The sequence below is a fragment of the Bos javanicus genome, chromosome 15 (assembly GCF_032452875.1).
Source record: "Bos javanicus breed banteng chromosome 15, ARS-OSU_banteng_1.0, whole genome shotgun sequence".
NCBI lineage: Eukaryota > Metazoa > Chordata > Mammalia > Artiodactyla > Bovidae > Bos > Bos javanicus.
The window spans coordinates 34,971,023-35,112,904 of NC_083882.1; the positions used below are offsets into that span (position 1 = coordinate 34,971,023).

A 141,882-nucleotide genomic window follows, 5' to 3' on the forward strand; every position below is an offset into this window, starting at 1 on the left:
GGGCACAGAGATAAATAGAAATCCAGGGCAGGGTCTATCCAGCCAGAGGCAGCTTTGTCCATCACTGTCTCTCCTTGTGCCACCCACGGGACCTCTAAGAGCCTAGATCTCTTTCCCAGCAAAACAGTTCTCTCTCCACTGGCTCCTTCCAGGATATATGGTCAAATCACTGCCCTCCTCAAACCAGCAAACAAGCAAACTTTCCTTTGATCTTATGCCCTTTCTCTTTTCTGTTTCCTCAGCCAAACTCCCTAGCATCATCCGCACTATCTCTACCTCGTCCCTGAGAAGATACCATCCACCAGACCCACCTCTACTTCTTCCTGAGCATACAGCTGGACTACGTCTCCCAGCCTCCCTTGCAGTTAGGTGTGGCCATGTACTTGAGTTCTGGCCAGTGGGATGCGAGTGGAAGAGAGCCAGACACTTTCAGTCCTGCTCCCTCAAACCTGCAGTGCATGCTCCCTGCACTCCTCTTGGGGTGCAGACAAGCACAGCACTTTTTGAAGGCTCGTGCTGAAGACGGTAGACCCTCAAGACAGAGGAGCCAGGGTCTCTGAATCATTTTGGATGCGAGGTTCCAGCTACACAGGAACATCTAGTTTTCCTTTTCAATAGTAAGAGGGAGATAAACTTCTATCATGTTTCAGCCCAAGAAAAGATCTGAGTTGCTATTCATTAAAAAAAAAAAAAAAGGAGTTGGGTCCTCCTGCTTCTCCATCTTCCCATGTTGGAGAACCCAAGAAAGCAAGGAAGAGGGGACCTGAATTCTAAAAAGAAGGTTGGAAGAAGGAAACACTCTGCTCTGAGATTTCCTGAGGCAAGACATGGCCAGTGAACTTACTCAGGCAGCATTTAACCTTCACCTTGAAGTTGTTCCTTTTTGGTTTGGGGCTATGTTTGCAATCTGCCTCCCCCAAACCACCACCACAAGTGTGTGAGGCTTCAAGGCTTGGGTGGTCAGAGGCTTAGGGAGATGTAAAAGTCAGGGCCACAGGTGGGCGAACAGACCTAGGCCTGGGGGAGAAGCCTGAAGCTGGGGCAGGTGCTGACACAGCAGATGGGAGAGGCAAGGAAAGGGTTAAGGAATCTGAGAGCAGGATTGGCTCCCCTCTAAGTGAGGGCAGTAAAATCAGCATGTCGCCTCCAATTTGCTCCGGCCTGACCTTGAACGTGAATCATTCCATCACAATGTCCTTATTGATTTCCACAGGAAGAGGATTAAGCCCAGAAAATCAGGGCGGGAACTTGAGCCTGAAGCACGGAAAATGGGATCGTTCTGGAGCTCAAAGCCCCTCGTGTTGGCAAATACGTCACAGGGGGCTGCAGGCTGGACGGCCGCCCAGCTCGGCTACCAACTTTCTGATGGCCGGGTCCTGGGCTTCCGTTTCCTTACCTGTCTGGTGTGTGGCCTCCAGGGTTCCCTCAAGCTTTAAGTCACGTGCAGAGAGTGGGGAGGAAACCGAGGATGGGGAAGATGCTATAGACATGCCTTGAGGCTCTTCGGGGGTGGTCACTTCAACCTTCTGTATGCAGTGGCAGCCTTTGGGACCCTCAGAACCCAACAGGCTATTCCAGGACCAATGCTGACGTGGAACCAGCCGGCCCAAACAGCCAGGAAGGGCCTCCTTAGTCCTAAAAACCCTTCAAGGGAATGAGAGGGATATGGTGGGTAGGTGGGGTGTGTGTGTGTGTGTGTGTCTCTGCATAGGTGCATGAAGGAAGCAGGTCATTCTCTGGGAACTGACCCACAGTTTCCTTCTTTCATTTAACATATTCTGAAGAGCCCACCATATCAGTTTATTAAAAGGCTATATAGTATTCTTTGGTGTGACTGTACTAGGTTATTTTAATCCTTCCCTAATGATAGGCATTTAAAGTTATCTATTTTTTTTAACTTAAGATAAAGTGCCATAAACATCCTGGCACACGCCTCTTTTTAGGAATTACTTCTTTAGATGCTGTGTTCGTTTCCTGATGCTGTAACAAATTACCATAACCTCCAGCCTCAGCTTCTATCATCGCATCTCTTCTGACACTTATCCTGCTGTGATTCCCTTGGGCCCACCTGAATAATCTAGGATCATCTCCCCACCACAAGATCCTGAACTTAATCACATCTGCAAAGCCCCTTTACCATGTAAGGGACACATTCAGAGGCTCCTGGTACTGAATGTGGATGTTTTTGGAGGACCGCTGCTCAGCCCACCACAGCTTCCTAGAAATAAGATGGCTGAGTCAAAGGGTATGTGCATTTTTAATGTAAATCAACATCTCATAATTGTATCAATGAACACTCATGTCAGCACTATGGGTACTGGCTTCTTGAATGCCACTGAGCAGTGTTGATTTAGGTTTGACGTCCTCACCTTTCGCTATCTTCCCCCATTGCAGAGCAGGAAGCATGCTGGTTGGTGATTTGCTTCTTGTTAACCTTTCATTCGTGTCTTAGCCTAAAAGACTTGGTTCCCCAGGAGGAAGCTAGGGGAACAGGACTGGGAGTTTTAGCCATAGGGTTGGGGTGTGAGGTGGGTTTCCAGGAGAAGCAGGCAGGAGAGGGTACCTGGGTGGGGATGGATACCCAGAAACACTGTGATTCCAGAGATGAGTGTGATCATCAGAACGTGTGGCCACCTGTAAGTGTATAGTGAGGGTGGAGCAGGAGAAGTCAGGGTGACCTCCAGGGTCCTAAAATAGGGTCTTGTCTTCAGAGTTGAAATTCCTTCAGATTCAAAGCAAACCTGACACCTTCAGAGATGCTCAGAGGCCTGATGGGTTCCTGTGGTTTATTGGATATACAAACAGAATACAGATACAGGAACGAAGAGGCTGCAGAACAGCTGGGGACCATCCTGGCACAGGGCCCCCATCCCAAGGGTGCCAGGGCAGCCACACGTCTCCAGACATACAGGGCAGTGCTGGGGTCAGAACACCCTCACGTTCATATCCTTTGGACCCAGAAGCACAAAGTGGCACGTAGTGGGGTGTGGAGGGAGCCCCAGGCTGGCTTTAGGAAGGACGCTGTGGCTCAGAGACCAGGCTCTGATAGACACGCAGAGACGGCTACACACGCATCAGGCCTCACTTCCCACTGACCATTGCTCTCCTATTGGACTGTCTCATGAAGCAGAGAGCTGGGCATTGGCAGAGCTAGGAACCCCGAACTTGGGCTGTTCCAGAGACCATGTACTTGGAAAAAAGTACTTGGAAAAAAGACATGGCAGAGCCAGGGTGGCCCTTGCAGCCTGAAGGTATCATTAAACACCCTAAGGCCCTTGGAGGGGTGGACTGTGCAGCCACATGGGGGTGAGTGGAGCTGGACCCACATGGAGGGTCCTCCATCACACCTCACCAGAGCCAGCCCACTGGCCAGGGAGGCTGGTTCTGAGGGGTGAGAGTGGAGGTGAGTATGGCCCTGTTCTTCTAAAGCCTTTCCTGAATTACAAGATCAATGACAGACTACCAGGGCTCCCCTCTCTGGGTTATGGCAAACTTGAAGGTCACTGAACACACACTGAACAGTCTCCGGACCTGACCTCATAGATACTGGTGAGAGCACATGGGCTTGGGAACCCACCCTCTTTGCTTCTGGGAAGCCCTCCTGGACAGCACTGAGCACATCCGGGTGTTGCAATTAAAGCCCTCTTTCCTTTTACTGAGTTTGTGGTTCTTCTGTGGTCCAGAGGGCCAAGGAGGAGGATGGGTCATCAGATCCAGGCTCTCTGCTGGGTCTTGGGTACAGCCTTGGTCCCAGCTTCTCAGGAAAGCTGTCTCCTCCTCCACCAACACTGCAGCCAGAGTCTCCAGTGACAGAGGGCCCTTCCCAGACCTCCAGCCAGGGATAGAGTTGAGCTCCCTGAGCCCCAAGCTGTGGCACTCTCCCACATGTGGAGGAGGGAGAGGCAGGATGGGCCAGTGCGGCCGGTTCTGGTCACTCTCTGTGCTCTGCCCATTCCACCCTCAGCACATACCAGCTCTCCATACTTTTAGTGCCCCCGCCCCCGCCCACCCTACACTAGGCCAGCCAGAGCAGACAGTGGTCCGGCCAGCCCCCGCCCCCAGGCCTCAGGACCACTGGCAGGCACAGTCGGTGGGCTCCTGCAACGTGTAGGGCACCCAGGTGGCATTGGTGGCACAGAAGAGCTGCACGGAGCGCCGCTGCAGGCCCACCTCGCGGCAGCACTTGCAGAAGCGGGCGTAGGTGTTGATGTTATAGTTGTAGATGCTGGCAGACGGGCACCTCCCATCACAGGACACTAGGTTCACCTGGAGATAGGCAGGCCAGTGAGGCGGCCTGTGAGGCTTCCTTCCCCCCAAAGCTCCCTCCATTCCCATATTCGGTTCACCCCCACCCCACCCCACCCCCACCGTCTTGCCAGGGCCACGCACAGGGGTGTTGCTCCTGCATTCATTCTTGCGGATGGTCATGCGGATTGTCACCTTCTTGCAGGAGCGCCCATCCTCTTTACCTGCGGGGACAGGGTGAGTGAGGCAGCTACGGCTAAGGAGTGCTCCCGGGGCTGCAGGCTGGGCCAGACTGGGGGGGTTAGTGTCATGCTGGAGGGCCCCTCCACCAGCGTTAGTGCCCCACATTAGAGTCCCTCCCAATCAGAGGAAAAGCTCGTGACCCAGTGCCCCGGAAGGAGTTGGAGGCGGCAAGGCAGGGGAGATGGTGAGACAGAGAAGGATGCCTGAGATGGCCTGGGGGCTCTGGGCTAGGGGAGAGGAGGATCTGGGGACAAAGCAAGCTGCCCCTCTACCCAAGCCCCAATACCTGTCTCTAAGCCATTGGTGACCCTGGGTGTGTATTGTCCCCTCTCTGAGCTTTTGTTCAAGCATTCAGATTTTGCAGTTTCTGGAGTGAATGGAAGCCCCAGTCCCTAGCATAGTCAATGCTTGCACACAGCAGGATCACTCGGTTTCCATAGCTATCAAACACGACAGGCCCACCTCACGTGGCCATCGCAGAGATAGAAACTGATAAGCATGGACCATGCTTATCACGGTCCATGATAAACCCTCTTACTGGACCATGCTTCCCACAACCAGTCACATGGCTCATGCACACCCTCACCTGCTCAAATATTCCCTCACCAAGGCCTTTCCTGATCCTCTTCTTAAACAACAGCATCCTGCTCCACCCAACCTCCTTCCCTGATCCCTCCCTTCCCTATTTCTACCCAGGGCACTGTCACCATCCTGAGAGACAGATGTGAAATGATGCTCTTGACACATAAGCATTAGGGTCTTCTTTTGCACAGGCTCCTTCCACAATTTGTTATGAGTTCTCATTCTAAGTAAATCTTCACTCTTGTAAGTTTGGGATCCTTTTCTTAATGAAGCCCACCCCCAAGTGCATAAATTTCAACCCCCATAACCCAGTTACATCCATCTTACTGTAATTTACTTGCCATTCTGTCTCTCCCACTAAGCAATATAGCTTTACCCTTGGGGCTCAGCAGGTAAAAAGAATCTGCCTAACCAGGAGACCTGGGTTCAATCCCTGGGTTGGGAAGATCCCCTGGAGAAGGGAGAGGTTACCCACTCCAGTATTCTGGCCTAGAGAATTCCATGGACTGTATAGTCGGACACGACTAAGCGACTTTCACACTTTCACTCCCCCACTAAAACAGCAACTCCACGAGACTGTGTCATTTTTGCTTTATCTACAGGGCCTAGAACAAGGCCTGGCATATTGGTGCTAAACAAATATTTGCCAGATGCATAGACTCCCTCTGTGACCCCAGTGTGCCCACAGGAAATGGGGTGGAATCCTCTCTTCTGGCCTCTGGGCTTCACCACAGTGGGTTTCTGACCACACCTGCTGGAGGTCTCCTTGCCAGAGCTAAGTGCACTTTTTCCTCCTTCTCTAGTCCCAGGAAGCAGAAGAACCAAGGACTGTCCTGGCCATGGCATCAGGGTCCTGGGCTGAGACCAGCTGAGTGACCAGTGGGAGCAAACCACTGGGCATTGGTGGGCATGCGGTGCCAGGAGAGTGGGCACTGCTGAAGCATCCCCATGCAAGCCCAGGGTGCAGCCTGCTACCCAGCATGCACTGCGGGCCTTATGGCCTTTGCCGGCGGCAGGGAGCTGGGGCACCATGCCCCCCTCCCCCACCCGCAGGGCTTGGGGCCACCTAGCATTAGGGACATTGCTGGAAATAGCAATGCAGCTACACGCCTCTGTCCCATGGGCTTCCGAGAGGAGTACCTGGGTGGCAGTGGACAATAACGCGTGGAGGAGAGGCGGGGCTAATGGGGACCACGGGAAGCAGGGTCCCCGGGAAACCTGGGGAGAGGGACACGGGTCACAGGTCACATGGAGCACCTGGGACATTCAGAGAGCATGAGTTGTGCCAGGAAACAGAGGCACAACTCTGTTGTGATCCTCAGGGGACAGAGATCAGCCAATGAGGCACTGAGCTCAGTGTCCTTGGAATATGTGAGCTGGACATAAAAGGGTCCCAAATCCTACATCCCTCCATGGGAGGGTCAAGGGCCCTGGGGAATGAGAGGCATGGGGTCAAAGGTCCTCAGGCTGATGGGAGCACACACACACATGCAGCTGGGGCTGTGGGTTCCTGGGGTAGGGGTGAGGACAGATGCTCAGAGCTCTCACTCAGACCTGGTCAGGGAGCCCGTGCGCCTGAGGCCCACCCAGGAGGCACCTCCAAGACAGGGCTCCTGAACACAGGAGAATTCACGTAGGGGCATCTGGGCTGGAAGTCATGGCATGCCCGGAGGAGGCAGAGTAGCTGGGGAGTTACTGACCTCCTGGATCCAACATCCCAATGTCCCCCATGTCCAACAAGGAGCAGAGGCCTTTTATTGGGAAAGGGATGTGAGCATGGCCCCTGCCCACCTGCAGCCCTATATCAGCTCTGTGAACACCACGGTGGAAGTGTTATCTCTTCATCTACTCCCTCAGAAAGAGCCACCACCAGAGGTGCCAGGCCAGGAACCTGGCCCTCTGAGCCCCAACATGATACCCTGTACCCCCGACCAGAGCCCCCTCCCCACCCCCAATGGACTACATTTGCTCACTCACATGTCCTGCAGCATCCTTCCAAGGAAGGTACCACCGAGCCCCCAACCTAGAGGGAGAGGAGAAGAGGTGGGTGGCAGACTCTATCTAGGCCAGAAGCCAAGATGCCAGCAAGAGGCACAAAGATTGCAAGAGTCTTGACTTGTTTCCTCCCATGATGCTCCAGGGCAGAAGTTCCAGGCCCAGTGGTCCAGCAGGCCCAGGCCAGAGCAGGAAGGGCCCCTGGGCTGGCCATCATTGAGAGTCACAAAGCCTAACCTGACTGGTTGGGACACTGGATCTAAGACTACCTCAGCCCCCAGTGAGGGTGGAGGCTGGGTAGAGATGGGGCAGGGTGCCAGGGCCTCCTGTCTGCGTGGTGGTAGCTCTCCTTATGTACCCTGCCCCTGGCACTGTCAGTCCGCTTAGTGTTTCCTGCACAGAGGGTCCCCATATCTATCCATGGGATTTTCCAGGCAAGAGTACTGGAGTGGGTTGCCATTTTAGTTCCATGAATCAAGGCAAATTGGAAGTGGTCAAACAGGAGATGGCAAGAGTGAACATTGACATTTTAGGAATCAGCGAACTAAAATGGACTGGAATGGGTGAATTTAACTCAGATGACCTTTATATCTACTACTGTGGGCAAGAATCCCTTAGAAGAAATGGAGCAGCCATCATAGTCAACAAAAGAGTCTGAAATGCACTACTTGGATGCAGTCTCAAAATGACTGAATGACATTTGTTCATTTCCAAGGAAAACCATTCAATATCACAGTAATCCAAGTCTATGCCCTGACCAGTAATGGTGAAGAAACTGAAGTTGAATGGTTCTGTGAAGGCCTGGAAGACCTTCTGGAACTAACACCCAAAAAAGATGTCCTTTTCATTATAGGGGACAGAAATGCAAAAGTAGGAAGTCAAGAGATACGTGGAGTAACAGGCAAATTTGGCCTTGGAGTACCGAATGAAGCTGGGCAAAGGCTAATAGAGTTTTGCCAAGAGAACACACTGCTCATGGCAAACACCCTCTTCCAACAACACAAGAGAAGACTCTATACATGGACATCACCAGATGGTAAACACCGAAATCAGACTGATTTATTCTTTGCAGCCAAAGATGGAGAAGCTCTATACAGTCAACAAAAACAAGACTGGGAGCTGACTGTGGCTCAGACCATGAACTCCTTATTGCCAAATTCAGACTTAAATTGAAGAAAGTAGGGAAAACCACTAGACCATTCAAGTATGACCTAAATCAAATCCCTAACTATTATACAGTGAAAGTGAGAAATAGATTTAAGGGACTAGATGTGATAGACAGGGTGCCTGAAGAACTATGGACAGAGGTTTGTGACATTGTACAGGATCATAGGCAGTGATCAAGACCATCCCCAAGAAAAAGAAATGCAAAAAGGCAAAACGGCTGTCTGAGCAGTCCTTCCGAATAGCTGAGAAGAGTATCTAAAGGCAAAGGAGAAATGGAAAGATATATCCATCTGAATGCAGAGTTCCAAAAAATAGCAAGGAGAGATACAAAAGTCTTTCTTAGTGATTAGTGCAAAGAAATAGAGAGTCTTTCCCATTAGAATGGGAAAGACTAGAGATCTCTTCAAGAAAATTAGAGATACCAAGGGAACATTTCATGTAAAGATGGGCTCGATAAAGGACAGAAATGGTATGGACCTAACAGAAGCAGAAAATATTAAGAAGAGGTGGCAAGAATACACAGAAGAACTGTACAAAAAAGATCTGCACAACCAAGATAATCACGATGGTGTGATCACTCACCTAGAGCCAGACAACCTGGAATGCAAAGTCAACTGGGCCTTAGGAAGCATCACAACGAACAAAGCTAGTGGAGGTGATGGAATTCCAGTAGAGCTATTTCAAATCCTAAAAGATGCTGCTGCTAAAGTTCTTCACTCAATACATCAGCAAATTTGGAAAACTGAGCAGTGGCCACAGGACTGGAAAAGGTCAGTTTTTGTTCCAATCCCAAAGAAAGGCAATGACAGAGAATGCTCAAACTACCGCACAATTGCCCTTGTCTCACACACGAGCAAAGTAATGCTCAAAATTCTCCAAGCCAGGCTTCAACAGTACATGAACCAAGAACTTCCAAGTGTTCAAACTGGATTTAGAAAAGGCAGAGGAACCAGAGATCAAATTGCCAACATCTGCTGGATCACCAAAAAAGCAAGAGAGTTCCAGAAAAACATCTATTTCTGCTTTATTGACTATGCCAAAGCCTTTGACTGTGTGGATCACAATAAACTGTGGAAAATTATGAAAGAGATGGGAATACCAGACAACCTGACCTGCCTCCTGAGAAATCTGTATGCAGGTCAGGAAGCAACAGTTAGAACTGGACATGGAACAACAGACTGGTTCCAAATTGAGAAAGGAGTATGTCAAGGCTGTGTATTGTCACCCTGTTTATTTAACTTACATGCAGAGTACATCATGAGAAACACTGGGCTGGATGAATCACAAGGTGGAATCAAGATTGCTGGGAGAAATATCAATAACCTCAGAAATGCAGATGACACCACCCTTATGGCAGAAAGTGAAGAACTAAAGAGCCTCTTGATGAAAGTGAAAGAGGAGAGTGAAAAAGTTGGCTTAAAACTCAACATTCAGAAAACTAAGATCATGGCATCTGGTCCCATTACTTCATGGCAAATAAATGTGTAAACAGTGGAAACAGTGAGAGACTTTATATTTTGGGGCTCCAAAATCACTGCAGATGGTGATTGCAGTCACGAAGTTAAAAGATGCTTGGTCCTTGGAAGAAAAGCTATGACCAACCTAGACAGCATATTAAAAAGCAGAGACATTACTTTCCCAGCAAAGATCCGTCTAGTCAAAACTATGGTTTTTTCAGTAGTCGTGTATAGATGTGAGTTGGACCATAAAGAAAGCTGAGCACCGAAGACTTGATGCTTTTGAACTGTGGTTTTGGAGGAGACTCTTGAGAGTCCCTTGGACTGCAAGGAGATCCAACCAGTCCATCCTATAGGAAATCAGTCCTGAATATTCATTGGAAGGACTGATGTTGAAGCTGAAACTCCAATACTTTGGCCTCCTGATTCGAACAACTGATTCACTGGAAAAGACCCTGATGCTGGGAAAGATTGAAGGCAGGAGGAAAGGGGGATGACAGAGGATGAGATGGTTGGATGGCATCACTGACTCGATGGACATGAGTTTGAGTAGGCTCTGGGAGTTGGTGATGGACAGGGAAGCCAGGCATGCTGCAGTCCATGGGGTCACAGAGTCAGACACAACTGAGCGACTGAATTGAACTGAATGTCAGGAACTCTAATAATTCAACTATAGGCCTAAACCCTCCAGGAAATCCTTTTCCTTTAGGTGTGTGCAGAATGACAGCTCTCCATGCTAGTACTGGACACCCATTAGCTCACTGCAGGACTGAACAATACATCTGTGTGATGCATGTGTGCAAGTGTGCCTTGGTGTGTGGCATGTGCACTGGCCTGATGAGGTGTTAACGGCCCTGTGGAGTGTGTGGTGCCTGAGGGTGGCTGACTGCCCATGGTGGTGTGTATATGAGTGTGCTGAGAATGTGTGTATGTCTGTGTGCATCTGGACGCGCTCATGTGATGTGTGCGGATGCAGCATGATGGGGTCAGAGCAAAGATACACGGAGAGATGTGGAGTTAGGGTGGAGTCAAGGTGGCTGGACACGTCCAGGTTCCAGGGAAGCCCTCCTTCCACACATCTCCACACCAAAAGACACCCCTGCCCCTACCCGCCACCACCACTAAGACAGCCAGTACCCCTGGCCTCCAGCTGTAGGGAAAGGTGGCTGGCACTGACCTTGGCACACTCAGTCTCGTTGAGCGGTGGGCAGCTGATGGGCGAGCGGACGAGCACGGCACCCAAGGGAGTGCTGCTGCAGTGGTGGCGGGTGCAGTCTGCGATCCAGGATGCCCCAGGCTGGGGGGACAGGGGGGGTGATGGGGGCTTGGGGACGATGGCCCAAGTGAACCAACAGGGCACAGCTCTGAGGACAGGTGCCACCCAGAACTTGGCACTGCCCAGGACCCCATGTGGACCCAGTCCTGGGAGCTGGTTCTAGGTGTCCCTGCCTGGGACCCCTTCCTAGCTGCGTAGTTAAGGGCTGCATACCAAGAACAGGGAGGTGGTGCCGTTGGGGAAGCTGAAGAGGCAGGACACGTTCCTGCAGGAGCCACAGCAGGCCGCCAGGTCCCTCGGGTGCTCGTACTCCTGGTTCTGTAGGACGGGGCGGGACAAGATGGGCTCAGCCCTGGGGCCCACCTCCACCCTCCTGCGCTCCCACTCTCTGCTTGTCCCTGAGCCCAGAAACCAGAGGAGGGGCGCTGGAGATGGCTGGGAAGGAAACCCCCAGCCTCTTTCAATGTCGAGTAGGAAGGCCGTCGTTCTATACCCTGAACCTCCCTTACAGCCCTTCCTTGACCCAGCCCCAGTGGACCAAGAGACAGCATGGCTGCTAATTAAGGGTGCCAGTATTCATTCCAGATAAACTTTCGTTTGGGTCCCAGTTCCTGGGGAAATGTTGACAAACAGCTGGACCTCCCTAAACTTCAGTTTTCTCATCTGAAAAATGGGAATAATTTCATCATCTTTTGCTCGACTAATTCTGATCCAGGCCTTACTAGAAGCCAGTTGCTGTCCTAGGTACTGGGCATATAGAAGCACTCAACAAATGGTAGCAATACAAAGACACAAACCAAGATGACAGGGAATGTGCCAGGCACAAGTAGGTGCTTAATAAATGTGTATTTTCTCTGTCAAATGTCCACCCTCACCAGGCCTGCACTCTTGCTATTCCCCTCTGGCTTCGGCACTTTGCACAGGGGGTCTTGGAGGTCCCCCACCATGCCCACCCTCTAGACTCGTCCAAAGAGCTTGGGCGAGCTTGAAGGGCCCCACAGACACCCAGCCCCCCGGGCCCCCAGCCCCCTCCCCCTACCGCCTCACAGTGGACGTCACACAGCACGGAGGTGGTGTTGATCTGGTAGAAGCTGGTCAGAGGGTCGAGCACGTCAGTGCAGCGGGAGGTGTGGCACACACCATCTGCTGAGAGCTCCACCACCGTCTGGCCCGGCTGCATCACCCCCAGCTCACGACTCAGACACACGGGGGCCTTCACTGGATGGGCGAGCAGGGTGGTGACAGTCAGCAAGAGCCCAGCACCCCTACCAGCCCCACGCTGACTGGCCCAGCCCTGGATCGCCCAACCTGCTCTACCTCCCTAGCTCTCCCCTCCCCACTCACCGCACTCATACTTGGCGCAGCCACACACGTTCTCCGCACTGCGCATGAACGCCTCGTCCAGCTGGGACTTCTCCCACTGGGTGGGCAGAGGAGGTCAGCACCCCAGGGTTGGGGAGGCCTAGCCCCACCGTCGGGAGCAGCCTGCCACCTGGGGCCCTCTCTCTGTCCGTAGTTTCCTTGCAGTGGGTAGGGAGGGGGCTGGCAGGCCTGTTGGCCAGGGGGGCCCTTGGCACCCTGTGAGTTCAGTCATCCTCTTATAAGGATGCCTGGGTGCTCCTCCCTGCTGAGGAGTTGCTCCCCAATGTCCTCTTCTGGGCCATGGGCCTCTCCTGTTATCCTGAGCACCCACTGGCCATATCAGCGGGGCCCCTGCATGGCTGGTGGCCCAGAGCCCTGCTCTGCTCATACACTTTCCTTCCTCCTAACCCAGTTAAAAGGAGAAGAGGCTGGGATGGGGGAAAACATGAGAAGACATGAGGGCTGGGTGGCAGGGAGGGAATACTTATGATCCAGAAAATCATGTAAACAACATAACTTTAAACACAACTTTCCATTTCTTAAAGTATTTTCAACTTTTCTCAGTGGCCATGCAGCCTGATAGTTAAGGGCATGTTTTCTGAAGTCAGATTTCCTGGGTTTCAATCCTGGCTCTGAGATTTACTAGCTACATTGCATTAACCTTAGTTTCCTTTTTTGTACCGAGATAATCACAGAGTCCACCTCGTTTGGGTTATCATGAGAATTAATACGATAATGTATATAAAGTCTAGTCAAAGCTATGGTTTTTCCAGTAGTCATGTATGGATGTGAGAGTTGGACTATAAAGAAAGCTGAGTGCCGAAGAATGGATACTCTTGAACTATGGTGTTGGAGAAGGCTCTTGAGAGTCCCTTGGACTGCAAGGAGATCCAACCAGTCTATCCTAAAGGAAGTCAGTCCTGAATATTCACTGGAAGGACTGATGCTGAAGCTGAAGCTATAATACTTTGGCCACCGTGATGCAAAGAACTGACTCACTAGAAAAGACTCTGATGCTGGGAAAGATTGAAGGTGGGAGGAGAAGGGGACGACAGAGGATGAGAGGGTTGGATGGTGTCAGTGACTCGATGGACATGAATTTGAGTAAGCTGCAGGAGTTGGTGATGGAAAGGGAAGCCTGGCGTCCTGCAGTCCATGGGGTCGCAAAGAGTCAGACATGACTGAGCGACTGAACTGAAACATCAGCTACTGTCATGAGTATCACCATCGTCTCCGCCATCCCCACCATCATCCCCACCACCACCACCACCATCAATGTCTTCCTTGTAGTACTGAATCCTCACCACAACTCTGAACTATGATCAGACCCACTTTACAAGCAAGGGTACTATGCCCAGAGAGCAGAACTTGATACAAGAATGTTGACTTGCCGTTCAAGGCTCATCGACCAGATGAAAGGAGTGGAGAAGGAAAAGGGAGGAAAGAAAAGGTGGGAGGAAGACCAGGGGGAGTGGGGAGGGGCAGGGTCTTCATACCAGATGGCACCGGGGCACTGGGATGGTGTCACAGTCACATTCTGAAAAACAGGAGGGGCCAGGACCCACCTCACCAGAGATGTCCAAGCGGGAGCCCCCTGGGCCTCCCAGATTCCTCATCATAAGTGCAGTCTCCCTTCTAGCTTCCCTCCATCCCCACATGGGGGCTGCAGCTCCCCAGGTTGGGCAGGTGGGGTGTGATGGGTCCATAATTGAATGTGCAGGGAGGATAAGCGGGTGGATGGGTCAACCCCAGGTTCCCTTCCATCATCTGGGCTTCATCTCTCCCAGTGCTCTAGAACCCACTGAGCAGAGCAGAGTGGGGCCTCTCCAAGAAGGAATATGGCAGGGTGGAATTTCTGATCACTTGCATTTCCCAAAGTATATACTCAGCAAGCTGAGCTCTACCCTGAACCTTTGCCTGTGAGAAGGTCCAGTTCTAAGCTGCGAAGGAGCTGACTGTGGAGGCACTGCTGCCTGTGACATAAGGGCTCCACCAGCTCTGGCTTCAGAGGGAAGAGAAGTCAGGGTCACAGTGGCTGTGAAACATGCTTTGGAGTCACCCCCTCATGCAGCAAATAGTTTTAAGCACCTATATGCTGAGATTTTTCTGTGCTTTGGGGACAAATCTGTGGATAAGACAAACTGAAATCCCTATCTGCATGAAGTTTACATTTTAGTGAGGCCTGGAAAAAGCAAGCAAAATACCCGGATGCAAAACAGAGTTTTTGAACTCTTTTGAAAACCAGCAGTGTATCTCAGAGTGCAGGAAAACCATTTTTATGTAAAGTTCGCTGGTATTCATTACTGATCACTGCCGCTCCCCACCTGCTTCCCAAAAGGACTTCAGGTGAATTTGAAATCATGATTACTATCTGATGGTTGCAATAAAGACTTTTTTTTAGGTGGAAAATTTCCTTTTTGCAACAGGGAAGTTGCTTATTTTCTTCTTTTATTCTGGGGAGACAAAAAAATGTCCAGCACTCAGGGAGCGGATGAAGCCAGGAGGAAGGCCATTTGAAGGCTTCCCTCTGGTGGCTCTGGAGGAGGAGAACCTGAGCCAGGTGGACAGTGGCGGCCCCGCTCCTGCCTCCCTCCCGGGGCCCTGGATCTCCTCCTTTGGGGAGGGGGTGTCTCTGTGCAGGGACTTACCACAGGACTTGTAGGGGCAGCAGCGCTCTGGGCTCCACACCTCCACCAGGGCTGTGCCCATGCCACACTGCACGTGGGCGCAGCGGAAGCTCTCGCACACTGCACAGGAGGGGAGGCGGGGACGCATCAGACACAGAGGGCTTGGAGCTGCAGTCCTCAGAAACACACTGGCTAAGGACGGGGTGCCTCCTGGCTTCCCCCGAGGCCCCGTCAGTGTCCTCAGGCACCTTCTGGAGTTCAGGGGAGAAGCATGGGCTCCTGAAGTCTCCCCATAGATCTATGTCAGGACACTAGCTCTGCTCCAGGAGGTATTAGCAACATGACAATGTCAGAACCTTCAACTCTTTCAGCTGGGCCTCCCTCTTGGGATTCTGTGTCACCTTGAGACTAGTGCTCTGAGGGTAGTCAAGGACCAAGGGACGCTCTCCTGATGGACAGTTCCTCTCTAAGAACACAGCTCCTCCCATGCTGTGGAGACTTCCTCCTCTGGTAGCATCTCGGCCCCAGTCTGCTCTGCTTCAGCAGATGCTACACACACTCCAGGGCTCACACTTCCCCTCATCCTGCTCTTCAGCAGGTCCCCTCTTAGTTTAGGATTCCCCAGCCACTCATTGAGAGACCAAGACAAGGAGGAGGGAATCGCTGGACACAACTTTCTGGTGGGGAGGGAAGGTGCCAGGGACAATGCTGAAGGTGAAAGACTGTAAAACTTATTTTATCTAATAAAAAAATATTGGCACAGATAAGAATTATTAATCAATTTTCAAAAACCTAACAGGTGAAAGGTGAGAAGGACATTTGTATAATGTCTAAGTGATAGGTTACTTTCTGTTTGAAAGAGTAAATTTGTAAATGTAAGATGGACAGGTCAACCTAATCCAGGGCCAGCAACCACAGAGTATGTACCTCCTGGTGTGACGAAGCTCAAGAATAGTGTAGATTTTTAGCCTGAATCCACGAAGTCTTGGTTCTAATTTCCAGTTTATGGAAGCACAGAAGACAGAGGAGCCTGTAAACAGTCCCAAGAAGCAGCAGCGGCCAGGTAAATGCAGAAGGTGGGACTTGTGATGGACCATAACCCAAACTACAGTTTAGCGTCGCGTGGAAGAAAGGACGCTTACTGGATTCAAAGACGCTTAAGAGACATAATGCTAATGTGTGGGTCTGGCTGGGATCCTGGATTGGACAGACCAGGCAAATCATAGATGGGGTGTGATAGGACTTGAAAATGTATTAGCAAGAAAAGTAAAGGTCATTCACTGAAAATCTGGCTTAAAAAGAGCATGTGTGGTATAAACTCAATTTGGTAAAACACATTTATATTGTATAAAGGCATGGAAAATATCTGGAAGAATATGTACTAAATTGGAGGATATTGACAATGGGATACCTGGGAGGTAGGAAAATTGCGTTTTCGTTTTCTTGTCTTTACTTGGATTCAGTGCTTTCTACAAGACTAAGCACTTTTGCAAGAAAAGTGTAGTGAAGACTGGGACAAGGTAATATCAGTGGCCTCTGTTTATTGAGGGTGCTAGTGGTACAGAACGCGCCAGCCAGTGCAGGAGACAGAAGAGACACAGGTTCCATCCCTGGGTCGGGAAGGTCCCCTGGAGGAGGGCATGGCAAGCTACTCTAGTATTCTTGCCTGGAGAATGGACAGAGGAGCCTGGTGGGCCATATTGTCCACAGGGTTGCAAAGAGTCAGAAATGGCTAAAGCGATAGCACGCACTGTATGCCGGGCACCATTATACCAAGGTAGTATGTACATAGCACACACTTCATGTATATTATCTCTAATCTTCACAATAGCCCCTTGAGGCACATGCTATTATCCGCATTTTACAAATGAGAAACCTTGGCTCAGAGAAGTCGTACATTGCCCCAGGCCACACGGCTAGTAAGTGATTGGCACCCAACACAGTGACTGACTCCATACCATTGTACTCACTCCACATTACTTGAGTCCTTCCTGAGAAACACGAGAGGGAACTGAGAAGGAGAGATGAGGATAGAGGCTGAAGAGGACAGAGGAGAGGAAAGATGCTGACCCTCTGCTCAGATGCGTTCTATAAACACTTTGTGACAAGCGGCCTCTGAGCCCCCGGGTGCAGCTGCTTGGTCAGGTACAGCTGGGCCTTTTGGGGAACTCTCCTCCATGGGAACCTGCATTGCTTCAAAGGTGGATCTAGAAATTGATCCCACTGGGGCTGCCCTTGGGGTATCCTGGAAGAGACCCCTCCCCTACAATGCTCTGTGCCAGTGCGGTCCACCTCACATTTCTCCTACAGTTGGTGTGGAAAGTAATTTTTGTAAATTAAGCCATATTTAAATTTAACCCTTTTGTTAATGTTCATCCAATAGATTTGCTTAAAGTCGATGATGCTGGCTGTATTATGACTATGCTTATTAGGTATCGTATACAGTAATATGTTACTGTAATTGTATACAGTAATATGTTATACAGTAATACGTTACGGTACATCCTATATACATACAGGTGCTATGTCTTGTAAAAATATCAGAAAGGGCCCACTTTGATTTATCATTGCAGAATAACAGGGCTTCAGAGGCTTCAGAATGCAACCTTGTGTAGGGACTATGGTAACAGTGGTAGAGACCCTGAGGCAGGGGCCTGGGTCAGTCACAGAATGAGGACTGTGGATCCAGGCTGGGTGGGTGGGAGTGGCCTAAGCATTTGTGCCTCAACGCAGGCTCTTGGGGGCCTCCATGGAGGACAGGGACCTCCTTTAGGAAGCCTCAGAGCCATCTATGTGACAGCCCAGACCCTCGCCATTCAGCCCAGCTTCCTCAGGTGGGGCCTCCTTCCATGGCTTCTCCAGAGCCCACATGTGGGGGCTCCTTGCTGCCCCCTGTTGAATGCCCATGGATCCCAGAGTGAGGAGTTTGTGACGGTCCCCAGAGCCCCTTCTGGCCCTGGCCCCCACGTCCTGCAGGACTCACCGCACTGGTACAGAGGACAGCAGAGCTCCGTGGTGTTCCTGTCCACAGTGAGCGCCTCCCCTTCCTGACACTCGGGGATGGGGTCCGGACAGTCTCCACAGGCTGAGGGGAGAGACGGGCCACCCCTGTCACAGGCGGTCCCCATGCTGGGAAGGGCGGTCTAGAGCAGGTGGTTGTGGGAAGCACCTAAACCACAGGTGTGACAGGAGCCAGACTCATAGCGTTACCAAACCAAACGGTCTGCTCGCCTGCCGCGGTAAAGCCAATCTGCTGACACCCAGTTGTGGTGAAGGAAAGTGCTGTGGTTATTGCAGGCCCCAAGCAAGGAATTCGAGTTTGAGCATTAACTGCCTGTTCTCCTTACGGGCTTCCCTGGTGGCTCAGATGGTAAAGAATCTGCCTGCAATGTGCAAGACCTGGGGTTCGATCCCTGGGTCGGGAAGATCCCCTGGAGAAGGAAAGGGCAACCCACTCCAGTATTCTTGACTGGGAAATCCCGTGGACAGAGAAGCCTGGTGGGCTACACTCCATGGGATCGCCAAGAGTCAGACACAACTGAGCAGCTAACTGTTTCTCCTTGCCTGGTGCCTGCAATAAAGGCTGCACTTTCCTTCACCACAACGTCAGTAAGTGGGCTTTGCTGCAGGCAGGTGAGCAGACCCAAGATTGGCTTGGTAACACTTGCAGCGTGCCACAGTCCCATGCGACCCGTCCTGCAGTCAGAGCCGAGGGGTTCTCCCTCACCTCCACCTATGTTATTTTACTGAAAAAGCACCCATCTTCCTGTGCTCAGTAATGTACGGCTTGAAGCAGTGGTGGTTTCCTCCTACACTTCTTCCTGGACAGGGGTCTCACCCTTCTCCCTGTGCCCCTTCCACCTGAAGATCCCCACCCTTGCCTCCCAGCCACCCAAGGAAGCAGGGGTGAGGGAGGCAGTGCCGGTGATCCGGGTGGGCCTGCTGCCATCGGAGGGCACGTCCACCCACCACAGAGGTAGGAGATGCAACACGAGTCCCCCAGGCGGCCTGCGATCAGGATCTGGTCCTGGCGGCAGCTGGGGACCTGCACTGCCTCGCACAGGTCCGGGTCACACTCTGGGGGAAACAGAATTTCGGGGTTGGCAGCAGACCCTGCGTGGCCATGCCTGGGCCCCCACCCTAGCCCTGCTTTCATTTCCAGCCAGAACCCAGTCATTCCCAGAGCTAGCCATGCTCCCCACCCCTGGGTGATAGGCCTCTCACCACAGCTGTAGCTGGGGCAGCAGGAGTCCTCCTGGAAGTGGGTGAGGAGCCGGTGGCCGGGGCTGCAGGTGGGGGCAAGGCCCTCACACAGAGTCTGGTTACACACTGCCCGGGGCCACAGGGCCTGTCACCTGGAGGCCGGGACTCCCCCCAGCCTCCAGCACTGCCCAGCCCCTGGACACCTGGCCCCAGCACTTCCCCCAGGACCCAGGTTCTTGGAGAAGGCTTCTGAGGATCACATAGGGTTCAGGACTGAGACAGAAGAGCCATCAGAGTTAACATTCATCCAGCGGGCCATGTGCCCGTTGTAGTTCTACTAGATCAGTATCAACTTCTATAATTCTCATAACAACCCAGAAAGTGGGTACTATCATCAGCCTCATGTTACAGGAGAATGGACCTCATGTTAAATGATCTGCTGGGGCCACAAGGCTGCAAGGCAGTAGAGGAAGCATCCACCAGGGTGCCTGGCTCCAAGCGCACATCATTAAGTCCTGTCCCACACTGACTCAGAGGGCACAGCTCCCCCCACCCCCATGGTCCTCCACTCTCCCCAACACACCCCCACAATTTCTCGAGGCCTTATCCTATCCATCAAGGTCAAGGAGCAGAGCTGCAGTCTTTTAACCATCTAACAATGGAGGTCTAAGGGTGGGACTCACCGCAAACCGTCCCCAGGCAGCAGGGATCCTCGGTGGGCTGCAGCAGGGCCACCTCCCCGAAGCGTGGGCAACTTTCAGGGCGGGGACCTGGGCAGCCCAGGTCCACCGGGACGATTGTATCTGGAGCTTGGCACTGGTGCTGGCAGCAGCCACTGAGGGAGCTGTTCCACATCTCCCCCAGGGCCCGTGGCATGCCCATGCTGTCTGTGCAGGCTGCAGTGGGCATGGCGAGGTGCCGGGGACTGAGGAGGGTGGGGAGACCCAGACCGTCCCAGGCCAGACCCTCCCTGGGAAACTGACCACCCCAGAGCAGACCTGGAGGGATGCAGGGGGGCTCAGCCATGGGCATAGGAGGGCAAAGGAGACTCTGGGGTCTACCAGACTCCAGGGCAGACTCTAGGGCAGACTCCCTCTGCCGGGGGAGGGGAGGGACTTACCGCACTTCTCCTCGGGGATGCAGAGCCCCGAGTGGCGCCGGTGCAAGATGGTGCCCTCGGAGCAGACGCAGCCCTCGCCCAGCACCTGGCACTGCTCTGGGTCCAGCGGGCCCAGCATCCCATCCTGGCATGTCTTAGCGGGCTCACAGGCTGACACACATGCCTGGTATGTAGAATCGCTGGAGCACAGGAAGGCTGCAGGGGCACAGCAGCAGGCACCAGGCCCAGGAGGGTGAGCAGGGGGCTCATCTGTGCCTCAGCAGAGAGTATTAATTCAAAATGGTTTAGTGCATTGCCGCCTTCCTCTACATCAGGAGCCAGCAAAGCACAGCCCACAGCCCAAATCCAGCCTCTGCCTGGTTTTGCAAATAAAGTTTTATTGAAACACAGGCATGCTCATGCACTTACTGTTGTATCTGGCTGCTTCTGTACTATAAGAGCGTTGAGTAATTGTGACAGAGACAATTAAAAGCCTCAACTATTTACTAGCTAGCCCTTTACAGGAAACACTTGCCAACATCTTGCTGTAGATCAGTGCTTCCAAACTTCCTTGACTATAAAAACTAGATCTTACGCTGTGTTCCAATATACACTCGCACATGAACAGTGGTCCTTAAGCCTGACTGCAAAAGGGAGCTTTGGCAACATCATGGCTGGGCCCCCACCCCAGACCAATTGAATTAGCATTTCTCACTGTGGGGCCCAGGCATAAATACTTTTTGAAGTTCCCTGAGTAATTTCAAAGGGTAGCTGGGATTAAGAATCACTGATGCATTATAACAGAAACCTTTTTTCACAAAACAATACTTCAATACTTAACCTTTCTAGGTGTAGTACACACTAGGGTTTTGGGTTTTTTTTTTTTTAATTCTATTCCATTTTTAAATGCTGATGCCAACCCCCAAATCAGTAGGTGTGCTGATCTCATGCCCACTGACTTGGAGTTCACAGTCTGAAAAACACTGTGTGTGTATGCTCAGCCTCTCAGTTGCGTCTGACTCTTTGTGACCTCGTGTGCTGTGCAGCCCACTAAGGCCATGGGATTTCCCAGGCAAGAATACTGGAGTGGACTGCCCTTTCCTCCACCAGGGGATCTCCCTAACCCAGGGATCAAACCCACGTATTCTGCAGCTCCAGCATTAGCAAGCAAATTCTTTACTACTGAGCCACCTGGGAAGCCCCCGAAAAACACTACCCTAGATAAGCTTGTCTTTTTATCTTTTGCCTGTCATATTATAGATGTGGTCTTCCTTTGAGCTGTCTCCAACCTTTCTGGATGTGTTCACATTTACAAATCAAACTACTCTAGGCTGGTCCACCCCACCTACCCGACCAGTGCAAACCTAATGGGGGATGGGGAGGAATGGCTCTCACATCCATCCTCAACGAAGGAGAGGAAAGATCGAAAGAGAAAGACGACCAAAAACTAAGAGAGAAGGGCTAATGTTTACTAGATGGAAACACGTGATGGGCCTGTGTGAAGCACTTTGTACACATTATCTCATGTCAACTTCAAAACAATACTCAAGGGACTGCCCCCATTTAACAGATGAGGCAAGGAAACAAAGAAACTAAATAATAAACTAATAATATTTATTTGATGTGTTCATATAAATTATAATAAAGGTAAAATTTTAAATTTGTTAGTTTATAGATTTATTTAGAAAATATTTGTAAATGTATTAATTGATATTCATTAGTGAATGAATGAATAATTGAACCTGGGAAAGCCCAGACCTGGACCCAGGCCTGTGAGCCTTCCTCCCACTCTAACAAGGGTGAGGGGTGAGAGCAACAGAAGGCACGGAGGAGACCCTGGGGTTCCGCCGCCTCCCTCCCCTCTCCCTTCCCCGACAACTCACGGCAGTAGTCGGAGCGCCGCCACTCGATGCACACGTGGAACTTGTGGCACATGGCCACGTACACGGTCAGTGCCACACAGGGCTGCTGCACGTATTTGGTGTCCCGGATCCACAGGTCACAGAACGACTCCGGGGGGACCTGGGCCGTGCGTCAGATGGTGCTGCTACTCTGGCCCCCCACATGCCAGGGCTCAGCTCCTCCCAGCCCGACCCATCCCAAGATCAACACATCTGGGGAGTTCGCCTTCTGCACACAGGAGCAGAGGAGCTGCCGTTCTCAGCCCAGGAGGTCCCCCCTGCTGGAGCCCAGTGACACCTACAAAGCGGTGGCAGGCACTGAACGTGCGGTTGGACACCATGCGAAGGCAGGGCGAGCAGTCGGCCGTGGCACAGCTGTCTGGACGGAAGCGGGTCTGGCCAACTGAGGTCAGAGAGCTGGGCACCTGCCAGCTGTCCAGAAAGGGAGCCGGGTCTTCGGCCTCACCCACCACAGAACCGTCCTTCAGGGTGAGGTCATTGGCCACATCTCCATCACAGATACCTGAAAGGGGCAGAATTACCCCTGTGGCCACAGTAATCTCTACCACTCCCAGCTCCCCAGCTGTCATACTGAACATTCCTCGCAATAACTCTTTGAGGCTGGTATTACTGCTATCCCCATTTTATAGACGAGAGAAATACAACACAGAGAAGCCAAGCAACTCCCTGTGGAAGAAACTGTCTTTGTTTAGGAACTACACATCAAAGTACATAGGGATAAAGGGATCCCTGTCTCAAACTTATTTTCAAATGGTTCAGAAAAAATGCATTTATATAAACAGCATATGCATAGAGAACTGAATAGATAAAATGCATATATACATATATAAATGAATAGTTACATATACACATGTATACACACACACACACAGATACAAGGAGAGAGAACGAAAGAGAAGCAAATGGACAGAATGTGAACACTTGGTAAATCTGGGTAAAAAGTACATGAGAGTTTCTTATACTAGTTTTGCAACTTCTAAGTTTAACGTTATATCAAATTTAAAAGTTACTCCAAAAAATCTGCTTTAGTAGAGATTGCTAGCTAATTATAGCACCTGTCTCCTCTTCCTCCTGGAAGGTCCGCTAGCCTACTTCTCCCAGGCTCTCTTGTGGCTATCGAGACCACGTGATGAGTCCCCCACCAATGAAATGTGAGTGAAGGTGATGGGTGCCACTTCCAGGCTGGACGCATAAAATTTGCCCAATTCTTTGCCCTACTGTGCAGTTGGAAGCTTGTGTTGAAAATGGCAGGGCCACGGGATGGAAGGAATCTCCATTTAGGAATTTACGTGTGCAAGAAATAAACCTCTATTGTGTTAAGGCACTGAGATGGGACTCAAGTTCATCTGACACAGCTTCTGAAGTGAAGTGAAGTGAAAAGTGAAGTCGCTCCGTTGTGTCTGACTCTTAGCCACCCCATGGACTGCAGCCTATCAGGCTCCTCCGTCCATGGGATTTTCCAGGCAAGAGTACTGGAGTGGGGTGCCATTGCCTTCATCTCTCACAATCTAGGCTCCGAACACACACTTCCCTGCCCTTGTCTTCTGTCTGAAACATGTTCTCTTAAGTCCTTCCTTCACACGCCCTTCAGATGCATGGTCCCTGACCTTCCCAATTTTGTGTGACAGGTTCAGTTTGCAGGTCTGTCTTGCTTTCTGAGTACAAAGATTCATTTTCCTTTATAGTCTCACTCTCTCAATATTTCCCCAAGTTGTCTAGCAGGTGCCCAAGACACCAAGTGTTAGTTTGGATAAAATAGAGATAAATTAGCTGACTTCTGCTCTGATACCTCTAGCCACTAATTTCATGAATATAAAGCATAATTTAACACAAAATCCTCAGATTTTTATCAACAGTCCCAATGGTCAGATTTTTGGTGTCTTGGCATTGAGTGATGGAAGGGTGTCAAAAAGGCATCATAGGGAGTAGCTGACCCACCAGAGGTTGACCACAGCACCCTTCACCAGTCATAAACAGTGGAAGGAAGAAATGGTGAGAAAGGATGGCAGAGGAGGTGCTGATGGCGGTGGAAAGGTGTGTGCCTGTGTGTGTGTGTGTGTGTGTGTGTGTGTAAGAAGAGATGGTTGTATCAGTAGGAATGGAAGCTTCATAGGACACATTTTGCCTGTTTTGCCTACTCCCTAGTGGCTGATACTCGGTACATATGTGGCGCACAAATGAGAGAATGAGCAGGGTGCAGACTGACACATGTTAGTGCATATGTAGAAGGCATTTTGACAGAGTGTGAATGAATAAAATGGGTGCAGATTTACTGACGGAGGGCATGCAAGTATGTGTGTTTAAGTATTCCTGTGTCATCCATCATTATAACCATGGCAGTCTGTCATGGAGTGTCTCATGGGGGTCCTTCTGTATCTGCAAGAAGCAGCAGCTCATGCTCAGACTCCTGTACCCCTTTTTCTTATCAAAATCCATCCAGACTCTTAGGGAAAGCTCTCTGTAGTCATGCTATGGTCTGAAGAGCACTAGTTCTGTGTTGTGGCAGCTCTGCTGTGTGATCTTAGGCAAGCCACTGAGCTTCTCTGAGTCCCTTTTCTTCCTTAGTTCAATGGAGATCCTTCAGGGCTATTGTGTGGATAACCTGGAATAAGTGAGATCAGTGTGGAAGTGCTTTGTGAAGTGCCCAGGCATAGGCAGACAGGGGGGATTATCTGGTATTAGGAGGCTATCAAGGGAAGCTGACAGACCATCTCGGCTGAAGCGACAACTGGCCGAAGCCAGAGCCCTGCACCATCTCCCAGCTGGCAACTTCAGCCCCAGGACACAAGACATTAGGTCTCTGCTCCAGTGGCTCCGCTGGTCCCACCTCTGGCACGGCACTCTGTCCCAGCTTTCCCTGTTCCAGGGGAACTGGTGTCTGGGGACAGAGGTGGACCAAGGAGTCATCTCCCTCCCCTAGCTGGGTCCCCTCTCACCACACAGGCCACGGCCCTGGGCCTCGCTGGCTCTGCTGGCCTCCAGGATCATGAGTCCCGAGCTGTGGAGCCACTGGATCTGGATGTGTGACGGCGTCCGGATCACGTACATGTGGCCTGTATCCTCAATTCTGAACCCGTGCCAGCTCACAGGGGGCCACACAGGCTGAGAGTCCACAGACACCTTGCGAGGAGGCGGATGTTCAACGTGAGTGCAGCTTGTCTGCCTGTTCAATCATCCCTCCACCCATCTATCCAACTAGCAGTTATTAAAAATCTGCTCTGTGACAGGCTCTGTTTCAGGTACATGCAGGCAAGACACAGTCTAAGGCGGCACAGAAAAATTCTGAAATCATTTTTATGAGTGCAAAAAAATGAAACAAATGCAAATAGCCAGAGGCTTGCAATTTCTATATACACCCAAATACGCACAAATCCTGAGCCCGTCCAATCACTCTCTTCTTTCCTGATTCTGCTCAGGTCATTTCTTCTGGGACAAGCTCATATGTTTAGCTGCTCAGTCGTGTCTAACTCTGTGATCCCATGGACTGTAACCCGCCAGGCTCCTCTGTTCATGGGATTTTTTTCCCAGGCAAGAATACTGGAGTGGGTTGCCATTTCCTCCTCCAGGGAATCTTCTTGACCCAGGGATCAAACCCGCATCTCCTATGTCTCCTTCATTGCAGGCAGATTCTTTACAAACACTGAGCCATGGGGGAAGTCCTTTTATTCTGGGAGATTTTCCCTAAATCTCCAGCCCCTAGGTTGGGTATTCCTTCTCTGGGGTCTTCCCAGATCTGTGCTGGCCTTTAAGACAGATTTGTTTCTTCATCATGACTTTCAGTGGACTGCGAGCTTCGTAAAGGCAGAAACTGTGTCTAGTCACTCACCTTTGAATCCCCAGTACCTGCCTTGAGGCCTGACATAAATTGGGGGCTCAATGCATGTTTGTTAAATATGCAACACTTTAAACTCAAAGCTACAACCCCTGCTACACACAGACAAGGTTAAATTTGTATGTATTATGGATTCTCAGTTTTACTCTGTAGAAATGGGAGATGAAAAGATTAGGATTTTAAAATATTTATAATGACTTTATACCCTCTCACCCAAGCATCACTGTTTTATTAATCACTTGGCAAATTATCCGGTGCATAAACTACTGTGCTGAACAGAGGGAGTCCCAGCCCAGCAGTCAGAAAACTTTAACCTTGGGCAATTCCCTGGCTCTCTCTTATCCCGAGCCTTCTGAGCTGTACAGACAGTGCCGTGGGCTCCACGACCCTGAAGCATGTGGGACAAAACCCAGGGAGTATTATGCTGAAGTCTAAGCAGTGGGTTTTCCTGAGAGCCTCACAAGGCGTGGACCTTGTGTTCAATGTTCATGAGCAGATTCTAGTAAGAGGGCTGCAGGTCTTACCTCAGGAAGAGGTGGGGAGAGCGGGGACTCTGGGACCTGAGAAGGAGTAAGCCCAGCTCACTCTCCCACTGGGAGGAGCAAAGGCAGGGTCCTTGGGGGAGGTACCCCACACAGAGGGGGACTGTGGTCAGGCACCGGCCTCCTTGACAAGGTGGGCTTAATGGGAAGCCGATGCAAGCTTAAATTCACAGCTCCTTGCTTAGACAGTCCCCTTCTTGGAAGAGTCCCCAGGAGTGTGTTCACATGGCCTTCTGTTTTTGTAAAAATTGCAAAAGTGAAATATTGGGTTGGCCAAAAAGTTCGTTTGAGTCTTTCCATCACATCTTACAGAAAAACCTGAATGAACTTTTTGGCCAATCCAATATTTTAACCACAATCATTTAACGCTACTGTCTCTTGCCATTTAGCTTCTTTTCAGTCACAATATTCCTCCTGGCACACTTCCTCCCCTGACATTAGAGTGGTCACAAACATCCTAATGAAAATCACCTCCAAGTATATCTAATTTGCACTACTTTTTTACAGGGTCCCTCCCCACCTTTACCCCAAGTTATGAATAAGCTTCAAAGCCCCTCCTGCCCCTCGCCTGATTGCTGCCCTGACCTGTGGGCCGGCTCCCTGACGCACTCACCTTGCGGTTGAAGCGGTCAATGGTGACCTCGTGGGTCTTGTGAGTCACATTCAGCATCATCAGACAGAACGGGGGCCAGTTCAGGTGCCCCTACAGAGAGAACCCAGCCCTCATCAACCCGGAGGCCAGTGTTCCTGGTTCCTCCTCCTGGGAACCAGAGGAAGGAACCAGAGGAACCAGGCCTCTCCCCATTCCCCCAAGCCAGCGCTCCTACAATGTGCTAAGAGCACCCACTGCAGCTGTACAGATGGTGCACAGAATCCCACAGAATGCTCTGGTTCCACCTGACCTCCTGCAAGCCCCCCCAAAAGCTGTCTCCTTCCACCTGGCTCGTGGGAGCATCCCAGGATGTGGTTCACTGCAGCCAGCATCCTTGACCACAGACCACATCCTAGGGATGGCATGCCAGCTCCTGGCATTTCAGTACCTTTCGCAGGGGCCTGGGCTGCTAGGATGAGCAGTGAATGGTGCAGGCTCTAGGAAGGGCCAGGAGGTGGCGCTCCACTCATTCCTTCCGCAAGTGCTGGCTCCCTAAGACACCTACCCGGCCCTTGCCTGAGAGGAGCTGTGGGCAGGGGCCTCTGATAACCCTCAACAAAGCCAACTCACTGCTCAATCTCCCCTCCAAACCTAGTCAAGTCCCGAGGTCCCAGCAGGAAGGGAAGCAGGGGATAGTCACCAGGTTGGCACTTTTGCAGTCGAGGACGTGGACGGTGACCATTTCTTCCGGTCTCTGGCTGAGGATGTAGATGGCCTCTTTAAACAGGGCCACGTGGCTCCCATCAAAGGTGACAAAGCTCAGATCAGGGAAAATTGAGCACCGGCCTGGGGAGGGGAGAGACGAGAAGAATAAACAGATGCTCCCCCAGGGCCAAGGCCACTCAGGACCATTAGGCCTTTTCCAGGGTGATCCAGAGGCCCTGGGGGCTGGCTGGAGGGTCCCACAGAGATCAAAGGTCACAGGGGTAGGAAATCTGCCAGGTCAGAGATCCTTCTGTGGGTTCATGTCAAAGTTACCCCGAGAGCCAAGAGTACACAGGTGAGGGGCAGAGGTCGGGCTAGGGTAAGGGTATGAGGGAGACACGGGAGCTGCCAGCAGACCCCACGACTCACAGGCGCACTCCCAGATGGGGCAGCAGCGGTCGCCGCCCACCCTCACGGCGAGGCCCAGGACCCCACAGCGAGGGGGTGCGGCGCCCTGGGGACAGTGCTGGGACTGGTTCACACGGATCAGCTCGCCCTGCAGGCAAATGTGGCGGACGCAGTCCTGCTCGGCGATTGGCTGGGGCAGAGGGTGGAGGAAAGCTTGAGTGACCCCCTTGGGGCTGCTGCCGCTCACGTCCCCTGCCCTGGCCCACCCCCAGCCGTGAGGGCACAGATCCTTACCCCTGCAGGTTCTGGCGGGTGGGGGGCCCTGAGGCACAACGATGAGGAAATGGTGCCTTCACCCTCCCTCCACCCACCCAACACCGGCCCCCACCGAGGGCCTGGGGCTGGGCTGAGCGTGAGACTGGAGTCAGGGACTGAGTGCCGGAGAGTCTACATAACTGCCTGGCCCTGCAGAGAGCTCTAGGCACAGAGGTGTGCGGACCACTAGTTCAGACTCAGAGAAACCCAAAACATGCACGCATACACACTTTATCTCTTTTCCTACAAACACACAGATATATACCATCTTGCAACAACATACATCACACGCACAAGAGCACACACGCAGATAGATGAGTGTTCACATGGAGTCCCGTACATGTAAACACAAACGAGTTCACACAGAGTCCCGTGTGGGTACACAGACATAAACATGCTACGCACACGCCAGCACACCATGCTGTCACACTGGCTGTCCCATCAAGCCATCCAACAGGCCCCTGGACTCCAGGTGGGGTATGTGGGATCTGCTATGGCATCAGGGGCCCAAGAGCCTGGGGCAGGGGCCAGGACGGTGGCTAAATGTCATGTGAGAGTCTGACAGCTGGCTAAGGAGAAGCTGCAGCCAGGCGTGAGGATGTGAGAGCAGGATTGTGTCCAATCCCCGGGGCACAGGAGGAGGGAAGGCACAGAGAGTCCACAAACCGGGGGACAAGCCACTCACGACACAGGCGGCAGGCGTTTTGGCCTCAGCAGTGGTTGCCAAGGCCTCGGCTGAACCCGCTGAGATGCTCTGGACTGCGGGGGCCGAGCGCCCGGACTGCTGGGTGGTGGCCTCTCCCTCCGGCTCCGCTGGGGGCTGAGGTCCTGCCGAGGTACCGTGGGCCTCAGCCAGCTGCGGGGGCAGAATGAGTGGGCTCTCTCGGGAGGCCGTCCTGGCCGAGACTTGGCTCAGCGGGTAGGATGTGGGCACCAGGGGCACCGTGCCGGCCCAGGGGCCCTCGGCCCCTGTCACCAAGGTAGCAGCAGTGTGGGCCACTGCAGGCATGAGCTCCGTGGGGCGCCCCTGGGCAGAGCCGGATATCCAGGTGGGCAGAGACACCTGCTTGGACAGAATGGCCGTCTTCTCCGTGGTGCTCTTTCGTGGGGCAGCAGATACTGTGGAGGCCGCCCCTTCAGCCACAGCCACGACCCCAGGAGTTGGCAGTGTGGCTCCCAGAAGCAGGCCTGGAGCCGTGCCTGTTGCCTGAGGGACCGAATGACCAGGCTGATGACCCTGGGCCACGACAGCCAGGGTTAGAGGCGGTGCAGGACTGAGGGTCCCAGCAGGCAGAGTCGTGGCCACGGCGAGAGACGTGGCCTGTTGCTGGAGTGGAGGGGTTAGGGTAGAGCCTTTGGGGCCAGGCGTGGCCACTGGGGCAGACGTCCCCACCTTGGCCAGGGGCAGGCTGGTATCAGGAGGTAGGCCGGAGAGGAGCTGGGCTGGCCGGGTGGACTCCAGAGTGGTGAAGGGTGTGGCCCCCAACGAGTGAGCAATTGTAGACAGACTGGCGGCAGCTGCAGTCCCCGAGGGCTGAGCTGGGGGCCTGGCGGCTGTGGTGGCGTGCTGGGCGGGGCGGGCTGAGGCCATGGGGAGCGGGCTTGGAAGTGGGGCTGCTGGCAGGCCTGTGGGCTGGTCGGGCCCGGGTTGGACCTTCTCTGGGGAAGGCAGGGTCTCCACGCTCTCAGTCACCAGGGTATGGGCAGGAATCTGTTCTGCAGCTGTTCTGGCCTCAGCTGGGGGGCTGCTGGGACTGGAAGGGCCCTGGGCCTGTATGGACTGTGGGACCCCTGTCTCGGTCATGACCTTCGTCATTGCAGGTGTCAGAGAAGCCTCGCGGGCTCCTGAGGAAGTGGGGGGCCTGGAGGTCACTGCCGGCGAAGCCACAGGCCTGGAGGAAGGACTTGCAGGCAACTCCAGGCTGGGGAAGGGCTGGAGGGGCGTTGTCTTAACGGGCAAGGAGCCAAGGCCTAGGACAGTGACAGCTTTGGTCATGAGGGGGAAGCGAGGAGCGGGGGGTGACAGAGAGGAGACTGTGATGTTGGGGCTCTCGGCCAGGATCACGGTCACCCTGGTGGTCTCCATGGCACCTGACCCCATGCCAGATGTGGGCACTTGCTGTGAAACGGGGAGGGATGAGGGCTCTGGGGCCCCGGAGCTAGCAGGGTGGCCAGCGGTCACTCCCTTGCTGGCCGGGGCCTCTGTGGGGTGCTCGGGGAGGTTAGAGGCTGTGACTCCCAGGAGCTGTTGCTGAGTGGCCTGGGCGGGGCCTGGAGACAGCGCTGGCCCCGCCGTGGCTACCGTGGGCAGGTTCAGGGCTGTGGTGAGTGGGGCAGTCGGTGTGAGCGCTGGCCTGTGGGATGAGGCCCCGGGAGTTTCCTGTGGAAACTGCGGCTCCCTGTCACTGGCAGTGGGCAGCGCTTGACCGGGAGGCAGGGTCTCGTTGCCAAGGGCCTCCCTGGGAACCAAATCCACAGGCTCCACACCTGGGGCGGACGAGAGAAGAGGCTCAGCCAATGGGGCAACTCCTGCATCCAGGGGTCATCACTGGACAGGGCTGTGACGCGGGGCTCCTGGGCTAGCATCCTCGGTGCGGGGGATAGGCAGCTGCTGACCCACCCAGGGCCTCTGTTACATGGTGTCAGATGACTCAAGACATTAGCAGGTCCCTGCCCCACACCTCAAACATTGAGTCCAGAGCCCAGTGACCTCAGGTCTGAATCTAGCCACATTCTCAGCACAGGACCCCAAGCCAGCCTCTTCCCCACATGGGCCTCCTTTTTTCTCTCTGTAAAAAGCCGGGTAATGGACTGGATGAGTCCCTGCCCGCTCTAGAGGATCGTCACCTTCCAGAGGCCCCTCTGCTGACTCTGCTTCTCCAGGGACCAGGGGGCTCTGCTGAGCATGACTGGTCAGTGAGACCTGGGGATTTACAGGACACCGGAGGATGGGTGAGAAATCCAGGCCACTCACAGTCCTCCAAGTGGACGCATCTCTGTGTGACTTCATCCAGGACCTTGGGGGTGGCACACGCGGGGACACAGCCCTCCACCCTGAGGACAGAGCAGGGCGCTAGTTAATAGTCTGGAGCACAAGGGCTGGTTATGCACACACTCACATATGTGCACATTTAGGCACATTTTCATGTTTCTTCTCCACACCTGCAGGACTCAAAAACATTCACACAGACACTTATATGTCCACAGTCTACCAAAACATCAGTGTACACACTCTTATGCACACACACCCAGCTACACCAACACCCATATACTTGCAGCTCATATACAAGTACATACACACAGCTCTGTACATCTGTGCACCCACAGCCACCCTTTACATCCACATGGACACACACAGGGCTCAGCTATATGCACACATGCACAAATCCATATTCACATATGTCCGTATCAGTCAGGTTCACCCTGGTTCACATGCATCCCCATACCCAGTAAACAAAACATATATATATATGTATAAGTACATGTGAAAACACACACACGTCAGCACAAGCTCATGCCTAAACTCGCAGATGGCATACAAACCCATTCACACAGATGAATGCTCAGATACTGGTATAAGCACCTTGACTCCCACAACCCCTCACCTGGGCACATCCCGGCAGCCAGCTGCCCATGGGTCCCGGCAGGTTTGGAAGCAGGGGCTGGCACAGGCATCATAGTGCCACTCACAAGTGGGGTAGGCAGCCCCTGAGGGCTTGGCATCTGGAAAGGCAACCAAACCCAGGGCCCCGAGACTGAGTGACACCAGGCACCAGCTCCTGACCAGGTGCCTGAGCACAGAGGTCATCCCAGCTCAGCCCATGCCCATCCTGCTCCATGGAAGAGATCAATGGACTCATGAAAAAAAAAGTGAAGACTGAAATGAAATTTTAAAATAAAATGAAAAGCCAACCTAAGGAGAAACTGTATTCTTGAGAGTTGAGGTCAGTGTCTGGGGGATCCTTGGGTTGGGACCCTGGGACCTTGGTTTTGTGGGGGCTGAAGTCTCAGCAGGGTGGGGCTATAGAGCAGGCAGTTGGGGCTGGACTTTGAGAGGCGGCCAAAGAGGCTGGGACCCCTGACCTTTCCATGAGGCTGCCCTGTCACCTGCCCCTCTGAGGCCCTGGTGGCCAGAATTGCCCCCTCTGACCTTGGTGGCTAATGATAACAACAGCCAACTCTTAACAGCAAGCACGACACTCAACATTTCACAGGTATTTACTCACTCATCCTCATGGGTAGCACTATTTTAAAGATGAAGAAACTAATCACAGAAGATGCTGGGAATATTAGACTTTCCCAGAAGTAATTTCCTCTAAAAAGGCCTTGAGCTAGTGCCTTGACAAATGAAGGATCTTCATGGAAAGTCTGGAGACCATGGGGGGTTTTGAGGTGGTGTGTTAGTCACTCAGTCGTGTCCAACTCTTTGAGACTCCATGGACTGTAGCCCAACAGACTTCTCTGTCCATGGGATTCTTCAGGCAAGAATACTGGAGTGGGTTGCCATTCCCTTCTCCAGGGGATCTTCCTGACCCAGGGATTGAACCCAGGTCTCTTGCACTGCAGGCAGATTCTCCACTGTCCGAGCCACCAAGACCCCAGACCACATTGGCACAAGTGACCAGTCTCTGAAACCGTGGCCTGAGCTGGGAGGTGTGGGCAAGCTCCCCAGCAGGCTGGAGGGAGCAGCCCCATTCTGACTCCTCAGTCCCCAGCGCCGCTGCTGGCTGTAAAGAAGCCTGCTTTTCCAAGATCCTTGAGACCAGAACTGGGAATTTACATCTGAGGAGCACCTGCTGTGAGCCAGGCCCAGAGCAAAGCCCAGGAGACAGTCAATCCTCACAACAACCTTCTGAGGCAAATGTCCCAGGGAGAAGAAACAGGGAGAGGGGTTCTGGGGCTCTTCCAAGTGCCAAGGACAGGGGTCAGGATTCAAACCCAAGGCTGTCTGGTTTCATAGCCTGGGCTTTTTTCACTCTGCACTGGTGACTTCCAGCAAGGGACACAGTCCTGGCATCACAGCCGGTGATGAATTCATGCTGGGTGGGGTCCCTGGTGGACTTGACAGGTGACCACTGAGTGTAAGAGTGAGCTGGCCTCGCCCTGGGCTGGGAGGGGCAGGGGATGGTAAAGGAAAGGCTGACTGGGGGCGCTTTTACACACATGTGCGTGTAAATGGATCCATTCATACAGCACTGGTGCCCACACGAGCGCAAACATACACGTCCACATACAAGACAGACAGGCCAGCCTGGAGCAGTGAGGACATTATAATCACTGTCTCCAGGGTGTAGGCAGAGAACAACTACTTTTGGGGCAGACCCACCTGGCAGGGGTATGGCAAAGCCTTGGAAGCCATTGGTCTCGGCTAGAAAGGGCACGAAGCTGCCCCATCACCACCCAGGGTCCGGGCCTCTCAGCGGGGATGGGGGTCTGCGGGCTCCTCGTCTGTGCCCCAGTGGGCAGTCTTTGAGCTCACAGGGCAGGCATGTGCCCCCATCAGCAGGAAACCTGAGCCAGCAGGCTACACAAGCTGTGGCCAGGATGATCACTTTCCTCCTTGCTTCCACAAAGGCCGCCCTATTTTTAGACCATGTAAATGGCCTGCGGGAGTAGGCAGACCCAGGAGGCTGGCTGGGCACCAAGCCGCACTGCCCAAGGCTCCCTGGGCCACCAACACGGAGGTGTTGGTGCCAACACAGGGGTGGCACCGTGTGGCCTCCCTGCAGCAGGAGAGTGAAGGTATCGTCTCTCAGGGGCAATGGGAAGGGTGAGGTGGGGAGATGGCAGGGAGGGTGAGGCAGGGTAGACACCTACCCAGAAGGCGGAATAGCGTGCCCCAGCGGAAGGCCTCCGTGTGCTCGTACGGCCGCAGGGCCAGCACTGGGCCCGACACGTAAAGGAAGGCCCCGGGCTCCGCCAGGGACTCCAGGGCCACCAGGCCCGCTCGCCACGTCCCCCGGTGCAGAGAGAAGGAGGCATGGTGGCGGAAGGCATCGTCGGCCTGCCACTTAGCCAGCTCCAGAGACCCGTTGGCTGTGACGTGTAGGAAGAAGTTGGGTCTGTCCGCTGCCTCCAGGGACACCACATCTGGGTCTGCAAAGAGCCATGGGGGTAAAGTCGGCAGAGAGGGATCCAGATGGGCGGGGGCGGGGCAGACACCCAGGCTCCATCTGCAGTCTCAGCGACCCAGGACTGGGCCCTGCTCCTCCAAGCCTGAGCCACCTCCCCTCGGCCCACCCATCTCGGCCTGCTGGCCGCCCCTCTGCACACACCACCTTTGCCTGAGCGGGTGGCGACGGGGGGAGTTACAGTCCCAACTACAGAGCCTTATGCAGGTGACCGAACCACCCCCTCCCTCCCTTTCTTCCCTTCCCGCCTTCCCTTCTTCCTCCCTCTTTCCCTCCCTCCTCCCAACTCCTGCAAACATGTCTGAGGCCCCTCTATGTGCCAGGTGCTATTCTAGATGCTGAGAAAATGGCGGAGAGCAGGACAGACAGAAACGGCCGTCCCAGAGTTCTGTTCCGTGGGACGTACTGGACGAGCTGGGCTTTGCTGATTTGCCAGGCTTCAGTTTCCATGGTCCTGCCCCTTACAGAATCCCAGAGGGCCAGAGCTGGGGGAGCTGGGGACTTGAGTCCAGCTCATGGAGGGGAAACTGCTTCAGAGCTGGGCCCCTCTGTCCTCTCTCCTGTCTCCACCAGGGCCTATTTCTAGAGAGAGTGCATTGTTGCTGGGTGGATAGCCCCCCCACAAACATGCACGCACGCACACACACACACACACACACACACAGGGCCCTGCAGGGTCAGGACCCAAATCCACAAGCAGGTGTCTGGAGTCCCTGCCTGCCACGGCTGGCATGTGGTGGGCAAGTGAATTAACGCCTCCAGGTTGTGAAGGATGAACAACGTGTGAAAGCCCAGCACCCGACCTGGTGCGTCTCCCCCATCACCACCCCTCCCCTCGTGGCCCCAGGAGTTCCTGTTAGACCTCCCTGGGCAGCTGTGAGAAGACATGAGATAACTGGAGGAAGAACTCATTATTAATGTCAACAACAACTGCAACTGAGCAAGGACTTAACTCCGTGCCAGGCGCAATGTTAAGCAAGCAAGCCCTCTGCTCGCTGCTTGTACTAAATTCCAAGAGAGCCCTGTGAGGCAGTGAATTCACTCATTCAGCAGCTAATATTACTGAGGGCCCATCATGTGCCAGCCACTGTTCTAGGCATCAGGAACACAAAAGAGAACAAAAGGACAAAACCCCTGTCCTCATGGAGCTGACATTCAAGTGGCAGATGTGGAGGGGCAGGGGTGTAAACTTAGAGAAGAAGCCAATTCTGTATAATAGCTTAGAAGGTGATGACACTGTTATTCCCATTTTACAGATGAGGGAAGTGAGGCCTAGAGTCACACTGATGGTGGATAAGGGAGGCAGGACTGGAGTCCAGACTCTTAACCACCGTGCAGTCAGCCCTAGGGATGGGATCCAGGAGTGGGCATGGGGCACCCCAGAGGGGTGGAGCGTGAAGTCCCTTGCTGTGTGACCTCAGGTTAGTCACCCCCCATCTCTGAGTCTTGGCTTTCTCCTTTTTGAAGACTGGGGTTGGCCTAAACCAAGTTTCTCAATCATTTGTCCTTAAGTCCTCCTAACAGGGGAGAGGCTGAAACCCAAAGCTTGAGGTACAGTCATCCCTCAGTACCCCCAATAGCACCAAAATCTGCAGATGCCCAAGTCTGCGATGTTTAATGTCCTAGCAGTCATCCATCCTGATCTGTAGGTTTCACATCTGAAATTTTGCCTGCAGTTGGTTTTAATTCCTAGATGTAGGACCATGGATACAGAGGACTGACTGTACAGAGTCTTGAGTTTTACCTTAATTAATCAAGTGACTTTCACATTCTAAATTTTATTTCTCTTTTAATTTCTCTGTTTGGGAGGCAACCTATCAAAAAGTGGGCTGCTGTCACTTCCAAGTGCCCTTGGGTAAGTTACCTAACCTCTCTGGGCCTCAGTTCTCACATCTGTAAACTGGGAAAGTAATTTAAATGATAGCAACTACTTCCTAAGACTGTTGTGAGGATTAAATGAGTTATTACAGGTGAAACACTTAGAACAGTGCCCAGCACATGGTAGGTACTACAGAAGAGTGAGATAGTATTAATAATAAATCTATTATTAATAATAAATAATAGAATCAATAATAGATAACCTCCTCTAAAAATCTTGAATGAAAATTGATACTCCAGGGAGACGTGCTGCCGGGATGTAGCAATGTGTCCCTTCAGTACATTCCATGCGGGGTCAAGACTGCCAGGGAGAGGCTTAGGCTAAAGGACCGATGAGTCCTCCTCTTTGTGACCTTTTCACATCGGTGACATTTCTTTCCATCACAGTCTTTCCCGTTCTTCAAGGCTAAGTTCAAAGGACACCTCCTCCATGTAGCCACCCCAGAGCTTACCTGGAAGGGACATTCTCTTCTGCTATCCAGTACTCTGGGCTCAGCACAGGGAAGGAGCACAGGATGGGGTGGGAGGGGAAGCGGGGTCCTCACTAGGTCCTGCCCCCAGCTGCTCAGAAAACCCAGGTCTGACCGAAATGGAGGCTGGCTTTCACAGCCTCGGGGCATCCCATCCACAGTGACATTCTCCAGGGTCAGGCTACTCTAGGTTCTGCTTAACACGCCATAAAACCACTGGAAAATCAACACCCCCTCTCCACTAGACCTTACTTACTGGACTAAAATACTGAATGGGGAATAGAAAATTCCCACTAAGCAGATGGCCCGTTACATCTGGAAGGTTGTAAGACACCCTTAATTCTTCAAGCAGGACCACACAGATCTGAAGGTCAGGCATGTCTAGGGAGGAAGCGTTCTCTTTGGGGGACACTGGAGGTGCTTCTGGCCCTCCCATAGCCTAGTCCCTGGCTCCTCACGCCCACGTTTCCTCATGCAGTGATGGGATTCCTCCCGGCACTTCCTCCTGTACCCCTGACTCACCCCACTATGGACATCACCCCGAGCTGTGCTGGGGTGTCCCTCCTCTCCTTAAAGCCCTTCCATGGCTCCCCACTGCTCTCAGAATAAAGACCCACTTGGATTACAGGTTCCTCCCTGGCTCCTTCCAACCCCTTGAGGAACATATTCTAAGAAGCCTCTCTTGACTCCCCAAGACTGAGCTAGGGACTCCACCTTCCCCCAGGCACTGTAACTGCCTTTGTGTCCGCTGGGTGGGACGGTGGACTTCTGGTGGGCAGGGATGATGTCTCTGACACTGCTGGTTCCCTGGTGCCCAACTCTGTGCCTGGCATGGGAACAGGGTTCAGTGAAAGGGAGGGAGGCAAGGGAAGCTGCAGAGGAGGAAGAGGAAGGAGGGAGGAGAGGAGAGAAATTAAGAGAGGGGAGGACGATCCTCATAACTAGACAAACCACAGATCCTAAGAACATGAGAACTTAAATTCTCAGGCTAGAATGAACTCTCTGAGCCGTGTCTTGGTTCAAGACGCCAGTCCACACTGGGATTGGCTGTGTGAACCATCCTTGTGATTAGGAGATACTGACTAGATGGGACCAACAGGATTTGGGGAAGAAACTCTGATCACAGTGAATGCATGCTGGGACATGCAGAAATGGTCACAGAAGAGAAGGCTTCCCAGCACTGGTGAACTGAGGCTTTGGCTGGCCCAGGACCCAATGCAAATACCACCAGGGGGTCACTCCCCACCAGGCAAGGTCCTGCCAACCCTCAGGCACTACTGCACTCTGAAGAGAAGATGGTGCCCACTACAGCTAAGCCTTCGGGTCTGCTGACAGTCTGAGACTCAGGACATGGGCTATGTGCTTCAGTCTGTGTTAACCCACCAGTCCAGAATTCCGAACCACAACTGAGCAAATCAAGAACCCGCTCCTCCATTCACAGGAGAAGTTCTGCTGCAGTCAAGACATTAGCCAGCTCCCCTCTGGCATTTGAAGTCCGTCTAATCTTAAAAATAGAGGGGGCTGAGGAGGAGGAAGAGAGAGACAGAGGGGAGGGGAGGGGAAGTAGTAATTATTGCCACCTGGCTTTTCTGGAACATAGCTGTTGTGTGAGGCAGGGTGCACAGGTTCATCTGGACCTTGGCCTCCCTGATCTCTCAGGAAGAAGATGGACAGTGTCTCTTGAAAGAGGCTGAGAGGCTGACCCAGAACCCTGTCTCAACTAGGAAATGGGCGCCTGTTGGAATCCCACACTTCTCCAGCTACCAGAGCTGGCTTAGGGTCACAGCATCTGCCCCTCCTTCCACCAAGGGCCAGAGGGTGGGCCTTACCGTGGGCCTTGGCCTTGTACAGTGCAGCTGTCAGCAGGAAGTTCACAATGTCCCCCGGCGCCACGTCCTCTGCTCTCACTAGGACCAGGGCACCGCCTGCCACCTTCATGGCCACCAAGGCACCGCCGGCTGCCAAGCTAGCCAGCTGGTAGGGGCCTTTCCCTAGTGCTGGAGAAAGGGGGCCCAGTCATAAGTCCTGCTTCCCTGGGCCTCTGCTCACCTCCTATCTATCCCTACCTGCCCAGCCTTGCTTGAGATGGGGGAGAAGAGAGGCCCAAGAGCTCCACTGGGTCACGTCCTCCGCCCCAGGCCCTGGGGACCTTGATTTCCAGAAGCAAGGGACGGGAGGCCCAGGTTGCCAGCCACTGAGGAACTGACCCCCTTCATAGCCCCTGAACCACTTTGTGGGAAGCCTGGAAACAGGCCACCCCTAGAGGGGTGGGGGTGTGGGGGTGGGCATCTGGGTCCGCAACGTCTCTCCACCAGCCAGTCCCCCTGCCTGAGACTCTACCATCCCAGCTGCTGTGCTATTCAGAGTTGCCCCTGGGAGAAGACATCTGTGTAGTCTCTGCCCACCCGAGGTCTGGAGAGTAAAGGCCAGAAAGGCTTGGGTTCAGCGTTAGCATCTATCCACTTCTTTCAAACATGTGTCACTTCTGGGTCTCTTGGGTTCCTGGGGTTGTCGGCACAGGCGGGACAGGGGCACAGGTTTCCCAGACAACCACAACAGCCCTGTAACCAACCTCACAGGCTCTGGTGTGCCCTGCCTTCCAGAGTCATCTTTCCAGTCCCTGCTGCAACTCCTCAACAGCTCCCCTCTGCCCTCAGGATAGAGTCCAAGAGCCCGGCCTGAATTCAGGGACCCCTCAAGCCCCAACCCCTGCCCCTGCCACACCAAACTTCTCTCGCTCTTCCCTGTAAGAACCCTATGGCGCTCCACCTTCTGTCTCCACCCGTGCCGCCCCACCCACTCAGCACAGTCCTCCCTGTCTGTGCCTGCGGCCAACGCCTCCTCCATCTCTGGGGCCCAGCTCAAATGCCGCCTCTGTGGTGCAGCTCTCCCCACACCCTCTACTCTCACATGTGAGCATCTTTCCTCCCCTGTGCTCCAGCAGCATCGGTGCATGGTACATGCTGATCACAGCTCTTACGAGGAGAGTCTCAACTGGGGAGACCACATCTGTCTCCCCTACCAGACGGGACACAGGCAGTGCTGTGCTGGGAAATGGTGAACAGTCAGCACTCAAAAAATGAATACACAAAACCCCATTTGGTAATGTTTGCTGATTTCCATGGTGTGAATACTCCCACCAGCGGTCAGCTTCAAACACCAACTGAATGTGGAGTGAAGAAGACACAGTGGGTTCTAGAGAGTTGGGGTGGGCTGGCTCCAGAGCTCCACTGGGACAGGTCTCGTTAACCATTGCATCCCCAGCACCCGGCAAGGGCCTGGACCAGAGAAAATGTTGGCAGCAAAGCCGAGCAAGGAATGGATGGGTGGGTGGGTGGGTGGGTGGGTGGAGGATGCTAGAAGCAGCCTGTCCTTTGTCAGTTACTGCCACCCAAAATGCCACAGAAGGGAGAAAACTCTGCTCAGAGCTGTCTTGCTGAAATGTCTTGCCTGGTGTCAGACAGACCCTGCCTGTGAAGGGACCGCAGTCCTCCCAACACAGATTCAGGCCTCCAGGAGTTAAAGGTCAGGGGCTATCAGGAGCCCGCTGAGGCTAATATTTTCAGTCACAGCAGCGACTGTGACTGGAAAGATGACCCTGGAAGGCAGGGCACACCAAAGCCTGTGAGGTCGGTTACAGGGCTGTTGTGATTGTCTAGGAAACCAGTGCCCCTTGAGCTGCTGCTGCAGCTATTGTAAATAATCATGCTGTACCTGGTTCAGCTCTCATCTCATGGACCCCCTACCTGGTATCCTTGTCCCTCTAGTCAGGCCCCGACTATTTCACCCTCCAGGGGGACGTTTCGCAAACCAAAATCTGATCATGTGGGTAATAGGGGAAAAGCCTTGGGCTTGTATCCATATAGACTTGCTCCTGGCAGGATGGTGCCTGGAAGCAGGGGCAGAGGGGACCTCAGAAGTCAAAGGTGAATGGCATCAAGGACTTGATGAGCTTTTAATTCGGCCAACTTGGCCCCACCGCACAAAGATCAGTGCTTAAAACTATTCCTGGGCAGCCCTCCAATCCCATCCAACTCCAGTGATTAAACTGACTAATTGGTTCTAACACTGGACATTAACCTCCCTGGAGTCTTTAGTCATGACCTAGTTAGCGAGAAGTTGGAGCATATCCTGTTACCCTGAGACCTTGGTTAAAACTGAAGATAAATCTGACAGACTGCGCTGGACCACAGGTTTTGCCCCAACAAAGGAAGAGCAGTTTGCATCTGCCTTTGCCAACTCAAAACTTCAGGAAACCCAAGACAAGAATCCATGGGCCTGATGAGCCAGATGATAAAGGCTATGGGGCAGCACTGGTGCAAAAGGGGTTTCCATTTCCCGGTGAAGCTGCCACATGAGCACACCCGGGAAGCTAGCCTGCCCTGGGCTCTGACAGAGGCAGCAGAAGCTGCTGGGCAGAGTCCCAGGGCATCTCTGGGCCCTGCACTGTCAGGGCCCTCTCTGCATGATGGAGTCTTCCTGCCCCACATCACTCAGGATCAGCAGGGCCTCAGGATGGCTGATGCTGTGGCACCAGGGCACAGATGGCAATGCCTCGGCTTTCAAGGCTGAGCTTACCTTTGTTAAAGAAGTCACAGTCATAGGCTGAAAGACAGAGAACAGAGACCTCTTGAGAAGCCTGGAACAGATGGACAGGGCCAAGGGCCCTAGCATCCCAACTCTCCCTCCTTCCCCAAGGGCTGGACCTGGCCTGCCTCCCAAACTCCAAGATTCAGACATGATCGTTGATCCAGATGTCTTAAAGTGTAGGAAATACAATGGCTCCTCTCTTTGCCCCCAGCATAAAGCTCAAAGGCTGGCCGAGAGTAGGCATTCAGCATGAACTGAATGAATGAATGCTGGGACAGAAGGGTGTATTCTGTGTGATCCCAAAGGGCAAGAATGGAATCAAGAAATGGAAGCTCAGTTCAAGAGAGAGGTGACATATGTATACCTATGGCTGATTCATGCTGATGTTTGGCAGAAACCAACACAATTCTGTAAAGCAATTATCCTTCAATTTAAAAAATAAATAAATAATTTTAAAAAAAAAGAGAAAGAAATGGAAGCTCCATCGAAAATGTTGTGGAAGGTACTAGAGAAATGCAAGCACAAGACAGAAGTTGGTCTTTCAACAGCATGGAAAAGAAGGACCCAACGGCCTCCAGGATCCAAGGCCCTGAGCGCAGTTTCCATCAGGCTTTGATGAGCTCCTCCAAGTATGTGCTCCATATGCCCTCTAGTGGCTCAGCACAGCACCACAGCCTGTTCCCTTGGCAAATCAGCCATGGATTAGTCCACTGAGATAAGCTGGGGACTTTGCAGGGGGCTTCCCTGGTGGCTCAGAAGGTAAAGAATCTGCCTGCAATGCAGGAGACCTGGGTTCGATCCCTGGAGAAGGGAATAGCCACTCATTCCAGTATTCTTGCTTAGAGAATTCCATGGACAGAGGAGCCTGGTGGGCTACACAGTACATGGGATCTTGCCCTTTGGGATCTTGCCCCATGGGTCACAAAGAGTTGGTCACAACGGTCACAATTGAGCACCTATCACTAACACTTTGCAGGGGGCACCTAAGCCCAGGAGCAAGACCATGAGAAGTCAGTTGACCCAGTAGATTTGGGACAAAGGCTGAGGAAGGGCCTCCCTCACTCATAGGCCACCAACTCCACCCCGCACCCTCCACACCCCATGATGAACACTATTCCTCTGCATTTGGCACTGCCCTCTGGAAAGAGCACTCGGAATCAGTAGACTGACACACCATGTGGTTATGGGCAAGTATGTGCTTTTCCTCACTTGTGGATTCAGAAGATTGAACTTGAAAATCAGATCTCCAAGTCTCTGTTTTCAAGTGTGTTCCAGGCTGCCCAAAGATGTGGTCAAGAGCCAGCTATCTAGAGACCCACAGATCTGGGTTCAAATCCCATTTCTCACTCATCAGCTGTGCATACTGGGGACAAGTTTCTCAACCCATCTGAAATTTAGTGTCTTCCTCTGTAGGATGGGAACCACCACAAGTATTGCCCCACAGACTGTTAAGGTCTGAACTGGAGTAAAGCAAGTGATCATTTCAGGAAAATTTAAGGGAACCTCAAAAAAAATCTCGGTAATCAGGATATGTCATACTTTAATACAACTTTTAAAATTTCAGAATTAATGAAAAATATCCATGATGAACAACATATCAAAATTTTAAAACAAGGACAAAAATCAGTGACCGCACCTTGCTGAGCCATATTGGAGCCTGAGGTGAAAGGAAAAATCAATAATATCGAGCCTGTTATTACTAAAATTGTGGTATTTTATTCATCGAAGATGTTCTTGCATTAGTTTTGATTTTTAAAAAGTATTGCCTGAAAATGTGATTTATCTTGATTATTGAGTCTTTCGGTACTCCTTTAAATCTTTGGCTCCAGGCACTGGCCTCACTTGCATTTCCCTAGTCCTGAATATTAAATGATTTAATGCACAGAAGGCACAGGGCCTGACACATAGTGGATCCTCAATAAACATGTTCCCTTCTCCTTCCAGAAGTGCACGCTCAGTCGCTTCCGTCCTGTCTGATACTTTGTGACCCCATGGACTGTAGCCCACCAGGCTCCTCTGTCCATGAGATTCTCCAGGCAAGAGTACTGGAGTGGGTTGCCATGCCCTCCTCCAGGGGATCTTCCTGACCCAGGTATCGAACTTGCATCTGCCTGTGTCTCCTGCATTGCCGGTGGATCCTTTACCTACTAAGTCACCTGGGAAGCCTTCTTCCTGAAGAACTTTTACCAAAGGAGAGGAGAAGCAGACTGCATGAGGACCTAAGGCATCTGTGGTGGAAGGGTCTCAGGGTAAAACAAGCAGAGAAAAGGGAAACCAAAGGTGTTTCTGCTCCATCTTCTTCCTGAGGTCATCCTGCCTGGAGCTCCCAGGGCTCAGGACATGCCAGGCACCACGTCCCCACGAAAAATTACAGGACCATCAGCTCTAGCACTAGTCCTGTGTCCCAAAGCGAGGCGTCTTGTGCCAGGAAGATCTTTGATGTGCAGGAACAAATAATAAATCTTTCGAATTTCTGTGTATTTTACTTCATCTTTTAAATATTTATTTTTGTATCTGTTTTGTGGCATACTTTACACTACTAATATATATGTACATGTACCTATGTATATGTACATATACACATATATGTATATGTATATATATATGTGCTGCTGCTGCGAAGTCGCATCAGTCGTGTCTGACTCTGTGCGACCCCATAGACAGCAGCCCACCAGGCTCTTCCATCCCTGGGATTCTCCAGGCAAGAACACTGGAGTGGGTTGCCATTTCCTTCTCCATATATGTATACATATATGTACATATATACATACATATATATGTATATGTACATATACAAAGAGACATTACTTTGTCAACAAAGGTCCATCTATCTAGTCAAAGCTATGGTTTTTCCAGTAGTCATGTATGGATGTGAGAGTTGGACTATAAAGAAAGCTGAGAGCAGAAGAATTGATGCTTTTAACTAGAAAAGGAAGAAATGAAGAACCCCAGGGTTAGTAGAAGGAAAGAAATCTTAAAAATTAGAGCAGAAATAAATGCAAAAGAAACAAAAGAGACCACAGCAAAAATCAACAAAACCAAAAGCTGGTTCTTTGAAAAGATAAATAAAATTGACAAACCATTAGCCAGACTCATCAAGAAACAAAGGGAGAAAAATCAAATTTATAAAATTAGAAACAAAAATGGAGAGATCACAACAGACAACACAGAAATACAAAGGATCATAAGAGACTACTAGCAACAATTATATGACAATAAAATGGACAACGAGGAAGAAATGGACAAATTCTTAGAAAAGTACAACTTTCCAAAACTCGACCAGGAAGAAATAGAAAATCTTAACAGACCCATCACAAGCACGGAAATTGAAACTGTAATCAAAAATCTTCCAGCAAACAAAAGCCCAGGTCCAGACGGCTTCACAGCTGAATTCTACCAAAAATTTAGAGAAGAACTAACACCTATCCTGCTCAAACTCTTCCAGAAAATTGCAGACGAAGGTAAACTTCCAAACTCATTCTATGAGGCCACCATCACCCTAATACCAGAACCTGACAAAGATCCCACAAAAAAAGAAAACTACAGGCCAATATCACTGATGAACATGGATGCAAAAATCCTTAACAAAATTCTAGCAATCAGAATCCAACAACACGTTAAAAAGATCATACACCATGACCAAGTGGGCTTTATCCCAGGGATGCAAGGATTCTTCAATATGCGCAAATCAATCAATGTAATACACCACATTAACAAATTGAAAAATAAAAACCATATGATTATCTCAATAGATGCAGAGAAAGCCTTTGACAAAATTCAACACCCATTTATGATAAAAACTCTCCAGAAAGCAGGAATAGAAGGAACATACCTCAACATAATAAAAGCCATATATGACAAACCCACAGCAAACATTATCCTCAATGGTGAAAAATTGAAAGCATTTCCTCTAAAGTCAGGAACAAGACAAGGGTGCCCACTTTCACCATTACTATTCAACATAGTTTTGGAAGTTTTGGCCACAGCAATCAGAGCAGAAAAAGAAATAAAAGGAATCCAAATTGGAAAAGAAGAAGTAAAATTCTCACTATTTGCAGATGACATGATCCTCTACAAAGAAAACCCTAAAGACTCCACCAGAAAATTACTAGAGCTAATCAATGACTATAGTAAAGTTGCAGAATATAAAATCAACACACAGAAATCCCTTGCATTCCTATACACTAATAATGAGAAAACAGAAAGAGAAATTAAGGAAACAATTCCATTCACCATTGCAACGGAAAGAATAAAATACTTAGGAATATATCTACCTAAAGAAACTAAAGACCTATATATAGAAAACTATAAAACACTGGTGAAAGAAATCAAAGAGGACACTAATAGATGGAGAAATATACCATGTTCATGGATTGGAAGAATCAATATAGTGAAAATGAGTATACTACCCAAAGCAATTTATAGATTCAATGCAATCCCTATCAAGCTACCAACAGTATTCTTCACAGAGCTAGAACAAATAATTTCACAATTTGTATGGAAATACAAAAAAGCTCGAATAGCCAAAGCGATCTTGAGAAAGAAGAATGGAACTGGAGGAATCAACCTACCTGACTTCAGGCTCTACTACAAAGCCACAGTTATCAAGACGGTATGGTACTGGCACAAAGACAGAAATATAGATCAATGGAACAAAATAGAAAGCCCAGAGATAAATCCACGAACATATGGACACCTTATCTTTGACAAAGGAGGCAAGAATATACAATAGATTAAAGACAATCTCTTTAACAAGTGGTGCTGGGAAATCTGGTCAACCACTTGTAAAAGAATGAAACTAGAATACTTTCTAACACCATACACAAAAATAAACTCAAAATGGATTAAAGATCTAAACATAAGACCAGAAACTATAAAACTCCTAGAGGAGAACATAGGCAAAACACTCTCTGACATACATCACAGCAGGATCCTCTATGACCCACCTCCCAGAATATTGGAAATAAAATCAAAAATAAACAAATGGGACCTAATTAACCTTAAAAGCTTCTGTACATCAAAGGAAACTATTAGCAAGGTGAAAAGACAGCCTTCAGAATGGGAGAAAATAATAGCAAATGAAGCAACTGGCAAACAACTAATCTCAAAAATATACAAGCAACTCCTATAGCTCAACTCCAGAAAAATAAATGACCCAATCAAAAAATGGGCCAAAGAACTAAATAGACATTTCTCCAAAGAAGACATACAGATGGCTAACAAACACATGAAAAGATGCTCAACATCACTCATTATCAGAGAAATGCAAATCAAAACCACTATGAGGTACCATTTCACACCAGTCAGAATGGCTGCGATCCAAAAGTCTACAAATAATAAATGCTGGAGAGGGTGTGGAGAAAAGGGAACCCTCTTACACTGTTGGTGGGAATGCAAACTAGTACAGCCACTATGGAGAACAGTGTGGAGATTCCTTAAAAAACTGGAAATAGAACTGCCTTATGATGCAGCAATCCCACTGCTGGGCATACACACTGAGGAAACCAGAAGGGAAAGAGACACGTGTACCCCAGTGTTCATCGCAGCACTGTTTATAATAGCCAGGACATGGAAGCAACCTAGAAGTCCATCAGCAGATGAATGGATAAGAAAGCTATGGTACATATACACAATGGAGTATTACTCAGCCATTAAAAAGAATACATTTGAATCAGTTCTAAAGAGGTGGATGAAACTGGAGCCTATTATACAGAGTGAAGTAAGCCAGAAAGAAAAACACCAATACAGTATACTAACGCATATATATGGAATTTAGAAAGACGGTAACAATAACCCTGTGTACGAGACAGCAAAAGAGACACTGATGTATAGAACAGTCTTATGGACTCTGTGGGAGAGGGAGAGGGTGGGAAGATTTGGGATAATGGCATTGAAAAATGTAAAATATCATGTATGAAACGAGATGCCAGTCCAGGTTCGATGCACGATACTGGATGCTTGGGGCTAGAGCACCGGGATGATCCAGAGGGATGGTATGGGGAGGGAGGAGGGAGGAGGGTTCAGGGTGGGGAACACATGTATACCTGTGGCGGATTCATTTTGATATTTGGCAAAACTAATACAATTATGTAAAGTTTAAAAATAAAATTAAAAAAAAAAAAAAAAAGAATTGATGCTTTTGAACTGTGGTGTTGGAGAAGACTCTCGAGAGTCCCTTGGACTGCAAGAAGATCCAACCAGTCCATCCTAAAGGAGATCAGTCCTGGGTGTTCATTGGAAGGACTGATTTGAAGCCAAAACTCCAATATTTTGGCCACCTGATGTGAAGAGCTGACTCATTTGAAAAGACCCTGATGTAGGGAAAGATTGAAGGCAGGAGGAGAAGGGGACGACAGATGATGAGATGGTTGGATGGCATCACTGACTCAATGGACATGAGTTTGGGTGGACTCCAGGAGTTGGTGATGGACAGGGGGGCCTGGCGTGCTGTGGTTCATGGGGTCACAAAGAGTCAGACACAACTGAGCTACTGAACTGAACTGAACTGAACCCATGTATATATATGTATGTGTGTGTGTGAGCATGTGCATGTTTTTACTTGATAGGAGTGTGCAACCAAAAGCATTCTGTAGACCACCAATGGTGAAAACACACTGCTCTCTTGTGTCTCTGATGGGCCTTATGTGTCTCAGCTGACAGGGGCTTTCACACTCACTATCTCCTTTGACCCCCACAATAAACCTTGTGGGACAGGTCTATTCCTATTTTTCAGATAAAAAATTGAGCCCCAGAGAGGTTGGAGAACTAGTTTGAGGTCACACAGCTTGCGGCTCTGAGTCTGGAACCCAGGGCTCCTGACTTATCTGGTGAACTGGTCAGGAGCACAGTCCTGGGTTTGCACCCAGACCATGTGGAGATGAGCCCTGGCTCCTCCACCAACCTCTGTGACCTTGAGCATGTTCCTGAATCTCTCTCTCTCGCTAACCCATTTCTCCAACTGTAAAACAGGAATAAACAGTCCTGCTTCACAGGGTACATGTGTGCTAAGTTGTTTCAGTCGTGTCTGACCCTTTGCCACCCTTTGGAGTATAACCCACCAGGCTCCTCTGTCCATGGGATTCTCCAGGCAGGGATACTGGAGTGAGTAGCCATTCCCTTCTCCAGGGGATCTTCTGGACCCAGAACTGAACTTGGATCTCTTATGTCTCCTGCATTGGCAATCGGGTTCTTTACCACTAGAGCCACCTGGGTACTTGATAATTCGATTAATTATACACACAAGCCATGCTGATGCCTGGCACATGGTAAGTACTCCATAGATGCTCACTAGAGTGATGGGACCCCACAGGCCTGCCCACAGAAGGGGCACCACTGTCCCCCTCAGATGATGGGTCTGGACACTCACGGCAGAGGCGCGGAGTCCTCCAGTCGACGGCCACCCCGTGCTGGCAGCACTGGTGGGCATAGGCGGACACGCTGGCACAGAAGCATTCACAGTCACCGCCCCGGCTGCACCCACACGTGTCTGTCAGGCAGTTGGAGTAAAACCAACTGACGTCAACCTGGAGGAGATCAGAAGTCAGAGGTCAGAGGACAGGCCCTAAATGTTAGCCCTTCAGCTTCTGGGCTGATGCCACTCAGCCCCAGGGAGCAGCACAAGCGTGAAGGATGGTGTGTGCAGCCAGTGTTGGGTGAGGGCAGAAGGCAGGCAGCTCAGAGGGAAATGTTAACTCCGTGGACCGGGCAGACCCGGCTTTTGAGAACTAAGCTCTCTCCTTTCTGGGCCTAGGCTATAGGATCCAGGGCTTCAGGGTGTGGCTGAGAAACAGACATGGGGTGTGAACCCCCAGCCAGGGCCAGAGACAGTCAAGACAGGTCTGACAGCAGCCTTCGAGGCCCCCGAGGGGCCCGTGCAGAGCTGAGCACCAGCTCTCTTCTGTCTCCACTGAGGGCTGCTGCTGCAGCGTGAGGGGTCTGTGTTCACCATTCAGAAGAACAGCCTGATAGGGAGGAAGAGACATAAGGAGAAAGGCTTGTAAAGGGCACAGAAGCTGTTTGACTGTCGGTCTGTCCTGGGTCATCCGAGGAAACAGGACAGAGTCATCTGAAAAGGCCAGAGGCAGGGGAATGGCAGAGGTGAGTCTCCCCTCTAGATCAAGGCACAGCAGAGGGTTTCAGGGCAGAAGGGACTCCAGGGAGGTGGCGGTGGGGTGGGGGGGGGGGGATCTCAGGAGCAGCAAAGCCCGGCATCCACTCACCACAGGGTGGCAGGTCTCAAACACCTCGCTGAGCAGGACACTGCATTCCTTCTTGGCAAAGGGTTCTCGGAGAGGATTCAGGACACAAGTGTCTCGAGGGTCAAGGGTGTCTGGGCACTGAGGGGGCAAAGGCAGCATGGTTGATCTCCTGACCCCTCACACACCCGCTGCCTGATGTGGTGGAGGGACTCCTGGAGCGGCTCCCTTGAGGCTGGCCTCCTGTGTTCATGTCCTTGGATAATCCCCTGCCCTTGAATGTGGGAGGGACCAAACTGACAAGCCAACAGGAGATGGGAAAGGTGACGCGTGGATGTGGTTATGTGTCAGTGACTGCATATGATCATGTTACGTAAGCCTGCAGGGCCCATCTGGCTGGAGTCCCTCTCTTGCTGACTGTGAATGGCACATGGCAGGAATTGTGGGTGTTCTCTAGGAGCTGAGGGTCATCCTGGGCCAACAGTGTGCAAAAAAATGAAAGTTCTCAGTTCTCTCAGATGCTGTCAACAGCCACAAGAGTGGCTGGAAAAGGAGATCCCTCTCCAGGGGCACCTTCAGATGAGAGCCCAGCCCTGGCTGGCACCTTGACTTGCAGCCTGTGATACTGTATGCAGAGAACTGAGTCTGAACCGTGATTCTTGACCCACAGAAACTGTGAGATAATCCGTGTGTGTGACAGGATGCTGCTAAGTCTATAGTTATGTTGTTATCCTGCTAGAGGGGACGAATACAGATCACCCTGATGTCTGCTGAGCCTCCATCCTTGGGCCTACATTGTCACTTGAGCCCCCCAGAGTATGCCCATAGGAATTACTGAGAGAGAAATAACATTAGGGGGTGGGTAAAAGGAAGGAAGTAATGAAAGTTAATCACCCATTCAGCTTCTCTGTTAAAAACACACTTTTTTGAGGCTTTGAGAAAAGATTTGTCCCACCTCAGGATTTCACTGAGCTCCATGCCATGACTAACTGCTCCCCTAACTCCAGTCTATATAGGCTTCTCTCTATCTACTCTCCAACAGAGAATCAGGAACGGAAGATCACTCAGTCCAGGAAAGGCAAATGTGTAACACTCGCGTCACCACTCTCTAATGCAGCATCCATGGCAGACATAACTAATCAATCGCAGTTCTTCCAGATGAACCTGACACAGTGTTGGCACTTCCCAACATGGCTTCCTAGGCAGCCTCATCTGACTGATCAGGTTTGTCACACGAGGTAAAACGTATCCACCATTCCTCTTCCAGCTCCTTCACTTCACAGAAGATCACAGAGAAGCTGGGGCTTATTCAAGGTCGCCAAGCAAGTCCCTGGATGGTCTAAGACAAGAACCCAGGTCTATTGCTCTCAGTTCAGTGCTGTGTCCCCTCACCGCTCACAGCTTGGCAGCCTCAGTCAGACATCTTCCAAACCTCAGAGACATGTATAATTTCTACCTCTGATAATATTGTCCACCCTCTCAGAGGTCTTCTCAGATACATTCAGCCATCCAAATATTGTCTATCCTTTAAGTACCACACTAGTCCCACCACCTTCAGGAAGTCTTCTCTGATTGCCTCAACCCATGTAGATCTCTCTTGGTCTCTCCTCTGTGCTAGACCTATTGGCACAGAGATGGAAAAAATGGTCCTGCTTCAATAAGCCTCATCTTCCCTACTGGGTGGTCACCTCTCCTAGGGCAGAGACTCTGTCTCCTTCCCAGCCTCAGCTCTCCCACCAGGTCTTGGTCCAGGGACTGACTTGTGAGATGGGATGACGGTGCATGTTCTCAGGCCACAGGGCTGAGGATGCCAGGTCAGAGGCTGACAGTGGGTTGTGGGAGCAGCCTTGCACCGATGTCCTTCTGCCCTGACCTGTGACCAGGTTCTCTCAGTGCTGACTAGGGTCCATCTGGGTGAGAGGAGTGAGCCAGCTTGGAGAGGCTTTACCTCAACTGCAGCCCAACTGCCACCAAACTCCTGGGGGTTAGTTAATTCTAAGTTCTCTGGGGTCCTCATCTCGTTGACAGTCTTTAAGTCAAAGTTCCCACAGAGTCCTGCCAGCTGGCCCTGAAAGAAGAGAGAATGATCAGTCTCAGGCATTCCCAGGGTGAACCACAGGCGGGGTTGGGGGGTGCGAAGGTGGCCATAAGCCTACGAGTCTGTCATGGGCCTAGAAACAGCTGCTGGGGTCACAGAGTGCAGAGAGATAGGAGAGTCAGAGAAGGGGCCCAGGGAAGGGTGGGGCAGAGAGGACAGAGGTATGATGCTCCTGGCTTTTTGGCGAGGGTACAGCTCATGCAAGGACACCCAGGGGCTCCTTGGCTCTAAGAGGAGCACAGCACTGATGTGGGTCACTGCGCACGTGACTACCTGCCACTGTGGCCCAGCCTGGACGTGCACTGTGGTTCTCTGGTCCCATAAGAGCGTGATGTGCTCCCGTGGGAAATGCACCAGCGTGAAAAACCCTGCCCGCCACGTGTGGACCTGCTGCTTCTCGTCCAGGAAGCTCTCCGGGCTCTAGGGGGACAGAGATGGGCATTCTTGAAGCCAGAGCATCCCCCAGCAGCTGGGTCAGCTGGGCCTGGCAACAAGTCACTGCCCAGCCCCAGGAGTTCACCAATTCCTCTGCTTCCCTCATGTCCTGACAGTGACCTCTGGGTCCCTGGCCATGACCAAGGAACTCAATCTGGGCTGATCACTCAATGGCTCCAAGAGAAAGAGCTGTGATAAGGAAGCCAGTCCTTAACCCTCTTCTGCCCGCTTTCAACCAGCAAACTGTCCATACAACCTTCCCTGCACCAGGCCTTACGGGATTTCCTGAGTCGTCATCGAAGATAATGAGTGAGTTCCCCACGTTGATGGAAATAAATTTCCTGCAGATGATGCCAGAGCTGTAACAGTTTACATTTTCTACAATCACAGAGAAGCTGAAATCCGATGTGCTCTGGGGAGAAATAAGTTAGCGCAATAAACCAGGGCAAGAAGAGATTTTGTTGAGAGGCACGGGGTAGAAGGATGCAGACTCTGAAGAGGTTTTCAACCCACTCCTGCTTCATATGAGTGGTGTGACTTTGGGCAACTTACTTCAGTTCTCCGAAGCTTAGTTTTGTTTTGGGTGCCTGGTGTATGTAGGGACTCTCCAAAAAGTGTTTGATGAATGAATATATAATAGGGACGACTGGTGCTGACGGGAGTGTGAGGGAAGGAGCACTGTCTTACAGACACTGATGATGGTAGTGTAAGCCTTTTTGGAGGGCAATCTGCTCCATACACGGAGAAGGCGATGGCACCCCACTCCAGTACTCTTGCCTGGAAAATCCCATGGATGGAGGGGCCTGGTGGGCTGCAGTCCATGGGGTCGCGAAGAGTCAGACACGACTGAACGACTTCACTTTACTTTTTCACTTTCATGCATTGGAGAAGGAAATGGCAACCCACTCCAGTGTTCTTGCCTGGAGAATCCCAGGGACGGGGGAGCCTGGTGGGCTGCCGTCTATGGGGTCGCACAGAGTAAGACACTACTGAAGCAACTTAGCAGCAGCAGCCGCACCAGACAACATTCTAAAGGGATAACTTTTATAGAAATTCTACTTCTAAGAGTCTAGGGACACATCTACACAAGTATTCATTGAGTAATTAAATACTGGTGGATAATAAAACAAACTAGAGCACATCCTTTCTGTGGAATTCTACAGAAAGAAGAGAAATTTACCAACCATATGAGAAAATGTCCAAAGTATACTATCAAGTGATGAAAGCAGATTGCGGAATCCTGCTCATGTTCCTGCAGGATTCACTCCTGTCTGTTATGAGCGCTTATTCAGCAGGCAACAGGAACAGAAGAGATGCAAAGAGGGATATTCGTTTTTAATATATGCCTCTCCATTGTTTTAAATGTGAGCGAAGAGCATGCAAAGCCTTTGAGATTTAACAAATAAAATAAAACAAGACCTATCACCTTTGTCTTGTGGAATCATTTAAATTATATGAAAAACCCCAGCACAGTGCCTGCGCCATAGATAGGGCTTATTTCATAAGAAGTATTGAAAGTGAAAGTGAAAGTCGCTCAGTCGTGTCTGACTCTTTCTGACCCATGGACTATACAGTCCATAGAATTCTCTAGGTCAGAATACTGGAATGGGTAGCCTTTCCCTTTTCCAGGGGATCTTCCCAACCCAGGGATCAAACCCAGGTCTCCCACATTGCAGGCGGATTCTTTACCAGCTGAGCCACAAGGGGAGCCCATAAAAGGTATTACTATTACTATTATTTGATGAGATGGACAGGCCCTTAGCCAAAGGGCCTGAGGCCTCTCCCACCTGCCCTGTTGGTACCCTCTTCTCCTCCTGGAGGGGATCCTGCCTTTAAGATGCTCTCCTACATCACCATTCCTTTTCCTCTGCGTGAGCTGGTGGCTTTAACACATGACTCCTTTACACACCAACTCTCCAGTCAGATTTCTTGGTTCCAGCTTGACCCCAATTCTGTCACTGACTGTGTGCGACCTGGGTGAGATGCCAACTTTCCTCAGCCCAATTTGCTCCATCCCTAACATGGGCTCAATAAACTCTGTCATTTAGGGTTGCTGTAAGAATTAAGTGAAATAATGCTTTAAAATGGCTTGGTAGACCACCCAGCATCTAATGAGAGCCCAGAAAGTATTCGTTTTTACTATAAACCCATTGGCACCCAAGAAGGTTATAATGGTGAGTGGACAGGCATTGGGGTATTTATAACTGGTGGGCTCTGTCCAGCCCTGATCTTGCTCCTCAGCACCTCTTTGAGGCTCTGAATTGCCAAACACCAGGGCTTAGATCCTCCCGCCCCAACCATCCAATTATGCATCAGCTGCTCTGGGGACCCATGGAGCCAACTGTGCAGACATACGCAGGTGCTCACCTTGACCAGGTGCACTTTGCACGCCCCCACGAAGTCAAATGGGAGCCCATCAAACGTGCGGTAATGCCGGTCACCATAGGCTGTGCAGGTGGAGGCACAGGGGTGGAGGGTGCACTGGAACGAGCCGCGCTGGCACACGCTGAAACACACGCGCCCAGACCCCTCACAGGGTGTGCCCCGCCCCCACCCTGAGCACCCACAGTGGGGCCACTGCCCATCGAGTACCCACTGTGTACCCCTGGGCTGAGTGTCAACAATCATCGACCTCCAACAAAGGCCCAAAGGATACGAGGGTGGGTCCCCATTTTATGCAAGAGACACTGGGGTTCAGAAAGTTAAATCAATCAATAACAGAGCCAAGACTGACCCAAGATCGATTCAACTCCAATATCCACACTCTCTTTGCCACTTCAATCATTCATTCATTCAACAAGTAATAAGCATCTCCCATATCCCAGGCATTATTCTAGGAGTCTGAGCTACATCAGTGAACAAAACAGCAAAAAATCTTCTGCCTTTGTGAAGCTTGTATTCTAAAGGAGGAAGATACACACTAAATAATAAAACATAATAAGTAAGCATGAGTAGGTAACGTGTGTGTGTGTGTGCACAGTCGTTCAGTTGTGTCCGACTCTTTGTGGCCCCATGCACTGTAGCCCACCAGGCTTCTCTGTCCATGAAATTTTCCAGGCAAGAACGCTGGAGTGGGGTATCATATCCTCCTCCAGAGGATCTTCCCAACCCAGGGATCAAGCCTGCATCTCCTGCATTGCAAATGGATTATTTTACTGCTGAGCTACCTGGGAAGCCCCAAGTAGGTAATAGTTAGAAGGTAATGAGTACTATGTGGGGAAAGGAACAAGGTAAGGACTGGGAATGTGTGTGGGGGTGGGTTGCAATTTTAAATAAGATGGACAGAAGGACAGGTGAGCAGAGATTTAATGGGTGTGAGAAAATTATGTATATGGATATTTGGAAAAACAGTGTTCTGGGCAGAGGGTACAGCTTTTGCAAAGGTCCTGAAGAACATTCTGGAAGACAACATGGCTAGAATAGAGAGAGTAGGAGGAGAGGAGGAACTTGGGTAGGTAACAGAGATTCCGATCCCGTAGGTCCTAGAAGACCACTGTAAGAATAGTAGCTTTGCTAGCAGTGAGAGAGGGAGTGCTCAGAGGATTTCATCATGGGAATAACATGATCTGAATGTCCATTTTTTTCATGCACATGAATGTGCATATACACTCACATGTGCAGTCTATGCATTTTGAACATGTACTGACACACATCCATATAAATACACAAACACATCATCACGGTTACAAATACACACGCACACACATTCATATACACGTATGAACAAACTCACATTGATATTTATAGTCACAGAAACATTTCCTCAAATTCTTTCTATGCATATTTGTATATATACACAAACCCCTACGGAGCACACAATCACACAAGATAAATATGAACATGGTTGAAGGGGGAATGCTAGACTGTACTCACAATCACACATCCCATATCCACTCTCAGCCCCAACAAAAAGTAGAGGCTGGATGGGGCCCTCACTTACCAGGAATGGCAGGGAGACATGACCTGGTCCCCAGGGTAGTACTCCTTCCCTTTCCAAGCGCATGGGCACTCCTCTGGCAGAAAGCAGGCATCCCCATGTCTGAGCAGGCTGTAAGGACACAGTGGGCAGATGGTCAGGAGGGCACCCTTCCATCTCTGCCACCTGTGGACGACCTTGTGGCCACATGGATGCCCTGGGATGGCTTCTCAGCATTTACCCTGGAAGACAGTGAACATGTACCTACCACCATCCTGCTCCTGCCCAGTGAGGTTCAGAGCTACCTCAGCAACTGGAACATGAGAGGCAGGCTTGGCCCAGGTCAGAAGTCTCTGCCATCCATCGGGAAGCAAGGCTCAGCTCTACCAGCCACACCCCCCGGCCAGGCTAGATGCCAGCTGTCCCGTGGACACTAGCTGTACACTAATGAACACACCATGGGCATGGGCATGGACCCTTCTATGCAGGTGGCTCATGGAGTAACTAGGAGACTTGCACTGGAAAGAAATGTGAAAGGGAATTTTTCAGGAAGATGGAAACTCAGATCCACCTGAAGGAATGAACAACTCCAAAAGTGGAAAATATGGTGGTAAACATTTTTAAAAATTATTTCTTAATTTCTTTAAGAGATAACTGAGCATTTAGAGCAAGATTAATGTCAACTGGACATGAGTTGGTCTGCCCTTGTGACTCAGCTGGTAAAGAATCCGCCTGCAATGTGGGAGACCTGGGTTTGATCCCTGGGTTGGGAAGATCTCCTGGAGAAGGGAAAGCTACACCACAGTATTCTGGCCTGGAGAATTCCAGGGACTGTATAGTCCATGGGGTCACAAAGAGTCAGACACGACTGAGTGACTTTCACTTTCACTTAATGTCAATTAATTGTGGGGTTTCTAACACAGGTAGAAGTAAAATGTATGATAATAACAATAAAAAGGACAAGAAGGAAGTAAATGAAAGCAGGCTGTTGCAAGTAGTCTACATAAAGTGGGAAAACATCAATTCATAGTAGATGGTGATAAATGAAAGATACATATTGTAATCTTTAGAGAACTACAAAAATAAAACAAAAAATATCAGGATATAGGAACGTCCCTGGCAGTCCAATAGTTAAAGACTCTGCACTTTCAATGCAGAAGGCGTAGGTTGGATCCCTGGTTGGGGAACTAAGATTCCACATATCATGCAGTGCAGCCAAAAAAATAATAAATTAAAAAATATATAGATTAAAAATACTAATCTATATATTTTAAATGAAATAAAGGAGAAAAAATAGGAGACTAAAGTTACTTAACCCAAATAAGAAAGAAAAGAAGAAAAAACAAAGACAAATAACAAATAAGATTGTAATGTTAAATTCAACCCAATTATTAAAGGCAAATGCATAAACTGTCTAATTACAAGGGAAAAACTGTAACACTGGCTAAAAAAGCAAGACTCAACTGTACTCTGTTTCCTAAAGATATAGTTGAAATATTAATATAATAGCACAAATAAATGAAAAGCAAAATGATAGGAAAAGATACCATGTAAACACTAGTTACAAGAGAGACAGAGTGGCTATATTAAACTTACACAAAGTATACTTCAAGACAAATAACATTAACTCTAATAAAAAGGGATATTTCATAATAATAACAGTCAGAGATTTCCCTGGTGGTCCTGTGGCTAAGACTGCACTTCCAATGCAGGGGGCCTGGGTTTGATCCCTGGGCAGGGAACTAAATCCCATATGCTGCAACATAAAAAAAAAAAAAAGAAAAAGAAAAAAAGACTCCCACATGCGGCAACGAAGATCAAAGATCCCATGTCCACAACATGTCCTGGCATAGCCAAATAAATAAATAATTAAAAAAAAAAATAAGCATGTCGCTGTATGGCAAAAATCACCACAATATTGTAAAGTAATTAGCCTCCAATTAAAATAAATAAATTAATTTTTAAAAGATCAGTTTATCAGCAGAACATAAGAATCTTAAATGGGTATGTACCAAATATCAGAGCTTCAAAAACAAAAGCAAAAACTCACAGAACTGAAGGAGAAAAAAGACAAAAGCACAATTATAGTTGGAGATTTTAACATTCTTCTCCATTAATGATAGAACAAACAGGCAAAAAAAATTATCATTGACGTGCCTATAAATTTGACAACTTCTATGGGATGAACAGCAAAAACACTAAATATCTATAAATAATTCAATGACAAATGTGTAAACCTCTGGGTGAAAACTAGGAAACACTGCTGAGAGAAATTAAAGAAGGCCCAGGAAGTGGAACAATGGTGACCTACTTGCAGATTAGAGGACCCACTAGTATGAAGACGTCAGTTCTCCCAAACTGATCTATAGGTGCAGCACAATCCCAATCAAAATTCCAATGGCCATTTTGTATAAACTGACAAGTTTATCATAAATTTACATGGAAATTCAAAAACCTAGAAGTGTCCAAAAAACTTTGAAAAGGAACAAAGTCAGGGCACTATCAACTTCTGATTTCAGGACTTACTATAAACCTTCAGAAATCAAGACAGAGTGATATTGGCCTAAGGATAGACAAATAGATCAATGAAACAGAAGAAAGAGTCCTGAAATAGACCCACGTTTATACAGTCAATTGATTTTTTTTTTTAAGTGCCAAAACAATTCAACAGGGAAAATCCTTCTTAAATGGGACTAGAACCACTGGATATCCATCAGAAAAAAATACAATGAAGTGACTCCATTTTATAGCAGATACCAAAATACAATAATTTTAGATCAACTATAGACCCAAATGTAAAAGCAAAATTTATAAAGCTCCTAGAGGGTATATAGAAGAATATCTTTGGTATTGTGGCAAAGATGTCTTAGAACACAGACAGCATCATAAGGAAAAAATTGCCAAGGTAGATATCACCAACATTTTAAACTTCTGCTCATCAGAACTGTTTGGACATATTAAGACTTTTTAAATAAATGAACAGGCAAACCACAGACTAGGAGAAAATATTTGTTATACATATATCCGAGAAAGGACTTGCATCCAGAATATATAAAGAACTTCTGCAACTCAATTTTTTAAAAAATCAGCTAAATAAAAAGTGAGCAAAAGACTTAACTGGACACTTTACAAATGAAGATATGCAAATGACCAAACAACACATGAAAAAGTACTCCTCACTAGTCACTAGGGAAATACAAATTAAAACCATAATGTTATTTGACTACGTTCTCACTAAAATAACAAAAATGAGAGAGCCTGAAAACATCGAGTGTTAGTGAGGATATAGAGCAGCCAGAACTCTCACACGATGAGAGCGTGAAATAGTACAAATTCTTTGGAAAATAGTTTGGCAATTTTTTACGTAGTGAAATGTACATCTACCCTTCCACTCATTCCACACTGAAGTGCTCTTCCAAGAGAAAGCAACCTTATTTAAAATAGCCCAAACTGCAAATAACCTAAATATGTATCAACATTTGAGTGGATGATTTAATTATAATATATTCATACAATGGAATACTACTGACCAATAAAAAGAAGCAAACGACTGGGAAATGCAACAATGGATCAGTCAAAGACATATGCTAAGGAGAAGTCAGACATCAAAGGGTAGATACTGTATGACTCTATTTTCATGACGTTCTAGAACAGGTAAAGCCTATTTATGCCAAAAATAAAGAACTATGGTGAAGGGGTACGGGGAGATACCAACTGGGAAAAGACATAGGGCACAATAAATTTTTTGAGGGGGAAGAAGCATTCTATATCTTGATGGAGGTGTGGGTTACAAGAGGGTATAAATTTGTCAAAGCTCAGCAAACTGTATGGGGCTTCCCAGGGGGCACTGGTGGTAAAGAACCTGGACTCTGTGGGAGAGGGAGGGGGGGGTATGATTTGGGAGAATGGCATTGAAACATGTATAATATCATATAAGAAACGAATCGCCAGTCCAGGTTGGATGCATGATACAGGATGCTTGGGGCTGGTGCACTGGGATGACCCAGAGGGATGGTACGGGGAGGGAGGTGGGAGGGGGGTTCAGGATGGGGAACATGTGTATACCCGTGGCGGATTCATGTTGATGTATGGCAAAACCAATACGATATTGTAAAGTAATTAGCCTCCAATTAAAATAAATAAATTTATATTAAATAGAAAAAAAGAACCTGCCTGCCAATGCAAAGAGACACAAGAGATGCAGCGGCATTAGATCCCTGGGTTGGGAAGATCCCCTGGAGAAGGAAATGGCAACCCACTCCGGTATTCTTGCCTGGAGAATCCTATGGGTGGAGGAGCCTGGAGGGCTGCAGTCCACAGGGTCGCAAAGTCGGACACGACTGAAGCGACCAAGCACACGTGCACAGCAAACTATATGCTTACGATCTGTGTGTTTTACGTATATATTGATTGGAAGCTCCATATTTAAGCCAGGGGGTCATCATTTTGTTGAGGATGCCCCAAAATGTCAGTTTCTGGAGGAATTTTTTTTTTTTTTTTTTTTGCCCAGCCAATTTTCAGGATTAGAATCCTCTTCCCTTTCTGACCTGGGAGGCAAAAACTTTGATGTCACCATCCCAGGAACCAAGCCGGGGAAGTGGGCTGGGCCCCAGTTGGCTTTCACTCATCTCCCTGTCGTCCCTCTGCATCTCATCCCTGCCTCTGTCCCCAGGATCAAAGTCTCTGATTTGACTTTTCTAGAAATTCTTACTGTCTTTCTCCTGCTGGATGGGGTAAGGGAATCCGGGCATTTAACTGCTCCTTACACAGACTTGCCACTTATCCCACTGTCTTGCTCCCACCACCGGCTCTTCTGAGATGCCTGGAGCGTCCTGTTCCTGAAGCTGCCAACACCAGGTAGCCTGCTTCTCCTTGGCCTTCCCCTCTACAAGCATCAGCGTCAACCTCTGCTCTGCAGGGTCAGTTTCTACGTAGCCACCCTGGTTCCTTCTTCAAAAACTATTGGCCTATCTCATGCCACTGTCATCCCATTCTCGTTCCCTTTGTCCCTGGTGATTTATACATTTTTTTTAACTCCATTACCAACATTTCATTGTGGTTGCTAGAGGAAAAAATAAAAAAGCATGTGGTTATGTTCTACCTGAGGCCATTTAACCTTTCTAAGTCTCCGTTTTTCTCACAGGTAAAAAGGGGATAATGACACCTTCCTCCGAAGGTCATCAAGAGAATTTAATTATAGACCTGGGCACACTGCCTAGCACTTGGTAGATACACGATAAATATTGGTTTCTTGTCCTTCCTTTCCCCATAATTGAATCAGACACCAGTGATGGACGGCTCATCACCTTCCATCTTCACCCTCAGGCCCTTCCTTGGCACCCACCATCCACGGCTCCCTCTTGGGCTTTTGCAGACCTGCGTGTATCCTTAGCACCTTCTGTGTGCCCACCACAGACAGGAATATGCAGGGAGGAGCTCTGGGCCTCAGTTTGTGGAGCTCTTTCTCCTTAACTGCTAAGGGAGTCTCTCCTCAGGGGCATTTGCAAATGCATAGAATCCAAGTAAAGGAAGACAGTGCTATCACTCACATAGAGTGCTTGCTGCTGCTAAGTCGCTTCAGTCGTGTCCGACTCTGTGCGACCCCATAGACGGCAGCCCACCAGGCTCCCCTGTCCCTGGGATTCTCCAGGCAAGAATACTGGAGTGGGTTGCCATTTCCTTCTCCAATGCATGAAGGCAAAAAGTGAAAGTGAAGTAGCTCAGTCCTGTCCGACTCTGAGCAACCCCATGGACCGAAGCCTACTGGGCTCCTCCATCCACGGGATTTTCCAGGCAAGAGTACAGGAGTGGGTGCCATAGAGTGCTTACTCTGTGCCATTTTCCAGATGAGGAAACTGAACCTCAGGGAAGTTAATTGGCCCACCCAGTAAGAGGTGGAATCAGGACACAAGCCTGACTCCAGAGTCCATGCTCCTAACCACTGTGCTACATTGCCTTGTGACCCCAGAGCCCTTGGCTCAGCATCAAGATGCAGAAGAATTGGGAGCAGCACAGAGAGCGCCAGATGCCTGCAGGAGCCCAGGAGCAATACACACACCCAGAGATTCTACGAAACACTAGGAGGGTGGCAGGGGGACCAGGGACCCAGAGGGGCCCAGGCAGGGGTTGTTACTTATCACTGGGAGCCCTAGCCCAGCTCCCAGGAGAATGTTCCACGATGCCAGGAAGTGCCTGTCCTTCCTTTACAGTTGAGACTGTAGCAATTTCCCTTTGACAAGCCCCTGTGGAGTGTGGAAACTCCTCAGAGGGCATTTAGCGCAGAGCATGAGTCACTACAGCAAAGATGCCAGGAGCTGATAGGGGTTCAACACTAACAAGGGGAAGAGGACAAGGTTCTCTGGAGAACTTAGTGCGAGCAGCTCCTCACAGCTGTTGTCTTCATCAGATCTCACTAGAGTCCTGCACGGTGGGTGTTAACTGCCCTCAAGTCACAGAATGACCAAACTCAGGCTCATAAACATTAAGTGACTTTTCCAAGATCACATAGCTAGTGACAAACACTAAGCCCTCTGGGCTGTGGATGCTCTTGGCACAGCACCAGGGCATGGATTGAACTTTGAGAGGCTTGGAGCAGAGGAAGAGGATTCAGGTACTGTCCGTTCAGACTAATCCTGCAAACAGCAGTGGGGCCTCACAGGCAAGAAGACTGTTGCCCAAGTGGTCATGTCACTTGTCAAAGGTCACCCAGCCCTTGGAAACCTTCACATCCTAGCCTACCCTTCACAGCCTGGGGATTGAAAAGGGAACCCCACTCTGGTTTCAGGATCTTTTGAGTTAAACTAATCCCTAATGTCAGGCATTGCTTTAGAGGCTTGCTCTTCAACGTATGGTCCCCAGACCTGCAACATTGGCACCTCGTGGGAGCTTGTTATTAATAGAAATGCAGAGTCTCAGGTCTAGGATCCTGTGCGAGTTCTCCAGACCTCACCGGGGTCCCTGGTGGATGCCTTTGTCTGGGAAAGGGCAGGCTCATGACCTATATCATGACCTCTGTGAAGAGGACTAGACCCCAGGCCTCCCAGAGCCAGCATGCTCTAACCGAAGGGTAGGGTTTGGACTAAGCAGAGTTGGATTCGGGTCATGGATCTTTGGGCAGACCACTTCCCTCCATCCAACCCTTGGCCTCAAATTCCTCATCTGCAAAATTGGAAAAATGATCCTCCCCCTCCTTTCTCCCAAGGATGCTCTGAGATTGAAAGACATCATTATACCAAAGTGTTTTATAAATAGCAAAACTCCAGCTGAATGTTCCCTCCCCTCTGCACACTAGAAGCCCTGATCCTCTTCTCACTTTCTCTGGCTGCCAGGCCTGGCCTGGGACTCCCAGCTGAGCACTGAGCTCTGCACAGGTGGAAGGACGCAGCCCCATGCTGCCAAGTCATGAGACGAGGCAACCAGCCATCTTCTCAGCCTAGACCAGCATCAGGAGTGGGCAGAGTGAGGCGCTGGGCCCTTGCAGTCACCTTGGCAAGCAGAACACCCATGAGGCAACCCATAAAAGTCAGGTAACCCATCACAGCTGTGATGGCAGCATCTCAGACACCTAGGAGGGAGACCGCTTCCACTGGGTGAGGCCTGAGCCCTAAACATGGTCAGAAATTTGCAGGGATGAAGGCTAAGAGCTAAACATGGGTTTCCTCTCATGGTCTTCAGCCCATGAGACCTCTAGGGCAGGCTCGGCACCCACCCATTGTGTCCTCTTCAGCACCTCATTTAATTCTCACAACCATTTCTTGAGGTAGCAGGTATTATTATTATTCCCATTTTTCAGATGAAAAGTTGAGCCTCAGAGGAGTGAGGCCCCTTCCTTGTCTAAGGCCACACATTGGTGAAAAGCAGAGGGAGGTAGACACCACTCAGGCTTGGCTTCCCACCCTCCTGTTCTTTCTCAGATTCCTCACTAGTTATAATGCTGTACCTGGGCAGCCCCGGGTTAATGCCTCCCTGCAAGACTGTGTGCGGTTTTCTCTGCCCCTCACTCCACCCTGTGGTCCCTGGTTCTGCCAGCCTTTCAGGGATAGAAACCCAGGGCAACACGGAGACATACCCCTGAGGACAGGCGCATCCTGAGAGGCAGGGCCCGCGGGCTGGCACGCTCAGGTTCAGCAGCTGCTGCTCACACGTCCTCTCTCTGCTCAGCTCAGGGTCGGCATGCAGGTCGCTGCAGTTCACAAAGACCTGGCCCGCTGGGCAGGCAGCAGCTGGAAGAGGAGAGGGTGGTGCTGGCCAGAGCCTTGACCCTCAGAAGGATGCTTGCAACACCTGGGCCTGGGGTGGGTTCCTGGGAGGCAGAGGGTGGGGCGGGCAGGGAGACCTGGGGATGAGCCTCTGGGGGATGCAGGCAGAGATGGGGCTCTGAGGCTTTCTGCTGCCCTGGCTGCCCCTGAGGCATCCCTCGGGTTCCCAGGAGCACACGACTGTGGGCTGGAGTCGGGTGTTGTGCCACAACAGAACAACCACCACTGGTGCCACCACCAGGTGTGTCCTTTCACGGGTACTGCTCCCGGCCCGTCACCTGCATCTTCTTACTTAACCTGCCACAACTCTGCGAGGTATTACTATCCCCCATTTTCCCATATGATGGAGAGAAGCCACTTCTGCTTTCAAAAGACATGATAAAGAAAGAAGAAGCGTCCCAGAGGGACCAGAAGCAGAGCCAGGAAGTGGACAGCCACCCAGTGTGACAAAGTGGCTGGGAACGTTTAACAACAGGAAAGTCAACTTCCCGTTCACCTGTATTTCTGTGACATATACCCACTCTCTCTCCCAGAGCCTTCAGTCAAGTCGGCCTTGTACACTTATACCATGCGAGTGATCTTTCTTAGGGAGATCAATAAAATGGGGCAAGCCTGGGATGGAACAGAGAGAAAGGGATAGACACAGGAGATGAGATAAAAGTCCCAAAGAGAAGAAACCTGAGGACAGGAACTACAAAAAGAAGCACTTTCAGGGATACACAGGAAACGTGGGAAGAACGCAGGCATCCAGGTTATACAGCAAGAGAGGAAGTGAAGGCTCAGAGCGGTAAAGTGAGCTCCTCAGGGCTGCACAGGTGGTGAGGGCTGGGCAGGATGTGGAGCCGGGGTATCTGAGTCTAGGGGCTCTGCTCTTAGCCACCTGCCATGTGATTGCTCTCTGATATTCTCTGTGCTGGTCTTCACACTTAGCAGCATCCTCTGCCCTCCAAGGCCCTCTCTGAGGGTTCCAGCTCCCTGCCCATCCAAGACACTCACCGGCCAATCCACCACTGTGTCATCCAGCATCCCCACCCCAACTTCCACTGCCTGTGAGGGTCTCAAAGACCCAGCCTATCCTCCCCACTGCTGTGACCCCCACATCCCACATGGGCTGGATACAGAGTCAGCCTCAGCAGACACGTGATGGTTCAGATGGAGGAAATCCAGGAGCCAGGGGAGGTCAGGACTGCCCAGATATCCCAGCTGGTCACCCCTGAGGGAGACAGAGTCTCGGCATCTCCTTGACAAGCAGGAGGGACAGCCTCTAGAGTGGAGCTGAGGTTGGGACAGGATCTCACAACGCCACGCTCTAAGCTGCAGCCTTTCCCGAGAGGACAAGGACTACAGTGGTTTGGCATGAGACCTGGGGCGGGCTCTTCTTGTCCTGGCCTGTCCTCAAGCTCCCAACCTTCGTCTCCCCCATCCCACCACCATGAAGGAGCCCCTTCCCTCCCAATCCCCCTTACCCGGGGCTCCGCTATCACAGCTCATGACTCCATCTTTGCAGTGGCTGCAGAGAGAGAGAGAAGCACTGGAGTCAGCCCACCTAGTCACTGCAGGGCCCAGAGACCCCGAGCCACTGCACTCAGGTCACTGCGGAGCTCAGACAGACATCCCGCTGCTGTCTCTCGCTCCCTGCGCAGAGAGGGAGGCTGTCACTTCATGGAAAGTCCCACCCAGCTGCATTTTCTTTAGTCAGCAACTTCCATTTAAAGACAGGAATAATAATGCCGCTAGAAAGCTCACCAGTGGCCCAGAGTTGGGACATCGCTGTCTCCAGGGGGATAATCCATTCCTTGGAAGTGGCAGGAGCACTGGTTCCTGTAAAAGCCGGGAACGGAGAAAGGTGAGGTGACTCCGGAGTCAGGGCAGGGACCACCGAGGACAGGGACCCCGCCCTGCAGCCAGCCAGGGGCATTCACACCCAGCATCTGCTCTGACAGCTCAGTGCCTATACCACACGGGTGGTTAAAATATTTTGAACATCAGGCTAGGCCCCCCTTTCTCTTCCTTACAGGGGATCTGTAAAGTGGGGATCCTTACGTGACCCTTTTCATAGGTTCCTCTTTGTAGGTCATTTGAGGGCAAAGACTGTGTTTCCTCCTCCCATACCTCAAACAGCTGGTTACAGCCAAGTGCAGGCTTTGGAGCAGAGCAGTTGAAGGCTGGACGGGTTGTCTGTACTCATCCAACCCCAGTGTTCCTCACCATCTTCTCCCTCCCTAACTCCTCCTCCATCCCACATAACCCTCACAGGCTCCCCTCGCTCACAACACTCAACCTCAAGGGGTGGGGGCACGGCACACATCTGGATCTCAAGCGAGGACTCCAGCTCAGAAAGGGCTCTGAGTGAATCAAATATGTCCCCCATCATTCATGTTGATGTCCCCACATTCAGTTGAATGTGATACCATTTTACAAATTAAAAAAAAAAAAAAAAAAAAACAGGCCTGGAGGGGACCAGGGGTCTTGCCAGTCAACCCTGAGATCTTGTGAGGTCACCAACTGCCTCTTCCACTCTGCCCTCCAGCTGCATGGAGAACGCCCACAGCCAGGTCTCAGGGTGCTCCCCGAGTCCCCTTCGCCTGGAGTACTCCTTCCTCAAATCTCCGCTCACATGCCACTCCTCAGAAAGGCCTTCCTCCTAGGTTCACCTCATGTGACAAAAGAGCAACCCCTCCCTCCCCAGGATTCCCTGGGCTCGCTCAGCTGTATTTGGCGATGTAGCTCTTGTTACCACCAGATCCGTTAAGTTTCTGTTTATTTGCTTATTTTATCTGTCTCACCACCTAGAATATGAGCTCTTGTGAAGTCAGGATTCTGTTTTGCTTGTTGCTGAATTGTCTAGAAATGCCTGGAACATACCAGATCAATCAAGATGTGTGGAAGGAGAGGGGAGATGAGGGCAGAGACCCTCTCGGCTCTGTGGGGTTGTCCTGTCTTGTGGCAAAGTCAGACTGGACCCAAGAGCCAGAGTTGGGGAGAGAGGCCTGGGTGGGAAGTGGGGAGGGTGTCCGATAAGCCCAGCTTATCCTCCAAGGCCTGCCCTGTGACTGAGGTGAAGTAGGCACAGGAGAGGCCCAGGTAGGTACCCAGTTTCATATGCTCTGGAGACCCCCAGCTTCACTACCCCCTGACACAGAGCTCAAGCCAGCCTCCTCACCTGGGGACACAGAGGTCAGCCTGGGTGTCCAGATAGGTGTCTGGTGGGCAGGCACAGCCCTCCACACACTCGTCCCCGCTGAGGTCACTGCCACCATCGACCCTACAGGCCTCAGGGCCAGCCAGGTCCTGGCAGGTCTGTCCACACGGAGCCACACACGGGCTGTATTCCTTGGTGGCCTCACAGGACAGCGCTGTAGTGAGAAATGTGACCGTGCTTTGCCTCCCTTGCACACCCACAAGTTTGTGGAGTGGGGTCACCATCATAAAGAAGAGAACCAAGAGCCAGAGAAGTTAAGACAGTCGCCCAAGGTCACACAGCAGGTCAAGGTTACAGCTGGGATTTGAACCCAGTCTGCCTCCCACTGTCCCAGAAAGGCAAAGCCACAGAGGTAGATCCCATCTCCCAAGTTCAGCCTGGACCCTATCATTGGCATTTCCTTCTCTCTGCAGGGCATTCCTCTTAGGTAGTGATTTTGTGGGGGGAGTGGAGGTCGTCCCCTGATAGTCTTGCACTCACCCCATCACTCACACATAGACACACGTACACAGGTGTGTAAATACACACACACACTCTGCCTCTCTCACTTCCATGGGCTGTGAAGATCAACTGTGCTCCCTCCAGCATCCTCTCAGGGCCCTTGACTTGGGGCTGCCCTCTCTTTACCTGGCCACCAGCCCGCTCCCTGGGGTCTCCCACAGCCAGTCATGGGGTGGGGGCAGGTGGAAACTCAGATCTGGAGCTCCGGCTCCTCCAGTGCCCTCACAGGGGCACACAAGCATGGGACACACAAGCATGGGGTGCTCACCACAGCCTGGCAGGCGGGCACGGAAGTCAACGGGGAGCCCATGGCGCTGGCACAGGTGGGCGTAGTGAGCCAGTGTGGCACACAGGCAGGGCTGCCCACAACGGCAGGCATCTCGGCGGCACTGCTCAAAGTAGGGCACGGGGCTCAGGTACGCGGAGCAGGGCGCAAACAGCTCCCCCGTGAGCACGCTGCAGGCCTGCAGGGCAAAGGAGGCTGGAGACAGACGAATGGGCGAGGGTCAGGGGTCTGATTTGCCTGGTGCTCTGGGCCCCAGCTTCTCCCTCCCTCCCCACAGCTGCGGGGACTGTACACAGGAGTGTGTGTGCATGTGTGTATGTGTATATATGTGCAGTATGTATGTGCGTGAACATGTGCAGGCATTCATGCAATGCATTCCTCATGTCAGGAGTCACAGGAGTGGACAAAACAGGAAACAGGCAAAAGTCCCTGCTCTCGTGTAGCAGGCATTCTGGGTTGGGGAGACCGTCCCTAAACAAACAGTAAATTCAAGGTGAAGAATCTAAGGAGAGAAAGTTGAGAAGGAAAATGGGGATTGCAAGGTGGTGGCAGAGGGGAATTGTGATTTTAAACCCAGTGGTTTGGAAGGCCTCAGTGGAAAGATGTTGTTAGACTAAAACCTTGAAAGAGGTAGAGAGTCAGGCATGTGTTTATGAAGAAAGAACATTCCAGAAGAATGGAACAGCAAGTGCAAAGAGCTGGAGAGGAGACAGACCAGGCTGGGTCAGAAGAAAGCAAGGAGGCCAGTGCTGCTGAGCTAGGTGGAGGGTGGGTGTGGGGAGGAGGTGAGATAAGGGGGATGGGAGGAGAGTGCAGGGCCTGGCGGGGCCACTGTGAGGACCTGGACTTTTGCCCTGAGATGGGGAAGCCAGTACAGATGTGTGTGCAGGTGACGGGGTAGAACGTGAAGTTTGCTTCTGCCTGATCCTCACCAGAAGGGAAGGCCCATCCCCTCCCCACAGCTCCTCCTTTCTGATCACTCCTACCCAACGTGGGCAACATCCTCACGCCCAGGCTCCCATCTCATCTCTCTCAAACCAATCCTACCCACCCACACCCCGACCCCAACCACCTCACCGGCTTGCAGATGCACATCGCAGGGGTCCAGCCGGGAGCCAGAGACCAGCGGGGAGCAGGCAGACAGCGTTTTCCAAGAATTGCCAAAAAGCTGTGGAGTGCTCTCAGGCACACCCACTGGGGACCTGCAGCCATGGTAGAGCCACATTCACACACTGGCCCATGCACACCCAAGTGAACACACAGCATACACCCAGGTAAGCATCCACCTGCTCATGTACACATGCGTGTGCACACACACACAGAGGCAAGCATAAAGCATGAGCACCCATATTCCGATGCATACATACCCTCCCAAATATATAACATTCATAGGTTCACATATACCACCTGCACACACACACACACACACAGCACAAATATATACAGACACGCAAACAAAAAGGAGATCTATGCAGACACATTCAAACACATACAATTACAAATGTGCAGGCATACATATATGCATCACATTTAACAGGCTCCATATGGGTTTGAGGCCATACACTAGCTCACACTCCCTACCCACCCTTGGGTCTTCATGTCAGAAAGAGAGAAACAGGGACACCAAGAACCAAACTTCACGGAGTAAGGACTTCCTTCACCCTCCTCCATGGACAGTTCCCCCAGACTCCTTTTCCCTCCCTCTCTCTCCAGGTGGGAAATAGTCACACAAGGGGCAACAAGGGGCAGGAGATACTCAAGTTTCCTAGATATCATCAGTCTCCAAGGGTTACTAAACTGGGTGTAGATGGTACAATGGCCAAAGGTCATAGGTCCGTGAGGGGCAAATTCCGCCTGGCGCCCACCACATACACATTCCTGCTCCAGAACATTGAGAACACAGGTTACACAGAACACCAATTCCACCCAGGATTCACGGCTAGGAGTATGGCAAGCAGCACACACACTAAATAAACATAGTCTGCTCCCCTCATTCTGACCAGGTGTCCTGACACCAGGCAAGGAGCTGTCCACCAGGCAAGGCAGAGTAGGATCCTACATTTTAAAATGTACCTGCATGGAAAAGCTCTCAAGTTTTTTGTATTCTTGATTTTCCAAACAAATTCTCATTTCTGGCTGAAGAAAGACTCTCACGTTTCTTTCTACATCACCCAATGCGTGTAACTTGAAGGACTGACCAGAACCTTCAGCCATCAAGATCAATCATTTGTTTTTCTTTCTGGAAAGTCTGACTTTTTCTGTCCCCTCCCAAGTTCCCAAACTACGTTCATGCCGAGGAGTCAGCATTTTAACAAGCTCTTGGGATGACTCTTTGGCACAAGAAAGACTGTGAACTCCTGCCTTAAAGAAACACATGCTCTGCTTAATCGCTCAGTCCTGTATGGCTCTTTGCGACACCATGGACTGCAGCCCCGCAGTCCATGTCCCCTGTCCATGGGGATTCTCCAGGCAAGAATACTGGAGTGGGTTGCCCTGCCCTTCTCCAGGGGATCTTCCCAACCCAGGGATCAAACCCAGGTGTCCCGCGTTGCAGGCGGCTTAATTGACTGCGCCTCCAGGGAAGCCCAAGAATACTGGAGGGGTAGCCTATCCCTTCTCCAGAGGATCTTCCAGACCCAGGAATCGAATCAGTCTCCTGCATTGCAGGTGGATTCTTTACCAGCTGAGCTACCAGGGAAGCCCTAAAGAAACAAATTTAAATGTAGAGGAATAAACAACCAATGATGCATATTTTGCACAGTGAGAACCCATGGGGGTTCTGGAGAAATATTAGACAGTGTCCAGGTGCATATCTTCGGAGAAGGCAATGGCACCCCACTCTAGTACTCTTGCCTGGAAAATCCCATGGGTGGAGGAGCCTGGTAGGCTGCAGTCCATGGGGTCGCTAAGAGTCGGACACGACTGAGCGACTTCACTTTCACTTTTCACTTTTCACTTTCAAGCATTGGAGAAGGAAATGGCAACCCACTCCAGTGTTCTTGCCTGGAGAATCCCAGGGACGGGGAGCCTGGTGGGCTGCTGTCTATGGGGTCGCACAGAGTTGGACACGACTGAAGTGATTTAGCAGCAGGTGCATATCTTAAGGGCCCCGCCTCCCCCTCTCCTTCCGGTTCCGGGGCCCAGGGCACATACAGGAAATCGTCCTGCGTGTTGCCGTTGAAGGTGCCGCAGAGGCCCACGGTGTCCTCCACCCATCGCTGGTCCACCTGCAGGTAGAGCCGCAGTCCTTCGCGGTCGTAGAGCACCCGCACACCCACATTGGTCCTCACACGCAGGAACACCGAGGACAGCCTCCGGATCTCAAAGGCGTCTAGGTACAGAAAGAGAAGGGATGTAGGAAGTTCGGACAAGATCACCCCATCCACCGCGATCACCTGCATAGCCCACACTCACCCCATACCCAGCCCAGTCTTCACACACAGTCAAGCTCTGCCACAAAGAAGTGAAGCTCTGGGTTGGTTTGGGGAGTCCTGAAGAAATCCTGGTCAATGATGAAATCAGGACCCAGGGATAAGCTACCGGAGCAGCCCCAGATGAGAAATTTCTTGCCTCCCTAAGCAATTGGTATGTTTCCTTCTCTAGCAAAAAAGAATTCTGTAACTACCCGTTTTGGGTTTTGTTTTTTTCACAGTGGCCACCAGGAAGTTGAAAATATGATTTCAGATTCAATTGTAGCAATTTTAAAATTTAGATTTAGTTGTAGTGAATTTCACATCTTTTGTGACTTGCTTTGTTTTTAAACCTCTTTACACCCCTTGTATCTTCACTCTTCTCAGCCTTGAGCCCTTACTCTTTATTTTTTCTTTTTAGTTTTTTTGATGCTATTTTATTTCTTAATCATTCTGCCATTTTTGTTAGATTTTGTGGTTCCTACAAGCTATCACAAAGTCCTTGTGAAATCAGAAAGGATAATAATAGAGTGGAAATGGAAGCTGCTGCTGCTAAGTCACTTCAGTCATGTCCGACTCTGTGCGACCCCATAGACAGCAGCCCACCAGGCTCCCCGTCCCTGGGATTCTCCAGGCAAGAACACTGGAGTGGGTTGCCATTTCCTTCTCCAATGCATGAAAGTGAAAAGTGAAATTGAAGTTGCTCAGTTGTGTCCAACTCTTAGGGACCCCATGGACTGCAGCTTACCAGGCTCCTCCACCCATGGGATTTTCCAGGCAAGAGTACTAGAGTGGGGTGTCATTGCCTTCTCCAGGAGATGGAAGAGAGCTCCATTAATATCCTTAAGTTAGGAGAAGCCATCATACTGCCATGAAACACACTTCAGTGGGGACAGAATTCTACAAGTCCAGAGTCCATGTTCCTGGGACCAAGGTGTCCCCTGGCCTGATTCACCCAGTACTAGAATGTGAGCTCCTGCCCATATATCAGTGCTTTGCCAGAAGAGCCTGCGCTGCTAACTTTCAGCCAGCTCTTGTCCACCAGGGCCGTACCGTCTGTGTAGGGTGGGGTGACCTTGTACTGGTCAAACAGAAGAACATCCCCTGCTTGGGTCAAGGTCACCTGCCTCCGAGGGTCCTGATGCAGAATCACTGACACTGACTGGACACAGACTCCGTCCTGGTTCTAGTGAGAGAGGAAGGCCAAATGGGAAGGATTAGTCTGTCTCCCTGCTGATCCCAACAGAGCCCTCCAAGGCAGGGATGTCAGCACAGTTTGAGGCCAGGGGCAGGCTCCTCACAGTGTCAGAGACCCAAGGGACATTAGGGGTCCTCTAACCAAATGCTCTGATCTGGGGAATGAGAAGGCAGAGGCCCAGGCTGGAGAAGGTTAGTGGCAGAACTAGGATACTACAAATAAAAATGGTAGTCAACCCTCAGGCCATGACACAGAGCAGAGCTGGGCCCCAGATGGCTCAGAGTCCAGTCTCTGAAACACTGGCCTCCCCCACTTGACTGCAACCCAGGATTTAATTTCGTCCTTTTATTGGTGTTTGTGTAGCTCTTTCCATGTGTCACACCCTGCGGAATATCAAGCTCCACTCATAAGCAGGCAGGAAATGAGCTAATATTCTCTGGGCCTCAGGGTCTCATCCCCGAAATGGGCAGTACACATTGGGTCCATTTATACTCCCCTTCCACACAATCATACATGATGAAAGTGATAGAGATAGTCCCTGACCTCATGAAGAATACACACTCGTGAGGGATACAGATTTTAAATAAGGGATTACAAAGTTGGTTAATTATTGTGATCAGTGCTGAAAACAGGTATAGGGTGCTAACGAGACTTAGCCTGCAGAGATAGGAAGGGACATCTTGGCGAATGATAATAATAGTGTAAAAATAATCACAACAATAATATAACACATAGTAATACTATCGATACAATATTATTATAGGGCTTCCCCGGTGGCTCAGTGGTAAAGAATCCGCCTGCCAATGCAGGAGACAAGGGTTTGATTCCTGGTCCGGGAAGACCCCACGTGCATAGAGCAACTGAGCCCATGCCCCACAACTATTGCGCCTGTGCTCTAGAGCCTGGAAACTGCAACTATTGAAGCCCATGTGTTCCAGGGCCTGTGCACAGCAACAAGAGAAGCCACTGCAATGAGAAGCCCGTGCACCACAACTACAGAGTAGCCCCTGCTCACAGCAACTAGAGAAAAAGCCTGTGCATGCAGCAATGAAGACCCAGCACAGCCAAACATTAAAAAAAAAAAAAAAAATGCTCTAAGTCTACAAACAGTAAACGCTGGAGAGGGTATAAGAAGAGGGAGCCCTCCTACACTGTTAGTGGGAATGTAAACTGATAAACCACTATGGAGAACAGTATGAAGGTTCCTTATAAAAACTAAAAATAGAACTACCATACGATCCAGCCATCCCACTCATGGGCACAGCCCGGGAGAAAACCATAATTTGAAAAGATACAAGCCTGTCAATGTTCATTGCAGCACTATTTACAATAGCCAGGACAAGGAAGCAATATAAGTGTCCACTGACAGAGGAATGGATAAAGAAGATGTAATACATATATACAAGGAATATTACTCAGCCATAAAAAAGAATGAAATAATGCAAGTTTCAGCAACACTGGATGGACCTAGAGATTATCATTCTAAGTGAAGTCAGACAGTGAAAGACAAATATGATATCACTCATATGTGGAATCTAATTTTTAAAATATTATATAAATGAACTTAATTACAAAACAGAAACAGATTTTGAAAACAAGCTTACGGTTAGCCAAGAGGAAATGTGGCATAGAAGGAGGGATATATTAGGATCTTGGGATTAATATACACACAGTACTGCATATAAAATAGTTAACCAACAAGGACGTACTGTGTAGCACAGGGAACTCTACTCAGTAATCTGTAATAACCTATATGGGAAAGGTATCTGAAAAAGAATGAATATATGTATATGTATAACTGGATCAGTATGCTGTACACCTGAACCTATCATAACATTGTATATCAACTATATTCCAGTAAAATTTAGAAAAGAAAACCAGAAAGAATGACTCACTTTGCTGTACAGCAGAAATTAACACAACATTGTAAATCAAATGTATTTCAATAAATTAAAAAAAAAACAACAACAGCCAGGACAGGGAAGTGACTCAGCCAACAGATGTTCTGGAGCCAGAACCCAGTTTGCTGTCCCCTGGCTCTGCCCAGAAACAAAAGACAGCAGGGTGGGGCTGTGGGAGACCCTGAGGCCGTGCCCTAAAGCCCCAGCCTCTCTAGGGGGCGGCAGTCAGGGGCAGCTGGCTGGCTGGAGCCTGGGGTCCCAGCCCTTAAACTTACCAGGCCACATGGGGCATTCTGCAGCGTCACTGTGAATGTGCCCGAGGAGCGGCTCTTGGCCAGGATGTACTGACACGTGGCGGGGAATGTGTAGCGGCGGCCGTCGAAGGTCGTGAAGTGGATGTCACCAGTCACTGAACACTCAGCTGAGGGGCAGAGAGAGGCAGCTGACCAGGGGGGGCTGCCCCACAGGGAGTGCCTCTGCCCTGCGGCTCTGAGCACCCAGAGGAGACGGCACCCTGTCCTCAGGAATTGGGGGTGCCTGGAGCCTGGCCCTCCCTTTGAGAGCCCCGGTCACTGGGGAGAAGCCCCCCAGGTCTGTCTGAAGGGAGACGCAGCTCTCGTCTCCTCTCCCTCTAACTGGAGACCAGGCCCTGAGCATGGAGGCCAGTCTTGGTCCAAGCCCCCTACACTCAGGAGGGACCCCATGAAAAACCCTCCCTGCCAGGGCAGAACAAAACCCTTCATCAGTCTGAGCAGTTCTGAGAACACAAAGAGGGGCAGGCGGAGCCAATGGAACTGAGTGAGTGCCCCACCCCAGCTGCAGGCCTGGCCCTCTGAGCTCCCCGGCCCGAAAAGCTGAGGGGCTGAGAGAAGGGGTGGAGTCCAAGTGGGGCCAGACGTACCTGGGCAGACAGACGTGCTGCACACCCACCTGCCCGCAGTGCATGTGCTGAAACACAGAGACCAAGGGAGTAGGGACTCACCCCTGCAGGGCTAGGATAGATGCTAGAGGGCTGCAGAGCTCCTTCCCAGCCCTCAGTCTTCCCAGCTCTAAAATGGGTGGTGGAGAGTCCACCCACAGAGTGGATCTGATGAGATCTGTGACTCAGAGGTGCTGAGTGAGTCCCCCAGGTGATCAGGCTCCTAGAGGGGTGGAGGGGTAGTCCTGATGGAAAGCCCCAGAAGTCACCGTTCCCCTCCCCAGCAGTAGACACAGACCAAGAATTGCAGTCTTCTTTCACCACAGAGCCAGTCGGGTACAGGGTCCCATGGAACTCACAGGGACACTCAGCCGGTGCCACACAGCCCCCATCCTCGAAGATCAGCCCTAGGGTGACAGCAAAGGCCCACTTAACTCACCTCCACTCCTGTTTACAAACCTTTCATAGCGCTCCAGGGCCTGTGATAAAAATCAACTCATCCACACTCTTTCACCACCCAGCTCATTTTCAAACTTTCTCCTGTATAAATGCATGGCTCAGGCCAGATCTGAGTCCCCTTTGAGCAAATAATCCCACCTCCAGACCTTTGCTCTGAGAACGACTCACCCCACACAAAGTGCATGCTGACTAGCTTCTTCTCTCCATCTCTCAGAAGCCTGTCACTGTATCTAGAATCAACTAAGGGGCCACCTCCTCCAGGAAGCCTTCCCTGATAATCTCTCCCCATAAATGAATTCCTGTATCTTTTCTTGTTTGAACTCCTGAGCTGGTCCTCACCATATTATGCCTCAGACTGGAGTTATATATGTAAGTGTCATCACTGCAACCAGACTCAGATTCCTAAAGTCAACAACTGTATCTTTATATTTTTTTATCTCATCCTCACCAAGCAAGCTCTGCACCATTAGATGTGCTGCAGATTTATACACCATGAAAAACAGTACACAGATGGAAGTTTAAACAAATACATGTGTGATAAATGAATAAATGAATGACTGAATACCTTGTCCCCATCTACACACCTTAAAAAGCTCAGTCTCAATGAAATTAAATATCCTGATGAATCTTCAAGAGCTACGGCTCTGCCCCTACCCTTACCTCCCTTAAGCCATTCATTCACTCATTCATGTATTGTTTGTTCCTTCCTTCCTTCGTTCTACAAACAGACATGCTCTGACCCCTGGCTTCACGCTCATCTATGCCAGGCCAGAGAAATGCTGCCAGGTACCCACTGAACCACTAGCATACCGTCAGGGCAGTAGCAGCCGTCCACACAGGCTATCTCGCTGTCCACACAGGATGCCCGCGGCTGGCAGGAGGCCGGGCAGCAGGCGACGCACTCGTTGTAGACAAAGGCCTTCTCCTTGCAGAGCACCGCTTGGAAGGAAGGCAGCATAGTACGGCCTGCCTGCTCCCTTCTGGCCCCAGTTCTGCCAGGACCCAACCAGGGCCTACCCAAGCCCTGGGGGCGGGGGGTGGGGGGCGGGGTAGGAGGGCTTTCTTGGTCCCAGTGGGAGCACCGGGTGACCAGGAAATTAGTGAGAGCCTGGGAGACCCTAAGAGCCACTTTCATTGCGCTTGGTGGCCCCAGGTCAGTCCCTCCCTCTCTGGGCCTCAGTTTTCCCATCTGTCTCATGGGGATGGAACCTCAGGGCTTAACACTCCTGATCACTGTGGTTCTCAGCAGGACAGGACATTGACTTGAGGCCTGGGAATGCCACCCACAGCCCCAGGACAGAGCTTGTCTGTATCCCTCCCTGCCCACAATCAGGCTGCACCTACTGCATGACTGGAGCTGGTTCCTCCACCCCTGCAGCGGCCGACCTGCCTGGGCACATGCCCGGGCATACTCTGCCAGTGCCCGGCACCATGTGGCTTCATCGCCTGCTGATCTGTGCAGGGAAGCCGAGGATATAAGATTCAACCTGCAGCCAGCCCCCCAGCACCCAATGGAGTCTGCCAGGGCTCAGACTCTACAGCTGGGAAAGGTAGCCAGGGGAGGCAGCTAGGCAGACCCCTAGACTGGAGGTCGGAAAATCTGGGCTCTCGTCTCAGCATTGCCCCTGACTGATGAGACCCGGGGGTGGTCAGGCCCCATTTCTGGGCCTTGATTGAATGAGGACAGTCTGTCCCACCCATGCAAATACATAAGCATTTCAGAACTTTGTGAAGCATATCTGTTACTGCCTGGGATCATCAAGCTCAGTGGCCCATGTGCTGAGCCCCCACCCGCTACTGGGAGAGGTCTCCCCACAACCCAGTACCACCCTCGCTCCTGGGTCCCAACTCACTGGCAGAGATCGCTGGTACAGCTGGCCATGAAGGGCAGAGGGCTGACGTAGGCATGGCAGGTGTCAAAGGGGGGTCGCAGCAGTGCCTCACAGCGGTCATACACACCCTGGGGTGTGGGCCAGGAGCCAGGGCTGGAGGCTGGCAGGGCCACACACGGCCCTCTGACTTCACCAGTCCCATGCAGCACCCCAACTTGGGCCCAGGGGAGAGAAGGAGGAGGATGGAGAGGAGACGGAAGGGGTGTGGACACCAACAACCTTGGTCCCCTGCAGCCAGTGACTTTCCAAGAAGTATACAGGAAACCAACCTAAGCCAGACACTAGGTGGGGTTAGGGGGCCAGAGTTGGGGGGTCAGCCCAGGAGCCACACCTGCATGGTTCCCGGGGTCTGCTGCAGGCATGGAGGGCGGGGCAGGGAGGAGGTCGTGGGACCTGGAGGCTGGTTGGGGGCCTGCTCCTGCCAGCTGTGCACGAACTCCGCCACATCATCCGTCAGCTTCCCTGTAGGGCAGAACAAACATGACCGCAGGTGGGGGCCACAGGGGAGGCAGGTGGAGCCGAAGAGATGCCAAGAGAAAGGCAGGGCGTTGAAAAACCAGCCTCATGAGCTACCATTCCAGTCTGCATTTCCCTACAGAGCCATTCTCCTGAAAGAGTTGTTTGGTAAGCATAGTCAAGAACGCTCAAGACCCTGAAGGTTCCAGGAAGTGGCTCCCTGCTGCTCTAAACTCAGAAAAGCAACACCATGCCATCGAGAGGGAATGAACGTATGAGTCTGAACAAGCTCCCATGCGTCTCTGAGCATGAGGTTCCCATGTGTGAACAAGGCAAACCATCCCCTTGTGAATTTATCGCTAGGACTACATGAGACGCTACGGGTCAAGTGTTCAGTGTGTTGTGGCTGCTCATAGGTGGCACTTTCTCTCTGGCCAGAGTTGCTATGATTTGGTCTAAACTCTTCACTTTAACTTCCTGCCTCTCCAGCTGGAGCCTTTTTCTCCCTGGCTCCCTCTGGCCCCTGCACCCTGCAGTCCCCTCAGCCCCTCCATCCCCTAGACACCTTGCAGGGCCAGCGCCACCTGGCAGTGTCCATTAGATCCTCACGCAACCTAAGTAGAAATTCTCATTACATCTATTTCACAAATGAGGAAACTGAGGTCCAGAGTGGTTAAAACACAGTTGGAAGAGGCCTCTGACCTCCCCCCAGGTCTTTGTACCATGACCCCAGGGTTCTGTGCCAAGTCCCTTCCCACTCCTCCCAGCCCAGCCTATCCCCCACCCCGACCAAAACCCCTTTGGCGGCCACCTGGCCTGCGCCTCACCATAGCTGGTCACCAGGTCATCCTGGGGGTCGGCATTGTTGTTCCCACACAGCCCATGGGTCCAGCCTAGGAACTCTGGACTCATTTTAATGTAAACAGCTGAGCTGCCATCCCAGGCAAGCGTGAAGGCCGACTGAAGCCGCACGAGGACATAGCCAGCAAGCGGCTGTAGACGCAGGTTCCCCATCACGTGAGGCAGCTGGAGCCTGCAGGATACAGCCCAGAGCTTCAGGGCGTCCACATCACCTCCACCAGCCCAGGCCCTTCACCAGGGGACCACCATCCTCTACCCGCAGGACCCACCATGTGCACAGGATCAGCCTCACCCCCTGGCCACTGACACCACAGGCTGTAAGGTCCCTATTTTCCTTCCCCCTGACTTCTTGGGTGCTTGGAAGTCCACAGTCAGAAAGGGGTTTCCTTGGTTTTCAGAGTTTTAAAGTTGCTTTTCACAAGTACAATTTCCCTTGCTCTCTGGAATCACAGTGAAGACAATCACGGGATTTTGAGCACTAATAGTGGTAACTTTTTATACAAAAATTATTAACATATATTTTATTGATGGTGTTTCAATAAATAAAGGGCAGTTAGTCAAGCAGAAAATAATACTTAAAAAATAAAACTGCAATTTCCCTGGCAGGAATAAATCTTAGAGTGACTGAAATTGCCAGTTTATTTTTTTAGACAGGAGTGACGATATAAACAGACATCCACTTTGCTTATATTTTTGGTGGGAAGCAAGAAAGGAGTTGGAAGAGAAAAAGAAAAAGCCAAGAGAGAAGATAAACAGGACATGAAGGAAAGAGTTCAGGGCTCCAGCAATCTTAATATCCTCCCCTGTTTTACTGGCACAGACTCTCTTAGCCGATCTGGAATTTAGCAACATTAACACAGATGAAAATCCGGAGGAAAGCAAAAGGAGTGTCTAACCAGTCAGAGCCCGAACCAAAAGAGCCAGCTACCAAGTCTTCATTCACAGGGAAACACTGTGGATCTTCAGTTCTATACTCAGCACCAGAAAGCTTGGCTACCCTGTTTCCAGGTCTGAAGCAGGAAATGAGAAAGGGAAGAAGGGTCAGTGCAGGAGGGTCCCCCTAACAGCAAGATGAAGTGGCAGTGGACAGCCAAGGAAGGAGAGTCCAGTGAAGAAGAGGTGCAAGAAAGATTTCCGAAAGGACCATAGTCTAGAGCCTTTTGATGTAGGAAGCTGGGACTTCACCCCTTAAATAGTCCCTCAGTCATCCCTGAGGTCCCAACAAGGTAAGTGACAGTCAAATGACCCCATGCCATCAGAAAAGGGTGAAAGTGTGCTCAAAGTCTGCTCTGATGAGGTTTGAACTATATAGGATACATTCAGGAAGATTTCCTTTAACTTGTGGAAGCAAAAACCTGTTAATCATGCCTATACAGCTATCTGGGAAACTTCGCTCATTGCCTGAAAATGTATTGTCTGCAAACCCACAGGGCCTGAGAGTTCCAGAAAATCATGAGGGACTCGTCTCTCTGTAAGCCCAGCTGATCTGCCAGTATGTTTCTGCCATAGAGGTGGAGATTCTGTTTGCCCCCAGAAAACAACTCGAGAAGGGCAGATGCTCAGCCATCTCCCACCACCCACACCAGGGAGTAGGGGAGCTCAGGGCAGAAGGTGCTGGAGTTACCTCACGCCTCCACGGGTGACCTCCTTGGCCAGATGGATCTCCTGCTCGCCCGCAAAGAAGAGGCTGACAGACCTGGAGCAGGTGTAGGGGAAGGAGCCGCACTGCGGGGCGTTGTGCACCTGGGGGGGATTTCAGAGGCCACTGAGCAAGCTCCTGCCACTCACCTGGCCCCCAGCTTCGGCTATGGGCCCAGAGGCACCCTGTTGAGCTCCCACTAATGCTGGACTGCCTGCCCGCGGCATGCCGAGCACCTGTCCTCTGTCATCTCTCCCGGTCCCCACAGCACCACAGGGAGGTCAGAGCTATCTTTACCTGCACCTCAGAGAGGAGGTGGCTCGTGCTCAGAGAGGTGAAGGGACACAGGTGACACGCACACAGCCAGGATTCCAATCCAGCTGTGCTGTCTCCCTATTTCTGGAGGTTTTTTTGTTTATCCACCCCAGCTTATCCCATCAGATTGAAAGCCCAGTTATACACTCACACCATCTCACACTCATAATGAACACAACACACATCTCAAATAGGTACATCAGAGGGCACTCTCAATGCTCACACTATAAATACACACTCCTACCACCACCCTGCTAGAGGCGGCTTAGCTGTCCCCTACACACACGTATCACTCCTGAGTTGCCTGACACATGCGTGTCTCCTCTGCCCCCGCTCAGACAGAACCTACACCTCCAAAGCCACAGCACCCAAGGAAAGCAGGCAGGGGCTCTCAGAGTTTAGGGAAAAGTCTGAAATGTACCTCTGCCAAATGTGAAAATCCATCCCATGAGTGAACAAACCTTCCACTAGATTATTGTTAAACATGGTTAGGCGGGCTGGAGCCATTTCAACTAAAAGTAGGACCTGTCAAAGCCATTCCATAGCCTAAATATTTTTCAAACTTTTGTGACCATGACCCATAGTGAGAAATATATACACATATAAATTAAATAAAACAAAAAGCTTTACAAAATAATATTCACCACTATTAATGTGCAAAGCATTTCTACAACATTTTCTATTTATATTCTCTTTTGTCTTTTTTTTCATGCTGGTTATGACTTATTAAGGCTTCCCTGGTGGCTCAGAGGTTAAAGTGTCTGCCTGCAATGTGGGAGACCTGGGTTCGATCCCTGGGTCGGGAAGATCCCCTGGAGAAGGAAATGGCAACCCTCTCCAGTATTCTTGCCTGGAGAATCCCATGGACGGAGGAGCCTGGTGGGCTACAGTCCACGGGGTCACAAAGAGTCAGACACGATTGAGTAAGTGACTTGACTTGACTTAACTATGACTTATTACTTTTTAATTTCATAACTCATGAATGCGTGGCACCCCACTGGTCTAGGTAATCATAACAGATTAGTCACTCAGTCATGTCCAACTCTTTTTGACCCCATGAACCGTAGCCCACCAGGTTCCTCTGTCCATGGAATTCTCCAGGCAAGAATACTGGAGTGGGTTGCCATTCCCTTCTCCCGGGGATCTTTCCAACCTAGGAATCAAACCTGGGTCTCGTGCATTGCAGGTGGATTTTTTTTTTTTTTTTTTTTTACCATCTGAGCCACCATAAAATGATACAGTCATGATTGTGATACCCATGATACTCTGAGGCGAAGAGGGTCAGGGTCCCCGGCCCATCCAGGACCTGGCCCCCAGACAGTCCCTTGGCAGGGCTATGCCTGAGACAGAAGGGGCACACCCAGCTGGCAGAGGGGCGACACTGAGCACCACGCTCTCCCCCATCTCCCAACCCCTCAGCCTAACTTCATGCTGGCCAAGGTGCCCTCCAGCACAGCAGCCTCCCCAGCTAGACTCTTCTCCAGGTAGAGACTATACCTGCAGGTGACTGCCCACTTGACACACAGGGTAAATGTGAAAATCAGATCTGTCTGACCATGAGACTGTGACTCTCACATGTGTTCATACTCAAGACAAGCTTTTACTGAGCATTAATCCAGGTACTGGGAACAGCAATGGAAAAGACATGGTCCCTGCCTATAAAACTTACATCTGAAGAGGAGACCAACCCAGAAACAGATTTTTGTAAGAGAAACACAATGATAGGGTAATTGTGTGAACTCTGGTTCCACAGAAAGGAGCCCCTGAGCCCACTCAGGAGGTCAGAGCATGCAAAAAGTCTTCTTAGAAGAGGTCACCCTAGGCTGAGTCACTCAGGACCTCTACCATTTCCTCTGTGGCACCACACTCTTTCTTATCTAAGGTTCATACCATAGCATCCGGTGTTCCTTTGACCTAGAGTGTTCTCCTGTCTGTACCCAACCCTTCACTTGTCCAGCTCTAATTCATTCTTCAAATACCAACGTAAATATCACTTCCTGCAGCAGGAAGCCCTTCCGGATCACCATCTTTCCCAATAGGCAAGGTTAGGTTTCCATCACATGCTCTTCTAACTATTTGACATTCTCCTCTATTGCACTCAGTGGCACTTGAAATGATTCATTTGACTTGATGTCTGTTTTCCCATTAGACATTAGTTACATGTCTAATTAGTAACATTAGTTACATGAGGACAGAGACCACATCTGTGGTGTTGTCCACAGGGCCAGCACCAGGCCTTGTGCCAGGAAAAGAGTACAACTATGCACTTAATAAATACTTGGTGAATGAGAGACTAAGTGAATGAATGGCCAGGGGCAACCAGAAGTGAGTGGATGAGTGAGAACCACGGAGCCTTCAGCTGCCTCCAGGTGCAGAAGCCCTGGGCAGGAGCTGGGAGGGTGAAGGAAAGCGCCAGCCTCTTTAACTCTGCCGAGCAGAGCCCAGGCCAACCAAGCCTTCAGAGCCTAGAGGAACCTTCCCGGACAGGCAGGGGGCAGTGAACACCTCACCTGGACTGAGAAGATCTGCCCCTCAGGTTCATGGTGCCCCACCAGAGTGTAGCTGCCCTTCCCAGACAGGTAGTAGTAGAGGCCATCAAACGTCTCCACGTGATGCTGTCCCCACGCCCGGCAGATGCTGTCTCTCTCAGGGCCGGCATTGTATACTGAGCCAGGGACAAAAAGGGCACCTCTGTGTAGCAGCAATGGACACTGAGCCCAAGGCTAGTGGGTTCGATGCCCACTCCCTCTAACCCAGACCCCTGAGTCTCAGGTCCACAGATTTTCTTAAACCTGTGGCCCCTCCCAGAGGCAGAATGGAGCCCAGACTCACCCATCTGGCAGCGTGGCCCGGTAGCATTGAAGCGCCTGCAGTCACAGAAGGCCGGGTGCACACATTCGCCCCCGTTGAAGCAGGAGAACAAGTCTGCAAGGGAGACGCAAAGCATCGCCCCATCAAGCTGAGAATGGCAGAATCCATTGATGCAGCACCTCCGTCACGATGGGACTCCAGGCCCCCACTTCCCAGAACGACATGGAACTCAGATCCCCATCACAGCGAGCCCCAACTTTCCTCAGGAGCTGGCTTTGATGGGGGCAGGAGCAGGGTGCCTCAGACAGCTGCCCCACCCTCTCCCTAATAGGCTGTGAAGTCTGAGTACTGACCTTCGGTATGTATCAACGGCCCCAGGCCAGCCCCACCTAGGCCTTCAGTTTCCTAAGCTAAAAGTTCTTGGCCACCAGGCAAGGCATCAAAGCTGTGAATACGGAGCATGAGGGGTGAGCAGGAGCCTGCCCAGAGCTTTTCATGGACTGCTCTTCCTCATCGCTCCATAAGCTTAGGGGAAGAGTCCGTAGTGTAAACCAAGGAATACACTTGGAATGTAGTAAAAAGGAAGGCCTCAGAGGATGAGAGGACAAAGCAGAGTGGCGTGTGGCAAGGGAGGGAGCCATAATGTGAGAAGAGGGACCACAGACAGAGACCAGGTGAGGGGAGAGGCCACAAAATAGTAGAAAGAGGCTACAGACACAGAGTGATATTCAGGGGGAAAACCACCACTAAATAAGAAGCTCACTGGAGTCAGACAGTGTGAGGGGGGACAGCCACAGGGGCATGGTCGTGAGACCAGGACACTCCTCAGGCAGGAAGGAGAAAGCAGAGTAGAGCTGGACGCTGGGGCTGGGGACAGTGGAAAGAGACCCCCTGCAGGGAAAAGAGGTCCCAGGAGGCCCCAAGACAAGCCCCGGGCTTCCCTCACAGGCCTTTCTGCCTCCCACGAGCCCCAGGGAAGGAGGGGCACTTACAAGACGGTGCACATTTGGCCCGATGGAGCCGCCTTTCCCAGGAAGACATGGCCAAGGAGTCCAGGACTTCAGCTTCCTCCTTTTATAGACAGGAGACGGAAAAGAATTCAATCAAGGGCTGACCTCAGGGATGGCGGGCTTCCTGGAGGTCACAGCCCTTCCTGTTCACTACCTGGAGGGAGGCAGGCCCTCTGCTGCTGGGTGCCCCAGTTACTCAGCCCACCTCTGAGAAGCCTGGAGGCAGGATTTTCAGGTGGCGTGAGGCCTGGTTTACACCCTCCAGAGTGGCATCTCATTGGCAGGCTGGGGAGGCCTGTAGCCTGAACACAACCCCCTCCCCTCCACGCTCCAGTGTCCCCTGGCCTCTCCCGACTCCCTCCCTAGTAAACCTTTGTATGCTCCACAGCCCAGCACAAAACCTTCTTGTCTGGAGAACAAACACAACACCTCCTCACCACAGAAACCATATGGGCCAGAGCTCAGAAACAAAGGCAGCCCCTCAATCCTGGGCACGGGAACATCCCCCACCCCAACTCAGCCTTTTGGGCTCTTGTATCAGCAAAAACAATGCCTCACGGATCACAACCCGCCGTTGGAACTCGTCCGAGTCAGAACTCTCCCCGATACCACACACCTGAGGACAAAGGCAAAGCCCCGCTGAGATCCTGTTTTCCAGACCAGAAGCCCCATCCCATGGTCTCTTGAGATACGAACATCTGAAATCAGGACTTCCGAGAACATCATTGCACTGTGCTCAGTCCCTCTCAGAACTCCAGCCTGAGGGTCTGAAGTCACCTAGGACCAGGACCCTTGGCACAGTAGGATCCTCACTCTCAGGGCCTAAGTCCTCTCACTTGAGGGGTGAGGAGTGGGGGCCCAGCCTGGCCCAGGTACAGGGAACACGTGCTCACAGGGCTGACAAGGCACGAACCACACTGAGGGTGTTTGTCTCATGTATTTTCTCCTCACTAGCACCTCCTCATCCCTGGGCTAAATCCCCAGCATCTCGCAAAGACTAGGAACACAGAAGTATTCAGAACCCTTGGTCCCTGGAGCCCAACCCCAGCTCTTTGTCCCTCCTGTGGGTTGTACTTCTCCACCTCCTGCCTGGCCTGTGCTGCAACGAATCGAGGCCATTTCTGGAGAAGAATTTTAAATCCTTTCCAAATGATTCATCTTCAGTATAGATGGGGAGTTCTTAATCATTTTTATGCCATGAATCCCTCTGACAATCTAGTGATGATTATGGGCCCCTTCTTGCAACAGATGTTTCTAAATATGTAAAATAAAACATAAGATTATAAAGGATATCAAACATATTGCAATGCAGCGATCAAATATTTTATAAAAATGAGTAATGGTAATATTTGTGCTTCTTTATTAATACATTAAATCACAGGACCAAGCGACAGGCCATACCACTGCCAGCATGCAGGAGCAGTGAGCATAGATGCGATCTGGAGACAGCGACAATTGCAAGCTGATAGCAAAATACCTGTGATTTCTACTAATGAGAGTCACAGACACTGCTAATATTCTGTGGTCTGTACCATCTAGCAGTAACTAAAGGGAAGACTAAATTTCAGTTCCATTGAGGTTTCCATAAATAACAATGCATTTTTCCCCCCATCCAAGTTCATGGACTTCTGGTCTACACCAGCAATCCTCTGGAGAATGGCTGAGCTCTATAGAGTGAGGCAGCACAGAAATGAAGGGTAGTGAGCTACTGGTCTGAGACCTCCCCTTCCCTTACTTAAGAGGGCATTCCAGGCAGAAGCCTTTGAGGGATCCCCAGGTTCACTTTTTAAGTAGCCTGATTCCTGCCCAGCCTCCTCCAACTCCAGTTGCCTTCAAGGAGGGCCATTCTAACCCCTTGTTTGTTCTAAGGAGTAATGTGAGGAACCTACTGGGGTTGCCTGGTCTGGATGCCTCCCCAAGAAAAAGAAGGGGAGGCCTACCCTGGAATCCAGCAAGGAAAGAAGCCCTCTAGGGGAATGAAGTGCTTGGGTAGGAGGATCATTACGCCGCTAAAATACAGGGATCCCAGGAGTCCAGTGGGGGCATTTACAATGCGGTAGAACATACTGGAGAAGGAAATGGCAACCCACTCCAGTGTTCTTGCCTGGAGAATCCCAGGAACGGGGGAGCCTGGTGGGCTGCTGTCTATGGGGTTGCAGAGTCGGACACGACTGAAGCGACTTAGCAGCAGCAGCAGCAGCAGAACATGCTAGCTAGAAGACCTTGCTCTGCCTATGCCCTGAGGGCCCAGCAAACCATCCACCTGCCTCAGTATCCCCATCCATAAAAAGAATGATGAAAACATTTTAAAAATAAAATAAAAACTAAATAAAAAGAATGATGACATTATCTTTCAGTTCAATCTGGGGCCTGGAGAAATGGGAAAAAAAGATACAAAACCCCCACATAATCCAGACATTCAAAAGTAAGCATGCCTCCTCCTTCCTTGGGATCTTCATATCTGTTTCAAAAGGGCAGGTATTTGGGACACATTGTTTTCTATTTTAAAAGATGCTTCCATCCTGCTGGCACAAGGAGCTCCCCAGAGCGGATCCCAAGGGCCAGGGTGTGTAAACTGAGGCTCAAGATTCTCTGGGAACCTGATATCGGGTGGGCTGTATTTGTATCATGTTTGTGGTTGTAGAGAGGAGACAGACGCAAGCCAAGACTAGAAAAGGAACCTGAATCACTTGATCCAGAGACCGACCGAAGTTTGGCAAAGAAAGAAAAGCACCACCTCTTCCTAAAGTACAGAGGATCTGATGTATGACAGAAACCCACAAAATTCTGTAAAGCAATCATCCTTCAATCAAAAAAATTTTTTTAAAAAGTAATAAAGCACAGAGGACCTGGGGAGGGTGGGCAACAGGGAATGGTCAGGACTTAGAGGATGGCTCTGCTTTTCAACCAACCCTTCCTTGCAGGCCTCACCAGAGGGCCTCAAAGCAGCATTGCTGGGGATGCTCAGGGGATGAAGAGGGACCTCTGACAGGGTTTAGGCCAGGCAGGGAATAGAGAACTCCACTCTCCCAAACCCTCATCTTCCCGCTTTCACCCAGGAAAGGAAAGAGCTCAGCTGTCTCCTGACGGCGACTCTGTGCCCTCTTCCTCTATAAACACAATTTATAAATAAACAAAAGTTGGCTATAGGGCCCCAAGAGATTAGGAAAGTGGAAGCAGAAATATCCTATAAATTTGCATTCTTCAGACACATACTAAGAATCTTGTTGGTCCCCTTTTGAATAACTGTAGAAACATACTTCCTGCCACCTACAGAGCTCCCAGACAGCCTCAAACCCAGACAGAAATAAGCCCCTGCCCAGTGAAGTGCCCTCTTCCCCAAGCCTCCCCTTACCTGGCCTCCCATCACCGTGGTAGCATCCCCTATGGCAAGGACTGTCTCCTGATGGCTGTGGCTAGGTGAGAAACAAGCCTGGTGTGGGTGAAGGGAGAGGAGTGGGCCATGCCCCCCCACCATCCCAGGCCCATCCCGTCCCCTGTGCTAACCCCTGAGGTCACCCATGCCAGGAATGAAGATGGAACCAGTGAGCGGGGTAGCTACCAGTCCTTGCCTACTCACCTGGGATCCTGGGCTGGCTCAGGCTGCAGCTCTGCATTGCCTCGGGGTGTGGGTGCTGCAGCTAGGGGGTGGGGGGATTACTCTCCACTCGTTATGCCTCCCACCCCTTCTCACCCCGTTCCCCACCTGCTGGGAAGCCTCTCTCATACCTGCATCACCCCCATTCTCTCTCCCTGCAGCCTTCTCAAATCCTTTCTCCCCCTCCGTGGGGTCTCTTTTCCAACAAGGGTCTCCCTCCTCCTTCCCACTCTCTGTGCCCCAGTTCTCTCTGGTTCCCCCTCCTTGGATCTCTTCCACGCTGCCCAGCTTGAGAGCCATTCCCCTGACTGCGGCTGGCCTTTCTTTCCTTCTGCGGTCCCTCTCCCTGGACCCACTCCCTGGCTGTCCCCCTGCCCTCTCTCAAACCTTCTTTCTTTACCCTCTCTCCAGCTGGCCCAGGTCTGTCGCTCTAAACGTTCTCCCAGGTTCCTGGCCTCCCCTAGTCCACACCCCTCTCACCGAGAGACTGCAGTGGCGGAAACTCCCCTGCCGGCTCACCCCGGGGCAGCCAGACGCAAGCTAGGAGCAGGCAGAACACTGGCGCCAGGGCCCCCATAGGGGCGCGCGGGGACTGGGAAGCTCAGCGCAGGACCAAGTCCGAGTGCCTCTCCCGCGAAGGCAGAGCCACACCTCCACTGGTTGGAGGCCGCCGGGCCTCTTGCTCTCTTGCCCCAGGATACCCTTGGCTCCGCCTCCCAGGCACTTGGCCCCGCCCCGAACTAGAGAAACAGGACCGCCCAACTTATTACCATAATTTAGGAGCCTGACCGGTGTGCGGGGCGTGGGGGGTGGCCGCCTTTGTTCTTCTTGGTCTGTGGCTGCCCCTCCCCGAGGGAGGTTGGATTCAGATCACACTCAGCGCTAAGTCCCTTGGAGGAGCAAGGAGGCAGGCAGTCTGTGCAGCTTCCAACATCCCTTGCTCCTCAGACATCCCTGGTTCAGGAACCTGGGTTCTGGAAGCCCCTTACTGGGTTCTTGCAGACCCAGGATGCTGGTATAAGTCTGGTCCTATGCATTCCTTTTACAGAGGTCCCAGGAGGCGCAACTCAGTGATCAGTGGCAGAGCCATGGCTCAGGCCTGCAGAGTCCTAGCCTGTGCTTACACCATTTTCCACTACAGCTTCCTGGGTCCCCAAGACCCCACTCTACCCCTAGTTTTGAGCTAGGGATCCAACCTCTAGAAGCTAGATCATGCCTTAGTCCTCTGTGTGTCCAGCACTAGCTCAGGCCCCAGTTCAGGATATGTTGACTAACAGAAATGCCTTACACTCAGATATTATTGGTTCCATTGAGGCCTGACTTTGACAAAAACAACTTTAGTTTTGTGAATAAGATACACTCTGCCCAGGAAAAATTTTGGAATGGTAGAAATGTGGGCCTGAGAGCCTTGGGAAACTTTGCATCTTTCACTTGGCCAACTAAGTGTTAGAACACCAACCAGATGCCAGGCCTTGTAGACAGTGATGAAGATAGCGTCAGCCCTCACAGGCCCCTGGGCAGAGGTGTATATTTGGGATGCTTTACTCATTCATCCTGTCAACAAATTTATTGAGCATCTACTCCTCGCCACACACTATTCTGGAAATATAGCGGTAAATAAAGCATGGATAGCTATCTCCACACAGCGTATTTGAAGCCATGGGCTTAGGTGGGACGATGAAGAGGAAAAAGCCAAGGATGGAACCTTAAAGAACACCAGTTAAGAAATGGGTGAAGGCAAGACTGTCTTAGAGAAAGCTTGAAAAGGAACATTCATGGTGTAATAGGGAAGGACGAATCTGACTCCATATTGAATCTGTTTCCTTTACTTTAACCTTTGTATTCTGTTGCTTTTGCTCTAAGTCAAAAATGTAACCAATAGCGTGAAATATACAGGATAACCAATTTTCAGGGCTCTGACTATTAAAGGTCTAATACTTTCCCACTCATATAGAGATAAAAGTTTCAGAACAGAGAATAACATTTGTCTTGTTTGATGCTTACAGGAACATTGAGACCCAAGCTATGTGGACAGCTATAAGAACAAAGGTTTCCAGCATTAAGAAGTTTGCAACATCCAACCACACTCCCTCCCCCTTTAGTATAAAAGATGCCTGCTTTCTCTTTCAGTATAAAGAAGCCTGAATTCTAACTCAGGGAAGATGGTTCTTTGGAACTCTAGTCCACCATCTTCTTGGTCTACTGGCTTTACAAATAAAGTCACCGTTCCTTGCCACAACAAGTCATCTCTCAGTTTATTGGTCTGTTGTACAGCAAGCAGTATGAGCTTGGGCCTGGTATCCATGGGAAAGGAGAACCAGGACTCAGTTTTGTCCCTAAAACCAAGAGGGAGGCATTTAGAGAAGAGTGTCTGTGTGGGCAATGTTCAGGTAAAAGAAGGATTAGGGTATCACTGGATGTCATTCACCCTCATAAGGGCATTTGCTGCTCTGCTTGGAATCTATACATGAAATAAACAGCCATATGACATAGTTATGAAATGCAGAAAGTCAAAAAAGTCAGTGGGAGGGGAATTTATTTTGTGCACGTTTCCTAGACCTTTGAAAATCCCACAAGTCTTTTATCGCTGATATAACTAATTAATACCAAGGGGAGACTATGGATGCTATTTTAAGGTTCTTTTCCAGAAAGGATTTACATCTCAAATTAGGTCATAATTTAGATAAATAAACATAGTCTGCTGGCAAAACTTCAGCTATTCCAGGTGGGCTGCAAAGAATGAGGTCTCTAGGTGCCTCTGCAATTACAGCAATTTGCTGATTTGGGCTGCAGTCCATCTCCTGTCCCCTCGCCCTGGGTTGAATGCAGAAACAAGTAAACAAATTCATAATTAAAGGTGCCCACTATTTCCATTCACAACTGTCTTTATCACCCCTCACCCCCTCTGTGCTCTCAGGCTGTCTCAGGCTTGGCTTATCATTATCTTTGCACCCCAGCACTAGACCTGATCTGGGTGGGGCGGCAGAGACTGGTGGCCTGAAACGAGATCTTCATTCCCTGCCCAGGAATTGAATCTGGGTAGCCTGGGTGAAAACCAGGAATCCTAGCCACCAAACCAGCAAGGGCTAGAGGCTAGAAGCTAGTTTTCCCTGGATCTTTGCCCCCAGTGAAAAGTGCATTTATCACGGAGGCAGAAACTGTCAATGCAGGTACAAAGTTTATTTTAGAGACATAGCACAACAAGTGGGAGAGCACATAAAGAAGCAGTTTGTTTAGTTGAGATAGAAGCAGGGCTGAGATGCACACCCAGAGAGAAAGGGTGTAGGGGTCCCCCCTAAGGAGGAGGAGCACAGTAAAGAGGAAGTTAAATCATTTATATAGGTCAGTATTTCCAGGCCTTTGTCTTCTTTCAGGCCAATTGTCTGATTTCTTTTTCCATACCTGGCCTACGCTGGGACCCTCCCCTGGGGTGTGCACACACTCTATCAGCCAAGATGGATCTCAAAGTGAAGGCTTCTGGGAGGAGCCTTCTTCTCAGACTGGACTTTTGCCTTATTCCCTTGAGATGTTTACAGGAGACAAAGACTTTCTGTTTACCCGGTTTCTGTTGTTGCTTCCATTTGTGAGAGCAAAGAGGGGGCTGGTGGTCCATTCCTCAACTGCAGCCCACCTACCTCTTGCAAAGAGGAGGCAGGCTGGCTGATTGTAAATGTCCAACCTGGAGCCCGTCTATCTCCTACCTCAGATCTTAGTTGAATTGAATCAAATGAACCAGACGGGCGTCATCCCCCGGGTAAAGGTCGGCTGTAAATCAGGATGTCATTTCCAGGCCCTTCCATGCTTGTGTGTTTGTGTGTGTGTGTGTGTGTGTGTGTGTGTGTGAGTGGCAGGGAGCTAGGGAACTGTGGGAGAGGAAGTCAGTGGAGAAGGGGCCCTCCTACCCACTGTTCAGGTTCCTGTGGGCTACAGTAACACCCAACCCCAAGGAGTTCACAAACAGGTTTCTTCCAAGTTGGAAAAGTCCAGGGAAGCCACTACTATAAAATGTACAGTGAAGGTGAGATGCTTGGCAAGGGGTGACAGACAGCTTCCTGAGATCCCTTCAGTTAACCGCGTGTGTTTAAGAACCACTCCAAGGGCAGGGCCAGTCACATGTCCAACCATCGTTGCCGCCACCATAGACACGCCCTTCTGGCCAGCGGCTCTCAGGCTTCAGAGAGAGGCGGCGAGATTCAGGACAGGTGCCTCCCGCCGCCCCTCCCCGTCCGCCCCAGGCCCCACCCTCTCCTCCCCAGGCTCCGCCTGTCGCGGTCGCCGCCTCTGCGGGCTGGAGCAGCCCGTCACCCAGCAGCCGGCACCCGAAGGAGCGGAACTGTGTAGCAAGCGACTCGATCCAACCCAGCCATGGATCGGAAGGTGGCCCGAGAATTCCGGCACAAGGTCAGAGCCACTAGCGGCCCTCCAGCGCCCCCGCGGAGTCCGGGGGCGGAGTGGGTGGGCGGTGGATACCCACGGCACCACCTCTCCCTTTGCCGGCCGGTCCTGGGGCTCTGGGTGGGCTGGGATCCTGAGGGTCCTTTGGTTACCAGCAGGAATCCCCAGTAAAATGAGGGAGGAGCACTGGGACTCTAGGTGTCGAAGCCACTAAACCGAGTTCCTTCCCGAAAGTGTCCGTTTTCTTAATACGCAGCGGGGGTGGGGTAGGGGGTTAGAATTCCTTCCGATCTTGGCTTGAGATGGGATATTTCTCTGAGATGCCCCATAGTGGGCAACGCCCACCCCACCCCTCTGCCCCGCTCCCTCCTAGCGCCCCCAGCTCTGGGGTGTCAGAGGGTGTAGAGAGGCTCTGGGATAGTGTCTGAGAGGTGAGGACTGGGAGGGAGGGCAAGTGGATGCCTCAGTCTGTCTTCTGACCTGAAAATTCGAATTGGAGGCATGTCAGGCAGCCCACTCCCCACCTAAGGGCATTTCTTAGGACCTGAGAAATAGTGGAGGGAGCGGTGGGAGTCAGCCAGGCCCTTTAGGCTCTCCACCAGTGAGGGGCCTCATTGGTGGCCCAGGACTGTCAGAGACCATTGCTGGAGACCACTGGGTTTGACCCAGGCTTCCCAGAACTGTTTCCAGAGCTGTGCAGGAGTTGCTGAGCCTGAGGTCAGAGAGGACCCTTTGAAGAGATCCAGTGTACATCCCCACTAGGCCTGAGGATGCCTCAGAGCCCAAGGGTGCAGCCAGGGGTGTCTGGAGCTACCCACAGGCCCTGCCTGAGGGAAAGGTGACTGAGCCTTGAGACCCACCCAGAGAGACAGTGTCTTTAGACCCAGCCAACCCCCTTCCCAAGCCTGAGTGGGCAGAGCTCAGGTAGACAAGGTCCAGGGGCTGGCCCCTCTCTCACCACAGAGAAGCCCAGGGAGCTCAAGGAGCCAGCCAGTATGGAGGCCACAGGGGCTGAGGGTTGTGGCCTGGGACTAGGGACCAACGGTCAGTTGTTCACTTAAGAAACATGTTTTGAGCACCCAGTCTGTGCCTTCAAGTTGCTGGCCATGTGGGTGGAATACAGACCCTATACTAATAACTACCCACACCTGGGTGCTGAGTGTTGGAATCAAGGTTTGGTGGGGGCACAAAGGGGACAGCTCCTGCTGGCCGGAGTCTTCTAAAAATGAGGCCTTGGGATCCCAGGGATGAGAGATAACCGGAAGTTCACGCAGGAGTATGGGGGCTGGGAAATAACAAGGGGAGTGTGAGACAGTGTTCACCAGCGCATCCTGTTGCAAAGGGACCCAAGGGGAGAAATTTCAGCCACCGGGGACATTTGGTGAGTGTAGATTTCAGGCAACCCACTTGCCCGTCCCCTACCCCAAGATGACTCAGGCTTGAATTTCACTTTCCTGCCCTGGGGTTGAAAGTAATGTCGGGCCCTCTTTTGTCTTCTCCTCATGAGGTACTTTTCTTTGCCTCTTTGAGAGAGTTGTTTCTGGGGTCCCCGGTGTCTGACTCAACCCCTGGGTTAGCCCCTGTTTCTCTTCCCCAGGCCCCATGCGCCCCAAAGGGCCCCAGGCCTCTGTGTTTCCACCGCCCTGCTCTTCCTCATCACAAGAGTCATTACCTATTAATGCCCTGAGTGTGCAGGCGGGGCGTGCTGGGCAAGGCCGGGGCTGGACTTTGTGCCCCATTGCTTCAGAAGCGCAGCAGCCTTCCCCTCCCAGGTTGGAGATCATCTGGGAACTGAGGAGAGAGGATGAAGCAGCCGAGGAGAGACCTTGCTGTTGATTGCTTTCTAGATGCCCCTTCCTTAGTGTTTCAGAGCAAATTTACCCCCTTGAGAATGATTTGTAATCTAAATAAATCCTTAGTCATTGGAGGTAACATTAAAGGTACTGTGTTGTTACGGAAAGTGCTGTGTGACCGGGAGATAGTTATTAACTTCTCTGTGCCTCAGTTCTCCAATTTGGTTAATGAGGATCACAGTAATACTTAACTAGTAAGTTTATTGTGAGAGATAGATGAGACCTACACATGTGTAGAGAGCTTAAATAGAGCCTGTTACTTAGTGAAGCCTCAGTAAATGTCTACTGTTGTCTGTTGTCTGGAGTTAGGTAGTTGTTGTTTGGTTGCTAAGTCGTGTCCGACTCTTTTCGACCCCATGGACTGTAGCCCGCCAGGGTCCTCTATCCTTCACTATCTCCCGGAGTTTGCTCAAATTTATGTCCATTGAGTCACTCATGCTATCTAAACATCTCATCCTTGGCTGTCCCCTTCTCCTTTGCCCTTCAGTCTTTCCCAGCATCAGGGTCTTTTCCAATGAGGTAGTCAGTGTGTGTGTTAGTTGCTCAGTCGTGTCTGACTCTTTGCAACCCCATGGACTGTAGCCCACCAGGCTCCTCTGTCTGTGGGATTCTCCAGGCAAGAATACTGGAGTGGTTTGCCATTCCCTTCTCCAGGGGATCTTCCCCACCCAGGGATCGAACCCAGGTCTCTACATCACAGGCAGATTCTTCACCACCTGAGCCACCCGGTGTTCTACCCAATGAGGTGGAAATCGGCTCAGATCTCAGTACTGTCCCCCTCTGCAGTGAGACCTTGGGCAAGCCACTTAACCTCACTGAGCTTTTAGTTTCCTTCACTGTGAGATGGAATTCGTTGTGCTCACCTCACAGGATGGTGAGGATGAAATAGGTGTTCAAATACTGGCTGCTCTGGTTGTGCAGCAACTATTTGGTAAATGGCCTCACTTTTCCCCACTGATGCCTACAGAGCATCCCAATGGATGACCCAACAGTCTCCGGACCATTGAGCGGGGACTGTTGGGCTTGTGCAGTTCCCCCAAGGCCATGAGCAGCACTTGCATGCCCTTCCTGGACACAGCCTTCAGCCAGCACACCAAGGCAAGGGGAGGGGGGCATCAGAGACTAAGGCTTCCCCCCGGGAGAACCAGCTTTTCAAAAGAAACCTGCTCTTGCACACTGCACCCGCAGGTTGCAGGAACTTGGTTACTCATTTGCTCAAAAAGTATTTATTGACTGTTTAGCAATCATATATTCATGGGCATCTGTAGTGTACCCTGCCCAAAGCTAGACATCTGGCTTGGGGGGTTTAGGGGATAAATAAGGTCAGGAAGAGCCTCTGCCTTCTAGGGATTTGGTAATCTTTCATTCATTCATGCACACATACAATAAATATTGACTCAGTTGCTGATACATGCCAGGCAGTACTCTAACCACTGAATAACAAAACAAAGTCTCTGCCCTCTTAGAGAGTACATTCTAGTAGGGAAGACAGACAGTTAACAAGCAAACCAATGGAAGTGTCATAAAATGTCAAGTAGCAATGAACGCTATGAAAAAAATAAACTGAGTGAGGTGAAGGGATAAAGAGTGACGAGATAGTACTTTTTATAGGGTAGTCAGGAAAACCTCTCTGAAAAAAGTGATATTTCAGCAAAGACATAAAGACATAAAAGAAATGAGGGAAGGAGTCATGCAGATATATCAGCATGCAGTCACTTCTGCCTCATGAGCCGATTTCTACCTCACTGGGTAGAACGCCTGGTGTAAGAAGAACATTCCAGGAAGAGGGAACAGCATGTCCAAAGGCCCTGAGGCAAGCATCTGGTTGCCTTCTTTAGGAACAGCAAGTCGGATGGTGTTTCTGAGAGGACTTACGGAATGAAGAGTGGTGGGAGATGGATCAGAGTGGTGGTAGAGTCCTAATGGGCCATACTCAGGATTTGGGGTTTTGTTCTAAGTGAAAGAAGCCAGCAGGGGAGTGATATGATTGACTTACATTTTAAGAGGATTGCTCTGACTACTGGTAGAGAACAGACTGAGAGGGTAAAGGGGAGGAGGCGGACCCTCCCTTAGGAGGCTCCTGCAATGGACTAGATGGAGTGCCAGACCCAGGATATATGCTCAAGGTAGATCTGACAGGCTTTGCTGATGGGATGGTTGTGGGTGTGGAGAGAAAGGTATCAAGGGTGAGACTGTGTTGGGAGGAGGAGGAGGTTGGTGGAGACAGAACTCTTGGTGGAAACCAAGAGTTCCATTTTGAATGTTTTATGTTTGAAATACCTTTTAGATCTCCAAGTACAAAGGTGACTGAGAAGATCAGTAGATGTAGGAGTGTGAAAATTAGGGAAAAGTTCTGTGCTGGGGATAAGCCTCAGTGAATTCTTATGGTATAAATGGTATTTAAACCCCAGAAACTGGTGAAGTCACTTAGGGAGACGGTGCTGATGGAGAGAAGACTCAGGACAGAGCCTGGGGCACCCCAACCTGTAGAGGAGACAAAGAGGAGAAGGAACCTCAAGCAAGGCAAGAGAACCAGCAGAAGGGTGTGATCTGCTGTGCCTGGCACTGGGTCAAATGCTACCAACTAGTAAGCATGACACAAGTCTCTTGAAAAGACGAAGGATAATAAAACATGAGTCAGATAAACCCAGTGCTCTCTGGGATGCCCACAGTGGTCACGTATGGGTGTGACAGTTGGACTATAAAGAAAGCTGGGCACCAAAGAATTGATGCTTTTGAACTATGGTGTTGGAGAAGACTCTTGAGAGTCCCTTGGACTGCAAGGAGATCCGACCAGTCAATCCTAAAGGAAGTCAGTCCTGAATATTCATTGGAAGGACTGATGTTGAAGCTGAAACTCCAATACTTTGGCCACCAGATGGGAAGAACTGACTTATTGGAAAAGGCCCTGATGCTGGGAAAGACTGAAGGCAGGAGGAGAAGGGGACGACAGAGGACAAGATGGCTGGTTGACATCACCGACTTGATGGACATGAGTTTGAGCAATCTCCGGGAGTTGGTGATGGACAGGGAAGCCTGGCACGCTGCAGTCCACGGGGTCACAAAGAGTCCGACATGACTGAGCGACTGAGCTGAACTCCAGGATGCACACTGTGCAGGCCCGGGTGGAAGTGGAACTAGATCCCAACATCCCAACAACACTTATGGAGGTCCAGTCTCTGCCAGCTGCTGAGAACAGGGGACTTGTATTCATTTATGCTTACTTAGTTTAACTAACAAACACTTAGAACCTGCTACTTTCCAGGCACTGTTCAAAGTAACAACTATTCACTCAATGAAGAATTTTTTAAAAAGCCATTTTTAATCTCTCACAAAAGATTGGAATCCTATGAGATACTTTTATTCCCATTTTACAGAGGAGGATACTGAAAGCAGGGAGACATGCAGACCCACGTGGGGAAGAGGGCGTGGCCTCACTGCCCGCCTTCCTCCTGCTAGAAATGTGTTGTGACCACATAGGGATTAGTGAGGAGACAGGCAGGTGAAGAAAGGAAGTCCAACACAGCTTGGTGAGTCCCACAGCAGAGGTGGGGACAAAGTGTCATCCTGTGCAGAGAGAATGACAGGGCAGGCTTTGTGGGGGAGCCTGAGGAAAGGCTTGACCAAGGGGAGCTGGCATTTGAGGAGACTTGGGCTTCCTTGGTGGTTCAGATGGTAAAGAATCTGCCTGCCATGCAGGAGACCCAGGTTTGATCCCTGAGTTGGGAAGATCCCCTGAAGGAGGGAAATGGCTCCCCAATCCAGTGTTCTTGCCTGGAGAATTCTACGGACAGAGGAGCCTGGTGGGCTACAGTCCTTGGGGTCGCAGAGAGTCAGACACGACTGAGCAACTTTTATAGGTAGAGGAAGAGCTCACAGAGAAGAAATACTGCTGGTATCACCAGTGCTTATAGCTAAGGTTTCACACCAGCCTGGGCTTCAGCAGGAAGCAGGTGGCTCACTCAAATGGGAGACTGAAGAGTTTTATGAAGGGACTGCTTACAGGAAAGGGCAGGATGGCTGAGCTGCCAAGGCGTGGTGACACAGCCGGGAGCAGCAGCACTGGAGGCCAGGGGCTCCCCAAGGGGCAAGGGAAGGGGTCCCAGAACCAAGGAGAGAGTGGCTGCAGAGAGATGTCCAGTCAGACGCTGCAGCCTCAGGTGGGGGCACCTGCCTCGTGGTGGTCTGGCATGGAGAGAGCCGGGGAATCAGAACCCCACTCCCTTTCTCCCCAGACTGTCTTACCGCCCTCCTTGGCTGAACCCAGAAGGAAGTAGAGGGCAGGGAGCCCAGGCAAAGCTTCCTGGGACACTCCTCTAGGTGGAGGAGGCTGGGTTGTGGGTCTGGAGGCAAAAGGGAAGCGATGCAGCACACATTTTAGAGCCCTTGAAGTTTCGGAGCCCTGGGCACTGTCTTACAGTAAATGTCTTTACAGTGAATGTCTTTACAGATATTCATTCATTTAATCCCGACACAGCCCTAGGAGGGCAAATGTCACCCAGTGGAACAACATGCATTATTTAATCTGCTTCTTGCTCTCTTTCTCCGTCTTTGGCTGAGTGCATACATGAATTTTCATGAGCGGAAGGTTGTGTGCTTCCCCTGTGAGGCCAATCTGAAAGGGCAGTCCATATGGAGGAAGGCAGGGAGGTGAGGTTGGAGAGACCCAAGGCCAAACCCAGAGTCTACTTCCAGTGCCCTAGACAAGGGCTTGTACCTTGTGAGGAGGGAGATATCCCTTACCATGCAGGCCGATAGCACTGAGCCAGCTGAACATTGGCCAGAGAAGTCTCATGCTGGACAGAGGGGGCCAGACACAGGATGAGTGGGCACAAGATGAGTGGGCATAGGGTATTGATGTGGTAAATGGACCCCCACACAGTTACTTGTACATGGTGGTCTACTTAGGGCTTCTATGTCCATCAAGAAGGATCCAAGAAAGGGAAAGGCTTTTTATATCTAGTTAGAGAAAGAAGACATGGTGTCTTGCACACAGTAGGTGCTCAATTAATGTGTATTAGACAAATGCAAATAAGGAGGTTCTAACTGGTAAGTGGATACAATGTGGTAGTTTGGAAAAAAGCAAGGGTTTTGGAGCCAGCAGTCATCTCATCTCTACTACTTCTGAGCCTTGATTTCCTCATCTGTCAAATGGGGGTAATATCCATCCACCTCAGAGGGTTTTTAAAGACAATACAAGTAAAGTACTTCAGATGTGGTGGCCTGTCTGTAAGCAGAGTCTGGCCCAAATAAGGGAGCCAGTCAAGGGCCTCAGGCTGGGAGGCTGGTAAGGAGGCTCTGGGCTGGGCATGGTCAGGAAAGACTCTAGAAGAGGGGGCTTGGACTCCCCTTAAATGAAAACAGAGGTCAGTGGGAAGAGGGAGGGCAGGCCATCTTGTGTGGGTCTGAGACTGGAACTGAGCTAAGAGGAGACAGATCCAGGAGGCTGTGTACTGAGGAGTGATGGGAAGGTGACTCCGGACTGGCGGAGAGGATAGAAGGAAGGCTCTAGACTAAGGCTGTTGGAGTTCATTCAGCAGTCACCACTGAACATTGCACCTGTTTGCATGGCATGGTGCTTTAAGACCTACTATGCACCAGGTGTGTTACAGGTAGCTGAGCACAAGTTTTTGGGAGAATGACACACAGCCATTCCAACACACATCCCATTCAGGGACGGGATCCCTGAAGCTGCCCCTTGGACTGGTACAGGGGAGACCCTCCTGAGGAATTTGCTTGAACCTAGATTCCAGGAGGAAGAGACATCGCATAAGTTTGTTAAATATTTACAAGCAAAATTTGAATTACAGTGCTGATGTTTCTGCACGTTCAGGCTTCCAGAGAAAGTTCCATCCTTATCAGCTGTCTTTCTTGGCGCATGTGTTTTCACTCAGGTGTGGTCAGAGAACAAAGTGGTGCTGTCATCTCAGAGTCTTTTTGGAGAGATTCCTGGGTGGGAAATGGTCAGGGTCACGAGACTCCCACCATTTTGATTTATCCCTTACATTGGTGTTTAAAGAACATTCTACATAAGCCAGATATGATTTCCCAGATATTATGGTAAATGGATAATTTTTTTAAATGGACAAGTTGAATTGCTGGGGATAGATGGGACAATTCTGAATGAGGTCGAGGAGGTTCCAGTGTGTTAGGGGAAGGCCTGTTTGGCCGCAGCCTGAGTCACACTTGGGAGGTGATAGAGATGACCCTGGAGGGATAGGGAAGGGCAGAATTGAAAGTCAGGGTTGGAGTGACCTAGGCTCTGACAATGAATGGAGCTAGAGAGCTGAACTTTGCAGGCTGCCTCAGCAGGAGACTGATAGGATGTAGTTTCTGGGTGGGGACCTCTGGATGCAGGGGTCAGCATTGGAGGGCTGCCCACAAGGACCAGAAGCCTGGGACCCCCAGGAATAGGATCTCTCCTCGAAGAGCATCTCCAGGTGATCTGTGCTTGGGATGCAGAAAAGCAGAACCTTAGACTCTAATATTGGAAATTGCCTTTGTCTTCCGTTTCTACTTTCCACTCAGTGCATAAACACTGTCTGCGGAGGACAGTGCCTCGCTTCTTACACCCAATGATGCAGCAGGAGGCGCTTCTGCAAGGAGGGGTTGCAGAGAGCTTCAGTCATAAGGCCTCAGTCAGGAAGGGATTTCCCTCTCCTCTACTTTGTCTTACGTCACCACCCATGGCTGGAATTGAGCTAGAAGCCCTTTGGTTGGGCTCTCCTCACTGCAGTCAGAGCAGATGGGCTTTTTATGCTTTCGTAGAAAGCAGAACATCTGCAGTTCCAGGAGTCATCCAAAAGAGATATTTTCTTGCTTGTTCTAGACCAAACCCAAAGGGATTTCTTAAGAGTATGAAGGAGAGAGATGGGGATTTGAGATAAGGGGAGCCTGCTTGAGAGCAAAAGTTTTGAAATTTTGGCCTGAAGAGCCCTTGAAGTTTTTTCCCTGGAAGTCCTGACTCACACAGGCAGTGGTATAGCAGGGAGAGCATAGGCTTTGGAATCAGATAGCATGCATGCATGCTCAGTCACTTCAGTGACTCAGACTCTTTGGGACCCCATGGACTGAAGCCCTCCAGGTTTCTCTGTCCATGGGATAGGACAAGAGAATGTCTTTCTCCAGACAAGAATACTGAAGTGAGTTGCCATGCCCTACTCCAGGGGATCTTTCTGACTCAAGGATTGAACCCATGTCTCCTGTGTCTCCTGCCTTGCAGACAGATTCATGACCGCTGAGCCACTGGGGAAGCCCCAGAATCAGATAGACTGAGGTTCAAATGTTAGCTCTGTCTCTGATTAGCTGTGGTACCTTGTGTGACATGTTGTAACCTCTCTGGTCTTCAGTTGCCTCATCTGCAAAATTGGCCTTGTAGGGCTGGTGAGATAAACAAGTGGAGTAGGGCCCAGAGAAGCTCTTGGTGCCATCCCATGATGCAAATGTTATTTCCCTTCCCCTTCTGCTCCCATGATTCCCTTCCTCCCATCTGACTGTGCATGGACCAGGAGGCAGGGGGATGGAGAAATCCCTCTGATACTTCTTTACTGACCACATTCTATGCATTAGGCTCAAGAGACTTAGAAAAAATAGACTTCATCTTTCCTTTGTGGGGTTTTTCTGTCTGATGAAGGAAACAAACCAGTTCACAAAAAAGCAAGCCTTAATTAACTGCAAATTGTGACTGTTGTAATGAAGGAATTGAAGCATCTTTGGGGTGATGGAGTGGGTTCTGTTTAGGTTGGTGAGCAGGAAGACCTCCCTGGGGCAGAGGCCAGCCATGCAGGGAAGGAGGAAAACCATCCAGGCAGAGGGAACAATATATATGATGGCCCTGAGGCTAGAGCGAGTGTAGCCTGTGGGAAACACTGAAAGGAGGCTTGTGTAGCTAGGAAGAGTGGCAGGAGCTAAAGTTGGGCCTTGATCAGGTAAGGGATTTGGCTGCGCCGGGTCTTGGTTGCGGCATGCAGGGTCTAGTTCCCTGATCAGGGATTGAACCAGGGCCCCCTGCACTGGGAACCTGGAATCTTAATCACCAGACCACCAGGGAAGTTCTTGAATTTTGTTTTAAGTACAATGAGAAGCTATTAAGCACGAAAGTGATATGATCCAATTTATTTAAATATTTCTGAATCTGATCCTAGAGAATTTTTCTCTGCTCAGACTCCTGCACCGCAGCCACACGTGGGCAGTCCAAGTCTGTCTCGGTGTGGCTCCCCACCCCTCTCACGCAAGCCCAGGCAGAGTGCGGAGAGAGTCCAGACTGGGTCCTCACAGATGTGGGCTTTTCGAGGTGCCCACTTCTGTGGTGTGTGGAAAAGCCAAGGCTACCACCTGACATTCAGTGCTGCCCACTCTAGCACGTGCTTCTGTCCCCCATCTTCTACTGGCCTGAAGGAAAGGGGCGCTGAAGCAGAGGAAGTAGGAATGCCCTCCTTGGAGTGGGTAGGATAAATTTCTGAAGCTGCTTTGAGTCAGTGCAGGGCAAGCCTCCTAGCTTATTCTCATCTCTAATCAAATGTTCAGCTTGATTTTAAGAGGGAAGAAGGTACTGCTAGGTGAAGACCAGAAGTCTGCATTCTGTACCCATCTGCTCAGGCCAGAAATCCCAAGGGGCTTGTATCTGGGACAAACAGATTTCCCCCCAACTTCCCAGAATCCTAAAGATACCCACAGAAAAGGCAAAGGTGCTCCGACTTTCCTCTGAGGACCAATCAGGTGGGAGCTTGCAGCTTCCAGTAGCATCTTCTCCCTTATGTGGGCTGAGGCCCTGGACTCTGCTGCTGGGCCTGGAGAAGGGAGGGATCCAAGGACCCCTCAAGCCCCCACCCTGTCCTCTCACTCAGTCCTGGGCTGAAGAGAGAGCTCAGGACACAGTGCAGAGATACATAGTGAGCTGTCTGAGGGAGTGGAATCCGGGGCTCCTGGCCCACCAGCTCCCCTGGGATTGAGGTGCTAACGAAACAGCTCTTGACCCTGACCCTGGACTCCCAGCCATTGACGTCAGGGAAGCTGAAAAAATGTAATCTGATTCTCCCCCTCCGGTGGCAGGGGAGGCACACAGGGATGTGGGAAGGGGAAAGAGTGATCAGAAGTCAGGGCTGACCCAGCTTAGGCCAGGACTGGACAAGGGAGAATTCAGTGCTAGGGGCTCTGGCGGGGGCGGGGGATGTGCTATCTGAGTGAGTGGCCTAAATCCTTTCTGAAAGCAGTCATCCGGCACTACAGCCACCATCAGGTAAGACAGTGGGCTTCCAGACCGGGGAGCTGACAGTCGCGTTGCTGGCCTGGACACAGGTGACATAGCCATGGAGGTGATCGGCAGTACGACTGCCGTGGGGGTGCATCACCGTCACGGGGGCTTCACAAGTATGATGCGCGTATGCATCGCTGTGTGCATCACCGCCCTGGGGATGAGGCTCAGCCTGACCACATCCAGACGCGAGGCAAAGGGACTCCTGTGGCCACGTCAGGGTGGTCTGCACTTCTGATGTGTTGCAGTCAGGTGCCAGCCTGGCCTCCGGTTTCCGCCCTCTTCTTACAACCCTGGAGAGATGCGGAGGAGGGCCACCCCGCTGCCACCACCGTCAGTGCCCTCCCTGTCCTGGGATCTGCTGTGGGGGTGCTGGGGCTGGACATATAATTCTGCCTTGGGGTTTTCCAGGTGGATTTTCTGATTGAAAATGATGCAGAAAAGGACTATCTCTATGATGTGCTGCGGATGTACCACCAGTAAGTGTGCAGGGTCCAGGTTCCGTGGACAGCCCGGGTACCTCTATCTTCAGGAAGCCCTGGGATGGGTCGTTCTGAGACAGGACGACTTCCCTCTTAAATCCTGGGGTGGCTCAGGGAGGCCAGTGCTCAGTGTTCCTGGGAATCAGGCAGACACGCCGTTCACTTGTGTCAGCAAATATTTACACAGCCCAGGCAGGTCCACAGAGACAGGTCATGGAGACCCTGAGCCTGCCAAAGAGGATGGACCGCATCCTTTGGGCAGTGGGGAACTGTCAAAGGGTTTTGAGAAGGGAGCAACTTATATTTTTAAAAGTTGGTGGTGGACTGAGAATAAACAAGTCAGTTGGTAGCCAGAAAAGTGTCGGCCCTAGACATGGAGGGTCTGAACGGTATGAGGTAGACGCTCGTGCGATATACTGTGATTTCAGGATTTACAGAGCTCAGCTGCAGCTTGGAGGTGAGAAGCAGGGGTATGTATGAGAGGGCTGGCCACCACCTCACAGACGTTTCCTGTCTGGAAGGACCCTGGGCTTTGGAACTAGTTAGAGACGAGTGAGAATCCTGGCTTGATTTCATCTACCTGGACGGTTTCCTTGGGATACTTAGATGGGAGAACAAACCCTTCTGAGGCACCTGGCCCAGGGTTAGGGGCTCTAATCTTTTATCCACCCAAGGTCTGGGCCCAGGGGTGGTGACCCAACCCAGGACTGCTTCCTCTGGGAATCCTTGGGTCTCAGAGGCCATGGCTATGGATGAGGCTCCAGGGCCCCCGTGCCTCTGCAGGACCATGGACGTGGCCGTGCTTGTGGGGGACCTGAAGCTGGTCATCAACGAGCCCAGCCGTCTGCCCCTGTTCGATGCCATCAGGCCTCTGATCCCACTGAAACACCAGGTGGAGTACGACCAGCTGACCCCCCGGCGCTCCAGGTGTGGAACGGAGGGAGCTGCAGGCTGGAGGCAGGGGTGGGAGAGGTTACCTGAGGATGGACAGGGTCTCTGACAAGTGGATGGGGCAGTGCTGGCCATTGGACCAGAGCTGGGCTGTCATCGGCCCTTCCTCCCACGGCAGGAAGCTGAAGGAGGTACGTCTGGACCGGCTGCACCCCGAAGGCCTCGGCCTCAGCGTGCGTGGCGGCCTCGAGTTTGGCTGTGGACTCTTCATCTCCCACCTCATCAAAGATGGCCAGGCCGACAGTGTTGGGCTCCAGGTGAGTGAGCAGGGCCCAGGGGTCGTGGGCACCAGGCCCTCAGGCTTCCTGTCTCCCCACACTAGGCTGTGTGGTGTCACGTGGTCACCTCACCCTTCTGAGCCTTTGGGAGAGGAAAAGGCCTCTGTATCCTGACAGATTGTCCTCGCGGCCATAGAATCTGGCTGCAGGCACTTGTCTGTTTCCAATTTTTAACTTTTATTGGAGTGTAGTTGATTTACAATGTTGTGTTAGTTTCAGGTGTGCAGCAAAGTGAACCGGTTATACGTATAGATATATCCACTCCTTTTTAGATGCCTTTCCCATATAGACCATTAGAGTATTGAGTAGTATTCCCTGTGCTACACAGTACGTTCTTATTATCCACATTATATCTGATAGTGTGCTGCCTGTTTTCTTGAGGGGAGCAGAGAGCCTGGCTCCCAGCTGCTGCTGCCCCTGCTGCTCCTGCTGCTCTGCACCCACCTCCCTTATGTCTGAAGGAAGAGCATAGTTATGCCCTGACACCTGAAGTTCTGGATACATAGCCTTCTCCCTGGAAGGGAAAAGGAAATCCTGGCACAGTGCAGTGCTTCAAGGATAGACTTTGGAGCCAGAATATCCTGGCTTTGCGCTTCATTAGCTGGATGCCTTTGGTGAAATTACTGCCTCAGTTTCCTCATCTGTAAAATGGGATGACGAACAACCTGCCTCATCAGGTTGTTCCGACGGAATAAATGAATTCATATTACAAAGTACTTGTATCAGTACCTGGCACGTGAATGCTATGTGCGTGTATTTTATGCTCCTAAAATATGTGTGACTTCTATTTGTATTTGTGTGCGGGAACTCACACACACACACACACACCAATGAAAGGCCGTCACTTGTTGGAGGAGGAACTAGAGTGGATAGGGAATAAAGTGAGAGTGAGTTTTTGAAGGCTACACCTTTTAGATTGTTTGGCTTTTGAATCATATGAATGTATTATTTTTTTTCTAAATGGATTTTTATTGAAGTTTAGTCGACTTACAGCTCTGTACTAATTACTGCTGTACAGCAAAGTGACTCAGTTATAAACGTTATACATTCTCTTTCATATTCTTTTCCATTACGGTTTATCCCTGGATGTTGAATATAGTTCCCTGTGCTATACAGCAAAATCTTGTTTATCCATTCTTCATATACCAGTAAATGCCATGTGCTTGTTAAACATGCAGAGAGGGAGATTTAATAAGCACCTGTAATGTGCCAGATAACATGCTGACAACCAGTTCTTTTTATATGCCTCGGCTGGATCATCCCCATTTTAGGGTTGATAGAAGATCAGGGACTTGACTAGAATCACACAGCCATTAAGTGGCAGAGCCAGGATTTGAACCTGGGTCTCCTTATTGCCAAGCCCAGGGATTTCTCTTCAGCACCCCAAGGTCCCTCCCTTGGGGTCTCCACACCTCAGTGTCCAAGCAGAGACGGGAAGATCTTCAGGTCTCGCTCCTGCCAGAGCCCAGAGCTGTGTTTTTGTATGTCCAGCTAAAAGAGGCCCTCCCACACCCTCCCCAGAGCTTCCAGCATGTTTGTTATCAGCATCCCAATCTGGGGCTTCAGGGGGCCCGAAGGCTGGTATAAGACGCTGTGGACTGGGAGGTAGAAACCGGGCGCAGACAGACATCGCTTTGTTCTAAATCCCTGTCTCACGGCTGGCCGGTAGCAGCTGAAATTTCAGCCCCCTCATTATCACTCTCCTGTGCCGCACATTTTCCAGCCCAGAAACGCAGCCAGAGGAAAAACATAATGAGCTCCTCTCTTGGCGTCATCTGAGCCCTTTCTTTTCTCCCAGGGTGAGCTCTCCTCCTAGGACAAGCCATTTCTCAACGATGCTTCCGTGCCTGGGGACTTCGGGGCATTTTAATGAATCTTAGAGTTTTCCCTCCCTGCCTGTTTCTCAGGCTTATAAATTATCGACCCTTTCTCAGGTTGGTGGGCTCATCTCTCCTTTGTGCCACTCTCCCTCAGATCGTCATTTCACCGTGGCCCTCGCACAAAGGGCCTTTTGCAGGGCTTCATGCAGGGGCGGGAAGGAGAGGAAAGCTGATCCTGCAAATTGAGCTGGGGACTGTGTGGGAATCATCCTGCTGGGGTCCCGCAAGTTCCCTTTAGGAACAAGACAGGGAGCTTCACTCAGAGGAGCTTGGGGGAAAAGGTCTGCATCCACTCACCTGTTTGGGGTTCATGTTTCTGGAGAGCTCCCATGCCTCAGGGTGGCTGGGGGAAGATTCCAGAAGGCAGGGGAGGGGCATGTTCAGACAAGCCTGGCCAAACCAGAGGCTCTGCTGATTTGACCTGTGAGTCTGGACTCCACATGGGGTCCTGGACCCTGCCCTGGAGTTCCATCTCCGCCCTAGTCTCCCTACTGGAGGTATTTTAGGTTTTTATCCACATGTATCCTCTCTGAACCTGCATCCTCTGCCCTGCACAGCTTGCTGTATAGTCCAGGGCTGGAGAATGATTCCATGTGCCTTGGCTGTCCTAGCTGTAAAATGGATGGAGTAATCCCTGCCTTTCCTATGGTCCTCGGGGGCTCTGTCAGGTGGCAAAGATCCAGAGAGGACAGGACGCAGGGAACTGCAGCCCAGCTTGGCCAGACGCCCTTCTTTCCTGCTTCCAGACAACCATGAGACAGCGTTTGCTGTCTGTCAGGGAGACCTGACTTCAAATCTCAGCAACACTCTTTACTAGCTGGATGACCTTGAGCAAGTCTCCTCACCCCTCTGAGCCTCAGTTCCCTCACCTTATTAGCAGAAACGCAGGTTGTTGTGAAGAATGGGTGCAGGGAGGTCATCCAGCTGTTCTCCTTCCATGAGACATCCCCAGAAACACAGCAAGTTCTTTAGCAAGCCCCTCCCCTGCCCAATGTCACCTTTTTGAGCTGCTTGCCACTCCTCGCAGGCCCCTGAGAAGACTAGGGTCTGTGTCCAGGTTGGAAGTGTTTGAGTGACAATAGAAAGAAGGTGACTCTGGGGCAGGGATGTTGTAGAGGGTAGGAGTTGGTCTAGAGGACCCCTGAGAGGCTATATGCCTGCCCAGTCCTCGACCCTCCACGGAGTCAAGCTGCATCTCCCACATGCACCGACAAGCCTCCAAAAGGTCAGCAAATGTGGTGTGAGTTAAGCCTCCAGCTGACCCGTTCTGGTCTCAGACTGGGGAGGGCCTCCACCAACCAGTCCCTGTTCTGCAGCTCAGGACCGTGACCCTGCACAAACCATCACCTCCTGGGCCTCCGTTTCAACTGATGTCCGGGCATCCTTCCAGCCTGTGGTTGTTAAATGAGGAACTTCAGGACTGGCCTACAGAGCCAAGGTGCTCGGGGAGCCCACAGCTGTGTCCAGCAGGGAACCGACTGATGTCACCAGGGATCCGTATCCAGGGCTGGCCCTGCAGGTCCCTCAGCCCCCATCTCTCCCAGTTAATGAGACTAAAGTCCTGAGAAGAGGGATCTGAGCAGAGAACTTACAGTTGAAGCCCAGCTAATGGTAACAGCAACTATTTATTGGTTATTTACAGTGTGCTGGGCACTAGCTGGCTTTACACACTCTCTTAATTCTCATGGCAGCCACAGTATTTCCCCATTTTACAGATGAGGGAAACTGAGGTTCAAAAAGCTCAATGAGACTTGCCTAAGGTCACACAGCTAATAAAAATAAAAGCAGGGGGTTGAACCCAGGACATCTGATGCTAGAGCCTTGTGTTCATTCAGTGTTCACTGCTTTCTTCCAGAAGAGGAATTCAGAGGTCAGGGCCAGGGCAGAGTTAAAATGTTCATTGAGTTTCCATCAAATGGAACAGAAGAGATTGTGTGTGTCAGTGATGTGAACTTGAGTCAGGAGTCATGGAAGTTCTTACCCCAACTCAATTGTGGTGTTGTGATGCAAGCCTGCTCCTTGGGGTTGGGGGGATAAAGGCCAGGGAAGAAGCGCTTGAATCTGGGTGAAAGGTCGCCCTTTGCATGGATTCCAGAACCTGATGGTGCCCCCTGGATGGAAGTGACACGGGGTGAGGGTGCCAAGTTCTGACTTTTACCCCCAGTTCTGCTTCCTGCTCTCTGTGCCGCTCACCTCCAGCTTGGTTCCCCCATCTGTCAAATGGGCAGAAAGACTGCTGGGAAGTGCTGCCTGCCCTGGGGGTCCTCCAGCTGATGGAGGGTGTGTGGCTGGTGACAAGGCACTGGCCGTGAGCCTGCCCAGCCACCCAATGCATGTTCTCTCTGTCTGTGGCCAAGGTAGGGGATGAGATCGTCCGGATCAATGGGTATTCCATCTCCTCCTGCACCCATGAGGAGGTCATCAACCTCATCCGCACCAAGAAGACTGTGTCCATCAAAGTGAGACGTGAGTGAGGCCAGGACAAAGGGCTGCTGACGGTGGGGTGGGGTCCGGCAGCTGGTGGTACCCAGCTGCAGTGGGAGGAAGGAAGGGCAGAGAAGCCATCATAACCCACCTCCCCTTTCTCCCACAGACATCGGCCTGATCCCTGTGAAGAGGTGAGCAGGACCCTCCTCCACAGGCAGGCTCTCCCCTGTGCACTCAGGGTCCTGGGGTCCGCCTGGGGTCTGGCCAGCTCTGCCCCTGGGCCAGTGACAGTGGAGGCTTCAGAGAGGGCAGACTTGGATTCCAGGTCTGGTGCCGTAACCCTCTCTCCCTAATGACCCCTCTTCTAAATTCCCATCCTATCAGCTCTCCCGATGAGCCCCTCAAATGGCAGTATGTGGACCAGTTTGTGTCGGAATCTGGGGTAAGGTCAGGACCACCGCGGTGGGTCTGGATGGGGTGGTCTTCCAGCAAGGGCAGCCCGCCTGAAGGAGGGCTTGCTCTAGGGAGGTGTTCTCAGGGGGCTTCACACAGGCTGCCAGCACATCCAGAATGGCCCTGTGGGCGGTGGCCCAGCCGGGGCAGACACACACCCCGAGGGCCAGAACGGCAGTCAGGCTCGCATGGGTGCAGCAGTGCTCACCCTGGAGGCCTTGTGAGCACAGGAGGCCGCTTGCACAGTGTGGACACCTGGTGACCTCAGCCTCTCCCTCCCCCAGGGCGGGCGGAGCAGCCTGGGCTCCCCCGGCAGCCAGGAAAACAAGGAGAAAAAGGTCTTCATCAGCCTGGTGGGCTCCCGGGGCCTTGGCTGCAGGTGGGTGGCAGGCGCACCCTGGGGCTCACTCATGGCCACTGGTCTCTCTCACCACTCCTCTTTCTCACTGCTGCTGCTGAGATTTTTGTCACTAGTAATGACACTTCTTAGTGCTTGATTTCCCCTCTGAGCTTCACCACAGTCCTGTAGGGCCAAAGGGACAGCTCAGTCAGCCTCATTTACAGAGGAGGAAACTGAGGCCCGAAGGCAGAGCCATGTTCCTTTGATGGGCCCTCAAGTCACACAAAAGGAGCCTGTCCAGTTGGCCACCTCTGACACAGTTCTCTTGTCACTTATTACTTTGTGACTTCCTTAAGAGGCAGCCAGAGAATTGCCAACAGGCAGAGGGGCTCACGGGACGGTCTTGTTAAGCACACAAGTGCAACAGTTAGAGATCTAGGCTCTGGGCCCTGCTCTGCCACCTATGAGCTCTAGAACCCTGGACCAATGACTCAAGCACTCCAAGCCTCAGCTTTCTCTACAAATCAGAGGTCATAGTCCTCACCTCACAAGGCTGTTGTGAGAAAGAATGCGATGACAGAGTGCCTGGCAGGTAGTAAGCATTTTGTAAATATTAGCTATTATTATTTAAGGTATCCTTTATTTTTCCTTTTTTTGGCCATGCCCCACTGCTTGTGGGATCCTAGTTCCCTGACCTCAGGCCCTTGGTAGTGAAAGTGCAGAGTCCTAACCACTGGACTTCCAGGGAATTCCCTAAGTGATTCTTCTTATTTCCTTTCTGTCACATTTATTTAATACTTTTCTGCTAAGCATAAGTGATAAAAAAAAAGTCCCTCCTTTCTAAGAAATTATAGCTTAATATAGAAGCCAACCACATAAATAGTTACAGTACTGAGGGGCTCTCATGCAAGCATGGCAAACAGATTGTCTACTCTGTGCTATCTCTAATCAGTTAGTGGTAGCTGCCACCCTGGCGTACTCTTTTGAAAAGAACTTTAAGGCTGTATCTAGGCTCAGGTAGAAAAGAGTGTTTGATTAGTGATGTCTGCCACAGACCTGGGAGGGGAGGATAACAGTACACACGCCATCCTAGCTGTAGGTGTTTTAGGCGCACTGGGAAGGGAGGAACCAGCTTAGTCTTGAGAGATAATAAGAAGTTTGGTTAAAACCATAAGGAGAAGACAGCATTTGAGTTTTAAAGAAAGCTTTGGCAAATGCTAGAAAAAGAGAAGAAACAGCCTCTGCATGTGTTGGATGAGAGGTTGGGTGCGGGGAGTTAGAAGTAGCTTCCTGTGGTTGTTGCCCCAGGGGAATGAATCTGGACAGGTAGCCAGAGGCTGAGGAGGTAGATGGCAGAGGACTTGGGTGCTGAGCTCACAGGTGGCCTGGACACACAGGCAGATGGGGCAGGACATTGAATGAGCAAGCACTTTGGAGCCGAGGCTCACCTACCCCTCCCATCTCGCCCACAGCATTTCCAGCGGCCCCATCCAGAAACCCGGCATCTTCATCAGCCATGTGAAGCCTGGCTCCCTGTCTGCTGAGGTGGGGTTGGAGGTGAGTGACCCTGGGCCTGCTCCAGGGGGGCCCCGTGAGGTGCTGGATCACACTGTGATCTCCTAGGGATGGAGCACGTGCTTTCCCCCACAGGCCTCTCTCGGCACTCACTGGCTGACGATTCCCGTTAATCCGTTGAACGGAAGGCTTCACAGAGGGGCTGACATTTGACCGTTTCTACAGCCCTTCTCCAGTTCTGGGATCCTTTGGTCCTGAGCTTGGGAATGTAGTAACAATAATCTGAATTGACATTCATCGAGTGATTACTGGATTGGACATTGTTCTAAGCCCTTTAAAATGTATGAGAACTCTGAGAATTAGGTACTATCATTAGCCTCATTTTGCAGATGAGGAAACCGAGACCCAGATAAAGTATGTAATTTTTTCCAAGATCATGTACTTGGTAAGGCAGGGCTGGGATTCAACCCTCGGTGGTGTGATGCTAAAATAAGAACTTTTAACCTCTACCTTAGACAAGTTACTTCCTTTTTCTGTGCTTCAGTTTCCTATCCCGTAAAATGGGGGTAATTGTCTTCCTTCTAGGGTCATTGTATAGATTAAATTAACTAACACATATACTTCAAATGTGTCTGATACATAGGGAGGGATCAATTAATATTAGCTATTATACTAATTATTATTATTCCACACAGAATCTGCTGTATGAGAATCTTAAAGGCTCCTATGTCTACAAACTGAGATTTTTAAGCAAATGCGTAAATTCAACCAAAGGAATGAACCTCTATTGGTGTAATATTTGAGAGAGATACAGAATGGAGGGGCCCTGGGAGGACCCCGTTGGAACACTGCTCATTGGAAAGAGCTGAGGCACAGCTACTCTAAGAGCCAATGTCTGATACTGGCCTCCAGGGGGAGCCCTTCCAACAGAAAAGGTGTCCAGATAGTCTAAGTATGCTGATGCCTCTCCGTTTCTCCCCAAGACAGGGGACCAGATTGTTGAAGTCAATGGCATCGACTTCTCCAACTTGGACCATAAGGAGGTAACATGTGGGGTTTTCACCTGCCGGCCATGAGTCTCTCTGCCCTCCTCTTTCCACCCTCCTCTCCCTTGCCGCAGAGTCTGAACCCTTCTGTGCTCCCCAGAGGCCTTGCTCTGGTCTGTCAGGCCTCTGCTGACTGTCTGTCTGTCCCCTGTAGGCCGTGAACGTGCTGAAGAGTAGCCGCAGCCTGACCATCTCCATCGTAGCTGGAGCTGTAAGTCCAGAACGAGCTGGTGGGGGCCCCACGACCCCTACCTGCAGCCCAGCTGCTCAGACCCCTGGTCTCCACCACACTCTCCTGGCCCAGGGTCTCCATCCCTGAAGCTCTGATAGTTGATGGAAAGACCCCTGCCTAGCCAGAAATTAGGGTCACAGAGAGCAGAAGCCTCATGCCTGACATGGGGGGCCATGGTGATGAGAAGACAATCCACATCTTGGCCCCCCAAAGCTCTGGCTCTGTACTTCTGGGCTCCCCGGGGACTGAGCAAGGGGCCTGTTTTCTCTCCACAAGGGCCGGGAGCTGTTCATGACAGACCGGGAGCGGCTGGCAGAGGTCCGGCAGCGCGAGCTGCAGCGGCAGGAGCTCCTGATGCAGAAGCGGCTGGCGATGGAATCCAACAAGATCCTCCAGGAGCAGCAGGAGATGGAGAGGCAGTGAGTGTGGCCAGCCAGGGAGCCCCCACCCGGCCCTCCCAGGCCCCGTACCATCCCACCTGCTTTGCTTCCTGTCGGCTGTGTCCTGGGCTGACTTCATTCTCTCCCCCTGAGGCCTGTCCTCACACCAGATGGGTTCAGTGATGCTCAGCGCGAGTATCCCCTGCCTCCAGACCACTGGGCTCCCCTCTCTTTAACAAGGAAACCCCCTGATTTCCAAGACTCAGGAATATGGAAAATGAGGCTGCTACTAGCAGTAGCTAACATTTGTCAACTACCAACCATACGGCTGGCGTTGCATGAGGGCCTTGTTTATGTTCCTTAACTGAATTCCCATAATAACTGCGAAAGATACATGGTTATTAACCCATTTTACAGGTGAGGACACTGAGACTCAGGTTACACCACTCGTGTACCAAGTCAGATATGGCCAAGCTGTGGAATTCACACCCCGGCACTTTGGCCATCCCATCTGTGGTGATTAAGAACTGTCCCCCACCAACCCCAGAGTGGCTGGGATGATGACTGAGAATAAATGGAGCTAGCAATTCATAACTCAAAAACCATTGTCAAAATTCCAATCTAGCTGCATTCTACAAGCATAGTAAGAATTTGGGAAAGGAAGGTGGACAGGATCTTTCCATCTTTCCCATCACAGAATTAGCCTGGAGAACCACCCTGGCCTTGGTTAGCAGCCCCAGCATTGCTTCTGGGGTCCGGGGCCCTCCTCTGGGAGGACCTCACTCAGTCACTTCCTCTTGGTATTTAGAGGTGGCTGCATGGCATGTGGCCTGCCCTGAATGGCCTCTAGTCCCCTGCAGAGGAGCATCTCTGCTCATCAGTGCCAAGCAAAACCACACAGACTTTTTTGGGACCCAGACTTTTTTGGACCCACTTCCTCAGCATCCAAATTTGGTGCAGGCATCCTTGGAAAGGAGCCTGGAAGAAATATTTAAAGCTTTTTCTCAAATCAGAGATTAGCTGCAAGGAAGAGTTAACTTCTCTTACGTCGACTCCAGCATGTCAACCTGCATTTGTGTTTCAGAAGGAAAAAGGAAATTGCCCAGAAGGCAGCAGAGGAGAATGAGAGATACCGGAAGGAGATGGAACAGTGAGTACCTTAGCCCCATATGTCTGCACACACACATCTGTGTGTGGACGTGGGTGTGCTCACAGGAGTGTGGCCCCAGAGGCCACTTCCAGGCCCAGTTTACCTGGCCCTGGATGGAAGAGCCTGGCAGGCTGTAGTCCATGGGGTCGCGAAGAGTCAGACACGACTGAGCAACTTCACTTTTACTTTTCACTTTCATGCATTGGAGAAGGAAATGACAACCCACTCCAGTGTTCTTGCCTGGAGAATCCCAGGGACGGGGGAGCCTGGTGGGCTGCCATCTATGGGGTCGCACAGAGTCCGACATGACTGAAGCGACTTAGCAGCAGCAGCTTGCCCCCTGGTGGATCGTCCTTTATTTGCAGCCATTCCATAATCCTAGTAATGGGTCTTCCTAGGTTGGGGTGACTGGAACATGGTTTTGTTTGCCAGGGTGGCCTTCCCACCTGATTTAGAACACAAATGCCAGGGACTTGGTTCCTTCACCACAACTGGAACCACATGGCTACTCCCCAGGGTGGTTGGGGTTCTCCAATAGGCAGAAGGCCGGCCTGTGAAGGTTGTGACTCCAGTCACAGGCATGGGAATCTTATTTCAGGATCGTGGAGGAGGAAGAGAAGTTCAGGAAGCAGTGGGAAGAAGACTGGGGCTCAAAGGAACAGCTGCGTTCACCTAAAACCATCACCGCCGAGGTGCACCCGATACCCCTTCGCAAGCCAAAGTGTATGTATCATGTGCTGGCGGGGAGAGGGCTTCCTCCAGGGACCTGGGGGTGTCTCGACAAAAGTACAAGTCTCCCTACACCTACCACCACCTGCCCAGGCCAATCAGCCATGGCTGTCTTCACGGAGGGGCAGCCATGTGTAGGGGCTGTCTGCCAGGGTGTTGGGATGGGTGGAGTCTGCCTGCCCACCTTGCCCTGGGGCCTGCTGCCAGGCTCTGCCCCATGATACAGACTCCAGCATGTGCCCCTGGACCTCTGAAGAGGGACTAGAGAATGGTGGCAAAAGCAAGAACTGCTCAGGGATGATCATCTTCGTATGTCGGGTGTCACGCCCTCTTTTTGCCGGGTTCTAAACTGGGGCTGTGTTGAAACAGCAGGAAGAAAGAGGGGAAGGGATTCACGTGAGAGGCTTCTGTGATCCACGGCCGGTGGGCAGCCGTGGGAGGAGCTTCCTGGGAACACCCCTACCTCCTGCACCCCTGTGCGTGGACCGCAGTCACTCTCCTCCGCGGGTGGAGTTGGGGAGAGAACTGTGCGACCCTCCGAAGCACCAGGCTTCAGCCATCCTGGGGCGTCAGCAACCTCTACCCTTCCCATCTGTCCTCATCTGTCTTATGATCCCATGTCCACTTTGAGGCCAGGCCCCCACCAACTGCTCGCCTGTCCACCTGCTGTCCACCTCAGCTCCCAGGATGTCATGTCTCTTCAAGGGGCAGAGGAGGGGGTTCAGTCTCAGTGCTTCTCCCATGCGCTAGTGGTGGGGAGTCAGGAGCAAAGCAGTGTGGGGACTGTGGCAGTCACAGGTCCAGGATTCCTGGTTGGGCCTCTACTCTGACTTTCCAGCTGTTTTGATTTGTACCTGACATGGGGCAGAATCTATTCCAGCTGACTGTGCTCAGCTGACCTGGGATCCTTCAGGTATGGGGTTGAATCTGCATTTGAGAACCAAGGTTCCCCCACTTCCGCTGTGCAACGGCCATATGGGATCCTATGATGGGGTCCAGACAGCTATGGCCCCAACTGTGGATCATACTGAGCCCTGGAGGGACATAAAATTGCCAGGACAGGCCACTTGGGTCAACAAGAGGTGCAGGGCATCTGGATAGTTCCATGTCACCCTCCCTGGAGCAGGGCAAACAGCCCCCAGCACATTCCTTGCTGGCACCAGGGCAGTGTCATCTCGGGTCCTCTCCCAAGGACAAAGCACTCTGTCATCAGCCACCCCATGACATTTTGGTGTTAGTTGAGCTAAATTCTCAGTGAAAAATCAGTGTTTTAGACAGGGAGCTAATTTGTTCTTAGGAGTGAAATAGGAGCTTCCAAAGGAGAGGAATCAATTTTAATTGCTTCTTATGAAAGTAATCCTAGTCAATTTAGTACCTTCCTAGAAACTGGATCTGGGCTTCAGAGCAAACACACCCTTTCAGAAACTGTAGAAAATAAAAACCCTTTCTCTAGCTATTTATTCAGTGCTTTTAACCCAAATCAATCTTCTTGAATAAAAGGAGCAGGAACTTTCCCTTTGCTCGAAACATAAGTGTTTTCTCAGGGGACCCCGGGAAGCACGTGACTGATGACCAGGGCCTGCCAGCCGAGCTGAAGTGGCTACACCTCCCTCCACCTCTGTTTGCATCGGCAGTTTAATTCTGCTTTGGAGATTGGTCAGGAAATACATTAAGGCGTCTGAGCCAGCCCAATTCCTGCCACTTGCCTATTGCTGGGAGGCTGGAATGCTCTCTTCTTGAGCTGATAGAACTAGGCTGCAGCCTGTCCCTCCCTGACCACTCTTCAATTTGGGGGACCAGTCAGCTGACAGGTTATTTATCTGATTCAAGTGTCTGCCTATGTGGACCCTGCATTTCTGAACAGAAAGGAAAGAGTGAGGAACATCTCTTGCCTGGAAAATAAAGCAGTTCATCCTAATGATCCACCCTGATCTTCTCCCTACTCCCTGTCCCAGGGATCTGGCTGCCTACCCATGACTGACCCAGCAGAACCCCAACATGACATTGAGTCCTCAAAGCCAGGACATGCCATCACAGAGGCCCCAAAATAGCTTTCCTTAGCAAAAGCAACAGGGAGCAGAGGGGTATTTAAGGATCCCAGAGCTGGAAGGCTTGAGAGATAAAGAAGTTTAAGTAAGAGCTTTCTAGCCATCTGTCCTCATCAAGGACCCCATCTGGTAGCCCCCACCCCATTAGACCCCATGGTTTAGAAGCTGAGTTTTGTTTCCTACCAATCTGTTAAGTCATCCTTTTGTGTTCATTGTTTCTTTAAGTAATCCCTCTCATTAGCAAGAAAGCAAGTGTTTCACTGTGGAGTAAATATAAACTGAGCCAAAAGCAAAGGAACTTATTAATACTTATAACCTTTTCCTTTGTTAATGGGCAAGTTCTTCTCATTAATATTTTAAAATATTAATAAGCAGCTCAAAACAGACTCAAATATTCCAGGGCCCCAGGGAGGCCAGAGTCCGGGTTAGAAACCACTGGAACAGATGGTTTGGTGTTCTCCACATTAGGTCGAAATCCATGTCTTCCTAACTACTTTTACTCCTTGGTATCTCCTCACCTTAAGATCCCAACTTCCATCTGCTGCCCATCCGCACAGTTCTGACATCCCCTGGGGACCCAGAGCTCCCAGGGTGATCAGAAGCAGCAGGGAGGATCTGTTCTCCCATTGCAGGCCCCTGGTAAATACTCAGGTGTTTCTGACATCAGCACCACCCTTCCCGTGTCAACCAAATACCTTGCAAAATCGTTCTCATGCTGCCGTCAGATCAGATTAGCCCAATATACAGGTAGAGAAATGAGAGCTTCTAAGGCTGAAAACGCTGCATGCACCATCCCACAGCAAGAAACCTTTCCTCTGGATTCCTGAGCCATGTTCCTGCCCCTGACCTCCCAGGTCTCCTGTGGAATAAGCTGGTCACAGGCCCCCGGGCTCCCCCAACCACCTCTGGCCCCTTGGTCTTCCAAGTCCCTCTTGGTTCACCAGCTTCCTCCCCTTTTCCTGGGTAGATGATCTGGGCGTGGACCCTGAGTTTGACCCAGCAGATGACTTGGACGGAGGCACGGACAAGCGGGGAGAGCAGGTTTGCGGCCCCTGCTTCGCTTCCTGGCCTTACTGCTCTGCTTGCCCTGCCTGCTTCTTCCTGCCAAACCTGTACACTCTCAGCTCTGCGGGGCCAGTACATGGTGGGGACTCCTGAAGTCTGGGAAGCTCCTCCAAGCCCCCGACCTGGTCCAAGCACTGCCCGCAAAACCTTGAGGAAAAGACCTGTGCCCGGACTGAAATGTCAGCTGGAACCACTGAATCAAATATTTAATGCCCCACAGGCCCAGGTTCCTCCTCTGGTGGCCTGGCCTCTCCCCTAGGGCTCTCTAGACCTCCCCAACATCCAGCAACTAAGAGGGAAGTGCTGGCTCCAGCAGGGGGACTTTCTAGATCCTGTTCCAAAATTCAGGCTGGTCAAGGGTGGGTCATTAAGCCATCACCACTGGCCAGGGAGCTTTAGCCTTGCGATATTAGCCCATCCTTCATGCTGTTGTTGGGGAAGGCAGGAGCTGCGGATCTGGCCTGGGTAGGGATATGCTTTTCTGGGGGCAGTTCTTCTGCCAACTGCTGCCTGAGCATCTTTCCCAGGGCTGACCCCCTCCCCCCACCCTGCTGGGTCTCCTCTTTCGACGTTAAAACCTGAGGACATGGACCACACTGTGAGGCAGACAGTTCTGTCCTGTCTGACTGTCGTTCTAGGCAGAGACCCAGGCTCCCTTTTGTTTTGGGTTGTTTCTTGGATGGAGGGACCCTACACCGGTTAGGAGAGGCCTCACTCAATGGGGCTTTGTGTTTGCAGACTGTGGCTATGATGGGGAAAAGCTCATCCTTCTACAAGGGGCTTTATCTTGACTTTCTGGCACTGACTTCTGAAGCCAGTGTCCAGGGGGAGGCAGTTGACAGCGGCCCAGGGCCTGGGAATCAGGCCGTTTCTCGGGTTGTCTTGGGCCTGCTTTACAACCTGGGTGAGGCCAGGTAAGTGGAGAGGCAGAGGGTGTGGTTTGGCTGTTGGATTTGCTGGGGCTGCTTTCATCTCCCAAAGCCACACGTTCTTTGGGAACCCAGCTCCCGGCTGCTGCCTATGGATGCCCTGGTTAAGCTGATCTGCCTCTCATCACTTTGTTCTCTGTGTTCTTATAGCCTTTGGCTGGTTTTATCGTTACGATGGCAAATTCCCAACCATCCGGAAGGTAGGCCAGGACAGAGTGCTGTTGGCAGCTGAGTTTGCTGTGGGTTTTGACCTTTCCCATTGTTTCTTTTCCTGTTGCCTCTCAACAGTGTGACCACCTGTTTACTGGGGGAGCTAACCCCCTCTGTGCCTCTCTGATGCCTGATGTCACAGGACAGGGCGCTGTCACAGGGGCACCGTGGGGGAAGTATTCACAGGTGGAGACCTGCCCAGGTACCATCAGGCTCCGCTGGGTCGGCACCAGGCCCACTGGGCACGGGGCAGGGCAGAGCCATGGCAGGAATCTTCTGCTTTGTTTCTCTGTCAAGTAAGACCAGAGGCTAAGAGCAGAAGCCAAGGTCAGACAGAGTGAAAAATCCAATTGGGTGCATGCAGGACAGGTTATGAAGCTGACTGCACCAGACACAGACTGGCTCCAGGGTGGGGATTTTTCTGCCTCAGGCTGGATTCAAAGCCGCACCAATCCTAGCTCTATCCTAGAAATTTCCCTGCATGTGCCCAGGATAATGCATTTTTCTGGGCTCTGGGGCCTTGAGTTTTCTCTCTAAATCTTATTCCTGTATCTCCAGACCCCATAAAGCTCCCTCTTTTTTTTTTTTTTCCTAAATCACTTTGGCATTTGATTAGGAAAATGTTGCTGTTAATATTTGTAGATTGGACATTCAGAATGACTTGGTATTTGGAAATCAGGCATCAGCATAAATCTGGGTGAACTAATTTAGGTGTTATCATTAGACTGGCTCTTTCTGGCAGGATGTCAATTCCCCAGAAACCAAAACACTGGCAGCTGGGTGACCTTGATGATATGTAACGTCTCCCTGTCTGGAAAATGGGAATGTCTGATGTGCTGGAAACAACCACCCCCTTCCTGTAACATGGTACTGTTAAGATAATAGATGGCAGTATTGCTCTTGACAGGGGTAAATGTCTTTACCTAGGAGCACAGATAATGATCTGTATGGCACTGAATAAGCACAACAGAGCATCTCAGGGGATCCCTTTCTACACTGCCCCTCTCTCAGAAAGGTCTTGGTCTCATGGGCTGTCCTTCTCATCTTACAGGCTGACTCTATGGCTTATGATATTTCACTGGGTTCAGTTTCTAATTCTTCTCTATATGCTACCTCTACTAGACAGGATAACACACACACACACACACACACACACACACGCACACATATGCCCCCCACCACACACACATAGGATTTTACTTGAAAAAATAATAAAAGGAGATGTACAGGCAAATTCTTTTCCAAGCACTAATAACTAGGTAAATCTAAAAGAATTAGTGTCTCCTTCACACACACCTCCCATCAGAAATTGCAGCACTTGAGAATCGCTGTTGGTAAAGAGGAAAGCCTGTTTTCCTCTACTCAGTAGTCTAGTCATTCTAGAAATCGCTTGTGTTTTGGTTTTCATTTCATTTCCAAAAGAGAGAAAAATCATGTGAAGGTAGAGGCAAGAGCACCCCCCCACCTGCCTGTCCTCTCAGTCTGGACCAGAGGGAACATTTGCAGTGAATTTAACTGACCGCTAAAGGACAACAGAATTATGTCCCTCAGGCTGACTCTGAAAATCCACTGACATTTTTTTTCTAGAGTTATATGAGATGCTTTGTCTCCAAGCAGCTTGAACCAAGTCCCTAAGTATTACAAGTGGCCTTCGATGGTCGTGATCAGCAGTGCACAAAATTCCCCTTATTTGAAAAGATAACTATTCAGAGTCTTCCTGGGCCCTCTGGGGCTCAAGGAGCCCAGGCCTGTGGCCTCACAAAGTCTATTCCAGTGCCCGAAGGCTTTGTGGTTCTGACTGAGTCCTTTCCCCAGGACTGCTTTAGTAAATTATGCAGACCAACCCTACTGGTAGGAGCCTGCCCTCTGACAAGAGAGGCAGATTCACAAACAGCTAAGTAACCCATACGGAGAAGGCTACTATGAGATCAGTATGCAACGCTGTGGGGCAGCTTGCCTTTCTGCATCAGTAAGCAGGTGCTCTTTTCTTGGAGATGGGACAGAAACTGCCACATCTCCCTCCCCGCCCTGGAGCCCTAGCTCTAAAATCTTAACACTGGTGTTAAACAGTAGAATGGCCATGCCTATTATGAAGGTCCCTGTGGGAGGTCATGCCCTTAATCTAGCAAGCTGCCATTGGGCAGAATGGTTCTGACTCCTCTTGGGGAGTTGTCTGAATCAAAAATGCGATAGTAAAGAGTCATCTATCAACTGAGCCAAGAGTTTAGTGAACAAGGTAAGAAGGAACCAAGCAGGGCTCTGAAGCCATTTTCTCAAGTGGCGCATAGACTGCTATGAGGGTGGGGCCCCCATCTGCTAGATGGGGGGCCATCTCCAAATCACCTGTGCACAGAGGTGGGGGACAGAATGACTCAGTCACAGGTCTGTAATGATCCAGGCCCCTCAGCTGTGGACAAAGTTGTGTGTCCATTGCTGGGAAACTCCATTTCTCATTCCTGGCCTTGAATGATGGGATGATTCAGGAGTTCTGAGAGCAGGCCCCACCCAGGAAGGCCTGGGAGGGTGGGGGTGAGTTCAGCAAATGTGTGGGTTTCCTCCTTCCCTGTTTCCTGGCCCCTGTCCTCCATGCTGTACGAGGGGCCGACACTCCCTCCTGCCTTGCTCCCCTTGCCCCCAGCTCATCAGGGTGCAGTGGGGAAACTGTGGGACCTGGAAGACTCTAGTCCAAATTCTGGCACCACCACTTACTAGATGTTTGACACCAGGCAAGGGACTTCACCTTCATCAAGAGAAGGGAGATTGAACCTGGGTCTTCTGCATTGCAGGCAGATTCTCTACCGTCTGAGCCACCAGGGAAGCCCCATGGATGGGATAAGCAATGTAAACCTCTTGGTACATAGGCAGTCCATAAGTCTTAATTCTCTTCCTTCTTTACTCCTTGGCTTCCCTGCAAGCCCATGGGAGAAGCAGCCGGGAAAGCAGACTTTGTGGTCTAATTCAAACAGGAAAAAGAAGTCCATTTGCCCTCCATTTCCCTCCCCCAATCCTCTGGAACCCTGAGTGCCAGTGAAGAACACTTGGGCCATCCTACCTACCTACCCCTCCACACCAACTCCCAGCCCTACAGTTTCTACCTAGTCCACCTAGTTCAGAGGAAACAGTGGGTTTGGACTCTGCAGGAGGAAAAGGTCTGCTGTTAAAGCAGCAGGACAAAATTGATGTCCTTGGCTCTGGGCTTCCAGGTCTGAGGCTGCCATCCTTCTCCTCTAGCTCAGGACAGAGGATCTCTGTAAATGAGGCTTAGCCATCTGTCCCAGATTTTCTCTAGAATCTACCAGGATGCCTCTGTGGTATCTGAACATCCAGATAATGGAGAAGGCCTATGCCCAGACACTGGGAAATAAATACAGTGCCTTTTGAAAATACAGCATTTGGAAGCTTATAAAGTGCTTTCATAGATGTTATTTCATTGGCTCTAGATGGCAAACCTGTAGGGCAGGTATTTCTCCCATTTTGGAGGTGAGATAAACCAGGCCCAGAGAGGTTAAGGAGCTTAACCAAGGTCACACAGCTTGTTAGTGAACTAGTAAGCCAGCTCTTCTGACTGGCACAGGACGTGTGTCTTACTCTGTCATGGGTAGCAGCATCCTGCCTGTTCTAAAGCCGAAGCCCAGTGCCCCATTGCCGAGTGTGATTGAGCAGACCTAGGAGAGGGACTCATGGGGGGAGGTGCCTGCTGTTGTCTGAATGCCCTGTTTGCTGTGCTGTGCCAATGTCAACACTGCCTTGTAACCCTTGTATAAACAATGCCACATCTGCTCAGAAAGGAAAGGATAAGAAGAAAGCCAAGTATGATAGCCTTCAGGAGTTGAGAAAGAATAAGAAGGAACTGGAGTTTGAGCAGAAGCTTTACAAAGAGAAAGAGGAAATGCTGGAGAAGGAAAAGCAACTGAAGATCAACCGGCTGGCCCAGGAGGTATGACATGTCCTGCTCCCAGGGCAGGGAGCATCCCTGGGACAGTTTGGTTGGTTCCCACCATGCTCTCAGGGAACCAGCTAGAGTAGCTATTCCCAGATGGAGTCTGAGGATCAAGTGAGCCCAGTCCCCTCCCCAGGCTGGAGGGTGAGATCTTCCCACCTCCCCAGCGTGAGACTAGCTTCTGGCTAAGGTGTGTATGTTGGGATCAAGATTCACCTCCTTGCTCAGGAGTTGGCCTCTCTGCCCAGACTGTGGGTCTCAGGTTGGCCTCGATGCACAGGGCTAGAGGTCTGTGTCTGTCCTCAACCCCCACCCCACCAGATTGAGCACAAGGCTAGGCCTCTCCTCCTTGGTATGGCCGTAAAGCTGGCCTCCCTGCTCAGGGTTTGGGTCTGAGGCTAACCCTTCTGCCCAGACTGTAGATCTGAAGTTAGCCTTCTACTCACCTGTCATTAGATCTGGGTCAGTTTGAGCTCCCGCCCCACCTCCATCACCAACTCAGGTTATGAGAATGCCAAGCTGATTAGATTACAAAACCAGAGAAATCCTGGAAAATGTGAAGTGCATTAGATTTGACATTAGAACAAATTAGCTACAGAATTAAAGATAACATTGAACTTGTGCTCCTGAGGACAAGGCAGCCTGGAATGAGGGGAAAAAGAAACAAACAGTAAAGCTGGACTCTTGGAATGTGCCTACAAAAGGACCATTTTTGGAGAATCCTAAGAGCCTTAGGGTTTGTGGGAATCCTAAAGACAGCTAATCCCATGCAAGGCATGAGCCCCTTCTCGAATTTTGCCTACATCTGCTGTAAGCTAACACCCCAACACCTCTCTCCCTATTTCCCCTCCACTGGGGCCAGGTGGAATAAGCCTGGGGCTTTTTCTAGGTAGTTGACACATTCAGCAGTCCTCTGGGTTTTTTAAGAAGTGCTTTGAACTGTTGACTCGAGTGTGCCGCCCACGTGTGACTCCGTGTACCCTCTGTCTTCTCCATTTTGTGCTGGCCGTGGGTCCCAGGTATCTGAGACAGAGCGGGAAGACCTTGAGGAGTCGGAAAAGATTCAGTATTGGGTGGAAAGGCTCTGTCAGACACGCCTTGAGCAGATTTCCTCTGCTGATAATGAGATTTCAGAGGTAACAGAGCCCTTCCCAGAGCCCTTCTGTCTGTGTAGACCCTCCTGCTGCCTTTGGAACCACCCACCCTGGGGACAGCGGGAGGCAGCATGTCCCCATGCTAGGGAGGCAGTCTGGCCACTGACAGGCTTCACCCTCCAGGGCTGCTGACCAGCCCATTCCCTGCTCCCCTCTTGAGGAGGGAGGTGTGTCTGTATTTCTGGGCTTATTTCCAGAGTGACCTCTAAGTCCCAGCCCATCTGAGATGATCAGTGTGGCCTGCTGTCCTGGCATAATTATTAAGAGTGTACTTTTCCCTGTCATGTGCGTTCCAATTTAGATGATGAATTATATGGTTGCCTTTTCATCACTCCCATGCGTTTGGGTACCCCCTACTGGCCACCTGGTATGGGATCAGCTGGGCACCCAGGGGGCAGAGAATTGACTGCCCCTCCCATTTCCAAGGTTCGGGTTTGAGGGTGGTGGGTCTCCAGCAGCAAGAGAAACAGATGAGCATTAGACTCGGTGTATCGTAAAGTGGGGCGCTCCTCAGTGACAGAACTTCCTTGCCATCCCCAGATGACCACAGGGCCCCCACCTCCCCCGCCCTCTGTGTCTCCCCTGGCCCCGCCCCTGAGACGCTTCGCAGGCGGGCTGCACCTGCACACCACTGACCTGGATGACATCCCCTTGGACATGTTCTACTATCCCCCCAAGAGTGCCTCTGCCTTGCCTGTGATGCCTCACCCTCCACCCTCCAACCCACCCTCCAAGGTGTCCGCACCCCCTGTCCTGCCCTCATCGGGCCGCCTGAGTGCCTCTTCCTCGCCCTGGGTGCAGCGCACTCCACCCCCCATTCCCATCCCTCCCCCGCCCTCCATTCCCACGCAAGACCTCACTCCCACCCGCCCGCTGCCCTCGGCACTGGAAGAAGCGCTGGGCAACCACCCGTTGCGCACTGGGGAGACAGGCAATCCAGCAGAGGACTGGGAGGCCAAGAACCACGGGGGGAAGCCTGCCAACTCTCCTGTCCCCGATCGGAGCTTCCCACCCACCCAGAAGGTACTGCCTCAGTTCCGCATGCAATGCAGGGAAGCAGGAAGAGTGGGCCGGGCTGCTGTTTCCTACGCCCTGCTCTGCTCCTGTGAGTGCAGACAGGAGGAAACATCACCACAGCCCCTTTTCCAGGAACTGGCTCCCAGCCTGCAGTTGTGGACTTCCTGCATGTCTATGGCTTCTGCTGATTTTGAAGTGCTGCATGGTATGGTGAATTGCCTGTGATACTTGGGGTGAGCAACAGTGTATCAGTGTTGATTGTTCTCTCTGCTCCTCTTGGCTAGTACTGGCTGGTAACCTTCACTGTAGCACTTGCAAGCTTGTGTTAATGAAGAGCCAGAGCTCTATTTATATGCCAGGTAGTCGTTTCTTGATATTAGCTCAGAAAGCCTTTAATGTGGTGAATGAATCCTCTGTTTAACAGGGGAGCGGTATTAGGCTCTGTAAATGAGGTGATAACACCGTCCAGTGAAGTATTAAGACATTACCAAGCCTTTTTCTACGACACTAGCCAACTATATTAGCTTGAAGCCTAATACCCAGAAATTTCTAGCCAACTGCCAGCTAGGAAAAAAGTGAAAATGGATAGTTCCTAGAAAGTTCCAAATTTGCAGCTAAAAGATTAAGGACCTTTTTCTCGGATGTCAGCAGGCAGAACAGTGATCTTTCTCAAAAAGACATATTCCTCATTAATTGTTCTTAAGCCAAAGACTAAGAGGCAATCCACAGTGAAGACACAGAGCTTTGATCTCTGGGAGGGAAAAATGAAATATTTCTCTGCTCCAGTAGCTGTAAGGGAAGACTTCAGTCAGAACTTCAGCAGCTCATGTCGGCTAAGAGTGGGGTTTGAGGGCAGGGTAGTCAGTAGTACCCGATCAGCTGTTTTTATTAACCTTTGCTGCATGGGTTTGGGTTCCTGCATGAAGTGCAGACTAAGCATCTCAGAGCATTCGGGGAGCACTTGGAGGAAAGAATTTGGGAACAAAGTACCAGATGCTAACAAGGCTGCAACTGCCAGCAGGGGCCTCTCAGAGGGACTCCCAGTGGGGCCCTGAGCCCTGAACCCTGACAGAAGTCTGGCATTTCAAGGATGTCTTGCCCCCAGGCCCAGCCAGAGCAGGTTTGCAGGGGGCTGAGTGAGTCTGGCACAGAAGCCCACATCCTTCTTGAGAGGGGCCCCCACCAAGAGGGGCAGCAGCTTTCCCTCAACAAATTCAGCTCAGCAATCAACTGGGCACCTTCCCTGTGCTTCTGTGTCGGGGCTGTGGCAGCAGGGTGCGGGGAGCAGAGCTGAAGACAGCACAGAGACAGTTGGCACTCTTGTGCTGTCCAGGACTTTGCCAGCTAAAGGATTAACAGCTGACCAGGCGGGAATCAGCTATAGCAGCAGCACAGGCTAGGTGCTATGGGAGGGATTCATTCTAATGGAAGGTTGACGGCACCTCTTCAGAGCTAAGCCTTGGGGGATAGTGATACATGTAGGATGGGAGAAGGCTACTTCAGGTGCCAAGGACATAACAATGACAAGACGGAACTACCCAGGTTTGAATCCTGGCTCAGTCGCTGGCTGTATGACTTTGGGCATGCACTGCTTCATCTGTCTGAGCCTGGGTTTCCTCATCTGTAAAATGGGAATGCTAACTTATTATGAGGATCAAATGAATTAATACATGAACTCATTCTAAGTTAATAATTGGAGCACACAGGAGGTGCTCAATAGACATTGCCTATCATCAGTGACAGATCAGGGTACAAGAAAATTTGGGTAAAGCTGCAAATATGAGGTCAGAGGTAAACTGCAGCCTTTTGAATCAGGGTCAAGATTCAAAACCAGGTCTCACTTTCACAGATTCCTCCAGTCATCATGAAGTTCTCACTGTTAGTTCCTGATCAGAGCAGAGAGAAAAATAAAAGCTCCCCACACACAAGGAGCCTCTGAAAAACTGGACCCTAAATGTCTTAAGTGACATAAAAGCCATGAAGGTTGGGGGTTAGCTGTCTCAGTTAGCTTCATCTCTCTACATCAGCACTTCGGTCTGTGCATCACCAACCCTGCCCATCCTCCTCCTCCCTGCATGCTCGGGCGAGGGTCATCAGTGCTGCAGTGGGACATGTGGACCACCACACGTCTGCACAGTCAGCCCTGCCCCCAGCAGGTCTTGGGTGGTGGAAACAAACACCCGTGTCAGCCCCACAGGCACCTGCCAGGGGAAGGTTTCCAGGGCACTATCTGCCCCCAGCCCCATGCGTCCACTCACCTACTAAGTTCTTCATTTACTCATGTAACTTGTTTAATGACTCCTACTCTATGCCAGATGCTGTGCTGGGCACTGAGAGCCAGCACAAGATGGACAGCCCAGTCCTGAGTCTGGTGGGAGGACAGCCAAGTCAGCAGAAAACTCCCGCACACCATGACAGATGGGGGAAATGCAGGAGGGGTGGGGAGGAAAAGCTCAAGGAATGGTCCGCAAAGGTGGAGACCCCCAAGCCAACACCTGGGCAGGTAAAGCAGGAGGCAAGTGCATGTGCAAAGGCCTCAAGGCAGGAAAGCCGAGCGCTTTGGAGGCTCAATCTAGTCAGCGTGAGGAGGGCAAGGAGTGAGGGATGAGATTGCCAAGGAAGGGAGAGAAGCCCCTGGGGGCTGAGCCAAGGAGCTTGGTAGTCAGTGAGGACCCATGGAGGGTTCGGGGCAGGGCTGTGACCCGATTTGTCTTGCCCAAGATGATCAAGCGGGTCAGAGCCAAGCAGACATGTTGCATCAGCTCTCCTGATGCTGTGCTTACTGGTCCGCCCTTCCAGCCCCCGCCTCCAGGGCCTCTGTGCCCACCCACCAGGAGCAGCAGATGCTGCGTGTGCAGTCCAGGGACTGCAGCTGCCTCCTTAGAAAGAGAAGAGGATGGATGGCACCCGTGGCCACTGAGGGGAAGCCTTGAAAGTATCCTCTGAGTGACAGTGCCCGCTGGCGCCCCCACAACAGGCTCCGGCTCAAGTCCCTGATTCCTCGGAACCACCCAAATGTTTCTGTAGCCTCAGGACACACTGTGGCCGAGGGACTTCTTGTCCCTCTGCTGAAGGTCACACACCTAGGACATTCCACAAGGTGAATGGGCCAGGCTGGCTCAGTGCATGGTGTGAATTTGCCTGTGTGTCAAAGTGCCATGGTTGGCCTGGGCCACCCATCTCATGACCTCACATGGGCTTCTCTTTAAACTAATCCCTGTAGACATTCTGCCCAAGCCCACAGCCTCCACGAGGCCCTGGCGTGTCCACCATCTCCAAGCCTGTCATGGTCCACCAGGAGTCCAACTATGTCTACAGGCCACCTGTGAAGTCCGAGGTCCTGGTAAGCCCCTCAGGTGTCCTGCAAGGCTGCTTCAGAGGAGTGGACATGGGCTGTCTCCCCTGGCTGCTGCTGCTGCCTCTAGAGGAAAAGTGAGGGGGGATTCAGAGTTTGTAATAACTCTGCAATAACTCTTTGTAAGGCTAATAACCTTCTCATTAGCCAGGCGGTGAATCCATGTGGGTATAGGTGGCTGTTTCCACAACCAGTGAAATTCCTGTTCCTCACTTGATCAAATGGCCTAGAGCGCCATCTCAAAGTAAGAATAATAACAGCACTGATTATTATCAGCCTCCATGTGTCAGGCTCTGTAAGGCCCCATTTAATCTTCACGATAATCCAGTGAGATGGTTCAACACTTGAGGAAACTGAGGCTTAGAGAGGTTAAGTAGGTTGTCCAAGGCAGAGCCAAGTCTGACTATTTACTCCAGTCTTTCAGACTCCAAAGCCCAAGTTCTTATCTCCATTGCATTTTGCCAAAACCTATAGCAATTCCAGTTGCCCTGGCCTGAGCGCCTAAGGCCTGTGGTGGGTCACCCTCAGATGGGGCAGTAAGCAAAGCTGACCCATTTCCCTTCTCCATTTCATGTCTCACTCCTCACTGGGGCCGCGAGTGAGGGGTGTGGTCCTGGGGGTAGGGGGACGGTCTACTCCCTCACCCCCATCACCTATGACTGAGCAAATTGGGACCAGGTGCACCCCCCTCCAGGGGTGCCGGCCACTGACAGGCCTCCCGCCCACGGTGAGAAGAGCCGTGCTCGAGTTTATACTCCCCTCTCAAGGAAAGCCTATCCAAATGTCAGGGTGGAGCCACTTTGATAGTTACTTTGAGTTTTAGCTGTCCTCTCAGCTCCCCAAAGAGCGCAAGTTCACTCTCCCATGAAAGCCTGCAGACGCCTCCGCATTGCGTTTTCAGGCTGATGACAAGGGGTGGTGTCTGCTTGCCTGGGACTGGTAGCTGCTGTGTCTGGGGGTGTTGAGGGCCGCCCCTCACCATAAATCAGGCTGCATCTGTCTGGGGATGGATGTTGGCCAGGCAGCCCCAGGCTGGCAGGCCCAAGGCCTGGCACCAGGGGGCAGACGAGACCAATTGGTAGAGTCCAGCATTTTTTTTTTTTTTTCTCCTCTGGCAGCCACAGGAGATGTTGAAGAGGATGGTGGTTTATCAGACAGCGTTCCGACAAGTAAAAGGATCCCCGTCGTGTGTCTGTGGTCCTTTGCACCTCCTTCTGCACCTCCCACTCTGACCTCCCTTGCGGTGCCTGTCAGCTCCAAGGTGGCCCCAAGCACCATCTGCTGGCGGCCTCAGGCCAGAACTGTGTCCCTCATTCCCTGTGGCTCTGGGCTGGGGGTTCTCATATAAGGTGGGAACCCTGGGGTGGTGAGACCCCATGCGCAAGCTGAGAAAGCCACAGGTCCCTGGGGACTCACCTCTTTTGCTGCTGTTTGTTCATAGAGGAGCAGGAAGAGGGAACGCTCAGAGTGTCACAGAGGCCAAGATGGCTGCTTGCTCCAGCCATAGAGAGAAAGGGCCGCCTGAGGCATTTCCCTGCCCCTGCCCCTCCTTTCCTTCTCAAGGCAGATCACAGCTTCAACAAACCCCACCTGGTCCCAAACCAGCATCAGGAAGAAAGTGGGGCCCAAGGACTTCTATCTGCAGGGGGCATTCCTGTGCACGGGCCCGCAGAAGTCCTTGCTGGTCCCTAAGTGGGTTCAGGCAGGCAACCATTTATCCTCCCGCCTCCTGGGGCTTACATCCTCAGAGCCAGCCGTTGGTTTAGCCATCTCATTGCCAATGAAAGAGCCCAAGATAGAGATCTTGAAGCCAACGTCCTCGTGTGTGCATGCTCAGTCATGCCCAACTCTTTGCCACTCCGTGGACTGTAGTAGCCTGCCAGGCTCTGTCCATGGGATTCTCCAGGCAAGAATATTGGAGTGGGTTGCCATTTCCTCCTCCAGGGGATCTTTCCAACCCAGGGATTGAACCCATGTCTTCTGTGTCTCCTGCATTGACAGGCAAATTCTTTACCACTGAGCCACTCAGGAAGCCCACCAACATGCTCACCAGTAGCCTAATATATGACTACAGGCTGAAACAGACTGCAGGCAGGGAAGAAAGGGGACATATCAGCTGTACAGTGGGACAGGGGGGCCTTCTAAGGAGGCTGCCCATAACCCACTGGGCAGTGACAGGTACCCAAGGTGTGCTGTGCCAAGCACTGTTTATAAATATGTTATGTATTTTAACTCTTTTAATCTTTACCAGAACCTAGGAAGTAAGCGCTTATATCATCCCCATTTTGTAGATGCAGAGACATTGGAAATCATGCCCTTGGTGGCACAGCCAGTATCAGACCCCGGATTTGAATTTAACCTAGGAGGTCAGGCTCCACAGTCAGGCTCCTAAATCTTCCACCACCCTCTTGGGCATGAATGTCACCTCTCTGGGTCCCAGTGTCTCCAATCTGTTGGATGAAGGGCTAACTCCCTCTTCAAGGACTGACCGGCACTAGTGGCTTATAGATCTGTCATCTGAATTCATGCAAGGCACAAGTCCTTGCCACCTGGCCTGTGACTGAGAGCAGATCCTCAGAGGAAAGGAGAGAGGGAGACCCATGGCCGGCACAGCTCAGTTTTCCGGAAGAAACAGCCATGGGTAGGCAGAGACCTCCTGGTAGAAGGGAATTGACTCCACGTCCTGCCGTTACCCTTCTTGCCCATGGATTTCTCTGCTGCCCTGACACCCACATGCCAGCCCGGGAATGGCCTCAGAGCTGGGCCAGGCTGGAGACCCCCAGGCTTTTTTGGGGTGAGCCTGAGTGATGAAGGCTCATGAGGAGGCAGATGCCCAGGGACCTGTCTGCTGCTCTCTGGCCCCTGTCTTGTGCCCTGAGCTTGGTTGTTCCGTGCTGGGCATAGAGGGGGCTGTGGCCACCCATGATGCCAACCACAGGCCCCAGGGGACATGGTAGGGCCCAGGTGACTGTGTGCTGGGGGATGGCTCCACTCAACAAAGCTTATATGGGCATTGGTCACAGGGCTTCTCCTTTGCACCCACCTTGCCAAGGGGACTGACTGAGGCTTGGGGTGCCCAGCCCCTCAGTCTGTGGACCCTGGGCTCCCTCTCTCTGTGTGTGATTCCTGGAAAGACTGTGCTTTCTGACTCTGCTTCCCCTTCTCCCTTCTCATCACTTTGTTTCTACTTCTTGGGGATGTTGTCCCCATAGCCCCCACTAAGCCAGGTCCTCTGAACTGAGGGTCTCCCTCCTCCTCCCTTGGCTAGAGTTCTGGGGGAGCCTTGCATTCTAGATAAACATGACATGAAGAATGGTACCAGGCACTGGGCAAGCACAGACACCCCCTTTTCCTCTGGGTGCCTGATGTCCCTTCCCCATGCATCATGCTGTAGCTGGTTTCCATAGGAAGACCCCTAAGCTGTATCATCCTTCTTTGGGGGCCAGAGCAGTAGGTGGAGAAAAGCTGGGCTTCACCCCCAGAACCGGGACCTGGCTTCAGATGGGCTTGGAGGGACTGAGAAAGGGCCTGAAAGACCTAAAGCTGTGGGCAAGGAGACCTTCAGCAAGGCTGCCCAGACCACCTCAACGTCAGCAGGTGCCCCTGCCAGCCACAGATGCCCACCCCTCCAGAACAGTGCTGGGCCCAGGGCTGGGGTCCTTCAAATGCTTCCCGAGCTTCCTGCTTCTCCCATACATAGATGCTCTGGCTGTTGGGGTGACCAGCCTCCTCCCCGCATCCCCCATGCTGGCCACAGCTGCCTCCTTACCCGCTACTCTCTCCCTACCTCCCAGCCATTCCCTGTCTTCCTTCACCCTAAGCTTATTTCCTGCAGTGCCCCTGGAGGAGCCCGAAGCCCTAACACTCTCACTTTGCTTCCAGGATTTCCGGAAATATGAGGAAGGCTTCGACCCCTACTCCATGGTGAGAGATGACGCTCCTGCCCTGGGGAGTAAGCCCAGGAGCAGGGGTGGGGGGTTATGGTCTATTTGGTGGCGATGCTTTTGGGCTCTGAGGGTCCTGGGGATGAGTTATGGTCTGTGAAGAGCCCCAAGGAGGCTCTTGCCTGTGAAGGCTTCTTTCAAACAGCATTCCACTGTGAACTGTGTGTGCGTGTGCTTTATAACAATAGTTACACTTGCTGAGCACTAACTGCGTACCAGGCACTGTGCTGGTGACACCAGGCATGCTCCTCACAACAATCCCAGGGACAAACCATCTCTGTGTGTGGGTGTCCATGGGGCCCCCAGTTGATGACTGATGGGAATGGGGCGGGCAGGGTCCCCTTGTCCACCCCTTCTCTGGGGCCCAAAGTCCCGCAGGTGCCTGGCTTTCCCTCCCACCCCTGTCCCCACCTGCATCCTTCACCCCTGTCTTCTTCCTCTAGTTCACCCCGGAGCAGATCATGGGGAAGGATGTCCGGCTCCTGCGCATTAAGAAGGTATGGGGCACACGGAGGCTGGGCAAGGACCACGCTTCTCTGTCCCTGCCCCCTCCTGTCTTGGTCCCTTGTTTCTCCTACTCTCAAAGTGACTCCTGGGTGACTTCTCAGATCCCCACTCTCCTCCGCCCCCATGGGGACACCCCTTCCTCTGGTGGGACCACATGCCCAGGCTCCACTTGGTGCCCACGTCCCATTTTCTTGCTGACAGCACTGCCCCCCGTGGCTTCTCCTGCCCTCTCTGTGGCCCCAAGAGGGTCCTGGGTGCCTAGGTGCCCACAGTCTGTTGTCTGCTTGGCTCCAAAGGCCTGTTTCCCTCTCATCAGGAGGGAGCTTTAGACCTGGCCCTGGAAGGCGGCGTGGACTCCCCGATCGGGAAGGTGGTTGTCTCCGCCGTTTACGAGGGTGGAGCTGCTGAGCGGCATGGTGAGTGGGGACCAGCCATGCTCAGGTTTGGGGATGGTGTGATGGTTATACCGGCTCCTCCAGGAAAGCAAACAGCAGCCTGCTGGGAGCGGGCTGACAGCTCTCAGGAATGCTCTCCCCGTTGGATCCATCCAGCAGTCCCACATGTTCCTCATGGGCACAGGAGCACAGAGCCACACAGACACCACTCTGCCCTCCAGAGGCTCCCTGTCTAGGGGTGGAAACATCCTCAGAATCACCGAATGCTGACTGTAACAGTGTGGTGTGCTGCAGGCTGGCCAAGGACTAAGAGGGTAGAGGGAAGCTGTGGGAACCCTGAGGGCCTAACCCACTGAGGGAAAGGGGGCAGCCTGGAGGGCTCCCTGCGATGGTGATACCTGAGCTGAGCCTTTAAAGGTAAGTCAGTGCTTGCCTTGAGAAGGAGAGAAGGAGCTTTCCAGGCAGAGAGGACCGCACAAGTAAAGGCAAGAAACCACTGAAACTTTACCTGTGCTTTCAACAACGGTAAGAGCCAACATCTGTCCAGAACTAACCTTGCACCAAATGCTATTCTAAGTACCTGCATATAGCCTGTGTCTAAGTATTTCATGTGCATTAACCTATTTAATCCATATACAACCCTGAGAGTAGATATGGCTATCACTCTCATTTCACATCTCAGGAAACTGAGGCACAGGAAGGGTTCAGGGCCTGCAGCCAGCAGCAGTGGAGGCAGCACTTGGACACAACTGTTTGGTCCTTTGCTTTACTGGCCAGCACAAGTGCCACCCCTGCTTGAGACCTTCTGCAGCAGATCTTCTTGCTTTGCCTTGATCCCCTTACCAACAAAAAACACCCCCTGCTAATGAATGAAGCCTCTGTGGAGCCGGCACAGACTCAAACGATCAACCCATTCATGTGTCAGTGTCCAAAATGCCACCACTAATGAATTCTTCTTCCAGTCCGGCAGCTTTTCAGTACTCCTGACTCCTTGTGGAGGAATAGATGCCCTTGAAGGAGGAGTCCCTTTGCAGGCCAAAGAGGGCTTCCCTGGTAGCTCAGATGGTAAAGAATTTGCCTGCAATGCAGGAGACCAAGGTTTGATCCCTGGGTAGAGACGATCCTCTGGAGGAGGGCATGGCAACTGACTCCAGTATTCTTGCCTAGGAAAATCCCATGAACAGGGGAGCCTGGTGGGCTACAGTCCATGGGGTTGCAAAGAGTTGTACATGACTTAGCAACGAACACACCACACACCCTTGCAGGGAATTCTGGGGTCAGATCCCTTCTTGACAGTGCTAGGCTGGAGTCTCTCCCATAAGCTGTGAGAACAGAGGGCGGTGTGGGCCTGAGGAAGGAGGTGGAGTGATGGCAAGGGGACCTGGCCATGGTGGCAGCCAGGCTTCTGTGAGTTACTAGGGTGAGTCCAGCTCAGCCTCCCATGGCCTTCATGACCTCGCCCCTCACAGCCACACTCTGCGCCTTCATTTCTGCTATAGGAGGGGGACCTGCTCAACCAGGCAGCTGCTGGAGCCCACCTCTGCCCACCTGGCTCACAGCCTCCTCCTCTGCCCTCCTTTCCTGCACCAGCAGAGGGAAGGGTCGATGCTCGGCCCCACCTGTCTGCCATGTCTAGCAGGGAAAGAGCACCAGGATGGCTGGGTGACTTCCTGGGCCCTCTCCTCCTTACAAAGCCCCAGCCCGAGCACTGTCTTATTGGCCCTGCGGCTCCATTTGGGTTTGTACAAAATGAAAATGTGAAAGCTGCCTCTCCCCGGGCCCACTGTCCAGAAGAAGCTGCTGTCTACAGTTTGGTCCCACACTGCTTGGACATACAAGCAGCTGGTGAAAGTTCCCCAGGAGCACATGTGTTTTAAGCCACCACAGCTGCCATCTTCAGTAGCACACGCCACAGTCTGGTAGGCCTTCACACCCAGGAGGCTCCTGGGTAAACGGTGTCAACATAACACAGAATGTTCCGTGGACACCAGGGCTGGGAGCAAGGCCTCAAAAAAATAAGAAGAGGCTCTGAAGTTGAAGTTGTGTGGGGAAACCATGCACAATCAACTTCTTGGAGAGGCACAATGCATATCAGTATACTCAAACATACTATATTAGTATGTTCAAGGCTCTGACAAGTCCTGCAGCGATACTTCTATTTAGTTTATAACTTCAGCTTTTCTCAAACTTATCAGATCATAGGTCCGCTTATCCAGGAACACCTTCAACCACACTCATTCATTCAAGAACTATCTGTTGAATTCCTATTTTGTATTAGGTATTTCATTAAGCACTGGATATGTAGTGGTGAATCAAAAATACAATCCCTGCCCTTATGGAGCTGACAGTCTGATAGGAGGGACCACCAGTCAACAAACAGATACATGATTACAAATTGTGAACATGCTGTACAGGAAAGGACCAGGGGAATACTAGGTTATGAGAGAATAATGGGAAAGAGCCACTTGAGATTGGGTGTGGGGAGTGAGTCAGAGAAGACCTCTCAAGAGTTTTATCTCAGACTTGGAACACATGAGGAAAGAGTGAAGGCAAGTGCCGCAGGTGAAACATCATGAGAAGGCTCTGGGGCAGGAAAGAACTCAGGCTCGGGGACCTAAAACCAACCAGAATGGCTGAAGCACAGAGAGGGAGGCTCACAGAAGTAGCTTGTGTTTCTGGTTAACCTCACCGGAAATGCAGGTCAGCCTCCCTCTGCAGTCAGAGGGACAAAAGTTGGGTTGGCAGTAATTCATCACTGGTGTCCCGATTCTGCTGAGCTGGGGGGAGAGCGTGTGGATGGGGTGGGAAGGAAGTGCTGCCCTTGAGTAACCTGGTCAATTGTCACCCCTTATGCTTTCTGAACCTATATGAGCTTTCTGAATCCAAGAGTCAGGCCCCTTCTGCAGCCCTACAGAGATTCCCTGTTTTCCACTTAGAGCCCAGTTGCATGTCAGCCTTCCTTTCCTGCAGGTGGCATTGTGAAAGGGGATGAGATCATGGCCATCAATGGCAAGATCGTGACAGACTACACCTTAGCTGAGGCTGAGGCCGCCTTGCAGAAGGCCTGGAATCAAGGGGTAAGAACAAACCCCCTCCTTTCTTCCCTCCCTGGTCTGCCTGCCTCAAACCCTGGCCTCTTCAGCCAGACCTTACAGTCAGGGTACCCCATCCCAGAGCAGATATCCAAGGTCCAAGTAACTCTTGGGTGACACCCACATATCCTATCTGGCCAGTGGTCTTAATCTGACGAAACAGAATTCACAAAGTCAGTTTCTGACCTTGAGTCCAAAAGCCAAGTAGCATAAATAGACTTCACAAGACCAGATGTGGCAGCCCACCCAAGAAAAAGACTTAAAGTCTTCACTAAGTACATGCCAAACAGGAATCAAAAGAGTGCTCGGGGCTACTAGAAAGCATTAACAGAAGTAGAGGGCCCAGAACGGAGGAGGGGCTGGCGGTAATCTGCCCTGGCTCATTAGGCACCCACCTGGGTCAGGACTGCCAGGTAAGGTCTCCCAGCCTGTGCTCTGCACAATCAGAGGGGGTGCCCTCCTACAGACTACAGTGTGAATGGTGCCCGCTCGTGTTGTGCAGTGCACAACCTGTGCAACTGTATGCAGGCAGCTGAGCCTGAGCTATTAAGTTCGGTGCCAAGGATGCTGACCAGATGGGCCTGGGACCCACATGAAGGGATGTGGAGAAGAGAAGACTTACGGGTAACACAATGACTGTCTCTGATTATCTGAAGTGCTGCATTAGGGTAGAGGGAACAGAGTGTTTTCTGTGATTTTGAGGGCAGAACTGGATTGAATGGAGGGAGGTCCTGGGGAGAGATTTCAGTTCAGTATCAGGAACGATTACATGGTAGAGGGGCCTAATGATATTCCACAAAATTTGTTTTGGATATACCCAAGCCAAGGATGGACAATGAGGAACAAGATAAGGATGGAGGTGATGCCATTGAGGGGATTTAAATGTTAGGAGCAGAAAGAGCCTGAAGTTCCCTAATTGGCTGTGCATCAGAATGACCGAGGGAGTTTATTGAAAATGCTGTTTCCCAGGACCTAACCTCAGATTTCTGGGGACCAAGTCCATGAATCTAGAATTTGAAGTAGTTTCCTGAGTGATTCTGAGGTTTTTGCCTGACTGTGGTCCACAGATCACCATTTGGGAATCTGGTGTCATTCAAGGACCTGGCAACTCTGGTCTCAGTGGTTCTGAAACCTCAGAGACTGGAAGCTTCCCCAGACCGAACGATTGCACCGTGAGAGTCCTCCCCACCAGGAGGACCTCCAGCCCCACCTGGGCCCACCTTCCCATGGGGAGAAGACCCCAGCTGGCTGTTCCTGGGCCATGGTGCCCAGGCATGGGAACGGAGTGTCAGGGGCAGACATGCCGTGACCACTGAGCATGCCCCAGAGTCACACAGCTTCTCCCCACAGGATTGGATCGACCTTGTCATCGCCGTCTGTCCCCCCAAGGAGTATGACGATGAGCTGTAAGTGTGTGCAGGCGCCTGGCCCACTCTGTTGTCTTCCTCCTCCTCCTCCGGAATCTTAGCCACTTTCTCTCACCCAGCCCCAGCCCTCTTCCAGCTTGAAGGAATGGCCCAAGCACACAACATCTAGTAATAATTGATCCTAGAAAGCTCCCCGTCTAGAATAAGCCTAGAACAAAGTCACAGTCCTCAAGTATTGCCAGAGCTGTCTCTAAGTCTGTCTTGTCCAAATTCTTCTTTCCATGTGGAAAACAGGCCAAGTAAACAATGAAGTAGGGACAAGCCTCAGATTTCTGATTCTCCACGCAGCACTTCGTCTCCAGCCCCATCACCAGCTAGTTTAAAGACTTCTGTGTCTTTTGTTCTCTGGAGGGTCTTCCTGATCCTTAGTTCCTTTACCTCATGTAGCCAGGGCCATAGGCTTTGGCCCCACCCTGCAGGTTTTCCTTGGTCCAGGGTCTGTCTTTGTGTGTGTTTCATTCGTGTCTCTCTGTACATCTCTCTGTCTCATTCTGTCTCTCTTCCCCTTCCCTGCCACTTCCCCATCCTTCCTGTCCATCTCTCTCCCATTCACTCCTCTCCCCTGCATCCTTCTTCCCTTCATCACTCTCCCACTTCTCTTGGCCTTCATCCTCACTTCATCACAGCACCTCCCCACCTCCATGCTTGCCTGTCACAGCTGTGCCTGCTTGCTCCCCCTCCCAGCAGAGGCTGAGTCCTGTATGTCTTAGAGAATCAAGGTCCTGTAGCAACTAATTCTGGAACCCAGGGTCCAGGCAGGACCCAAAGCAGGAGCCCAGTGAAGGGAGAAGTCCGGAGGCGCTCTGCCTGGAATAACAAAGCCCTGTTTTGTGTTTCCTGCTCTGCTCTGCATATATAGCCCCTCTCTTCCCTCTTCTGTAGCCAAAAGCCCCCAGCCAGTCTGAAAGCTCCTTGAAGACCGTGCTCCTGTGCTTAGACATGGGTTCCTCCTGCAACCGGAGCCCAGCAGCCCCCACGGTGAATAGGCAGGCGGGCTGCATGTCGTGGCCGTCCGCTGCCCACGCTGTCAGCAGGTTCTTTGGACTGGTGTCTGGGGGATGTGCCATCCCTGAAGTGCCACCTGGGCCTGCTGGTGATGATGCTGCAATTCTGTGGGACTCAGAGGCCCTCCTGCTCAGGGAAGCCGAGCAGAGCCCCGTTTGTAGCATGCTTGAGACCTGGGTGTCCTCACTCACCACAGCCCTGGGGATCTGCCCTTGGTCCCCACCACACCGTCGTGAGCAGGATGGAGCAGTGAGCACCATTCTCTGCTGGACACAGGTAGCGCCTCAAACCAGGCATGATGGGCTGAGAGAGCCCAAAGGAAGCACAGCCTGGATTTCCCCTTCCCTGTGAGCCCGCCCTGGGAGCTCCACCAGGACACTGTGCTGGGGTAGAGCTGGGGCAGTTTTGAAGCAACTGAAGCTGGTCCAAAGAACCAGGGCTGGCCTATCTGACTGGTCCATGTCCTGTTGTGACTCGTGGCCTGAGCCGGGCTCAGTGTCCTCGGCACCTTCCCTCCCCCTTGACTCTGGACTCTATCTGTGGGACACTGTGGAGCCCAGCTTTGGGATGTCTTTCCTGCCCTGTGACAGGACGGTGCCCGTGGACAGAGCTGGTAGGTGGCCATGAACCTGGGGTTTGGTGTGGCCTAAAGCCCACAGCTGGCAGCTTCTGGGGCAGACCGTGATGACTTTTCTGTTACAAGTTTCTCAAAACATTAGGGCCTCATGCTCCTAAGTCAGTTGACCTCAACTGTGGCTGTGGCTTGTGGGGTGGCCTCAGTGGGCCTATGTTTTCTGTCATTTGCCATCTGCTCTTTTCGAGGGACCTCGGCCCCTTTGCCTTCTGGTCCCCTCTTACCTCATCCCTGGTGTCCCTTCTGCTCCCTCCCTGGCTCCTGTGTGCCCGGGCTATGGCCGGGGTGTGGCTGCTCGGTGTCCGGAAGCCGGCAGGGCTTTGTGCCTCTGGGGTGCAGTGTGTGCTCCCTGCCGTTGGCCTTGCCCTCGGCTGAGTGCCCGCCCGCAGGCCTGCACCTGCCTGGTTTGTTCCTCTTCCCCACAGGACCTTCTTCTGAAGTTTAGAGGAGAAAACAAATTCACCCCTAGAAGCCAGTGAGCTGTGGCTCCACCCTCCTGATCATCATGCCTGGAACCGTCTGAGACACAGCCGCCAGCAGGCTCCCTGGAAACCCGCAGCTGCCTCCCAGGGATGGCAAACTTCCTCTGACTCTGAAGCAGGGCTGCATGAGGAGCACCTCGGGCCACCCTTCTGAAGGCCAACATGGAGGGAGGGAGCAGCCAGCCATCTGAAGGGGCCCTGTGGTCCAGACTCTTCGGTCATTCCTCTGCCCAGTGAATCTGGGAGACTCCTCCCTGAACTCTGCTAGGACCTGACTCTTGGGTCTCTCTCTCTCTCCCCCATCCCTTTCCTC

The 141,882-nt window shown here is 51.3% G+C and overlaps 2 protein-coding genes across 4 annotated transcripts in view; one reads left to right on the forward strand and one right to left on the reverse strand.

Annotated features, from left to right (window-relative positions):
* Positions 1-3,396: 3,396 nt before the first annotated feature.
* Positions 3,397-89,630, reverse strand: OTOG (otogelin). Its single transcript, XM_061440662.1, has 56 exons — positions 89,482-89,630; positions 88,984-89,044; positions 88,759-88,819; positions 85,386-85,461; positions 84,415-84,507; positions 84,093-84,247; positions 81,253-81,371; positions 79,595-79,800; positions 78,643-78,773; positions 78,273-78,379; positions 77,764-77,873; positions 77,230-77,358; positions 76,259-76,367; positions 75,943-75,989; positions 75,317-75,462; positions 72,996-73,128; positions 71,686-71,863; positions 69,610-69,734; positions 68,515-68,727; positions 67,707-67,899; positions 66,290-66,364; positions 66,010-66,053; positions 64,354-64,507; positions 56,310-56,417; positions 54,737-54,875; positions 52,647-52,781; positions 52,208-52,354; positions 51,785-51,904; positions 49,861-49,977; positions 49,008-49,164; positions 41,630-41,656; positions 38,881-39,048; positions 34,390-34,668; positions 32,178-32,295; positions 31,547-31,626; positions 29,258-31,059; positions 28,279-28,447; positions 27,845-27,990; positions 27,166-27,255; positions 25,115-25,298; positions 22,460-22,680; positions 22,140-22,278; positions 20,278-20,472; positions 19,841-20,053; positions 19,179-19,283; positions 18,924-19,031; positions 17,938-18,039; positions 14,976-15,074; positions 13,824-13,864; positions 12,310-12,385; positions 12,005-12,183; positions 11,179-11,283; positions 10,867-10,986; positions 7,048-7,093; positions 4,390-4,469; positions 3,397-4,266 (listed from the first exon to the last, which is right to left on the reverse strand). Exons 1-56 carry the CDS (start codon positions 89,576-89,578, stop codon positions 4,066-4,068), a joined length of 8,778 nt encoding a protein of 2,925 aa, XP_061296646.1. The 5' UTR covers positions 89,579-89,630; the 3' UTR covers positions 3,397-4,065.
* A 3,591-nt stretch (positions 89,631-93,221) lies between these two features.
* USH1C (USH1 protein network component harmonin) overlaps positions 93,222-141,882 on the forward strand; it is a 48,744-nt gene continuing 83 nt past the window's right edge. The window contains exons 1-26 of one of the 3 annotated variants that reach the window (XM_061440663.1): positions 93,222-93,402; positions 104,914-104,981; positions 105,768-105,911; positions 106,054-106,192; positions 110,451-110,559; positions 110,687-110,711; positions 110,905-110,962; positions 111,258-111,352; positions 112,786-112,870; positions 113,812-113,871; positions 114,029-114,085; positions 114,383-114,525; positions 115,571-115,636; positions 116,235-116,359; positions 119,381-119,454; positions 124,402-124,554; positions 125,577-125,693; positions 126,252-126,734; positions 129,952-130,071; positions 131,202-131,252; positions 133,966-134,007; positions 134,471-134,524; positions 134,851-134,950; positions 137,900-138,006; positions 139,372-139,427; positions 141,513-141,882. The exon at positions 141,513-141,882 is cut by the window's right edge and continues 83 nt beyond it. In XM_061440663.1, the coding sequence (XP_061296647.1) occupies positions 93,367-93,402; positions 104,914-104,981; positions 105,768-105,911; positions 106,054-106,192; positions 110,451-110,559; positions 110,687-110,711; positions 110,905-110,962; positions 111,258-111,352; positions 112,786-112,870; positions 113,812-113,871; positions 114,029-114,085; positions 114,383-114,525; positions 115,571-115,636; positions 116,235-116,359; positions 119,381-119,454; positions 124,402-124,554; positions 125,577-125,693; positions 126,252-126,734; positions 129,952-130,071; positions 131,202-131,252; positions 133,966-134,007; positions 134,471-134,524; positions 134,851-134,950; positions 137,900-138,006; positions 139,372-139,427; positions 141,513-141,525 (2,580 nt within the window). In that variant the 5' untranslated portion in view covers positions 93,222-93,366 and the 3' untranslated portion in view covers positions 141,526-141,882. The remainder of the gene's footprint in view (positions 93,403-104,913; positions 104,982-105,767; positions 105,912-106,053; positions 106,193-110,450; positions 110,560-110,686; positions 110,712-110,904; positions 110,963-111,257; positions 111,353-112,785; positions 112,871-113,811; positions 113,872-114,028; positions 114,086-114,382; positions 114,526-115,570; positions 115,637-116,234; positions 116,360-119,380; positions 119,455-124,401; positions 124,555-125,576; positions 125,694-126,251; positions 126,735-129,951; positions 130,072-131,201; positions 131,253-133,965; positions 134,008-134,470; positions 134,525-134,850; positions 134,951-137,899; positions 138,007-139,371; positions 139,428-141,512) is intronic. The other 2 variants (XM_061440664.1, XM_061440665.1) reach the window with 2 other exon arrangements.

Excerpts from the sequence above, each read along its gene's own strand:
- OTOG (XM_061440662.1), bottom strand. The coding sequence starts at position 89,578 with ATGGGGGCCCTGGCGCCAGTGTTCTGCCTGCTCCTAGCTTGCGTCTGG. Across the intron at positions 85,462-88,758 it reads CCACGGTGATGGGAGGCCAG|GAAGCTGAAGTCCTGGACTC; the intron begins GTAAGGGGAGGC and ends CTATAAAAGGAG. Across the intron at positions 10,987-11,178 it reads GCACCACCTCCCTGTTCTTG|CCTGGGGCATCCTGGATCGC; the intron begins GTATGCAGCCCT and ends CTGTCCCCCCAG.